Below are 144,179 nucleotides of genomic sequence, written 5' to 3'. Positions count from 1 at the left end.
ACGGAGGGCTTAGGAGCGATGCTCACAACAAAGAGTGGAGCGCCGGGTGGCTAAAACACAGCAAGTTGGCACAGTACGGGGTACAGCTGGTGTGCATCTACCGGTCATCTTAGTCAGCCAACCCATGGCACCTGGTTCTATCCCGAGACCTCCTATCAGCGAGCCTTCAACACTTCTCGTGGCCTCAAAGTGCACCTAGCCTGGCACAGGCGCCGTGGTGATGTCACCGTCACATAGTGGTGAATGGCGCGGGTGTTGGTATTGGATGAGTGGTTGAGTGTGTAGTTGTGGCCTGTAGTCAGGTGAATGACTGTATGAATGAGTGGGTGGGTGATTGTGTGGATGAGTGGTTGAGTGTGTTGTGAGCTGCAGCGTGGTGAATGAGTGTATGAATAAGTGTGTGGGTGTATGGATGAGTGGTTGACTGACGGAGTTGAGTGACTTAGAGATTTGCGACTTCAATTCGCACGGTTGGCTACGGACGGTGCGAAAGAAGTTCCACATACACACATTTGTGAAGCATCGTATACAATCGGTTGCCCTCACGACTCCGTGGCATAAGTGCCCTAACCCCCGATCACAATTCGCATTGTCAGTTCAAATCCCACGTTGCCCCGGACAGATAAACTGGGTGTGCTATATTTTGCCGAAAGCCAACAGGTGGGTTGTCCTTACGGAAGAGCTGATCCCTGCCCTGCGAACGTGGAATTTCCAGCAATGGTGTAGGACTGGCGGTGGAGGAGGACACTGCCCAACGTTGGTGCTCGGGTACTGGACCAGTTCGGTTGGCAATGTGACTGGACGCGATCGCAAATGAGCAACTGGCGGCAGTCATAATTATGAACGATTAGAATAATCATGAAATAGCAATGAAAACAGTGCAGTAAGTTCACGGATTAAAAAAAAGAAAAGAAATACATCTTGCAAGGATGCATCAGAAGAAAGGTCACGTTGCAATATGCATGAAGTCGCATTTGCTGCTATGCCAACAGACAATTTAAATGTATTCCGCTGCATGAGCGGTATTGAAATTCAGCATCTGAGCCTTTGAGCTCAAGCAATAATGATACGATGTATTTGTGTGTGTGTGTGAAAGGGCTGCTATGAATCCTGACTATCCCGTGCCAACAATGTATAATGAGACAGCAATTGAGCCAGTGAAACGTCATTTTTGATATTATCAGTGGGAATGATAGCACAGATTGCTGACTGGCACAAGCTCGGATAACTCAAAAAACATCCCTCCTCAAATGAGCAATGGCTCAACATCTGTCTATTTCCTGCTGAGTCAGTGTGAATTCTACACTCCCATGGCAGGGACCAGACCATGCACGGGATAACTACCGTTGACTTCCCATAAAGTGGTACTGATTTCATTGAGCCCGGAGGAAAATGGGCTGGCTGATGGCAAAGTGATGCTGTAGGCATTGTTTAATGCCAGCATGATACATTATGGGAACGCAGTGCCGCATTAAGCTAGTGCGGGGCCTGTAGCATATGTTATAAAGGGGCCCTAAATAAAACAAACACAAATATTAAAACACATTTTTAGCTTGCATAAAAAATTAATTGTATTTTTTTCATTTGCCATACAGCCAGATAATACGACACATCGTTAAACTTAAACACCCAGTCGTTCATAAAAGTTGAAGGCGGTATAGTACTATAGTAATAGAGCAAGTGCAGAATCACTGAAACGGAATTGATAGCTTGAAAGCATCTAGCGCGGGGCCCTTGAAAGTGCGGGGCCCGTAGCATTTGTCGCAACTTTTGCTACCGGGATAATCGGGCACTGTGGGAATTGCGTTGCCAGAACCATAACTGACTGCCTTTGTTTCCCCATTGCTATAAAGTTGAGCACAAGTACAGTACTCAATTTAACCTGGGTAGACCTAAGGGAGTCTCAGGTCAGACACTCCCGATGTGCATGTCATAGTCTGGAATCAAACTCATGTTTCCAGGTTTGTGACACAGTGTTCTAACCACTGCATCGTGGTGCGAGTGTGTCATATACAGAGCACCCGTAGACTTGCACATGCACACACACACGTGTTTCAGGGGCTGTGGTAGTGCACTGTGAACCCCGGTGAGCTGAGTTTGATTCCCTGGCCACGGCTAACATGAGTGATGCGCGATAGCTGTGGAGGATGCTCGTGAAGGACGCTACTGCTGGGCAGTTGGAGGCAGTCGCCCTCCAACAACAGCAGAAGGCGGGAGGAGCGACGCTCACAACAACGAGTGGAGCTCCGGGCGACTAAAACGCAGCAAGTTGGCTCAGTGGGATGCACACAAGTGGTGCATCAGCCTGTTATCTCAGTCAGTCTAAACTACTTTTATTTCACCAGGTAAGGCCCACTGAGCTATAGAACTCCTATTTGTGAAACGACCTGGACACAAATGATAGGACAGCGAAATGGGCTTATCGTGTGAACATTTATAGCAGCCAAATTAATTTAATAACATGTTTTCTAATGTGGAGGGGAGAGAGACACGCAAACTCCAAATATACAGCAGGCATCAGGGTCGAGATCGAACCCATGACCTCCTGCATACCAGGCGAGGTAGTTAACATCTCTCCACCGCGGCACCCCAACAACAGCAGCCGTTCGCCACTAAAGTCGACACCATGACACCGGGGACTGTCCCCGTGACGACACATTCGTATTTACGCGATCTAACCCCTAATAAGTAATATTTAAAAAAATAACTTTTTAGAAAACACGCTTTAATGAAATGTACTAGTAATGGAAGAACTCCACGACTCCAGGAAGTGGCCCCGAAGCTTGCCATCACGTAAGGGACCATGGCCAATTACAGCCAACGTCAGTTGACAGTGGACAATAAGACCCAAGCCGAAACAAAACATATAAAGAAGAATGTTTAAAAATATGTATTTTTTATGATAGAATATATCAATATAGTATTTTCATCAGTATGACATAAGCATACTAAGTTTGCAGTCGATACCACATTGGGAAGTGGATTAAAATTGAGTTACAAGATTTGAGGATACAACATCGACAACAGACAGAGTGAGTTAAATGAAAGCGTGTAAAAAAAAACTCAGCACTTATTCTGGGTAAATGGTTACATTTCTCGTTCTGGTCTCATTTCGACCTTCGCCTGGCCGAGCCCTTGTACCACCGGACTGTGGGACCCCATGTGCGTGAGTGTATGCGTGCGTGTGGGGAGCGGTGGTGCAGCGGTTAGCGCTACGCTGTGCAACGAACCCGGCGACGAGAGTCGATCATCTGAACCGGTCCTGGGCTTCCCCTAGATCGACTCAGCCTCAAATGAGTACCTGGTGCGGTGTGTAAACGTCGCCACTGGGGAGACAAAGGCGGCCGGGCGTGGTGCTGGCCACCCACCCCCTCGTGTGCCGTGCCGGCCTTAACAGATACTCGCTAACCGCACTTTCCCCAACAGTCTGTTCAGGCTATAGGGGGGATCTTTGTGTACGTGTGTGGTTGCATGCGTTCATATATGCGTGCATGTGTATGTGCGTGGGTGTATGCGTGCGTGGGTGTGTGTGTGCGTGGGTGTGTGTGTGGGTGTATGTGTGATTCGTGGGTGTATGCGTACGTGCGTGGGTGTATGTGTGCGTGGGTGTATGCGTGCGTGGGTGTATGTGTGCGTTGGTGTATCCGTGCGTGGGTGTATGTGTGCGGTGGTGTGTGTGTGTGTGCGGGGGGGTTATGTGTACAGGGATGTCCTCTGGCACCCACATTATTTAACATCTATTTTGACCACGTAGTTCGTGAAGCCTTCAATAGCTGTACCGGGGGAATCTCCATATGGTACAGACATAATGGGAGGCTGATCGATGCCCGGGCGCGGTCAAGGGATGGCTCCCTATTGCTCAACCACGTTATGTATGCTGATGATTTGGTAATAGCTGCTCATTCAGAGGAGGAGTTGGAGACGCTGCTGCTGAGACTGGAGCGTGCCACTAAGAGGTGGGGCCTTACCATCAGCCCCACCAAAACTAAGCACCTGCCTGGGTATTTTGTACCATCGGACACTCCACCCCCACAACTCCCAATCGGTGATGGGGCAGCTGTGGAGAGAGTGGAGAGTTTCCCATACCTGGGCAGTGTGCTTATGACTGGCTCCAGTTTAACAGCAGAGGTCTCACTCCGAATCAGTCGAGCGGCAATATCTTTTCATCGGCTGCGTAACGCTGTGTGGAAGCTACCTGGTCTGTCGCTCCGCACTAAGCTTCAGGTCTTCTCGGCCACGGTCATTCCCTCCCTTCTCTACGCTTGCGAAACGTGGACCCCCCTAATGGAACATCTTCGCCGGTTAGAAACATTTAGGCTAGCCTGCCTACGATCCATCCTGGGTTTAACCTGCAGGCTGGATTGTGTGAGGAGCTCACAAATCCTTGAAAGTATTGGGCAAGGTCCCATCGGTGAGCTGCGATGGCTGGGTCATGTAGCCCGCATGCTCAGCCACCGCATGCCAAAACAGCTTTTGTTCGGCCGGATCGAGAGGGCTAAGCGGGCGCTGCACGGGCTAGAGAAGAGATGGAGTGATGTGGTACAGGAGGACGTGGAGCTGAGTGGACTTGCCGATGACTGGTACCAGCGGTGTCAAGATCGGCCTCTGTGGAGGAGGCTCGTGAAGGACGCTACTGGGCAGTTGGAGGTAGTCGCCCTCCAACAACAACGGAGGGCGGAGGAGCGACGCTCAGAACAACGAGCGGAGCGCTGGGTGGCTGAAGCACAGCAGGTTGGCACAGTAGGGGGCACAGGTGGTGCATCAGCCAGTCATCTCAGTCATCGCCCGTGGCACCTGGATCTGCCCCGTGACCTCCTGCCAGCGGGCGTTCGACACTTCACGTGGCCTCAGGGTGCACATAGCCTGGCACAAGCGTCGTGGTGACGTCACCGCCACTTAGTGGTGAATGGCGGTTGTTGTTGTTGTATGTGTGCATGGGTGTATGTGTGGGTGTATGTATGTGTTCGTGGGTGTATGCGTACGTGCGTGGGTGTATGTGTGCGTGGGTGTGTGTGTGCGTGGGTGTATGTGTGGGTGTATGTATGTGTTCGTGGGTGCATGTGTATGTGCGTGGGTGTATGCGTGCGTGGGTGTGTGTGTGCGTGGGTGTGTGTGTGCGTGGATGTATGCGTGCGTGGGTGTGCGTGGGTGTATGTGTGGGTGTATGTATGTGTTCGTGGGTGTATGCGTACGTGCGTGGGTGTATGTGTGCGTGGGTGTATATGTGCGTGGGTGTATGTGTGGGTGTACGTGTGCGTGGGTGTATGCATGCGTGGGTGTGTGTGTGCGTGGGTGTATGTGTGGGTGTATGTATGTGTGCGTGGGTGTATGCGTGCGTGGGTGTACGTGTGCGTGCGTGGGTGTATGTGTGCGTGGGTGTATGTGTGCGTGCGTGGGTGGGTGTCTGCGTGCGCGCGTGTGTGGGTGTCTGCGTACGTGCGTGGGTGTATGTGTGCGTGGGTGTATGTGTGCGTGGGTGTACGTGTGCGTGCGTGGGTGTCTGCGTGCACGCGAGTGTTAATTACACAGAAACCACAATTAGAGAAGGGCAAAACCTTTTGCAGCATCGACCCTCCCCACAGACCTCCGTTGAGTCACGGGGCATCAATGCCTCGGCCTGTGCGGGCGCGACAACGCACGCGGTTATTACTTATTCATTTTGTTTCTCTTAAATCGTTCAATGCCGTCGCCTGTGCGTTTAGAACTCCGAGAAGCGGCCGCTGCCGCTGCTGCCGCTGCCGCTGCTGCTGCTGCCTCCACCCTGGCGTGAATGAGCGATCTTTATGTTCGCTGCAACACTTTGCGGGCTCCTATGACCGCTTGTTGACGGCGAACGGCACTCCGTGGTTCCACGCGCTCACGGAATCAGAATTATTTGGGAATCCGATGAGCTATAAAGCGTTTTTTTTGGTTTACAGATGTCCGGTAAGGGGTATGGTCAGAAAGTAAACAGCAACAACAAACAATTTAAAAACACGATCGGAGTGCAAAGTATAGGAAAGGTAAGCGAATTAAAAAAAGAGATACAAATAAAACTAAACAATACAAACGAGAAGGAACAATGCAAACGAGACAGAACGACACAAACGAGACAACAATGAAAACGAGACAGAACGACACAAGCGAGTCAGAACAATACAAGACAGAACAATACAAACGAGTCAGAACAATACAAACGAGACAGAACAATACAAACGAGACAGAACGACACAAACGAGTCAGAACAATACAAACAAGACAGAACAATACAAACGAGTCAGAACAATACAAACAAGACAGAACAATACAAACGGGTCAGAACAATGCAAACGAGACAGAACAATACAAACAAGACAGAACAATACAAACGAGTCAGAACAATACAAACGAGACAGAACAATACAAACGAGACAGAACGACACAAACGAGTCAGAACAACACAAACAAGACAGAACAATACAAACGAGTCAGAACAATACAAATGAGAGAGAACAATACGAACGAGACAACAATACAAACGAGTCAGAACAATACAAACGAGACAGAACAATAGAATCAAGACAGAACGACACCCACGAAACTGAACAATACAAACGAGTCAGCAAGATCGAGGCTTCCTTTCGCTAAGATGGCCAGGTGGCTCAAGGGGATCATCGGCCAGAGCGGTGATCTGGCACTGCTGAGATACCCAGCTCACTCCAGCCTGGTCTACTGAGTTCTCCTCTGAGCACACGAAATCAACTGAAACTTAACGGAATCTTGGTACAGAACCCGCGTTTCAGACGCCTGTGTTTAAACTGGGTTCTCAGGATGAAGCCAGCTTATGGTATTAGCCCGGTCACCAATGACTACGCAAAATACTGATAAAAAAAACACCTGGCACATTGAATTTCGTTTTTACTTGATTTTGATCATTCTCAGCCCTGAGAAAGTAACGTTTTATTTAGTTTACTATGTAAACAACACTCTTAAAACTGTGCCGGATTGGAGGGGCGTCTATTGAAGTGGCTTCATGAATATATTTATAATACAGGGTTGTTTGGGGTTAAATCGCTTGACTATACATGTGTCATTAACCCGCCACCACCCGGAAATCTGGCAAAATTGCCCGACGATGCTGATGTAATTACCAGCGAAACGTCACAGTACTCAAGTTGTCGATGTTGTGGATCTACTCTCCAACACTCCGGTGGGCTGAAGTAGTCACTAATTGGCACGTTTTGTTTACGTGACAAACCTTACTAATTGGCTGTGTCGGATGGTGTCGGGTTAGCGACACGCATTCATACGTACGTGATCTAGCCCAACCCCCCCCCCCCTGCACAACCCTCCCACTTTATTACGATTAATATGAATTGCGAGGGCCTACCCACGTGTCGCATTCACAAACGCACGTCTGTTGACATCATCTACGCGCAACTCCACTCCGGGGGGTCCCACGTGGAAATGTCCTCCCCCCACGTGACAGGGGCATCCATGAGCGCAGAGCGGAGCGCGGGACTCCTGCGCGCAAAGCGCAGCAGTGAGAGGGCTTCATCGGGTGCCTCCTCATCCCGAGTCACGCCTACGACTCGCAACGCTCCAGAGCCCTCGTCGCGTGCCTATTCGGTGCGTCCCGCTCGCTTCGCTCTATCTTCGTCCACGCCGTTTGCCCACAAACGGGAGTTACGTTTAGGGGCCGACCGTTATAATTGTGTTACTTTTTTTTTTATATATATAACGGCACACAGCAGACGTAACGCAACCTGCCACGAGTGTTAACCCATAAAGATGAAGTCACAGCCATCTCCCTTGTGCGCACATTTTTCTTGGCGGTCGTGCCACTGACGAACTCAGTACGATCTCTCACTCGCTCGCCCTTGGCTCGGTGTGTCACTGAGAGAAATTCACTTTCACAGAGTTCACGTTTCTGTGGCCAGGCCTGGTCACTGCTTCATTAAACACGACCGCCGCTGACTCGTCACCGTTTAAGTGATATAACCACCAGGTGGAATTCGTTAACCAAGTCCATTTAAGTCCATTTAATTATTCGCCGTTCTTAGGGGCCGTCCATAAATGACGTCACGCGATTTTGGACGATTTTTGACCCCCCCCCCCGGTCACACGGCGTCACAAAAGTCAGACCCCCCCTCAAATATGACGTCACCAAGCTCTGCCCCCCCCCCAAAAAAAAACATGCTTCAAATCGCTTTAAACTATTGCCATTGTAGTGCGTATTTAATGTGGCGCTGCACTCTGATGTTGTGGGAGAATACATTTATTAAAAAGTCTATTTGATTAAGTAGAACGTGTTGTCTATATTTATTTAAAGTTGCGCATTTTTATGTGACGTCACATTTCTTAACCCCCCCCCCCCTCGTCACACATCGTCACGAATGTCTGACCCCCCCCCCCTAGGTGCGTGACGTCATTTATGGACGGCCCCTTAGAGCACCACGCTACCACGAAGGCGTTACGTTCCACGGCCCTGTATATTCTGCAGTAGCGTTATTTTAACAGGTCCACTGAGCTATGTAGCTCTGTTTCAGAAGCGATCTGGCTATCACAAATGAGAGCTCAACGGAGTGACTTACGTGGACATTTATGCCAGCCAAATAATCGAAACACTTAATGTTGATTCTAAATGTGGAGGGAAAAACCGGCGGACCCGGAGAAAAATTCACGCGTCCACGGAGAGAGAGACACACAAACTCCAAATGTGCAGCAGGCGTCAGGATCGGGATCGAATCCACGACTTCCTGCATACCAGGCGAGGTAGTTAACATCTCATCGCCACCGTGATGATGATGAGAGAGACACCGCAAACTCCAAATGTATAGCAGGCGTCCGGATCGGGATCGAACCCACGACCTCTTGCATACCAGGCGAGGTAGTTAACACTTGCCACCTTCCCAACACCCAACTCTGTATTCACCAGACCGACACTGACTAGCGTGGTGAAGTATAACCAAACAACCCTTCCATGATTAACTAAAACATACAGACAGCCCTTCATCCAGCAATAGGCTATTGAAGGGCTGTAAATCTGTGTGTGGTTTACCCAATTAACTAATTTGTGAGTACGTCTTAAAATCGAGCTAATTTGTACCGCGACGCCGACACACGATAGCATGCCCCTTAACTGCCACTGAAGCAGACGGCGCATATTGACCGTCAATGACAATTATTCCGCCGTATTAACCAGGGCGTCCGTTGGGCTCGAACCGCCAACCACCGTAAGAAGCGGCGAGCGTGCTACCCCGCATGGCCGTGCCACTTGGCGTGATCACTAGTCATGATGATGATTATGATCATTATGAAGAATCATAATTGTACCTCATATAGATTATTTAAGCGGCGTTATTGCCTACTATAATCACCCAGAAATGTCTGTCCGTCCCGCGCGTGACGTCACTCGACACGAGGCCCACCCTCCTTCGTGACGTCACTCCACATGGGGCAACCCCCCCCCCCCTTCATTAATAATCATGAGCTGAACTATTTTTCTATTGAATATTTCAGATTTACTGCAATATACACCTGCCGTCCTTGGACGGGCAATAAAAGCTAGTAACAAATGTTTACGAGGTGTTAAGAGAAAAAAAGAACGTAAATATTAAAATCTCATTTTATTTTATGTCCGTGCAGAGGTCCGGTGTATTAATCGCGATGATGCTGTTAATAAAAAAGCCCTAGCGTACAACAGTCGCGCATCTGTTAGCAGTTGCAAAGTTTTGATTCTGCAAACAATCCCGCGCAACCCGCAGATGATTAATATCCCTTTTGTGCAAACGGACCATCACTGCAAATGAGATGAATACGCTTTGTCCACGTGTATATATTTACGAGACGAATAACAGTTTTTTTAAAGCCATAAACCAACAATTGCATATCCCACAGCGTGTATTTTCTGCATAAAAAGCAATCACATTTTCAGAATACATTTGTTGGCGTCACGTGCGTTATTGTTTTGCTGTTCCACGGAAGGGGGGGAGGGGGGGTTTGTAATTTTCCTGCTTCGATGTCTGCAAAAGGGCAGACAGTTCTGCCCCATACTCAAGTATGGGGTAGAACGTTCGTCCTTCGAGTTGCATGAGAGAAGCAAAAAAAATAACCAAAGAGCAATCAATGGTCGTGGCGAAAACGAAAGAGCGCCGAATGACAAAATGTGTGACCCGTGAGATGCGGATGGGTTCGCCGGGGCCCCCTGGGGAGAGTCCGGGGCGAGCAAGGCTTGAACTCCAGCGTTGGAACCCTGGACTTGTAACCAGGACTGGAAATGGGAAGAAATTACTGGGGGAACTCATAAATGATCTCCTCCATCCTCCGCACCCCCCACCCCCACTGTATCTGGACTTTACGCTAGATCTTGAGGAGCTTCGCTCTGCGTGTGGGTCTCTGTGCGTGTCTGTGGATCTCTATGCGTGTCTGTGGGTATCTGCGCGTGTCTGTGGGTCTCTCTGTCTGTGGGTATCTGCGCGTGTCTATGGGTCTCTGTGCGTGTCTGTGGATCTCTATGCGTGTCTGTGGGTCTCTGTGCGTGTCTGTGGATCTCTATGCGTGTCTGTGGGTCTCTATGCGTGTCTGTGGGTCTCTGTGCGTGTCTGTGGATCTCTATGCGTGTCTGTGGGTATCTGCGCGTGTCTGTGGGTCTATGCGCGTATATGTGGGTCTCTGCGCGTGTCTGTGGGTCTCTGTGCTCATCTGTGGGTGTCCATGGGTTTCTGTGATTCTTTGTGTGCGTCTATGGGTCTCTGTGGGTTCATGTGCGTGTCTGTGAGTCTCTCTGTTAGTCTCGGGGGGGGTCCATCTGTGAGTGAAATACAAGAAAACACATGAATCCTTCATTCCGTCAGGAACGCAGTCACGGGGTTCAAATGTTCACTCAGACCACGGCGTTCCGGCCCCATTTCCACCACCGCTTGTTACGCCACAGGCAGAGCAAGGCGCCCACGATTCACGTGACTTCTCACGTGTGCTCGGTATGATGGTCACAACCTGTCCCCCATACACTGGCCTAAAGAAACCTACAAAACAGAGGAACGTTTACAAAAAATATCATGTATTTATTTATTTTGCACTCGGTGCGCAATACCCAAGTCACACGTGTGTGTGTGTACGGGATGCCTTGTGGGGAGCGATGGTGAAGCGGTACAAACCCGGCGACCCGGTTTCGGTTCCCGCTCACGGCCAACACCCAGTGACGATTATCTGAACCGGTCCTGGGCCTCTCCTAGGTTGACTCAGTCTCAAATGAGTAACCTGGTGCTGTGTGTAAACGTCGCCATTGGTGGAGACAAAGGCGGCCGGGCGTGGTGCTGGCCACCCAACCCCTCGTGTGCCGTTACCGGCCTTCATAGGTGCTCGCTAACAGCACTTGCTCCTACAGTCTGTTAAGGCTACACGGGGGATCTTGGTCTTTGTTTTTTGTAAGGGATGCTGGGTGGCGAATCCAATGAAGGAAGTGAATACATAAATGCTCACCAGTTCTTAATGGATTGCGAGTTCAAAGCATTAAAATCTGATTGGTCGTCAGGGTCGTTTGAAAAATGCCCGGGGAAAAAAAAAACCCACCCAAATGGAAATGTTACTGCGTGTGATCCCAGTTGAGACATTTGCAGGGAATGTTTCATCATTGGGATTTTTTTTTTTACCAATGCCAGTTACGCTGTGTGGTTTGTAGCTACGTATGTTTGAGATCCAGACAACTAAGGAAATGTATGCTCTTGATAGATCATCACAGAGGGCCGGAAATCAACAACGATGGAACTCAGCACTTTGAGGCTGCACAGAGAGAGTTGACAGCCAGGAAAAGAGCACACACCACAGACAGAGACGACGACGAGTTGGGGGAGCTCCAGGATGGACCATCACTGCCCCCACTGTGTCACGATCTGCAGGTCACGGAGTGGCCTATTTCAGCCATCTCCGGACCCATGACCAGCCAGGCCCAGCTCACGACACGGGCACGTGACACCTGGAGGGAAATCATTACTCGACTACGAGGGATTCAAGAAGGAGAAGAAGATGATGTATGTTGAACTTCGTTCGCACCGTACGTAGTCGGTCGCGCTAATCGGAGGTGCAGGTGCGGGGGGGGGGGGGGATGGTGCGGTTGGTTTTGGGGGGCGACCGTCCGTTCGGAGAAACGAAGCGGGTTGGTGGAGAGTCGGGGGAAAGTTCCAGAAAGGATGGAGAAGAGTACACAAGGAGCGGATAAAGAATTGGGGTTTCTGGGCCGAAGCGGGATGGAGTGAATTCCCTGCGGCGTCACGCGCTGTGCGGAAGACGCAGCGCAGACCAAGTTCAAGACCTTCCCGGGCTAGAACTCCTTCACGTGTGTGTTGGCAAAGTCCTTGAAGCATTGGTGCTCGAAGGCTGATCGGTACCAGCCAGGGCGACATTTCGCGAACAATTGTTATTTTGGGCGGAGCACGGGGAGTATTTTATATCGAGCTCACAGATATTTATCATGGCAAGATCACAGTCGCAGCTGCTTTTTTTAATGGGAAAAGGATAATTAAGAAAGGATATGGCCACGTCGTGTGTTTTACAGAGCATTTGATAAGAAGAAGAAGAAGCAAAGACACTACTTGAAATGAAACGTTTGTGAAATATGAATTACAACGCGATTCTGCCACACAAATGCGCGTCGTGCTTCTCACCGCGGTGGATAGCGGTAGCATCCGCCTCCCCAGAGTGACACTGACCAAACACTCCCCACCACGTCGTCTCAATTAGCTAGGTGTGCGAGACGGGCCCGCTAAGGGCGCCTCGAGAAACCCTGCGGTCCGTCCGTGGGGATCACTGAGACTCCCGTTGCGTCGAGGGAATCTACGGCGGCGCTGTGAGCGGAGCGTGAGGCTCGCAAGTCGCGAGTTGCGGGATGGCTCAAACCCCGTCATCCCGTTCCGGGGTCGTTAAAACGAGCACCACTTTTGTAACAATAAGCAAAAAAAAAAGTCACCCACATTGTTGTCTTCACGAGAGAGTGGCACCACCATGAGATTGTGGAATTTCCACCGCCGGTTCAGGGTCAGCCTCTGAGGATGAACGCCGCTCAGCCGTGTGGTTGAGAACATCCGAGTGGCTGCTAGCGACGGAGATGAAAAAAAAAATCGATTTTTTTTTTAGGGGCCGTCCATAAATCGATTTTTTTAAATCTCTGTAATGACCATTGGAATAATGGGGGGGGGGGGTGGGATGTTGCAACAAGAATATGTGCTGTGCCCGTGTACGTTCAACGTCCAGCTTTTGGAGGTTTGCCAAGAGCCCTTATGCACAGCTCCAAATTCATAGTCCACTAGGGATCGTGAGCCGTGTGCATCTGCAGTTACCGGTATTTATCAATTCACACAAAGCTCACATTTATGACACGGCTCTCAACGGATTTCTGAAAGGGCGCCGTAATAACCAAAATGATGAAATATTGCATTTGCGCGCGCGAATTTTTTAAAAATATTTTTATTTAATTTTTCTCTCTCTCTCTCCACCCCCGCCGGCACCCCAGTTCATAGTTCGAGCACGGCTTGGTAAGTAATCGTCGTTTGTGCTCCAAATTTGTTTCAGTTGGCCGCGCAGCCGCCGGCGGTCAGCGAGCACAACGCTGGAGCGGAGTTTAACGGTTCCATTCCGGCCAGTTGGTAGCGAGTCCATATCTGGAGAGACGCTCACCAGATCATTCCTCTCGGCCGTGACCCGCACGTTGAAAGATAAAGCGACGTTCACGGAAAACCCAGCACCTCCGATTAGCACGGTTGGCTGCGTACGGTGCGAAGGAGAAGTTCGACATACATCCGCACACACATACATCTGTACATACGTACGTGCATGGGGGCCGTCCATAAATGACGTCACGCGATTTTGGACGATTTTTTTACCCCCCCCCCTCGTCACACGGCGTCACGAAAAGTCAGACCCACCCTCAAATATGACGTCACAAAGTTTCTGCCACCCCCCCCCCAAAAAAAAAACATGCTTCAAATCGCTTTAAACTATTGTCATTGTAGTGCGTATTTAATTTGGCGCTGCACTCTGATGTTGTAGGAGAAAACACTTATTTATAAAAGTATCTTTAATTAAGTTGCGCATTTTCACGTGACGTCACATTTCTCAACACCCCCCCCCCCTCTCGTCACATATCGTCACAAATGTCTGACCCCCTCCCCCCAATGTGCGTGACGTCATTTATGGACGGCCCCATACGTACACGTACATACATCCGCACGTACATCCGCACGCATCTTCAAATCGGCCGCTAAGAAGCCAGCCGTTCGTTGTAACGTTGCTCGCAGGCAAACAACAGCAACAATTGACGCGCGCGCAACGTGAAACCTTAAACCGAGCACGTCTCATTGCACGCGGTGCCCTTTGTGTTCGCAGGTCACGTGACAGGGTCATGGAGATATTTTATAAATAAATGGAGGGGTGGGGTTGGGTGGGGGTTTCGGGAGCCGTGGTTTCTCAGGTGAACTCATTTGATGATATCGACCTGGTCACCAATAACTAACTAACAACAACAATCGCCATTCGTGACCACGGCGCTTGTGCCAGGCTATGTGCACGTAAAGGCCACACACACACACAGAAATCAAATCGCATTGACTTCTTGTGGTTTTTCACTCTGTTCGCCCAATATTTTTGTTTGACTGCCATGCGATGGACATTGTACCTCTGTAGTCGGGAAATGTGTCCATCGACAGCGCGGGTGGATACAAAAATGGTCACTCGAAGAGATTTCGGAAGCAGTTCTGTGATCGCTCCTTCCGTGGGCCCGTTCTCTCTTAAACACACAGGCTACGGAAGCTGCTCGCTGCGAGAGTTATCTTCAAGAGCGATTCATTTCGTGGCATGACCCCGGTAGCACAAGCTGAACACGTTTGGGGGAAAAGACAAAAAATTATGTATAAAAGCCTTTGGTGGAGTGAGTAGAGGTTAATCTAGACGGGGTTTAGGGTGAGGACATGAAGGTGAGGCGGTGGGTCTTACGGGTGATTGTGGAGGCAGGAAAATTAATGGGAGATGAGAAATCCTTTCGGAAGCAGGAGGGGAGATGCAAATGAGGAAGCCACTGGGAGGATATATGGGTCCAGCTGGTACCTAGCGTATTCTCCCGATTGTAAGACGCTCTCCGGGAAGTAAGACGCACCCCAACGTTGTGCCCAGTGTCAATAAAGTTAGAGAGATCTGTTCACACACAAGGAGGCTAACAACCGCCCTTCGCCACTAAGTGGCGGTGACGTCACCACGGCGCTTGCGCCAGGCTAGATGCACTTTGAGGCCACGTGAAGTGCTGATGTGGCGGTGTTTACAAACCGCACCAGGTACTAAATTTGAGGCTGAGTCGACCTAGAAGAAGCCCAGGACCGGTTCTGATAATCCTTACTGGTGTTGGCCGTGAGCGGGAATAGCAAATCACGCCCCTAACTGCCACACCACCGTTCCCCAAAGACAAAGATTCCCCGTATAGCCTGAACAGACTGTTGGGGCAAATGCTGTTAGCGAGCACCTATGCAGACTGGCACGGCACACGAAGGTGTAGGTGGCCAGCACCACGCCCGGCCGCCTTTGTCACCCTAGTGATGATGTTTACGCATATCGTCAGGTACTCATTCGAGGCTAAGTCGACTAGAGGAGGCCTGGTTCAGACAATAATCACTGGTGTTGGCCGTCAGCAGGAATCGGAACTCGGGTAGCCGGGTTCGTGGCGCAGCACGCTAACTGCTACACTAACGCTGCCCACACACACACACACCCACTCGTACGAGCACGTAAGAGAAAAAAACATTTGAAAAGCCCAATATTGGATTTTATGTGAGTGTTTCAATTGATAAAACATTTGAATTAACTTTACAAGGCTCGTCGGTGTTTTACGAGAAACCGCTTAACGTGCGAATGTGTTCGTCTTAAAAGGCTCCATTCACGGCAGTAATTACGCGTAGCTACGGCGATTTAAGAGCCATAAACGTCAAGTGCCCAAACGCCAGGTCGTTGAATTAGTTCCATAAAGCAGCAGCAGCAGCAACAGCAGCAGCAACAACCGCCGTTCGCAGCGGCGGCGTCACCACGGCTCTTGTACCAGGCTAGGTGCACCTTGAGGACGCGTGAAGTGTCGAAGGATCGCCCGCTGGCAGGAGTTTCACGGGACAGACCCAGCAAGTGCCACGGGTTGACTGACTGAGATGACTGGCAGATGCGTCAGCTGTGTCCCCTGCTGTGCCAACCGTCCACGAAGCAAGCTTATATATATACACATACACACATATTATACAACCTTCGTAATAATTGCACAAAGCACATCGCACCATTTTACGTGGTAAAATAGCAAACAGAAACAAATTCACAAACTATTTAATAACTCTCCACCACAAACAGGCGCGATGCTTCCTCTTGGGTTTGCAAGGTATTGCGAGTTCCCCAACGTAACGCAATGGAACGCGTCTATTTTCTCGCCTATTATGCGCCACGGGTACAAACCCCAACGTCGCAATATCTGACCAACACACATATCTGCTCTGACCAATTTACCGCCCGCACTCCCATAGAACGATGGACCCAACGTCCGTTTCCAACCACACGCCAACGTTGTTGGCTCAACGTTGGCGTGTTTTACTGGACCAGTGTTTTCCCGTCGTGTAATTGGGATTCTATAGAGATGTTCATCCAGCCTCTTCGTATATCGACTGCCGACAAGTTGTGGTTTGTACTGTGTGATGTAACGTCTGATAATTGAACTAGTTTAGAAATGCCACGTGATCACAACGCTATCTTTGGCTGCACACACTGGCTCATAAATGCATTATGCAATGGCTACATTTTAACGTGCATCTATAATTGACTCCATATATTAGACGTTGTTTTGTGTGGTTAAATGCACAATATATGTGAACTAACGGACGACATTGTAAAATGAAAGACATTAGTGAAGAGTCCCAAGTTCAAAGAAAGTGGTTAAACTTTTCCAGAATTATTTTTTTTACTTTGCTGCCCGTAATTATCTTGCTTCGTTTGAATTAATCTAAAAGTGCTGGCCAATTAACACAGAACTGCAACGCTACATTAATTATGGGCGCAATTAAAAAGCATATTCAATGAATGGCGATAGAGAAAAAAAAAAGTACTTTAATATTACTCAACTTAAAAAAAAAACACTTACGAAAAGTTGTGCAAGCGCATCGAGGTTCATTGAAGTTCACTGCCAGAGTTGTTACGCTCGTTTGTAAAAGTCGTTAAAAGGTTATGCGACGTGTTCGAGGCTTTTGCATCGACGAACACACGCAGAAGCATCTCGTTTCATCAGTTAGGGGAATTATGCAAAAAGGCGCGCAGCTAATAAAGGAATGCCACGTATATCTGCGCATTAAAGTGTCCACGTGCTGTTAACGAGGATATATTCACAACCTACTGAATTCTCAAAACACAAACGAGTCACGGGGTGCAGATTCCTTCCTTGCACCACAAGCCCCCTGTTTGTGCTCTTTTCCCTGTTCCTTCTAGAACCTTCTGGAAGGAGGTTGTCGGAGGAGAGAGAGGTGGAGGACGAGGAGTGAGAGAACCTCCCGGAACGAGGAGGAGGAGGAGGAATGGGAGAACCTCCTCCCTTCCCTCCTCGTTCTTCCTAAAACCGTCCACTCATTAACCCCTCCACCCATCCCGCGCTCTGAACCAATCCGGGCGCGCTGTGTGTCCAGCAGCTGTTCCCACGACACCAACCTTTAGCTTCATTCATTCAGGTAGCCTTCGGCGACCGTCACAAGTCTATAGATTCGTCCGGAATGTGACGCCAAGCAGCCCCTTATCCAGTTTCTCTCCAAAGCCCCCCCCCCACTGAAACCAGCACTGAACGTGACAGCCAAGGCTGAAACCAGTTGTTCTTAACCTTCACTGCAGCCTGGTACCATTTTGGTTCTCAATCGTAAAAATTGTAATATCGTTAATCAATACAAAGGGGTTGATGAAACAAAGTCGCCGTATGCTTACGTGTCCGAGCTTAATTTGTGTTCTCGATTTTTTACCTTCGAAGAAAAATGTCTGCCCAGGTCTCGCACCCCCCCCCCCCCTCCCCCAGGTTAAGAACCGCCGCTTTAAAGGTTTGCATCCTGCGCGCGTGCTGCGAAATTCATCGTTCGGTTCTACTCCCCAGGATCCACGGTGCAGTCCAATCGGTAGCGAGTTGGCAGCAGGAGGAGGTGGAGGGGGGGGGTGACCCTGGGAAATCCAATGAGCCACAAGAGACAGCGAGTGACAAGCGCGCAGGAGTGTGAACTCGCCCCACCCTGGATTATAATGATCAAACTTTGCAGATCGTAGGTGGATTTTTTTTTTAAATTTCCGATCATGGGATATGCGAGCCGGGCGGGCGAGTGGTAACGCTGTTGGGGAGTGAGTTACACAGCGGGACATGAATGATGTGGTCAGTCTGGGAGAGGTCAAGGCTTAGAGTGGGGACGAGATCGCACTCCAGTCGAGCGCAAGAAGCAATGGCAACGGGGATCCCTTAGCCACGAGGAGGGGGGGGGGTGAGTTCAGAATCACAATTTTTTATTTATACTGGAGGAATCCGATGAGCTTAGAAGCTCTTTGTCACAGATGTCCAGTAGAGTTGAAATTCCAAAAAGGGGGTTGACGGCACCGTCCTGTCACCCCTCCCATCGTCTGCTTAGGGTTGATAAAAAGAAAATTGGTACCGCTTATTGGGAAGTCACCTTACGAGGCCATCCTGCAGTGGGACCGTCAGTGGTGAGTTTCCAGCGATGCCAATGTAGGGGTGAATGTTGCCACTCCTCCACCCCCCGCCACTGAACAGGGTTACCACAGAAGTCACGCTCGTTGTGTAACTCACTCCCGTAGAGCATTGCCACTCGCCCGCCCGCCCGCCTTGCCGTAGCCTAACCAGGGGCGGAGCTAGGTGGGGTGACAGGGGTGGTGACAGGGGTGACATTCTGCGTTTAAGTGTACGACACTCGGTCTGGCGGACTCCGTGCAACTGCGTTGTCAGAGTGTGTCGCCAACCGATGGCGTCTAAGTTCAACAGCCTGACTCTCTAATCATTCTTGAAATTAACATTTGCTGAATGTCACCCCGGCCTGAAATCCTGGCTCCGCCCCTGAGCCCAAACATCGGCAAATTTGATTTAGCGAATGCAATTTCACGCGACTTCACACAGTCAAAACACCAGATACATACACATGTATTTATTTATTTCGAGATAAATAAATTGCCATCAATTGGTGACTAACTATCCGTAAGTACGTTTGGTCAACTGAGGTCGTTCTTAAGTGAGAGATATTATATATATTTTTTTAATCGCAGAGGCTTTCATCTGGTATAACAAAAGACACTGAAACTTGCAGATGTATCCTACGATTTTTAGTTGAGGGGGGGGGGGGGGGGTGGACAACAGCGGTCTAATGCAATCCCTTACTGAAAAATAATTACTCATTCCTACATATCCTCTGCGTTATCCGTTGAGTTCCCTTAATGGTCTATTTTCTTTTCACGGAATACGATACAGCACTGGCTGGACAAAACATTATGGGGGTGCCATCCACATTTGATATCATTTGTATACGTACCAGTTCGCTTCTTTTGCAGATGTGAAAACGCCCGGACATATGAAAATAAATGCACCTTGGAATTCTATATATAAAAAAAGCATTTTCATGAAAAAAAATCCAACCTCTTCAACGCTGTGCTTTAACCAGTGTGATTATAAAATGCCGATCAACTTACCAGATGATTATTATCAGGTGACCGGTCAGACGTTGGAGCACTGAACCGGCACAGCTGAGGTCCTGGGTTCAATGTCAAGGAAGTCGCCGATGGTTAAACCGGGTTCACTAAATCCAGTGAGTTGATGGTCTTATTCCGGTCACCATAAACTCACACAGAGACCCATAAACTCATACAGAGAACCACAGACTCACATAGAGACCCACACAGACTCGCATATCTTGAGTTGTGAGTGAACTGGGTTCTCAAGCGCAGTGAGCTGATTGTCTCAGCCCAGTCTCCATTGACTCTCAAAGAGATTCATAAACTCACACAGAGACCCACAGACTCACACAGAGACCCACAGACGCACATCCCCTGAGTTGTGAGTAAACTGGGTTCTCAAGCCCAGTGAGTTGATGGTCTGAGCCCAGTCACCAGTGACTGCAAGATATGCATCATATTAACTTTTGTTCTGCACTTTCTTTGCATACATTCCAGCCGTGAGAATGGAAATATTGTTTTTCCATCTAAAGAACACTTCTCTCATGTGCAGGACAGGTGTGAAAGTGCCGCCCTCCCCTGATGTGTGGAGCAGAGGTCAGTTGAAGGAAATCCCAGCGGTAGCTCTGTGATATCCACGTCTGTGGGCCGTTTTATGACGAGATATTAACTATCTCAACTGGTACACACGAGGTGGTGGGTTCGATCCCGACCCTGACGCCTGTATATTTGTAGTTTGCATGTCTCTGTTCCCGTGGTCCCGTGGATTATTCTCCGGGTCCTCCGGTTTTCCCCTCCACATTCAGAAACACCCTTTTAGAGTATTTGTCTGATATAAATGTCCACGTGATAAGCCACTTCGTTGAGCAATCATGTGTGATAGCCAGTTTAGTTTAGCGTTTCGAATGAATGCCTTGTCTTATAACGGTGACAGAGACCATAAGCAGCGCTTGGATAACATTGGGGGAGGGATGGGGGGAAATGGAAAAACATTTCCTTCAATAAATATTAAGCGAGACTCAAAAGGAATAAGTGATTCGGTTGTTGCGGCTGAATAAGCTGATGCTGTTCCCTTTTTTTAAGTGTCGTGGTAATGGCAAAAGCCGGCGCCGATTCTAATTATATATTCAGATGTTTCCCACTCGAAGGAGCCTGGGTCAGTGCTCATCGACAGTTACAGCCCTGAGCCCGCGGTGGAAATTCCACATTCCTATGGCGGGGGTGAATGTTTCTACTGCAGGGGGAGGGGGACTACTGTCGATGTGACCATGCAGGGGTACTTATTTTTATCACCCCCCCCCCACCCTGAAGAATGAAGAGCTGAAACAATCTCCTGGGCAGGATGTGAACTCGAAATCTTCTGCCTGCCTTGTGCCGTTCCGCTGTGTTACTCGCCTGCGCTGCCGCAACGATCACTGCGGCTGAGGTCCTCTTGAAGAAAAGCCTCGAGGCATCCGGGGGCATATGCCGTGCAAACTCTCAAGGGGCCGTCCATAAATGACGTCACGCGGTTTTAGACGATTTTGACCCCCCCCCTCCCCCCTCTTCGTCACACGGCGTCACAAAAAGTCAGACCCCCCCCTCAAATGTGACGTCACAAATCTCTGCCCCCCCCCCCAAAAAATGTAATACATGCTTCAAATCGCTTTAAACTATTGTCATTGTAGTGCGTATTTAATGTGGCGCTGCACTCTGATGTTGTAGGAGAAAACATTTATTAAAAAAGTCTATTTAATTAAGTAGAACGTGTTGTCTATATTTATTTAAAGTTGCGCATTTTGATGTGACGTCACATTTCTCAAACTCCCCCCCCCCGCTCGTCACACATCGTCACAAATGTCTGACGCCCCCCCCACCCCCAGGTGCGTGACGTCATTTATGGACGGCCCCCAAAGTTAAAGTCCAGCATTACACCGGACGCAACGTCGATTCAACACAAGGCAGACGAAAAAAAAATGACGTTTACCAAACCGGATGTGAGTCCACGTGGAAGGTGTTCGTTGTATCGCCGGAACAATGATACGTCGCCATGGGGAAAATAACTATCGTTGGTTTTTTTGTGTCAATCGAAAGCCCCCCCCCCCCCCCAAAATAAAATAAAAATCCCAAATGACAAAGTCGCTCCCACTCAATCACACACCGCCACTGCCCGCAACCCGCCCAGCCACACCCAGAGCGCGAAGCTCCCCCCGCACAGATCGAGAAGTCTTTCATCGCGGCGTTTACGGGCAAAAGCTCGCGTCGAGGCGGCGTCAACGATTCTCAAGTTTGTCCTTGACAGCGAGCGAGAGAGATGCCGTGGGGGTGGAACACGGCGAGACCATGCACAGACTCGTGATTCACGCGGTGCACTAGAGGCTTGGCGGTGATTCTGACATGAGCTGTAAAGCCATTTCTTTAACGAATTGGCTTTTTCTGTAACTATAGAAAACGGCGTTGCTCTATTAAAACGGATCGCGCGTGCGCGCTTTGGCATTCATGGCCATCGGCGATCGGCTCCGCTGAAGTGCAGTCATCGCTTCTGCACGCATATACACCCGTCAGATATTTAGGCAATTTTTCGCTGACGTGCGAAGACAAATATCCCCCGTGTAGCCTGAACGGACTGTTGGGGCAAGTGCTGTTAGAGAGTGGCACCTATGAAGGCCGGAACGGTACACGAGGGGGTGGGGTGGCCAACACCACGCCAGACCGCCTTTGTCTCCGCAGTGGCGATGTTTATACACCGCAACCAGGTATTAATTTGAGGCTGAGTAGACCTTAGAGAGGCCCAGGACCGGTTCAATTAATCGTCACTGGTGGTGTCCGTGAGCGGGAATCGAACTCGGGTCGCCGGGTTTGTGGCAGGGCGCGCTAACTGCTACACTACCGCTCCCCACTAGCTAACACGCACACACACGCACGTGTGTGTGAGAGCCATTTACAAAAATATCTTAAACTATTCGCTCGCACACGGTGCAGTCCAATGTCGAATGCCGGTCCGCCCTCTGCGGAAAATATCGCAGCGTAGGAATTGGAACCGTTTAAAAAAAGTACGTATGTTGAACTTCTTTCGCACCGTACGTAGCCAACCGTGCTAATCGGAGGTGCGGTGGAAGGGCAACAAACTAAATACAAGAAGCAATTCTAAAGAAATGAGTTTTCAATCTAATGATTGAAAAGTGCATAGCTCCAGTGTATTCCTAATATCGAAAGGAAGATCGTTCCAGACGGCCGCAGAAACGCATCTCACAGCGCGCGATGCGGTGACCGTCTTTGTTCGATGGCCAGGCAAAAGCCGCTGTTGCAAGGTTCATGCGAGATCACAGCAAAGTTTTTTTTGTGGTTCTTCTTGTGGTAAGCACTTTGTGTCTAACGAATGCGACTAAAAGGTGCCCGGTGATGCACGTGTTGGGTGTCGTGACAAGTGCCGTTGTGGGTTGCCGTCATGGTACTGGGGGCATTTACATCACTGCTCACAACATGAATGGACTCGTCCAGAATCTGTTGGGCCACGTGCAGCAGGTAGGTAGTTATACACATTCATATATTCAATGCACACGGATGCTCAAAATAATCAACCTAGCCCAGACATGTTCCAAAACACTTGACAGGGACATATGTGTTCGTTGCATGCGTGCACGATAGAAAATTGCGTTAAGATGACATGGAAAGGTGCGGCTGGGGTCAAACCATTGAGCCGGGAGCACTGAAAACCTGGGTTCAAATCCAGGTTTCAGCCGTCTCCGTCCACTGGTTGTTCCCCAACACGTTCTGATCCCACGCGTCGACTGGACGCCTGTGGATAAGATCCTCACAGCTCATCGGATTCCTCCAGTGTCAAAAAAATATTTTGATTCTGACAATGCGATGCATTGCGAGAGTTCCAACAGGACACTCTGTCTCCTAGGAACGACACTGATAGCACAATTGGAATAGAATAGGGGGGAAAGACAAAAAAATATCATCATCACCCCCGGCCCGTGGGCAGATAACCCGTTAGGTCCAGAACACAAGTTTCTTTGGGGGTTAGATCACGTAAATCTATTTACGCGATCTAACCCACAAAACCTCTATTGTGGAAAATATTAGTCGCGAAAGACCAACGTGTTAAGCCCGTTCGGTGTCCACTCCACATTTCGTCATTTGTTTCCACTTTCCTCTCTTGTCTCGTGCCAATTTGCTCAAGTGGTGGCCAAATCTTTCTTGGCACCAATCTCTTGTGACACGTCGGTCGTCAAGCCACTCTCTGTTAGGTCTCGCCTTCTTTCCTGGTTCCTTACATTTCTCCGAAAAGACAAATATAGGTATGTAAATATATTTATATATGTGCGTGTGTATTTAACCTGTTTTAAAATGGATTTGCTCAGACTTGTCTGTGTATAATTTGGCCGGCAGCCCACACAACGATGCCAGCAACAGTGGCCATTCAAAGAGTGAACAATTTCCATTTTTGGGCAAATTGTAAGCTACTCAACGTATTTAAATAATTAAAAAGCGTGGCAACTTAAGATTGGAATATGTACAGTGCAGTTGAAATGTATTTAGACTCCTGATTATTAATGGAAAAATCACAACACGCGGTGATTTAGTGGGGGAGAGAGAGAGAGAGGTGGGAGGGGGGGGTTTGATTCCCACAACGTTGGGGAGAAACATTTTTGGGAGTTAAAAAAAATCACGGAAAAATGTGAAATGTGTGCCGTGGCACTGAGCGCGATGCGTGCCCGCGTTGGGTGGGGTCCTCCCGAAGGCTGCAAGTTCCCCTCTCTCCTCCGTGATTAATTACTCTGCGCTAGGGCCGCATTAATTAGAGGGGTGGGGGGCTTGGTTAGGGCGGGGGGGGGGAGGGATGCACCTGACGTTGGATCATTGCCCAGAGCACCGTGACTTTTGTGCAATATTAACGGTTACGAACATTAACATTATTACTGCGGATGTGTGCACTGTTGAACTTCTTTCGCACCGTACGTAGTCAACCACGTACCGGTGCGAAAGAAGCTCAACACGCACGCGCACGCCAAGCAGCATCCGGTCTGCAGGACGCGGTAAACTGCACGCTCGTCGGCTGTGCAGATGAGTGGTGGTTCGCTGTCGAAGCTGTCCTGAGATGAGATTCACCACCAAACAGGGATGGATCGGACGGGACGGAGGGAGGGAGGGAGGGAGGTTGAGCCATGAAATTGCTCTTGGGCGAGAGCACTTCAGGCGGAGATTGAAATGTACGATCACTGTTGTCTTGCCACGATTTGGTACGACGATGTTTTCACCCCGGAGGTACGATCATCATTATTGGCTGACTGTAGCCTGGACTGGAATTTGAACTCGCAACCTTCCCTACGCGTGGCAAGGGCCCCCCTCGTACCCACAGGGACACGTGGCCGACCGAGCATAGCGCAGAACCAAAAATCCACACGTGGAACCCGAATGGATATTTAATTTCTCTCTCGGCCTCCTTCACCCAACACTGGTTTGCACTCCTTCACGCCTCGTTAGGAATAATATTCCGCAAGTCAACCTTGCGACATCTTGCAGCCCTCTCAGTTGGTCGAGGCCAAATAAATCTAAACCCAGACTTACACGGATTATTATTATTTTATTGCCGTCATTGATGACCGGGTTGATGACAAATAAAGAATAAAACGCTGGCAAAAAAGGTATCCCGTAGATGTAACTGCTCGACCCGAGCTATAAATGTTCTGATACGTGTGGCACCGTCTTTGTGCTGTTCGCCTTTTGGCGTTGTTCGCTGGTCTGACACTGGTGAGTCAAAGCCACAGAGAAGGCTGTCTCTGGTGTAGGCCAACCAGTTTCAAGGACAATGCATACATTATCACAGCACGTTTGGTTGCATGTTTTTTTCCACAAGTACGCGTGGTTAATGCCAGACTTGATACCTTGAAAAAGGTTTCTATTTTGGTGTTTGAACATCTTAACACAACACCTGTTTTATTGCCAAAAGGGTAAAACATACTCTTATTTTTATTATTCTTGGTTCTTTCGGTAAAGTCACGTAGAAGGGAAACAATAAAATTATAAAAATATAAAACAATAAAATTATCACGACGTTTCGACTGCAACACAAGCAATCATCATCAGGTGTGAAAACCACAGCAAGAAAATGTTTCATCATTTTGATACTGGCAAAAAAGGTCCCATACATGATTAATCTCACGACGCGTGAAAGACCTCTTGTTACATCAGATAGTGGCCTGTAATTAAACTCAACACTCCGAGTTACCCGTTAAATGTATGTACTTGAACCCATACATTTAACGGTTACCGGGTTAGCTGCCCTAGCAGCAGGGGCATCGACCTCCCGAGAGTCGCACAGCCACCCGATAAATACGTCTTGAAAGACGCCTCTATGTCACCAAAGTACATCCTGGCTTAGAATCGCCTTTTTGTTCACTGGCTCATTAGGGCCCCGCGTTTAGTTTACACAAAGATAACGCATTAATGCCGAGCCGCCCGCAAAACCAGACGTGGATCACGACGGGAACGGAGTGGACTGCGCACCGGGTAAACGTTCGAGTGGTACCAGGCCAGTTCAATGTATTCTGTGCATGGTTTGCAGCACTGCCTTTAATGAGTTGAATGTTCATGTATCCTGTTACTGCTCCTGTTAGTACTGTGTGTATACACACACACACGCACACAGATACTGTATGTGGGATCAGAGGAAAGAGATTTGTTGATATTAAGGACAACGGGCCAGCCATTCCCGTGGCAATCACTATTAACCTTTTCTCTGAAATTCAATTTAAGCGAGAAATAAAACTTGACAACCCAGGCCTGCCACGTTAAGGGTGTCTGCACACATGGTCAATAATATATGTGTGTATGTGTATGTATGTTTTAAAATCGTGGCAGCCTCGATAAACTATTTTGCCAAGGACAGGATTTATAGACGGGGCAGGCGACCGCTTTAAGAACAGAACACGAAACGTGTTCCCAAGCCTGCCGAAATGTGCTGCTGGGATGTGGAGCGTACAAAGCGTAGACTCGAGATGCGGACTTGATTCCAGCCGATCAGGTCCGTTGCGCCAGACTGGCTCTTCTGCAAGTACGACCGACATCGAGTCGATGGGACGATGTAGCACGGCTGGAGTTTGCGTGTCTCTCTCCCCGCGGTCGTGTGGATTTTTCTCTGGGTCCTCCGGTTTTTCCCTCCCCATTTTGGAATCAACATCACGCGTTTAGAGCATTTGACTGCTGTACATTTCCACGTGATAAGCCACTTCGTTGAGCTATCGTTTGTGGCCAGGACGCTTCTGAAAAAGAGCTGTACAGCTCAGTGGGCCTTACCTGGTAATATATAAAATAGTTAAAATATAGCTTTAGATAGGATATACGCGAGGAAGGGATAAGTAGTGCGGCAGTAATAATATCCTTAGCTGCGCTGGCCTCTTGATTCGAAAAATATTATTGACGGTAAAAAAAGATACAACAATAAACAATGTTAACTGCGGACAATATTTAACTGTCCAATTGCTTGACATGCTGTGCATGTGCGCTCAAAAAAAAGGATGAAAGTGGAAAAATGTTCGACTGCTGGCCAGTGCGATGGTTGAAAGCGTTCCTTGTAAGCTCTCGTTGGCCCGCGGGAAGAGAAATAGCTGATCCTCATCTGATATACCCCATTGAGATTGTGTGAACGCGGTATTGGCACCGGCGGTGATAGTTATTTATTTTTAAAGGCCCCCCCAACCCAAAATAGTTGTGACTATTACTCAAACCTGCCTCCAGCCTCCAGAACACAAAGTAACAATAACAAACATTTAACCCTTTTAGCAACTCCAGAGAACAGCGAGCATCTCTTGAAGAGTTTTCTTTTCAGAAGAGCCCGTCGTTGTGGATGTTGGGCCATTGGCTCTTCTGAACGGCGATGAATCATCTTACATTCGGAAGGTTAAAAAAAAGTAAACACCAACTGGAAATAACCGAGTGTATGGGTTATAACATTCAAACTGTGTACAGGCAGGCCACAGATCTACTTGCTGTACTCCCACGTACAGGCACAAGCTAATTGTCCGTGCAGGTTGGGCGTAATGCACGCGAAGGTCCCGTTGGGGAAAATTATCATTTGGAACAGCACCGCCTTTCAAATTGATAAACTCCCGAAGGAGAGATGACAGACGAGATGCAGACGGGAGATAGTGATTCAGCGAGATGAGAGAAAAGATGTCGACAAGAGATGGAGACGTAATGAGGTCATCGAGAGATGACCGAGTTGTTTAATGTTCGTTGACTTTTTACGTTCATAAGCAAATGAATTCGAGCTTATATTTAATGCGTTCCTTCGATTTTATTCTCTCTTGAATCTGAGCTTCTTGGGGACCCTGAGCCTTTTTCGTTGATTACTCCACTGTCTCCGAGTCCGCGGGTTACAGGCATGTATCGCCACAAGCATTAGGGGTATAATGATGCATCAAATTGTCAATTAACATCGATTCTTCAGATCGCAATAGTTGCAAAGAATCATGCATGTGCGCAATAATCGTTCATTTATGATGTGTAGAAATTGTAAATCGGAGATTCACATCACACCTCGGCACTCGCTCGAGTTGCTCCCATTCACTGCTAGATATAATTAGAATCTTGGAAATTAATGACATCATTACTATTACATACATCATCCTCAATCTGGGTCTTGTTAGTCTTCATCATCACTTCATCTTCACCGTCACTGCATTCCGCCACTTTCCAACCAAGTTCTTAAGCGACAACAACAACAGCAGCAAAATCGTGCGCTGAATCCCACGTCTGTCTTCGCATAGAGAATCAAAATTTTGTATTTAGACTGCAGGAGGAATCCCATGAGCTATGAAGCTCTTTTCCTCCCACACAAATCAAAAGGCCACGAGCGAGCAGCGTCGAATTTGTACGGAACGGGCCGTGCCCTCCCTCCCTCCTCGGCGAACGCAGTGGAGAGTTTCCACGCAATTTGCGGTAACGTTCACCCCCACCCCCTAATCCCCCCCTCCTCCTCTTCCCCTCGTCCGGCCTAACCCCGCCCGCTCTGGGCCACTGAGACATTCTGCAAAACCGTGGCACCGGGGAGTGGTGAGAATGGGCGCGGTTTTTTTTTGCGCGCAGAATCGGCCAGCGCGTGAATTAATATTTGTACAAAAAAATGTGGACCGGTGATGGATTTTTCTACGTAAAAAAAACCAGTCAATGTTATATCATCATCATCGTCGTCGTCATCTTCACGATCCATGGGCAGATAGCCCCCGTAGGTGTCCACTGCACATGTCTTCATTTGTTTCCACGTTCCTCTCTGACTTGTAGTGCCAAAATCCTCAAGGAGTGGCCACGACTTGACTGGCACCAGCCTCTTGTGTCGTTGTCGTCACGTCATTCTCTGCAAGGCTAAATATTAACGTATTTGATCCGGGATAATCCCTTGAGATGTGAACGTCTCGTTTGCAACGGTGTCCAACGTGTCAAGCGAGACATACACAGCAGTGACGTTAAATGGGACCTTTTTGTCAGTATCAAAGTAGATTTAAACCTTCTACGTGACTTTGCCGAAATAACTATGAATGCCTGCAGTCACGAAAGCTTTAAAACGAAAAATAAAACAGGTGTTAAGATGTTTTAGACACTAAATAGAAACTTTTTTTTCCAAATAATCAAATCCCATGATGTAGCTGCTCGCCCCGAGCTATAAATGTTCTAATATGAGCATCGTCTTTGTGCTGTTCGCCTTTTGGCGTTGTCCTCTGGTCTGACGCTGGTGGTGAAAGACTTGGCCATGAAGAAGGCCGTCTCTGGTGTAGGCCATTCAGTTTCAAAGACAATGCGCACATTATCAGAGCGTGTTTTTGTTTGCATGTTGTTGATGCAGACTTGATAGCCTTGCAAATGGTTTCTGTTTGGTGTTTGAACGTCTTCACAACTCCTGTTTCATTGCCGGGAAAGTATGCGATCATGCAGCTGCGTAGATTGGAACCACGTCAAGGGCCCGGTAGGCAGTGGTGTAAATCCCACATTCTAATGGCAGGAAGGAGCTCTTTCCACAGCGTTGCCAATTCTTCGGTTCCCACAATGAGAGGTTGGTGAGCTCAGTCGACCGCCTACTCTCCGCCCTCCGCGGTCATTTGACCTTGTGACCCTGGGACTGTGCTTCAAGCGCCGTGCCGCCCAGACAGATGCTATCTGAGATAAACGATGAGAAAAAAAACCTCACGGTCTGAACTAGAATGAACCCACCCCCCCCCTTCCTCTAGTTTTTTTGGAACAAACAGCTAAAGGCGAAATCTGGCAAACAGAGGAGTGAGCGAGATGAATTATTTACATTTCAGAGGAAAATGTAAACAAATTATAAAATCTAGATTCATGCATGGGGGTGTCACTGATTTGAATTTTTTTTGTGTAAAATTAACTGTTTAACTTTTTGAAATTCCTCCTGAGTCTCAATGGGCTTATGTCACCTCCTGGTTACATGAAGGACACAACCGTCAACAATATCGCCCCACCGTTTGAACTGATCACAAAGCAACAGTCGCGAAACTTCACGTCGCTGCCGTAGTTAACTGCACCGAGCGCAAAACCCCTGTCGAGACTGCTCTACGAAGATTATCCCAACGTCGTATGTTAGCTTATAAAGAAAGAGAAGCCATGGACAGTGCAATAGCGCAACGGGCGATGAACCATCGAGAAAACACAGAAACGTTCGCCAAATATAAAAAGCAAAACACATTCTGTCGGCATTACTCAAGGGCTTTTAATTGCAACCGGCAATGAGTAAATAAATCAGGAAAGGGTTGTGGTTTTTTTTAATGACCTCAGCGGTTACAAAACCGGAGATGTTATCCAACGTGGTGCAAATTTGAGCCGCGGAAAGCGGTACAAGAGGGTTTCTTAATGCAATTGCAGAGCGTCACTCGCCGCGATGCGCGATCAGTGAGCGGGTGTCTTTATTTGAGTGAGTCAGTCTATATTCTTGGTTCTTTCGGTAAAGTCACGTAATTATAAAACAAAAAATACTTTAGAAAAACATCTGTACACGCAAGACTCATGCGCGTTGGCCTACGCAGAGCTGGCCTGCTGCGCTGATAAGCAAAACATATTTTTTTGTTAATCAAATTAAATTTAAAAAGGCGGTCATTCATTCCTTATTAATGGCCGGCTTGTGTTTTTTTGTTGTTATTGTAGCAGTTGCCAAAGACTAACACGGACTTGTGAAAGTTGGAGAGTCACAAACAACGCGCGGCACACAGAACACGTGTGTGTGTGTGTGTGTGCGCAAAAGGCGAATTCGTGAAGCCGGAACACCGCGGCAGCTGTCCCACGCCGTGAGTTGTTTTTTGTTTGTTGTTTTGGACGTATCGCCAAGTTGTACGCCATCTTGCGAGGTGAAGAAATGTGCCCCGTTCATGCAGTAGTTGTCCCACTGTGCCACTGTGCTTCAGGAAAAGTACTTCATAATTATGATTTACTTTTGTGGACCGCACCCACCTTTACGCTGGGCAATCTCAGAGCGCTCCACGTCGTGTTAAGCGAATTGCGTCACATCTAAACTCAACATTTTTGAAAGGGCACCCCCAGTGCCAACTGCCCCTGTGCCGCACGAGGTGACTCAGCACCTGGCTCTGCATTTGCCCATGTTCCTGTCAGTAGTGAGTGCTAGACTGCTGCTATGTAATCCCACCTTGCGGGGTAATTCTTAAAAATTTGCCAAATTTGGACCATGGCATCGGTGCACAATGGGCTACTCATTTCGAAAGATCTCAAGGGCATTTTTGACGTCCGATGTGAAGCAGACGGCTCATGGCTAACACACCCGCGCAGTAATAACAAGGGCGACCCGCCGGAATAGAACCGTGTGACCTGGACAACGAGTGGCGAACCCACTGCCGTGGCCCATGCCAAGCACGCTTGACGTCAGCGCCAGCAGATGGTACTTGCCCCCTTACTGTGCATAGAGTGGCTGACAACACGCCCATTGAGTATACAGGGACTCCTTTACTCACAAACATTCGACTTACGAACTTTCAGAGATTCGAACAAACCAGTCCGTATGTCCAGTTGCCTTTTCGGAGCGAGAGTCGTAAGTTCAACCGCCGCGCAATAGATGGCAGTGGTGGCATCTACATCTGCGGAACACGAAGAACCAGTGGCATCTGCATCTGTAGAACATGAGAACCAGTGGCATCAACATCTGCAGAACACGAATAAGCAGTGGCATCTATATCGACAGGAGATAATACAACTTTAAAGACATTCCTCGTGTTTAAGTGTACATGCCGTACAACACGTTTGGAATTGACAAGAGTAAGTTGCACTTACGAACAAATCGACTTACGTACAGACCTCTAGAACCTAACTCGTTCGTAAGTAGAGGAGTCCCTGTACAGAGTACAGATTTCTCCTCTCCAAACTGGTACATGCTAAGTTAAGTGATACGCTACATTTAACTGGTCACTCAGTGGGCTTTCATCTTATTACAAGTGAAGGAGGAGTAATAGCTCAGTGGTTAGGGCACTCGGGTACGAACCCGGTGACCTGATTTAGAGTCCTGACCACGGCTAACATCGGTGGCAAGCGATATCTGAATCGGTCCGGCGGAGTCTTCCCCCCTTTAACAACATGCACCAACCAGCGTGGTGAAGTATGGTCAAACAACCGCCCATGAACCACACGTGGACTAAAGGCTGTAACGGATGATTGTTTTAAGGTTTAGGTCAAGAGCTGTGTTGCACAACCATTGAGCTGCTCAGGTTCGGGCTATTTTGTGTTTCTTTCAAACGAGTTTTGGAGTTGTTTGACCTGTGGGCCGCTTCACTGCTAAGAGGGGTCGTTAGTGTTTATAGCAATGCCATTGCACTAGAGGGGGCTGAACTTGAGAATGAACACTCAGCAGAAACTTTTGTAATTGTCCTCGGGCTCCTTCGCAACGCGAGATCCGAAGCAGATTTACGCAGCGCCAATTACGTCCGCCCTTCTCTGCAAGTCTGGGTTTGAGTCCTGACCGAGGTATGTGAAGGTGACCAGTCCACTGTTGGATAAAGGCTTCTCAACGCTGCGTCGGTCACGGGGGTTGTTTGACCATACTTCACAGCACCCGTCATCACGGGTTGGTGAAAATGGGGGGGGGGGGGGGGTGGGGGTGTTGTCCCAGGTCCGGTTTAGATCGTCACTCGCCACTGACGTTAGCCGTTGCCAGGGCTTGAACTCAGGTGGCCGGGTGAGGTGTAACTAACCGCAGTGCCACCACTCCGCCACTGCACTCCACATCCACTGTACACGCTAAAGACACAAGACCCCCCCCCTCCACCCCTCCATGTTAAGGATGAGGAACTGTAGCCGCAGGCGCTGTTAGCGATCACCCATTAAAGATTGGCATGTGGCCAGCTCCACGCCCCAAACCAACCACCTTTTATCTCCCAATAATGATGCTTAACAGACCTCGACAGGTATTACTTTTGAGGCTGAGCCAACCACAGCGGAAGCGCCCAGAACAGGTTCAGGTCTCACACTGGTGTTGTCGAATTAAGAACAATATCCAGTGGATCCTGCTAAACCCACAGCGAGACACGTGCTTTACAGTTTCTATATATATTTGTGTGTGTGTGTATATATGTATGATGCATACTCACAACAACCACAGCAATCGCAGTTCAACACTAAGCGGCGGTGTTTATGCTGAATCTCTTCCGCGCCGCACGTAGCCAAACCGTGCTAATCGCAGGTGCTTTGTGCCATGCTAGGTGCACTTCGACTCACTGCACACGCACGCCGGGTGAGAGGCCGTGCGAGCACTGAGAATTGCCCCTCGCCGAGATGACCCATGCGAGGAAAGGGCCGTCCATAAATGACGTCACGCGATTTTTGACGATTTTTGACCCCCCACCCCACCTCGTCACACGGCGTCACAAAAAGTCAGACCCCCCTCCTCAAATATGACGTCACAAAGCTCTGCCCCCCCCCCCCAAAAAAAAAAGACATTTCCATTTCGAAAATAAAACATGCTTTAAATCGATTTAAAGCTTTCGTGACTGCAGGGATTCATATTCTTGGTTCTTTCGGTAAAGTCACGTAGAAGGAGAAACAATGTTTTATATTTTTATTGCTTTATATTTTTATTATTTGATTGTTTCCCTTCTACGTGACTTTACCGAAAGAACCAAGAATATGCCTCAAATCGCTTTAAACTATTGTCATTGTAGTGCGTATTTAATGTGGCGCTGCACTCTGATGTTGTAGGAGTGTTGTTCTAACAATTAGTGTTGTTATAACAATTCTATATTTATTTAAAGTTGCGAATTTTGATGTGACGTCACATTTCTCAACCCCCCCCCCCCTCGTCACAATGTCTGACCCCCCTCCCCAGGTGCGTGACGTCATTTATGGACGGCCCCCAACCACGACCACCTATAGCACCTGGGGGGCACCACCCGGGGAGAAGGAATGGGGAGATCGGAGGAACGGAGAGGAGTTAGATGGAAGGAGGGGGGAGTGAGAGGGAAGCAGTTGTGAGAGTGGACGGGCTGCGTGGGGGAGAGTTTTGTAAATGTAACGCGACAGTAGAGAAAAAAATACATTCCACAGGCGATTGGTGGTTTGATGAGTAACTTAGGGTGAAGTGCTCCCAACCATCCCCGCCCACGTGGATTCGTCTCTCATTCTTTGTTGCAATATCGCCTAGCCTGGCCCGGGGGGGCGGGGGGCACCCGGGGCCCTACTCACCGCCAACCTTTGCCCACCCAGGATAAATAAATGGGTTAACCGAGTGTGGTGGGGCAAAGTGTAGGTACTTCCACCTTTTCCAAGACTAACACTAAACTGTTTTTTTTATTTGACCAGGTAAGGTCCACGCAGCTACTGTATAGCTCTTTCTTTTTAGAAGCGACCTGGCAACAAACGATCGCTCAACTTAGTGGAAATTTATTGCAGCCAAATAACTCTAAACGCATGTTTATGCATGTAGAGGGAAAACCCCAAAAAAAATCTACGCGACCACGGCGAGAACACGCACACTCCAAATATACAGCAGCAGCAGGCGTCGGGGTCGGGATCGAACCCACGACCTCCTGCGTACCCGGCGAGGGAGTTAACATCTCCTAGCCACCGCGGCGCCCCGAGACATATTTGCCAGGAATGAATAACGTTGCTCTCTAGAGCTCCCATACACACACCGCTTAACTTGACAGCTACATGTTTATTTTTTTCCATAGGCAACACAGTACAGTACAGTATTGAAAACAAGAAAAACAAAAGGCAACGATCTGAGGCACGGGCTGTATATTGCAGTCGTTCTTTGTCGATCCACTGTTGGATGAAGGCACCTCAACGCTTTGGGCAATGGCCCTTGCCGCACGACACACCCAGGAGGAAGAGGTCGCGATGGACGGGGCACGCGGTGCAGCGTGGAGGAAGCCAGATCACCGAGAGGGCCTTGGGAGTGGCAACCCAGAGGGAAGTGACCAAGGGTGGAAGAACTCGGGCCACATGGTGGAGACACCACGCCAGCGGACTTTTTGACCTTCATTAGGCCTGGAGCAGTAAAGGGAAAACGTTGTCCCCGATGCAGGTGGTCACCTTATCACACCAGCCACGCATTACAGGCTGAGCAAACCCGAGGGGAAGGTGGATAGTTAGACCTTCAGCCAGCAGTGGACTGACGATGGGGACTGTGACGTGTACATTTCCAAACAACAAACAATGTCTGCCCAAACTACAGTCATACATTTGTATACGTTGTCTAAATTGATCACAGTGGAGGCAGTGAACATGTATGAATCATCTGTTAAAAGCCACGATAAAAATCAACAATCATAAGGGCACGTTTTGGGGTTAGGTGATGGATCGCCTGGCCAAACGTGTGGCACCGAAACAATAACCTTCACCCCGTCTATTCCTTGATGCTCTAGAAATCCTACAATTAAAGCACGTAATTGGCGGCCCAATCACCAAGCGATTAAAATGTAAAAAAAAAAATCGAACTCCCAACAACTTTAAAACACACACTTCACTTGAGGTGGCCCAGGTGACTCGTAGGTCAGAGGACTGAGTAGGCACCACTATTTAACGGGTTACTTCAGTGTAGTGAATTCATGGCCCCAGCCTCGTCACCGATGACTACAAAATCCCATTACTTTTAATTTAGTTCTGCACTTAATTCGGCTAAATCCCTGGTCTCGAGAATTCAAATGATCCGTCTAAATGTCATGCGACAGACATTCCTCTCATGTGCATAGTGCACGTGGGAAAGTTCTGCCCTGTTTGGTGTGGACCAGAGGTCACTTGAATGGATCTCAGAGGTAGCCCCGTGATACCCGCTTCCATGTGCCGTTCTCCGGCACCAAGGGCTGCACTGCTCTGCGCGAGATTCCAACGGACGCTTCATCCCACGACGTCGATAGCACGGTGGGGATAACATTGGAGTTTGTCTTTGTACAAACGAAATATATCAACGTGCGCGCTTTTACTCATAGGCCCCGAGTCTAGTTACAAAAATGCCACCTCCCTATGTGGGGGGGGGGGGGGTCAGTCTTTACTGGATAGCGACTGCTAACCTCTCGCGAAATGGCACCTATTATATTAACCTCTGGAGGGATGACCGGCTGAATTGACCTCTGACTGGGAGTCTAACTCGTAATCTTGTGGTCGTGAGTCGAGCAAACTTTTGCAGTGCCACCCCATAAAATTATCTGGGGGGGGGGGGTTCCACTTTAATCTCCTATTGTCCCTTCAAAAAAATATCATGAAAGTACATGTTAGATTTCATTCCTGTCCAACTCTTCAAACTGAAATAACTTTAAATTCAATTCTCAGACGGGATTTTTTTTTATGGATCTAGGATATTAAAGCGTGACGCAATTTCTATTGGGCTGTTAAAATTTATGACCTGAGCAATCTCTGTACTTTTCAGAGCCCAATTTTGCACACAGTTTATCTGCCAATCCCTCCAGTACACGCACAAGTTACTGACCCAAAAGCAATCGCTACACCGTATGCCACTTAAATGTAAACTTACATAGGTTAATTTGTGTCTATTTTCTCCCACGATTTTACTCTAATTCTAATTGTTATATTTTCCAATACTAATGCAATGCAATGAAAATGCAAAAAAGTGTCCATCTGCTCAAACAAGTACATGACCTTGCGCATCTCTGTCGTGGAAATTCCTCTCTCATGGCAGGAGAGAGTCTCTCTGTAGTACGTATTTATGCACTCTGGACGGATGATGTGCTGAGTCGACCCTGAAATAAGATTTCAACTTCTAGGCCCTTCCATTGTTGAGTCTTATCCAAGGAGTAAGCCAAATGGATTAAAGTTAATGCCCTGCAGTGAACCATATCCTTCAAATGAACCTTATGGCGGGACCCCGGGGTCCCGAATAAACTGAAGTCAAAATCGGAATTAATTAATTTAGTTTTGACGACTCTGTCCCACCGCGCACACAAACGCCGCGACCCGCCTGGCACGGATCGTTCTGTTGTCGTGTCGTCCAAGCGCAGCGGGGACGAATGCCGTAGTCATAAACAAAACTTTGAAACTTTGATTAGCGCATCGTGCAGAGCTCGTCCAGAGGAATAGATCGCCGTGTCGTTCGCCTTCGACAGACATAAAATGACGTCTCAACGCAGTTTATGCGAGAGCCGGTGGCTTATGGGACCCCGGGGTTCCGCCATGAGGTTCATTAATGTCCAGGCATTTGTTCTTTCATGAATGAAAATGTAAAATAAAATTAGGTCCATGGGGGAAGGTGCTGACAAACTAATTAGCACTCTGCCCTGTGAAGCCAACGACCCGAGTTCAATTCCCAGCCACGCACAGCTAACGTCAGTGGCGAGTGACATGTGACCCCGGTCCTGGGCCCACCCTTCACAAACTTGCATTGACCAGTGCAGATAATGAACCCCCATCACTTACACAACACGGGGAGGCCTTCATCCAGCAGTGGACAGATGAAGGACTGGACGGTATTCTATTGTTGTGAATGATCCATAGGCCGCTCGTTGTCTTTTGACGGGAATGGTAACACTGCACGCCAACGATCACTTCCCTTTAATTACAAGTTAAATTGTTGATATCAATCAACGCAAACCTGATAACACGTGGCCACATTTCCTAGAAATTCAGTTACCAGAGTACATGATATAGGGATCCATGTCTCATTTGTAGCTTAAAATGCACGAATATTTTTTTACTGCTTTCATGCCATCATAAAATGCGTATCGGTCAACGCTATTTAAATATTCATCATGTTTATATTTTCATATATATGCGGGAAAGCGTTACCGAGTAACAGAACTGTAAATTTAAGAATGTCCTTCTTGCAATGTTTGACCGATGCAATTTCGTACTAAATTTGTGCGTTTGGCAGTTCACCAGAGGGTCCACAGCAAAGCCACGCACACAAGGCGGAGAACACTAAACAACTCGCACAGATCGATGGGCCAACCCTGACCACTCTTTAGCCTGGATGGTGTGCATCCCGCGCACATAACCTCCACCCACCATACCTTCAAGCAAGCTCAATTGCAGGCACATGCCACCAAACTTAAACCCAGTAATTAGTCCATTAATTATGCTGACTGATGGGGAGAAAAAATAAAAAATTTGCATCGGCAGCACAATGAGGAAAGCCGCATCCTCCCACGAGCTGCATCGACTCCTGGCAGGTGGGGAAAATGCGGTGTGGGTATAATTTATGTTCTTCTTATCGCACGCACTAACAGCAAGACGCTTCATTCAATGGACTTTGTGGTGCCCGTGCAATTGTACGTGCCGCCCGTTGTCAGTGCACGGCTGGATGAAGGTCTCGTGAAGGTCACTGGGGTTGTTTAAACCTACTTTGCCCGCACTGGTAAAGTGCGGGCTGGTGAAGGAGGGGGGGGGGGGGCATCGAGGACCGATTGTGATGTCACTTGCCACTGATGTTCGCAAGCTGTGGTTGTAAACCCAAACTCGAGTCACCAAAAGTTCATAGAACGGTCCCACTAACAGTGACTTATTAAACTAAACTATACTATTGTTTTATTTTACCAGGTAAGGCTGACTGAGCTATGTAGCCTGTTTTCAGAAGCGACCTGGCCACAAATTATAGCTCAATCAAGTGGCTTATCACGTGGGAATTTATAGCAGCAGCCAAATGCTCTACACACGTCATGGGACCTCCTTTGCCAGTACCAAAATATGAGAATAGTCTCAAAACGGTGTTACAGCTGTACGCCTTTTGGCGTCTTCTGGTCTAACACCGTTTTGAGACGAGGCTCAAAAGAAAGCTGTCTCTGGTGTGGACCAATCAGTTTCAAAGACAATGCATACATTATCAGAGTTTGTTTTTTGTTTGCATTCTGACCACAAGTATTGTGGTTAATACGGACATAATTCCTTGTAAAAGGTTTCAGTCTGGTGTTTTAACATCTTAACACTTGTTTTGTTGCCAGAAAAAAGGTAAAACTGATTCTCGCTCTACACACGTGTTTCTAAATGTGGAGGAGAAAAGTGGAGGACCCATAGAAAAATAAACGTGACCACGGGGAGAGAGAAAATACACAAACTCCAAATACAGAGGCGTCAGGGTCGGGATCGAACCCATGCCCTCCTGCATAAGAGGCGAGGGAGTTAACATCCCGCCACCGCAGGCCCCCTATTGTTACTTGGCTCGTCTGCCCAAGGAAAGCCTCACCGAGTCTCGTCACTCTGTTTCAGGAGGGTTCTACCGTGTTTTTGCAGTTAGGGGGCGATGATCGTTGGGTATATTTCAATTTAATCATTTGCGTGTACGTTGAAAAATTCGGCTAATTCGGACCACGTATCACCACCGCTCCACCCCAATACGTCTTATGGAAAGCTAAATCGGAAAGCATGCATATTGTGAAGAAAATGCTAATTAGTTGCACGCTTAGAACACTGAGAATTGCTGTTAAACGTCGCGATGTTCACTGCTGCACGCTGTAAAAACTCCACGCCTTTCTCCGTATGCTCATGCCGTGACCTGAAACCTTCTGAACTTGCAATATAAGTACCTTAAGTGGTTTCATGTTCCCATAGCTTGGGGGGGTAAAGTGATTAAGTAAGGGCATAAACCTGAATGCCCTTGCAGAAACAAGCCCACGCACTTCCATAAACACGTGGCTGGGTTTGGAACCCAACAAGGGACATTGCTGTTATTCTGCTGATGGATATTGCCTTGGCATGTTGTTGCAGATATTAACTCAAGCTTTGTTGAGACTGGTTGGTTAAGTGTTGGGGTTGTGTGGTGGAGTGTTGGGGTTAGGTGGTGGAGTGTTGGGGTTGTGTGGTGGAGTGTTGGGGTTGAGTGGTGAAGTGTTGGGGTTGAGTGGTGGAGTGTTGGGGTTAGGTGGTGGAGTGTTGGAGTTGTGTGGTGGAGTATTGGGGTTAGGTGGTGGAGTGTTGGGGTTGAATGGTGGAGTGTTGAGGTTAGGTGGTGGAGTGTTGGGGTTAGGTGGTGGAGTGTTGGGGTTGTGTGGTGGAGTGTTGGGGTTGAATGGTGGAGTGTTGAGGTTAGGTGGTGGAGTGTTGGGGTTAAGTGGTGGAGTATTGGGGTTAGGTGGTGGATTGTTGTGGTTGAATGGTGGAGTGTTGAGGTTAGGTGGTGGAGTGTTGGGGTTAGGTGGTGGAGTGTTGAGGTTAAGTGGTGGAGTGCTGGGGTTAGGTGGTGGAGTGTTGGGGTTAAGTGGTGGAGTGTTGGGGTTGAGTGGTGGAGTGTTGTGGTTAAGTGGTGGAGTGTTGGGGTTGAGTGGTGAAGTGTTGGGGTTGAGTGGTGGAGTGTTGGGGTTAAGTGGTGGAGTGTTGGAGTTGTGTGGTGGAGTATTGGGGTTAGGTGGTGGAGTGTTGGGGTTGAATGGTGGAGTGTTGAGGTTAGGTGGTGGAGTGTTGGGGTTAGGTGGTGGAGTGTTGGGGTTGTGTGGTGGAGTGTTGGGGTTGAATGGTGGAGTGTTGAGGTTAGGTGGTGGAGTGTTGGGGTTAAGTGGTGGAGTATTGGGGTTAGGTGGTGGATTGTTGTGGTTGAATGGTGGAGTGTTGAGGTTAGGTGGTGGAGTGTTGGGGTTAGGTGGTGGAGTGTTGAGGTTAAGTGGTGGAGTGCTGGGGTTAGGTGGTGGAGTGTTGGGGTTAAGTGGTGGAGTGTTGGGGTTGAGTGGTGGAGTGTTGTGGTTAAGTGGTGGAGTGTTGGGGTTAAGTGGTGGAGTGTTGGGGTTGAGTAGTGGATTGTTGGGGTTAAGTGGTGGAGTGTTGGGGTTGAGTGGTGGAGTGTTGTGGTTAAGTGGTGGAGTGTTGGGGTTGTGTGGTGGAGTGTTGAGGTTAAGTGGTGGAGTGCTGGGGTTAGGTGGTGGAGTGTTGAGGTTAAGTGGTGGAGTGCTGGGGTTAGGTGGTGGAGTGTTGGGGTTAAGTGGTGGAGTGTTGGGGTTGAGTGGTGGAGTGTTGTGGTTAATTGGTGGAGTGTTGGGGTTTGAGTGGTGGAGTGTTGGGGTTAAGTGGTAAAGTGTTGGGGTTTGAGTGGTGGAGTGTTGGGGTTAAGTGGTAAAGTGTTGGGGTTGAGTGTTGGTGTGTAGGGGTTGTGTGTTTGTGTGTAGGGGTTGGGTGATGGAGTGTTTAGGTTGAGTAGTGGAGTGTTGAAGTTAGGTCGTTTAAGGTTGATAAATGCCGATCGTTGAGTGCGTTTCATTCCTGGTGGTGAAGTTCATTGAGGTCAGGAGACGAAGTGCTGAAAAAGCCACGTGGAGGGTCAGGAATTGAGGCGCTCACAGAGTGAACTGTTTGGGATCCACCAGACAGCACTGTTGCACCTGGTCAACCGTGGCTGGACCATCTGCGGAAGACAAATCATCCACCATTTAATCAATCTCATACACAGCGCATGGGTCTCCCGGCCTCGCAACAGTCAGTGGATCTCAACAGGCTGTCACGCGGTCAAAGAAATCCAGAGTATGTCCTCGTTATCGAGCGCGTGTGTGGGTGGCAATGCTCTTCTCCGTCATCGGGCCTGGGTGGAAATTCCACATTATTGTGGTATATGTTCCAGTTTCCCTTTTGGCCCACGACAAAGTGTCCCTCAATTATTGCTCGACTGAAATAATTCTGGAATAATTCCTTGAATACGTATTTCACTTTGTACTGTACATAACCACAACTCTCCACATGTGCACACGTTAGATCTGGAAGGAAGTGCTTAAATGGCGCTGCTGTGTAAGATGAAAGGGTTAATACTGGTTTCAAAGACTGAAACGCAGAGCTGACAATTCAAAAATTATATTTTCTTATTTAATTTTTTTAACGTGATCTATGCTTTCTAATATTTTCAAAGTTATCGGAATTTGTGGCTTAATTCAAGCCGTCTCCATTGCTCGACTGAAATAATAATTGAATCATTCCTGGAATACGTATTTAACTTTGTACTGTACATAACCACAGCTCTACACATGTGCACATGTTAGATCTGGGAGGAAATGCTTAAAGGGCGCTGCTGTGTAAGATGAAAGGGTTAATACTGGTTTCAAAGACTGAAATGCAGAGCTGACAATTCAAAAATTCAATTTTCTTATTTCAAATTTCCTACGTGATCTATGCTTTCTAATCTTTTTAAAGTGATCGGAATTTGCGGCTTAATTCAATCCGTCTTCATTCTGGCTACATTACTTTTTTATTCACGGCTCACACATATACACTGCACATATAAATGCAGAATCTTGGTAGCTCTGGAGATAGAGAAGCAGGGGCTCCAACCATCGTTATGAACATCGTCGCTTCCGTAATTGTTGAAGCATCAGCATCACCATCCAATGACATCCCAATCAGTCTCACCATCATCATCACTGCCAGGACAACCACCACCCGATGCACTCAGTTCAGCCCCACCACCATCATCATAACGATCGTCATCATCCCTCCAGAGTAAGATAAGTAACGTCCCTTTGTGTGAATTAAAGCCGTTGTGTTAGGGAGAATATTGGTCCGACCATACGAACATGGAATTTCCACCATTGGCTCAACAGTGCCCATTGCTCCAGTAGGATAATCATGCTTGTATTTTTTAAACATACACTATGAGTTCAGATAATTGGTTGTGAGTCAATGCAACCCACCATCCCTTTGAGGTGCATAAAACAGTGTACCCCTTTGCAATAAGCCAGCGGTGGAGAGACTGGTCCCCTGCCACGGGAAGGTAAAATGTTCACTCCTGGGTCAGAGGTACCAGCGGAGATTAGCAACCACCGCATGGTCATTTGAGAATGAGGGCACTTTTTATTTTGGACTTTCATTGCACAAATCCGCAGTCGTTCGCAAAAAAATTTTTTTGCAAAAAAAAAGCCTGTTTCCCCTACGATCGCAGCGTGGTTTTAAATGACACCCAACCACGGCCAGCTTTTAATTTCTGTGACCAAGAAAGTCCGAGTGGCGTCAAAAAACACGAGACGTTATTTTCTTTTCCCCAATGCAATGCTCTCTCGGATGCATGCACAGAGGCGGTACAGATGGCGGGCTTAGACCGAGAGAATGGTGGATTACTACCGCTCGTATCGCTTACCCGTGCAAGAGATCACGGGGCTTAGCGGGCGCTATCGGTTCCCAGTCACGTACAGGCGGGGGGGTTATTAGCTGTGTCGGGGAGACTCTGTTGCACTCGCGGGCACAGCGCGCGATGTAAACCTGCCACAGGGGTGAAAACTTGCACAGCGATGGAAAAGCAGCTTTTTGCCACACAGTGTGCCACGCATGCAAATATCATACGTGGCTTAGTTGAGGCCTGAAACAATCTGTGAGTATCCAGACAGTTTTTTTTCTTTTTGCTCGGGATGTTTCTGGCAATAGGTTTATGTGTTTTTTATGTTTGACGTACACGTGGATCGGAGGAACGTACACGCGAGGGGGTGACGTCGCAATGAGCGTCGAGAAAAAAACCGAAGTAAAGCGGACTGCATTGGCGGGACACGTCGCTGGGAAGGAACAATGGCTGGTGGTCGTGGCTCACGACAGTGGCATCCTCTCTAGCAGTGGCTAGATCATGGCTGATGATTGACGGCTTACGTGTCAATCATCAGCCACGTAGAGCAAGTTGGACTCCTACTTGCTGTACTGCACTCCGAAATGACACTTTGTTGCCAAGCTGGTGGGTATGCCAAACTGCTGCTATCTATACTTGATCCACTAACAAGATCAATAAAAACAAGTCTTCGTGCCCCCCATAATCTGGTGCCACGGTGGCGAGATGTTATCTCCCTCGCCCGGTATGCAGGAGGTCGTGGATTTAATCCCGACCCTGACGCCTCATGTATATTTGTATTTTCATTTTTCTCTCTCTCTCGCCGTGGTCGCGTGGATTTTTTCCTCCGGGTGCTCCGGTTTTCCCTTCCGCAGTTCGACTCAACATGCAGTTAGGGTAATTTGGCTGCTGTCAATTTCGACATGATAAGCCACTTTGTTGAGCTATGTGTGGCCAGGTCGCTTCTGAAAGAGAGCTGTGTAGCTCGTGGGCCTTACCTGGTAAAATATTTTTTTAAAAATAGCTAAAAGATAATTTATGCACACGAGCGTGGCGCAGTGCGAGTCTCTGGCGATCATCTGCAATACTGACGTCTTTTGTCCTTTTTGTTGCTTCTGTGCTCACACGTCACGGATCTCCCTTGTGAAATAGCTGGGCAACTGACTGTGGAACAAAAATCGAATGAACTCAAACTAATCTCGGACCAGTGGTGGCAACTGAGGATTCCTGTGGTGGGTGCGAGTCTATCCGTGAGACAGCAAACACATGTTCAGTCCCCGCATGGTGGTGCTTAATTTATTGATCCGAGTCGGGTGACGAGGAAAGTCAACCCACTGCCAGGATTTGTATTTGGAACCTCTGCCATGTACCAGCTGGCTGCATTAAACACTCGCGTATAGGAGGCTCCATATGCCCGGATCATGGAGGCTTTAGCAGAAATCAATGACTGGTGAGACAGAATAGACGTGTTAAGTTTGTGCCGATATGGAGGGAGTGAATCATATATAATACTACAAACAGCATAGAAAATACCATTGTAGACATTACGAACAGCACAGAGGAAAAGGGAGACCTCCCAACGCACGCGCATTTATTGCGCGGGGACGGTGGCTGAGAGAGGGAGTGGGTGGAATGGGGAGCGAGAGGAGGAGTGAGGTGACTTTGAGAGTCAAGTCAGAGGAAGGGCATGAAGGAATGCGAAGTCTATGAGAGAGAAAAAGAGAGAATTAAAATAAGCAAATAAAAGTGTGCACTTTGTGCGTGTGTCGAGGCACACAAATCCCCGTGAGCACAACTCCACGGGAGAATAAGTGCCCGGCAAAACGACGTCGCGAACGTGAGTCACTTACACGCATTTCGCATCTTGCACGACTTGAAGTAACGCGTTGTGCACCGGACATCGGGGTCGATTATTTTGCCAGACGGCGCTGAATTAATGCGCGGGCCCCGTGTGGGCCGACTCCCTCGGGCGAACGTCCCGCGGCATGATTCACCAACTCAGGGTTTGCTGTTGTGATTATTATTACTACCATTACCATTATTGTCGTCTGCAGACGAGGAGCAATCGCTTTTCTATGGAAAAACGCAAGGCATGGGGGAGGGAGTGGCGGGGTAATATATCGATCAGTGGGTGGGCGGTAGGCTGCCTTTACTGCATAGATGCTTCGCTCTTTCTGCGTTTCAACACGAGGTGTGCCGTATGTGTATGCTGAACTTCTTTCGCACCGTACGTAGCCAACCGTGCTTGATCGGAGGTGAACCACAATACTTTGCTGATCTCGTCAAGGAGCATGAACCATCATCACGCGAACTCCGCTCATCGTAGCAGCCAGCGGCTTTTGGCTGCTCGCCGTCGAACAAAGGCGGCGGTTACCGCGTCGCGCGGCGCTTTCAGATGCGCTTTCGCGGCCGTCTGGAACGCTCTTCCTTCCGATATTAGGAAGCTACTGGAGCTATGCACTTTTAAATCATCTAGATTGAAAACTCATTTGTTTAGAACTGATTTTTGTGTTCAGTTTGTTGTCCTCCTCCCGCAACTCCGATTAGCACGCTTGCCTATGTACGGTGCGAAAAAAAACACGCAACTAAACACAAAAAGTAGTTCTCAATAAATGAGTTTTAAATCTAGATTATTTAAAAGTGCATAGCATAGTTTTTTATGCCTAACGGTTTGCTTTAGGTGTAGCGGCGTGTTCTGTACGAAGGTTATGACGTACACAGATGTACGCTCTCTGTATAGTGGCATGCCCCGTCTAGACATTTTCTGCATTGAGATGTCATACGTGCGCTACGAACCTGGTGGCCCGAGTTCGATTCCCGCTCAAGGCCAACCCCGGTGACGATTATCTGGACCGGTCCTGGGCCTCCCCTAGGTCTACTCAGCATAAAATGAGTACCTGGTGCGGTGTGTAAACATCGCCACTCGGGAGACAAAGGCGGCTGGGCGTGGTGCTGGCCACCCACACCATCGTGTGCTGTGCCGGATTTCATAAGCACAACTCGCTAACAGCACTTGCCCTAAAAGTATCTTGAAGCTAGACGGGGGGATCTTTGTCGTTGTATTCTGGATATCCTTACGCTTGTTTATCCAAGAAAGCGTCACTGAGTCTCAAGACTCGTTATCAAGAGGGTCCTGCCAAGTTTTACTTTTTTGTATTTTCGCAGTGGGAGTTGGGAGGGGCAATTTTGTTGCTCTGCATAATCCCAGTTGAGTAATTTGCAAGTAATTTCTCATCCAATACCAGGTACATCGTTCGAATTTTTTTTAGTTTTGCAAGAGGAGGAAAGCAGATATCCCAGAGGAATTCCATGCAGAACAGGGGGAGAACATACGGAAAGACGCCCCCGGGTTGTGAATCAAACCCAGGGCCTTCTCGTTGTGAGGAACCGGCGTTAGCAGGGGTGTCCACTCCGTAGAGGTGTACTCTGCATAACGGTAACGTTCCACAGAGTTGTGCCCCAGGCTACGTTGGCAAGTGGCACTTGCGAATAATAATTTCCGTTCTTGCAATGTGACCAATAAATCTAAAACATTTCACAGCTTTATTTATTTCTACGTGGGCGGCGGCGGCGGAGTAAAAAAAAACTGTTAAATTATTTTCGCATTTTTACGCCTTGTCGCGTCCCTCAAGGGATGTGCGTCATGTACCATATATCATGCGACGCCGTGATGTATTGCCGTGCATTGCTGAAGCCGCGCTGCCACAAAGGGTGGTGCCGAGGCGAGCCGCACGCCGCCACGCACCACCGCACCCAGCCACACACACGAGCAGACGACTCTCGCCCGCTGGCGAGATGTTATCTCCCTCGTCTGGTGTGCAGGAGGCCGTGGGTTCGATCCCGACCCATGACGCCTGCTGTATATTTGGAGCGTGCACGCTCTCTCTCCCTGGGGTCGAGTGGATTTTTCTCCGGGTCCTCCGGTTTTTCCCCGCCACATTGAGAATCAACGCGCGTTAGAGATTATTTTGCTGCTGTAAATTTCCACGTGGTAAGCCATTCTTTGCGCTATCGTTTGTGGCTTGTGAAAAGGAACTGATAGCTCAGTGTTGCCTTTCCCTGGTATTTTTTTTTAAATCTATGCCAACCCATACCCCACAAAAACCACACAATACCAAAATCACTGACGGCCGGGCCATTCATTCTGTGCGGTAACTCTCCATGGGCAGATTACCCGGGTTACAGATTAACCCCGCTTGTAAAATAAATGATTGCATGCCTGCTTTCTCTAGTTAGCTGCTCATCACTCGTCGGGGTTCAGCGTCTTGGGGAGCCCTGCGTGACCCCAGACACCGCAGACACCGCGGGCAAGTAAACAGACGGGCAAGTAAACAGACGGCGCTGAGCCACTCTGCGCAGGTAAACAATGAGCACGTGCTCATGGACGAATCTACGCGTGTTATGCTTAGTCTGTGTGGTTTGATTTATCCATGCCACCCCTCCACCCCATTCCCTCGGATATTCGAGAGTCGACTGCACCACACGTGAGCTATACGTTCTATGCATTGCCATAACGCTGACGAACAATAGCAAAGCCACACCACAGAACCATTGATACCAGCCACACCCTACCCAACTACACCACACCCTACCCAACCAAGCCACACTCTACCAAACCATAACCTATGGAATCACAGCATCCCCTGCCCCGGTGAATGGAAGCACACCGCACAAACTACACCACACCACGCAAACCGTGCCACACCTCGCCACGCCACGCAAACCGTACCACACTGCACAAACCATGCCACACCGCACAAACCACGCCACACCGCACAAACCTCGCCACGCCACGCAAACCGTACCACACCGCACAAACCACGCCACACCGCGCAAACCACGCCACACCGCGCAAACCACGCCGCACCGCGGCCACGCAAACCCCGCCACACCGAGCCGTGACGCTCGTGTGCCCCCGTCGCCGCACGTACGCAGGGGGAAGTAGTCGTTGCGCGCAATCTCGGCGCGGGCCGCCTGCACGGCGTGCTTCACGGCGAGCAGCGCGCTGCACGACATGCACTGCGGCGGCTCCCCCGACGCCTTGGAGCGCAGCACCCCCGCCGGGTTGGGGGCGTCCTTCAGCAGGTGCACGCGGAAGTCCACCGGGATGTCCTGCGCACGCCACGCCCCGACGGGCCACGGCACGCCACGACAAGTTCAGGCCACGCCAAGACAAGTCACGCCGAGCCACGACAGAGATCAGGCCACGCCATATCCAGGACAAGTTCAGGCCACGGCAAGACAAGTCACGCCAAGCCACGACAGAGATCAGGCCACGCCATATCCAGGACAAGTTCTGGCCACGCCATACCCAGGACAAGTTCGATGAGCACGGTTGGCTACGTACGGTGCAAAATGAGTTCAACGTGACATACTTTCGTACGTCACGCCAGGGCCAGGGGATGTTAGGCCACGCCCATCCAGGGAAAGTCACGGCACACCAGGGCAATGCACACTGCAGCAGGCCAGGATAAAGTCAGGCCATCCAGGGCGTGGCTTGTCAGATGGCAGCACAGAAAGTTGGTTTACTCAGCAATCTCTGCAGATTGTTGGGCGTCAGAAACGTGTATGCATTTCCTGTCTGTGGGTGATCTTGTTGTGGCGCGTGCCCCAAGTCACGATTAAATATCCCAATGCAGGACCCCTCCTGAAAACGCCTTGAGAAATTCTTCGACATGACAAATGTGATTGTAATAATGCATTCATTTTATATTCAAAGCCAATGTGTAAAGATAACCAAGCCCATGTTCAAAGCCTTTCCCCTTCAGCAAGAAAGAAGCGTTAATTAAAACCTTTACACCGAGTGAAAGAATTGTGGTTTGTTATTTAATTGTTTTCTCTGACTGGGTGGTTCTATGTCATTCGATTTGCAACTGGACAGTTTGAAATTCAAATCCCAAGCAGCGGCTGACTCAGCCCATCCATCATCCATCTGCAGGTTAATAAAATGACGACTACTTTGTGAAAAGTCAACGGTGGCTGACGGATGCAGAGATCAATCCGAACCACGGGGGCGAGCACCAGCACACGCTCGTGTGAGCAGGAAGATGAATGCGGGCTTTGGATATTTATTTATTTATTTCGTCATGATCATTTTATTATTATTGACTTCCGCCCGTGCTGTGTGCTGTGCATGAATGGGGCCCCCCCCCCTCTTATCCTCGGCAAATAGCTGGGGGAGTGACAGTTGCCCCGGAGTGGCGGCATGCTCGTGCATCTGTGTGCGCGTGCGCTCGCACAATAGCGGCGGTGTGCGAACCCTCGCCATCCGTTCGCATTCCCCTCGTCAATCCCAGAGAGACCGGCACAGTGGGCCGACCTAACGGGGTGCAGGGCCCGTGACCTTGACATTTTGTAGCGTTTTTCTTTAATTCACATTTTCGTGATGAGTGACGAGTGGTCTGTGTACGTGCGCATGCACACACGTGTTTGCACGTATATGTGTGTGTGTGTGTGCGCGGGAGCTGCAGTGTAGCGGTTAGTGCGAAGCGCTACCAAACTGGCAACCCGGGTTCGATTCCCGCCCACGGCCACCAAACACCAGTGACGGATATCGGAACTGATCTTGAACCCATGTGACCGTCCCAAGTGACTGCCCCACATGACCCCTCCACGTGACCCCCCCCCATCCCCCCCCCCCCAACGTGACCGCCCCATATAAACGTGCGTGCCTCGTGGCTCCCGGACGTGTGAAGAATTCTGCTACCACACTGGGCGGCGACGGTGCGCGGCTGGAGCGAGCGGGCACCACCTTGCTGCTGGGAGGTTTGTACTCCCACGTGCCATTGGTGAGCAGCTGCCCGCTGGTGGGGTGGTAGATCAGGCGTTCCGTGAGCCAGTAGCCCAGGCCCATGGTGAAGGCGCCCTCCACCTGCCCAACGTCAATCGCCGGGTTCATGCTGCCGCAGAAAACGACGGAACCGCAACGTCACTGAACGGATGCATTATAGGATCCCACTCGTTACACACAAAGTGCTTGCCACAATACCTTGTCGATCTCGTCAAGGAACATAAAACCATCACGCCAACTCCGGTCATCCTCGCAGCGGCTTTTGGCTAGCCATCGAACAAAGACGTTCACTGCATCGCTCGCTTTTGTAAGCGCTTCTGCGGCCGTCTGGAACGCTCTTCCTTCCGATTTTAGGAAGCGACTGGAGCGATGCACTTCTAAATCTAGATGCAAAATTCAATTCTTCAAATCAGTTTTTTTTTGCGTTTAGCTTGTTGTACTCCCTCCCGCACCACTGATTAGCGCGGTTTGCTACGTACGGTGCAAAAGAAGTTCAACGTGCACACGTTACAATTTTGTCGCGTTGTTGCCGTCGCCAACGTCGCTTGCCGTCGTCGTCATGGCCCGCGAACGAATCGCCCCCGGACGGTGCTCGGATTGACGACCGCCCCGCGTAAGAAACGAGCGTTGCCAGCATCAGCTCTGGACGTCCGGCGACGATGAGCACCGCCACAAACGTTTTAATGCCATCGGCCATGTCCTTCATAGCCTTTAATTATCAATAGCACTGTCATAATCATCATAATTCTGCTGCATCATCATCATAATCAACATTTTCCCACTCGTATCATGATGATGATAATGATCATCATCAAAATCACCTCTTCTCCATAACCGTCATCACCACCACCATCATCATGCCCATCGCACTCAATGCGGGCTTTTCACGGCTACTCGCAGAAAATGGTTCTCTAGGATGGAGACGCGTCCAACCCTCCTCCTTCTCGTCCAGCAGCACATTCGCCCCAACCGGGACGCACGCACACGCAGATGCATGAAAGCACACAAACGCACAACAACAACAACAACTGCCATGCGCCACTAAGTGGCGGTGACATCACCGCGGCGCTTGTGTCAGGCTGTGTGCACTTTGAGGCCACGTGAAATGCCGAAGGCTCGCTGGCAGGATGTGACAGGACAGATCCAGGTGCTATGGGTTGGCTGATTGAGATGACTGCCAGATGAGCTATCTGTGCCCCCAACTGTGCCAACTTGCTATGTTTTAGCTGCCCAGTGCTCCGCTCGCTGTTTGTGAGCGTGTTACTCCTAAGCCCTCCGCTGTTGTTGGAGGGTGACTGCCTGTAACTGTCCAGTAGTAGCGTCCTTCATGCACGCACACACAAAGATCCCCCAGTATAGCCTTTACATACTTTTGGGGCAAGTGCTGTTAGCGAGCAGCTGTGAAGACCGGCACGGCACACAAGGGAGTTCGCAAGGCGGTGTTCTAACCACTACACTACCGCTCCCCACAATGAAAGACAAAAAAAGATCCCCCCGTATAACCTTTACAGACTGTTGGGGCAAGTGCTGTTGGCGAGCCGGCACGGCACACAAGGGGGTGGGTGGCCAACACCACGCCCGACCGCCTTTGTCTCCCAGGTAGCGATGTTTACACACCGTACCAGGTACTCATTTGAGGCTGAGTCGACCTAAGAGAGGCCCAGGACCGGTTCAGCTAATCTTCACTGGTGTTGGCGGTGAGCGGGAATCGAATTCGGCACGCCGGGTTCGCAGCGCAGCGTAGCACTAACCGCTACACCACCGCTCCCCACAGACACACACACGCACACGCACATACACACACGCGCGCGTACACACACGCGCACGTGTGCGCTCGCACGGACCTCTGGCCGCAGTCGAAGAGGATGTCGACACGCCTGAGCACGTGCTCGCCCGTGAGCACGTCCAGCTCGGCCTCCGTGGCCGTCGCACCGTACGAGTTGTAGTGCGGCTCCGTTGACGTCGCGTCCGGCCACACCCTGCCACGGCGGTCGTGAGACGATCGAAAAGGTGTCGCAGGCGAGGGGGCGGAGGGGTTGGAGGAGAGAAGAGAGATATAGACGTTTGTGTGAGCACGTAAGTCGAACTTCTTTCGCACCGTACGTAGCCAACTGTGATAATTGGAGGCGCGGGGGAAGGACACCAAACTAACACACACACAAAGCAGTTCGAACAGAAATGAGCTTTCAATCTAGATGTAAAATGCATAGTTCCAGTGGCTTCATAATATCGGAAGGAAGAGTGTTCCAGACGGCCGCAGAAGCGCGTCTGAAAGGGCGCGATGTGGTAACAACCGTTTTAGTTTGACGGCCAGACACTAGGCACGCTGGAGATTAGCGATTCATTTGCTTATTTACGTTCATAGTGATTTTCGTCTTCAGCTCGTATTTGGTTCACACATTATTATTATTATATCACACGAATCTCGGCCCCCCTGGAGCCCCTTGGGGCCATAATAACATTGTTTTTTGTGTAAGTTCACCGCAGCAGCACATCCATACTCTATCAGCCTCAAATTAAGTAGTTGAGAGGATTGGCAGGTAGGTGGATGTGTGGGTATGTAGATCATTTGGTGGTTGGGTGGGTATCATAGTAATTGGAAGGGTTAGTAGGTAGGTATGGGCATAGGTAGGTAGAATGGTGGGTGGGAAAAGTTAGTAGTAGGTGGTTTGGTAGGTAGGTGGGTGAGTAATTAGGTAGATGAGTGGGTAGGTAGATGAAAAAGTGAGCAGATAGGTGGGTTGGTGGAAATGCTAAGGACATTGGTAGGTGGGTGTGTGGGTAGATAGGCAGTTGGGTGGGTAAGCGACTTCACCACAGAAATGCGTAATTTAAGTAACATGATAAAGTACACACACGCACACACACGGTTCATAGTGTAATGGTCAGCACACCGGACTTGCAATCCAGAGGTCGCTGGTTCGATCCCCCGGCGCTGCGGCCGAAACAATGGTCGAGTTTCTCAAATCCTCAGAGACGTCTGGCGAGCGTGGCAGAGTGGGCGAGAAGACGCTCTTGGGCAGGTTTCCGAGAACTCCTTTCCCTCTAGTGCAGTGGCTCTTAACCTTCACTGCAGCCTGTGCCCCTTTGGTTCTCCATCGCATGTTTTTTTCATGTTAATAAACACACAGGGTTTGGTGAAACAAAGTAGTCGCACGCACGTGCCCGTGCTTAATTTGCGTTCCGATGATTTACTTTCTAAAAAAAATCTGGTCACGTCTCGCACACCCCCAGGGGGTACAGCGTGCGCGCCCCCCCAGGTTAAGAACCACCGCTCTATCGGAAGCCGTTCTGCCGGCAGTGGCGTGAGCAAGCAATTGCAGGGCTGCATCTTTCCCTTCAACCGTACACATATATTCTTCGTAATATATATATAAAAAAAAATACGACCGCTCAGGGTGGGACCGCAGCGTTTAAAATCCGACAATACATCTGGGCGATTATCGCCGGCGCTCCGTGGAGCCTCGACAAAAAGAGGGGCTGGCTCCACGCGGCGCCCAGCGTCGATGGGAGGTTCTCGGCGTGATGGGACGTGCCCCTTCGCGTGAGTGACGAACGTGAGACAGGCGCCCAATTTGCCGTGGGGGGACGGGACAGGACGGGGGGCAGAGGAGTTTACCGGCGTTCCACCATCAAAGCCTCATTCAATCGGCGGGATTTCGCTTCGCGCGCCCGCGTCACGCCGATGTAAAACCATAAAAATAATACTGTGCAGCCCTTTGTCAATCGTCCACTGCTGGATAAAGGCCTCCCCATGCCACGTCTGTCATGGCTTGGTCAGCCAAGGTTGGTGAATGTACGTACGTACGCACGTTGAACTTCTTTCGCACCGTGCGTAGCTAACGGATGATAATCGGATGCCGCGTGGGACGCGGGCAGGGGTTGTACGAGGTGCGAACGAAAGCTAGGGGATGCTACGCAGACGCTGGCACAATTTATTTTTACTGGTGGAGAATGGAGGATACCACTCACCACCGATGTCAGCCATGGCCAGGAATCAAACTCGGGAAAACCGGGGTTCACAGCGGAGTGCATAAACCGCTGTACCACAGCTCCATCCCCCCATTGCAGTCGTCAAGCAATAAGATTGCAAAGTATTGCAATCTTATTGCTTGACGACTTGTATTGTCTTTTAGTTTGTTATCCTTTCCCCGCACCTCCGATTAGCACGGATGACTACGTACGGTGCAAAAGAAATGCAACATACAGCAGAACCCCTCTGAACGACCACCCCTGTTAACGACTAATCGCTTAACGACGGGCCTCCATCCAGCCCAATGTGTTGTGTATAGTGTAGTGTATAGAAGTGTAGTGTATAGTAGTGAAGTATATAGTAGTGTGTAGTGTAGTGTATAGTATTGTGTAGTGTATAGTGTAGTGTATAATAGTGTAGTGTATAGTGATGTAGTCTGTAGTGTAGTGTAGTGCCTCCATAGAGCCCAATGTGTAGTGTATAGTGTAATATATAGTAGTGTATAGTGTAGTGTATAGTAGTGTAATATATAGTAGTGTATAGTGTAGTGTATAGTAGTGTAATATATAGTAGTGTATAGTAGTGTAATATATAGTAGTGCATAATGTAGTGTATAGTAGTGTATAGTAGTGTAATATATAGAAGTGTAATATATAGTAGTGTATAGTGTAGTGTATAGTGGTGTAATATATAGTAGTGTATAGTGTAGTGTATAGTAGTGTAATATATAGAGTGTAGAGTGTAGTGTATAGTCGTGTAGTGCCTCCATACAGCCCAATGTGTTCGCTTACTGACTTGATGCCTTGACGGGCTGTTGTAGGTACAGTAAATATTAATGCATTGATTAACCACGTTTCTTTTAATATTATCTGTTTATAATGTTGTAAGTATCTTTATGTATTTATATCCATTGTTTAAATATTACAAAGTAAAATTTTTGGGGTGAAAAAGGGGTAACTTTCGATGCTATCGAAACGAATTAAGCCTTTGAAATGTATTTCCTAATGCTCGCTTAGTGACGAACTCACTTAACGTCGTTAAGAAGAGTTCTACTCTATATGCGTTTAACATATTATATATTGGGACGCCATTGTCTTGTTGCATTGCTTGCATGTTAGAGCCACACGCACGTGTGATTAATGCAGACTTGATGCCTTGTGATGGGGGTCTCTGTGGTGTCTGAGCATCTCAAGACTTCCTGTATTCTTTTCAGAAACGATAAAAGCCTATTCGTTCTCTTTTCATCGCCGTGGCAAGTCCTCAGTGGTCAACCCCAGCCTGGCCCCTTCCACAGCAATGTGGAATTAACACCGCCAGCTCGCACAGCCTCCAAAGCGGGGCGAGCACCAACGCACGCTTGTCTGAGCCTAGATAGGTTTTAAGCCTCTTTGCTGGACCGCTTTCTCCGCACGCAACTTTTGTTACCCTCCAGGTGCGTTTCACATCTCTGCCTGATCTACCAACCCCTTACAACAGTCATCAGATTACACCACCGCCACCATCACCGCCACCACACCCGGCCAGTGCCTCCATTTTGAGCAGTGATGCAGAACAGACGTGAGCGAGAAACGATTCCACGTGTCTCTCGGAAGCCACGGATGGGAGGAGTGTGCGCCTTGTCCCACTAAATCCTCTCCCGCAGGCGCTGGGCACACCTGGGCCGGTAAGGCTTCCTTTAAAAAAAGGCGTTGCCCCTGATCCCGTGCCAAAGAGCTGACAGCTACTGTGCAATTATGACTGAAGTGCTTTGTGGGCTACACAGGGATTTCATTGCATTAATATTGTGCGTGCGTGTGCGTGCGTATGTGTTGGGAGTGGGGGAGCGGTAGCGTAGCGGTTAGCGCGCCGCGCTACTGAACCCGGCAGCCCGAGTTCGGTTCCCGATCACGGCCGACACCGGTGGCGATTACCTGAACCGATCCCGGGCCTCCCCTAGGTCGTCTCACCCTCAAATGAGTACCTGGTGCGGTGTGTAAACATCGTCACTGGGGAGACAAAGGTGGTGGGGCGTGACGCTGGCCACCCACCCCCTCGTGTACCTTTCCGGCCTTCATAGGTGCTCGCAAACAGCACTTGCCCCTACAGTCTGTTACAGGCTACACGGGGGATCTTTGTTATGGGGGGGGCGGGAGAGTTTGATTACTGGCCATGGCGAGCATCGGTGGCGAGCAATGTCCAAACCATAATAAAGGTTTTTGGGTTAGATCGCGTTATTTATAAATGTGTCGCAACCCTCCACCACCCGACACGGCCAATCAGTAAAAAAAGTGTCACGTTGACAAAAGACAAATAGTTCACTACTTTAGCCCACAGGTGTGTTGAAGATAATTGTCGTTTGTCAACGTGACACATTTTTTTGCTGATTGGCCGTGTCGGGTGGTGGAGGGTTGCGACACATTTATAAATAACGCGATCTAACCCAAAAACGTTTATTATTAATAATATTGGTCGCGAAAGCCTACGTGTCAAATGGCCAAACCAGCCACCTCCGCGCCATCATTTCGGTGACCCGAGTCACTCTTCGCAAATGAGACTCGATCCTGCCCTCTTGATTGCTCGCCGGGTTAAACAAAACCCGATCTCTCCCCCGTAATCTTCCTTCGTGGGGGAAGGAAAAATAACCGAAGGGCAGCGTCTCTTTACAGCTGGCGACGTTTGTTCTGCCGCCAGGACGGATGGTGCCACGTGGATGGGGAGCCGCGAGTCGGCGTGAAACGTCCACACTCGTGCCACACTCGTGCCACACTCGTGCCACACTCGTGCCACACTCGTGCCACACTCGTGCCACACTCCTCGTACCACACTCGTGCCACACTCGTGCCACACTCGTGCCACACTCGTGCCACACTCGTGCCACACTCGTACCACACTCGTGCCACACTCGTGCCACACTCGTACCACACTCGTACCACACTCGTGCCACACTCGTGCCACACTCCTCGTACCACACTCGTGCCACACTCATACCACACTCGTGCCACACTCGTGCCACACTCGTGCCACACTCGTACCACACTCGTGCCACACTCGTGCCACACTCCTCGTGCCACACTCGTGCCACACTCGTACCACACTCGTGCCACACTCGTGCCACACTCGTACCACACTCGTACCACACTCGTGCCACACTCGTACCACACTCGTGCCACACTCGTACCACACTCGTGCCACACTCGTGCCACACTCGTGCCACACTCGTGCCACACTCGTGCCACACTCGTACCACACTCGTACCACACTCGTGCCACACTCGTACCACACTCGTACCACACTCGTACCACACTCCTCGTGCCACACTCGTACCACACTCGTACCACACTCGTACCACACTCCTCGTGCCACACTCGTGCCACACTCGTACCACACTCCTCGTACCACACTCGTGCCACACTCGTACCACACTCCTCGTGCCACACTCGTACCACACTCGTACCACACTCGTGCCACACTCCTCGTACCACACTCGTGCCACACTCGTACCACACTCGTACCACACTCCTCGTACCACACTCGTGCCACACTCGTACCACACTCGTACCACACTCCTCGTACCACACTCGTGCCACACTCGTACCACACTCCTCGTGCCACACTCGTACCACACTCGTACCACACTCCTCGTACCACACTCGTGCCACACTCGTGCCACACTCGTACCACACTCCTCGTGCCACACTCGTGCCACACTCGTACCACACTCGTACCACACTCGTGCCACACTCGTGCCACACTCGTACCACACTCGTACCACACTCGTGCCACACTCGTGCCACACTCGTACCACACTCGTGCCACACTCGTGCCACACTCGTGCCACACTCGTACCACACTCGTACCACACTCGTGCCACACTCGTGCCACACTCGTACCACACTCGTACCACACTCGTGCCACACTCGTGCCACACTCGTACCACACTCGTACCACACTCGTACCACACTCCTCGTACCACACTCGTACCACACTCGTGCCACACTCCTCGTACCACACTCGTACCACACTCCTCGTACCACACTCGTACCACACTCGTACCACACTCGTGCCACACTCGTGCCACACTCGTACCACACTCGTGCCACACTCGTACCACACTCGTACCACACTCGTACCACACTCGTGCCACACTCGTACCACACTCGTACCACACTCGTACCACACTCGTGCCACACTCCTCGTACCACACTCGTACCACACTCGTGCCACACTCGTACCACACTCGTGCCACACTCGTACCACACTCGTACCACACTCGTGCCACACTCGTGCCACACTCGTGCCACACTCGTGCCACACTCGTGCCACACTCGTACCACACTCGTACCACACTCGTGCCACACTCGTACCACACTCGTGCCACACTCGTACCACACTCGTACCACACTCGTGCCACACTCGTACCACACTCGTGCCACACTCGTACCACACTCGTACCACACTCGTACCACACTCGTGCCACACTCGTACCACACTCCTCGTACCACACTCGTACTACACTCGTACCACACTCGTACCACACTCGTGCCACACTCGTACCACACTCCTCGTACCACACTCGTACTACACTCCTCGTGCCACACTCGTACCACACTCGTACCACACTCCTCGTACCACACTCGTACCACACTCGTACCACACTCGTACCACACTCGTGCCACACTCGTACCACACTCGTGCCACACTCGTGCCACACTCGTGCCACACTCGTACTACACTCGTGCCACACTCGTGCCACACTCGTGCCACACTCGTGCCACACTCGTACCACACTCGTGCCACACTCCTCGTACCACACTCGTGCCACACTCGTACCACACTCGTGCCACACTCCTCGTACCACACTCGTACCACACTCGTACCACACTCCTCGTACCACACTCGTACCACACTCGTACCACACTCCTCGTACCACACTCGTACCACACTCGTACCACACTCGTACCACACTCGTGCCACACTCGTACCACACTCGTGCCACACTCGTGCCACACTCGTGCCACACTCGTACTACACTCGTGCCACACTCGTGCCACACTCGTGCCACACTCGTACCACACTCGTACCACACTCGTGCCACACTCGTGCCACACTCGTGCCACACTCGTACCACACTCGTACCACACTCGTGCCACACTCGTACCACACTCGTACCACACTCGTACCACACTCGTACCACACTCGTGCCACACTCCTCGTACCACACTCCTCGTACCACACTCGTGCCACACTCGTACCACACTCCTCGTGCCACACTCGTGCCACACTCGTACCACACTCGTACCACACTCGTGCCACACTCGTACCACACTCGTACCACACTCGTGCCACACTCGTACCACACTCGTACCACACTCGTACCACACTCGTACCACACTCGTACCACACTCCTCGTACCACACTCCTCGTACCACACTCGTACCACACTCGTACCACACTCCTCGTACCACACTCCTCGTACCACACTCCTCGTACCACACTCGTACCACACTCGTACCACACTCGTACCACACTCGTACCACACTCGTGCCACACTCGTGCCACACTCGTGCCACACTCGTGCCACACTCGTACCACACTCGTGCCACACTCGTACCACACTCATCGTACCACACTCGTACCACACTCGTACCACACTCGTACCACACTCGTACCACACTCGTACCACACTCGTGCCACACTCGTACCACACTCGTACCACACTCGTACCACACTCGTACCACACTCGTACCACACTCGTGCCACACTCGTGCCACACTCGTGCCACACTCGTACCACACTCGTGCCACACTCGTACCACACTCGTACCACACTCCTCGTACCACACTCGTACCACACTCGTACCACACTCGTACCACACTCGTACCACACTCGTACCACACTCGTACCACACTCGTCCACCTCTCATCCTCCCCTCGTCCACCTCCCGTACCCACCTCGTACCCCCCTCGTACTCCTCTCCACACCCGTGGCGGAGGTTCAGAAGTGACTTTTGGGGCAGGGAAGGGGGAGCGGAGCGAACTACTTTGACGGATGAAATTATGGGGGGCACGAGAAGGCGGGGCGGGGGGGGGTTGTGGCACAATGCACGCACGAGGATGGGAGCCAAAGTGCAAAGGATGAATGCCCCCCACACCCTCCCCCCCCCCCCCCAGGTAAGAGTACACCACGGTATTTGTGATGATCAGAGTGCAACGTCGCACATTCAACCTTCACGCCAAAAATATACACCGAGATTCTCCGTGTTGTTTTCTGCCCGGAGCAAAACAAGCGGGAAACGAAGCGTCTGTTTTTTGTTTTTTGTTACCGGCCGGCGCCTAACGGATGGACCTGGGAGTTTTACGTTTCTTTTGTTCTGCTCCGGAGCTTTCGAGGCAGGATTTGTGCATCATGCAGACTCGCAAAATGCTTCGCTGTGGAGTGACCAAGAGGCGGCAGGTTAGCAAGCAAGTTGCCGGCTGCCTTTGGAGCAAATCTGGGCACTTGTCCCCTCGAATGCAAGGGGGGATTTCTTCAGCCATCCTCGACTCTTCCCGCGTGCAAATGCACCCAGTGAGTAATGCGGCCGAACATTCCCAAGCAGCGCCCTCTTGAGAAACAGCCTTTGTGACACCACGCCCTTGAGAGTCTCGTGCGAGTCGCTGCTCGAGATACGTAAATACATTTTAAAATCATTTCTCCTGTTTATAATATTCAATTTGCAATGTCTGGCCGTATATGGTACTTGCAGGGCGCTCGGCTTGTCATCCAGAGGTCGCGATTTCAAAATTCTGGCTACGTGCTGGCTCAGTCCATCACCCCTTCTGGCAGTGGTTGTTCTACGGGGGGAGACGGGGGGTGGTGAATGACCCCTGACAATAGGCATTTAGAAATTTCGACCAGGGCTGTCAACGGTGATGAGCATCGTCCCACGCTCAGCTGAGCAGGCCGGAACACTTCCGAGCGTTCGGATCTCCACCGGAGAGGAGACGTGAGCAGCCGCGCAGGGGACCGGCAAGATTTTGAACGGGGCCTGCAAGACTGCCAATTCGGTGGCGAATTAGTCTCTCGCGAATTTCACGTCCCGACAACCCCGCCAACCAGTGTGCAGGACTCGGCTGTTTCATCGGGTCGAGCGCCTCCCTCTCGTCCGTCCCTCGTTCCACTACCGTGCCGCAGGAGAGCGCGACGTTAATTCCCTTCCTCCCTCTTTCCTCGCACTGCTTCGCTCTGGAATTCGTCCCGCCCCCCCCTACCCCACCGCGACCGCCGCCTCCACGCACATCTATACTTCCCACCGTCTCTTTTCTCCGAATTCCTAAAACCTTGCTCAATTCAAGAAACGTGTTGGTTCTTATCTGCCGCGCTATCATTAACGCGTGCTCTCTCTCTCTCTATTTGCCAGCTTTGGAATTCCCTCCCCCCCCCCCCCCCCCCCCGTCGTCTCTGCTCTCAGCTTCCCGCAAACCAGGCCCAATTCATGAAACACGTCATCTATCTGCTGCACTGTCTATCATAAGCCGGGGTGGTGTTGGCTGTGCATGTGGCCCGTAATCCAGCACTGTGGAGGCAGCAGCGAGGGGTTGATGGATCACACAAAAGGTTGTGAAAGCATCTTCCCGTGGGTGTCGAGACGCCAAATCTTGGCTTTCCAGGGTAAAATGCAATAATAGCAAACGTGAGCTCCATCATTTCTTTCAAACTGCTGTTTTTGTTTAGTTTCTTGCCCTTCCCCCCGCACCCACCTCCGATTAGCGCGGTTGGCTACGTACGGTGCAAAAGAAGTTCAACGTACACGCGAACGTGCGGGGGTTTTCTCCGTGTGCTCCGGTTTCCTTCGACACGATCTTATTGGCGTGGGAGTTTTTTGTCCGTGCAGCGACTTGTAACCTCCGGGTGAAAGGCGCTTTACGAGTGTCAATTATTATTAATTATTATTAAACACTCATTAATTGGCTGGTAACACCTTCATATATACACAGAGGCTGACTTTCCCGCATTGCCTGTGGCTCTTCGTTCCTCCAAGTCATTCACTCTTTCTCTCTCTCTCTCTGCGAGGGCGAGCCAATCCTATGTGGTGGTGGCGGCGATGTGTTACAATTCTAGATTTAAAGCTTTCGTGACTGCTTGGATCCATACTCTTTGGTTCTAATGGGTAAAGTCACGTAGGTGACTTCACCTACGTGACTTTACCCAATAGAACCAAAGAGTATGGATGTGTTACAAGTTGACATTATTATTGTTATTATCATGATATCATGATCGTTATAAGTGTTATTATACTTGGTATCATTATTGTTATTAGCAGTGCTATTGTTATCGTTATTATAGATATTATGACTTATCATTATTATAATTGATATTATTATTAGTGTTGTTATTGTTATTATGAGTGCAATTATTATTATTCGTGATACTGTTATCATTATTATTGTTATATATTGTTATTCCGTGACGACTGTGTGGTGTGCTCTGGGACCGCTGTTTGTTGTCGTTTTTCTGCCCTGCCCAATCCTGCGTTTAGTGTTGAAAAATCGGCAGGAATTGTACTTCATGTATTGATATTTACTTATTTTAGTGACCTGCTTACCTTTCCTCTATACTTTTCACTCCCGTCGTGTTCTTTGTATTAAATCAAGATTCTCAAACCCGATTTAGGGGGCCTTTCGGACCTGTGCCCAACAACCGCGACAGGAACCAGAACGTCACCCTCACGTGAGGCGAACGACTCGACAGAGCGAGCGGTTAACGAGGCCTCGGTGTGCAGGCATCGCTCACCAGTACTGAGCGGTGAGGTTGACCGTCTTCTTGAAGCAGGCAGACACGAGGTCCTTCCACGGAGTGTCCGGAGGCAAGGACGCCTTTACGTCCTTCATGCGATCCTTCAGCATCTCGCAGCACTTCTGTATGCCCTGCACGCAAAAAAAATCATCCCCCCGACACCGCCCGTAAAGCCTTAACAGACTGTTGGGGCAAGTGCTGTTAGCTAGTAGGTGGCCAGCACCACGCCCGGCCCCCTTTGTCTCCCCAGTGGCGATGTTTACACTCCCCGCACCAGGTACTCATTTGACACTGAGTCGACCTCGGGGAGGCTCGGATCGGATAATCGTCACCGATGTCGTGAGCGGGAATCGAACTCGGGTCGGCGGGATCGAGGAATCTCCACCGCTGGTACAAAGCCACCAGTGGAGGTGAGTACCTCCATTGGCTCGGCTCGGGGCCCGGCAGGGCCACGATCAGGGCCAGTGACTCGTTCATTGCACAAGAGTGCGCCGTCAACGAGTACACCGTTAGGACACAGCACCACCACATAGTACACGCGCGTCTTGACTGGATTGTTGCGTGTGACCGTCAGCGGCACGGCTTCTGCAGTGGAGAAACTGAGCTGCTCTGGGCTGGCATGGCTCGAATATGGTAATGAGAGGTAAGAGGCGAGTGAAAACTGTCATGGTGACCAACCTCCACATTTGCACATGGCACAGATTTTGAAATCACCAGTAATTTCTAAAATTACAAACGGCCACGGGTGAGCAATGCTTTGGCAAAATTGAGATCTTAGGCTCAAGCACACACAGCTGCCAGTGATTAAACCAGGTTCTGAAGCACGGTGAGTTTAATGGTCTCAGCCCGGGTAACCAATGCCTGACCAAAAGACGTAAAACATACAAAATTTAGTTTTTTCACTCGGCACCATAAACAGGAACATGTGGATCGCCGAGCGAACACAAAGCAGAGACATCGTACCGACTGCTAAGAAATGTAAGTGGGCTTGGGCCAGACACCGTCTCATGATAGGGGTGATGGCCGAGGGTTGAGACAAACGGTGGAGTGGGTAGCCGGGGGAGGTGACATGCCCAGGAGGACGTCCACTGAAGAGATGGAGCGATGGGATCAACCCGAGCGCAGGAGCTACATGGACTGTTACGTACGTATGTTGAACTTCTTTCGCACCGTACGTAGCCAACCGTGCTAATCGGAGGTGCGGGAGATGGCGACTGCTTCGTGTAGCAGTGGATAGAACATGGCTGATGCTGGTGATGGCTCGAGCCCACCGCTGAGGAATACATTTTTTGCTCACCTATTGGATGGCCGACGCGCGGCAACGGATACGCAGAGAGCGCGCGACGGGCAGTGCCACCCCGCACCTCCGATGAGCACGGTTGGCTACGTACGGCGCGAAAGAAGTTCAACGTACCGCACGTACAGCAAGACGGATTCACGGGCGACCGCCGCGAGGAAGGCCAGGGGCTCCGGAAGGGCACCGTTTTCACCTCATCGCGCGTGCGCAACGGATTGGAAATGTGGTCATGAAAATGTTAAAGATTGTTTAATTTCCGCGATTAACCCCGGCTTTGTTTAAATCAAGGGAGCCGATCGATCGCACGTTTAAAATAAATAAAAAAATGCAAGAGCGCTAAATTGTGCGAACTGAACACGCAGGTTTTGTAATTGCGCAAAGTGCGTTGTCGCTCAGCACCGGCATCGGCCGTGGGTTAGCGCGAGGATAAAAAAAAAGGATGAGAAATAAAATTAACGATTCGGCAACTACAAAAAAAACGCGCGGACCATCTTCGTCTTTTTGCGGAGAAAGCCGTTACGCTGATCTATAACGCAGAGAGCTATCGGCTTCACGTCCCTTCTAAATAACGGTGCCCTCCGCTGGGAAACCGGAATCGAACCTGCCGACACTGAGCAGCCTACCGTGGCTGATAAGGGAACGGCTCGCACAAAGGCAAAGATCCCCCCATGTAGCCTTCACAGACTGTTGGGGCAAGAGCTGTTAGCGAGCAGCACCTATGAAGAGTAGCACGAGGGGGTGGGTGGCCAGCACCACGGCCGGCCGCCTTTGTCTCCCCAGTGGCGATGTTTACTCACTGCTCCAGGTACTCATTTGAGGCTGAGTCGACCGAGGGGATACCCAGGACAAGTTCAGATAATCGTCACTGGTGTTGGCCGTGAGCGGGAATCGAACTCGGGCTGCCAGTTTCGTAAGGGCAGCGCGCTAGCCGCTGCACCACCACGCGCGCACGCACACGCGCGCACGTACGCACGTACATTACTGTCAAAGCCTTCATCAATTCCGGCCGAGCCGGCGTAATTGACTTAGTGGGGGGAGATGGAGGATTGGGGGGGGGGGGGTAAAAAAAAGTCCCTTTAGCCACTGCACGTGCTCAGACAGCTAAAGCGTCCGTGAGCGAGCGAATCAATCGGCACGCCGGGGCAATACCGGGCCGAGCGCAGAAATCCACGCGGCGCGGAATAATGGCTGCGTTGGCAGAAGCCCTGGAATGAATGGCCCGCTGCTCCCCTGACACAATGCTCGGGGTGGCTTGCGCGGAGGAGGGCAAGGCCACGCCACCGAAGCCGCGCGGCCGGTATTAGTTACAGCGGCCGAGCGCTGACGAACAAGCGCAGACGCTTGATATACCATACCTGTCCTGCGTGCGCGCACACGTGCGTGTGTGTTTGCACTGGCGCGCTCGTGCGTGTGTAGGAATGTGTGTGTGTGGGTGGCGGTGGCGACATTGTGGTTTGTCCACAAGCGAGGCGATACCCAGCCCGCCGCCAGGGTCCAATCCCTGGTTGTGCGCACTCTTGGGTGGCAGGTGGCATCTGAATGATGGTCTGTGCCGACCTTCGACAACCTAACGCCAGACAAAGGTGGCTGGGCACGCACGGTGGTAGCCGGACAGCAACAGAAATAAACAATACTTTCATTTTATATCGCGTCATTCATGCTAATCGAATCCCATAACAGAAAGCCGAGTTATATCTCATACCACCCTTAATCGGTGATCAATAACTGCACTTGCCTCAATGGTCTATTTAGGGTTAAAAGTAAGTTATGAGCGTGAACGTGTTTGTATGTGTTTGTGTGATTAAAGGTTCAATTATTGGTCAAGCACACAACTGAGGATCTGCATCTGAACTTGTCTCGTGCCTAGCCTAGGCTGACTCAACATAAAATGAGTATCTAGTGGAGAGTGGCCGGGAATGAGAAGTAGAATACCATCCCTCCACGTGTAACATCAGCCTTAATAGACACTCACCCACTGCACCTTCGATGAGTACAGCTGGCTACGTATGGTGGCAAAGAAGTTCAACACACGTACAAATGCATCGATCGTCTACCCGAGCCAAAAGTTCTGTAACCCTATGGCGCACGCCTGCGATCCAGCGCTTTGGGGGTGGTTCAAGCAGACCCCACTGGGCTGCGATGTAGCCAGCGGGCAGCTGGCTTCATGAACCCACCCGTGCAGACGTATCCCCCTCGTATGCCCGACCGGTTGTCTCCGGGCACCAAAGAGACTTCCAAAAAAACTAAACAAAAAGGTTCCTCCAAAAACAGAATTTCCGTCAAACATCCCGAGGTACGGATCGCTCCCAAACAATTGCCGAGCAGAGGCGGCGGCTGTCGGGTGCGCAGGCGGTGTAACTGCACCGCCCCCCACTCCCATGGTGGGTCGGAGGGGCCCAGGTGGCGGCCTTCGAAGAGAAATAGCGGCAGGGGACCCCCTCGCGTTTCATTCCCCGCACCCCAAGGCCCGTGCCAACCACGCTACGCCGCCGGTCTCGAGTCTCCGCGCGGCTTCGCCGGAGTATCAAGTGACACTGTTGTTATGATTTAAGGAGCACCGCCAGAAATATGATGCTGATTGTTACACAAAATAAAAGCCCCGTGTATTATTAATAGTGCGCTCGTTGGCATTGCAGCCGATTGTGGGTCTCGGTGAAGGTTTGCAGAGAGAGGAGAGTGAGCTTCGCAAGTTAAGGAAGTGCAAAGGAAAGGTCTCTGGGAAAATGAGATTTACCAGCTCTGAATCAAGAGTAATGGCCGCGGGAAGAGTACAAACTAAAGAATCGTAATAAGATAGGCTATCCTGGAAGCTGTACGAGTTTGTGTTTGTCCATCTCGTTATGCCGTCGCGTGCGTGAGTGAGTGTGTGGGAGCGATAGTGTAGCTGTTAGCGCAACGCGCTACTAACCTGGCGACCCAAGTTCGATTCTCGCTTACAGTCAACACCAGTGATGATCATCTGAACCGGTCCTCGGCCTCCCCTAAGTCGACTCAGCCTCAAATGAATGCCTGGTGCGGTGTGTAAACATCGCCACTAGGGAGACAAAGTCGGCTGGGAGTGGTGCTGGCCACCCACTCCCTCGTGCTACTCTTCATAGGTTCAGGTGGCACTCGCTAACAGCACTTGCCCCAGCAGTCTGTTGAGGCTATCGGAAGATCTGTGTCTCTGTATGAGTAGGGGGAGCTGTAATGCAGTGGTTCGTGCCCTGTACTATGCATCCGGCGACCAATAGCCCAGTGCAACAGGAATCAAACCTCCGGGTCGGCGGGTTCAGAGCGCAGTGCACTAACCACTCTCTTCCTCCTCTCCCCCTCCAGACAAGGGTATACACGCATAATTCACTATATATATAAACATCAGATGTGCATGAGACGTAAAACGCATTACATGATGTTTAAATTGGCCATGATGAGGCTGGGAATATATTTCCACACGGAGCACAAGGCAGGACATGTGCAGCGCCTGCTGCTGCTGCTGCTGCTTGCATGTCCGCTGTTTATACGCGTTACACCGCTTGTTTTAGCTACGAGTATAAATCACAAACGGTTGAATCCATCGCTTCCAAATAGTCTACGCAATGCTGTCGTCAACCAGCTGTTGCTCTCTTCCCCCCCCCCCTTCCCCAAAGCGATATGCGCAGATGTATGCATGTTCAAGTTCTTTCTCACCGTACTTAGCCAACCGTGCTAATCGGAGATGTGGGGGGAAGGACAACAAACTAAACACAGAAAGCAGTTCCAAAAAAATTGGTTTTCAATTTAGATAATTTAAAAGTGCATAGCTCCAGTGGCTTCCTAATATCGGAAGGAAGAGCGTTCCAGGCGGCCGCAGAAGCGCATCTGAAGGCGCGCGATGCAGCGGCGACCGCCTTTGTTCGATGGCCAAGCCAAAAGCCGTCGCTGCGAGGATGTAAACGTACGCACGTAGGAATCAGTACCACGTTGGGTAGCACACACACAGCGGTGTGTAAACCTGATGGCCCAGGTTTGATATCTAACCATAGATAATAATAATACTAATATCAGTGGCAAGTGGTGGTATCTCGCATCTAGGGTGACCTAGTATTCAATGAATGCCTGGTGTGGTGTGACACTGAGACAAAAACGGTCGGGCATGGTGCTTGGTGTATTACTTGTCAGGCGTAAACGATACTTGCTAACAACTGATGATGAATAATATGATAATGCTGCTGATGATGCTTATTTTGCTCTTCACAATGATAATGATACTGTTGATGGTGACGTTGCTCCTGTTGGCTCTACTGATGTAGATGAAGTTGCAGATGATGGTTCTGTTGATGATGATGCTCGTGTTGCTGCTAACAATGATAACGCTGATGACGGTATTGCCGTTAGCGGTAAGGGGCACCGCTGCTGCCTCCACTGATGTTGATGAAGTTGCTGATGATGATGATGATGCTGATGATGATGCCCGCATTGCTGCTCACAATAAAAACGCTGGTGACGGTACTGCTGTTAGCAGTAAGGGGCACCGCTGCTGCCTGCATTATGTTGATAAAGTTGCTGATGATGATGCTGCTGCCCATGACCATGCTGCTGCTGATGATGATGCTGCTGCTCCTGCTGATGATGATACTGATGATGAATGTGCTGCTACTAACAGTGACAATGCCGGAGATGTCAATGAACATGAGAGAGAGAGAAAGAGAGGGGGGGTGACGGCGGGCTGGCCGCGGGTACCATGCAGTTGATCTCGCTGCTGACGCTGCCCCCGGTCGCCTGGGCGTTGGGGCTGCACAGGGTGGTCGTCGGCCTCACGGAGACGATGTCGACCGGGACGCCGAGCTCGAATGCGCACACCTGCGCCACCTGAAACGAGAGACAGGCAGCGGCGGCGCCACAGCAAAGTACGACGTTCCGTGAGAGACGGGGGGGGGGGGGGGAACAGTTCTCTGTTTGGAATCACAATCTCGTCTTAGACCGGAGCAATCCGTACGAGCTATGAAGCTCTTTTTTCACAGATGTCCAGTATGGGACGGGTCAGCAAGTTACAACAAACGATAAAAAAAACCCGATAGGAGTGCACCATAGAGAGAATGGAAAGCACAAAGCCACGTGGGTGAGTGGGTCGCCCCTCGCAGCGCGTGTAGCCTTGAATAGACTGTTGGGACAAGTGCTGTTAGCGAGCGCCTGTGAGGGTCGGAATGGCACACGAGGGGGGTGGGTGGCCGGAACCACGCCCGGCTGATTTTTTCTCCCGAGTGGCGATGCTCACACACCGCACCAGGTACTGATTTGAGGCTGAGTCGACCTTACGGAGGCCCAGGACCGGTTCAGATAATCGTCACCGGTGTTGACCACGAGCGGTGATCGAACTCGGGTCGCCGGGTTCGTAGCGCAGCGTAGCGCTGACCTCTACACTACCACTCCCACACACCACACACACACACACACGCGGACACACAAAGACACGCTATCTGGCTCCATACACGCACACGCCAGCATCGCACCACGATCCACAACGCTCGCGACTGGACGACAGCCGACAGAGTTTTTACAATCGCGACACTCGCCGCGCCGTGACTCGAGCAAAGGAAACTCCGGAACCAACCTTTGTGTTGATCCCTTGTCCCATCTCAATCCCTCCGTGCGTGATGGTGATTGTTCCATCTTGCGCGTAAACTGCCACCGTGCCTGCAAGGTGCAAGAATAATCACAAATTTAAACGGCAGGCTAGCCGAGCGGGGCAGTTTCGGGGCTGGAGGTCCATAGCCCCCTCGGGTTTTTCCCGATGCAATAAAATGCCCACGTCAATATGTGCAACGCGTACGTGGGCCCGCACGACCGATATTATTCGTGATAACGTTTTTTGGGGGTTGGACCGCGTTACGTGTAAACGTCACTGTCGTAGGCCCACCGCCACCCAACGCGGCCAATCAGTAAGGTTTGTCACGTGAACGGGACGTGCCAATTAGTTGCTACTTCAGTACCACCGATTGTGTGGTGCTGAAGTAGCGAATTGAGATTCCCCCCTGCCCCCCCACCCTTAGAGACCCCCAATATTGGTATTATTGATATTCACCAGTGAAAACACATTGAATGTTATTTATATCTTAATTTTTGATGTCGGCCCCTCTTTAATCAACTAGAAATTTCCGGGACCACCCCCACCTTGGGAGTGTATTAATCCACCTCTTTTTTTAAATTGAACTCGAGCTCCTCGCCAGCCACTGCCTCTAATGGGGCCCACCGTTAACCATTTCGGGGTCACGTGACCGCCACTAGGTTCCTCCCCCCCCCCGTAGAATGGCCACCGTTGAACCATCTGTCGTCAGTTCTAGAGCCCGCCCAGGTGACCTTTCCACGGTCAATTGGTCACCTCTCGACAGCCCCTGGCGCAGCTTTGCCGGGGAGGTGTGAAGGCCTGGTGTGCCCTGTCTAAAGCGCCGACCCCGCGGTCAAGGCGACGCACCAGCAGCTTAACCCACGAGCCCCTGACCCACGACCCGTGACGCGGACTCAGCGCCGGACAGACGAACCCCCGCCGTGACTTGACGGAGGAGCGGGTGTGAGATGGCGAGGGGGTGACAGAAAGGGTAAACACAACCCGCGTTGACTTCCAAGTCACTCTCGCTCGCCTCTCTGCTCACTCGCTCACTCGACATTTTTTTCTTTACGTCCCTTCAATCAGCGGTTCTCAAAATAGCGGTCCCCGGAGCCACCAGGGGTCCGGGACGGTCTTCCAGGTGGTCTGCGGTGGGGCTGTGATGCCAACGCAGGTTGATCCGGAAATGATGATAATGTTGATTATACCTTTTGTTTTCGGGCATTAATATTTTACTTACAATATTTAATTTAAAAAAATGAAGTTAGGTCAACTACCGTGATTAAGTTAACCCTAACCCTGCGATCGAAATGCTAACCCAAAAAAAACAATGTTATAGCTACGTAAAAAAAAATTATAATTATGTACCGGTAATATGAATCACTTTGTATGAGTGGTATTTAGAGAGAGAAGTGACTGCGTTGTCACCGGGGGTGGGGGGCTAGATGGTCTGCGGAAATGTTTGCATTAGTTGGGCTGCCACAGTGGTGAGATGTTAACTACCTCGCCTGGTATGCAAGAGGTCGTGGGGTTTGATCCCGAACCTGATGCCTGCTGCTGTATATTTGGAGTTTGCGTGTTTTCTCCGTGGTTGCATGGATTTTTCTCCGGATCCTCTGGTTTTTCTCTCCATATTTATAAACATGTGTTTGGAGTATTTGGCTGCTATAAATTTCCACATGATAAGCCACACTTCGTTGAGCTATCATTTGTGATAGCCAGGTCACTTCTGAAAAAGAGCTACATAGCTCAGTGGGCCTTACCTGGTAAAATAAAAATAGTTTAGTTTATTTTAGAGTGGTCCGTCGGCCAAAAGAGTTCGATAAACACTGCCTTAAATAGATTAACACGAATAATAACAGTGATAGTCAAACAATGATGATATCCTCTGGTTAATGAGACGTACTTTTCCCCCTGTATTTTAAAGTAACGGCCGTGGGTATGACTGATCATCCGGAGCCACGATACCAGCTGTGGATTGACCGTGGGGAGCGGTAGGGTAGCGGTTAGCGTGCTGCGCTACGAACCCAGCGACCCGGGTTCGATTCCCGCTCAAGCCCAACACCAGTGACGATCATTTGAACCAGTCCTGGGCCTCCTCTAGGTCGACTCAGCCCCAAATGAGTACCTGGTGCCGTGTGTAAACATCGCCACTGGGGAGACAAAGGCAGCTGGACGTGGTGCTGACCACCCACCCCCTCGTATGCCGTGTTGGCCTTCATAGGTGCTCGCTAACAGCACTTGCCCCAACAGTCTGTTCAGGCTATACGGAGGATCTGTCTTTGTATGTATGACCAGATTTGTAAAACTTTAATGAAACTGGACGCAAGTTTACTTTTCCGGAGCACCTTATAACCTGGAGAAAACGGTAAATATAATTTGTATCTATTTGCAAAATATATATTTAAAAAAATACATAACCTTCAGCCCATTGTCAATCCACTGTTGGATGAAGGCCTCGCCACACCTTGTAGGTAATGGGGGGTTGTTTGACCATACTTCATCACATTGCTCACTGCAGGCTGGTGAAGAGGGCGTGCGGGAGGGGGGTGTCCAGGGCCGGTTTCAGACATCGATGATTGGCGATGTGTGATGGATTGAAACCGAGGGCCGCACTCACACAAGAAGTGGCACCAGTTCCAGGATAGGTTGTACTTCATTGGCACCACGGCCAAGCCACGTTTCTTCCAGCGGTTGTCAGCGTTGAACTTGGCGATATCTGCCTGCCGCTCTCTCACAGCTGCCGACGTCAGCAGATCTGCAAAGCAAGGGAGCGGGTGCCGCCATCATCACCGTCATCATCATCAACATCGTCACTCTTGCTATTGTTTGTGGTTATATAACTTGCATGTTGATGTCATCAATTTGACCCCCATCATGTATCATCGCGGTCACTGATGATGTTTATTTTAATGACTATCATCATCGCTCTGATTGTTGCCATCATTGTCAAAAAAAATTAAAACGGCCAGGTGGCTCAGCGGCAAAGTAAGCGGCTTGCGATTGAAGGGTTGTGAGTTCATCATCATCATGGTGATTCTCATCATCATCATCACGGTCATCATCACCATCCAAGAATCATCATCATTATCTACATGTGTAACTTAAACTTGATCATCGTATCCCATGCCCAACATGTCAGCTCGCATGTCCCGTGTCCTATGTCTCATGTCACATGTTCCATGGCCGTGTTGGGTGGCGGTGGGCGTACGACAGTGACATGTTCCCATTTCCCATATCCCATGCCTAATATCTTGTGTCCCATGTCTAATATCTTGCGTCCCATTTCCCACATCCCGTGTCTCGTATCTTGTGTCCCGTGTCCTGTGCGTCATGTGCCCGTGTGTCACGTGTGTGGTTCCTGTGTGAGGGAGGCACGCACCAGCGTAGAGCTGGCGGATGCTGCAGTAGGGCAGCAGGTATCCCAGTGGGGTGACATTGCCCTTGCTGTACAGGTTGAGCCTCCGCACTTCCACGGGGTCCTTGCCCAGCTCCTGCCCAATCTGCTCCATGATGGTCTCCATCACGAAGATGTTCGTTATCGAGCCTGCAGCAAGAGTAACGTCATCCGTCGGCTATCATCGTTATCCATCGATTATCGTCATTATTATCATCATCATCATCCGTAAATTCTAATCAACGACCATTCAACAAGCTACCATAATTTTAATGATTAAACCATTAAAAAAGCGAGGTTAAGGATAATTGTCATCGTCATCATCATCAGCAGCCATGGTCAATCCACAGCTGGATGAAGGCCTCCCCAAGACGCCTGCGATGTGATAATTCACCCATCATCTGTACTAGGACTGATTTCATCGCTCCGTCTCCTCAACCGACTTCTTCTCTTAAAATAATATCCTTTATTGATTTCCTCCAACTCAAACCCAGAGGTCAGTGACCCAGAGGAATCTCTAAATCCAGACGGTGCAATACTGTAAGATAATTCATTGACCGATTTATGGATTTATATATTTAATAATTTATGTACTCCTTTTCCTTCAGTTTTGTGTAGGATGCAGGTAACACGTTAGGTTGTTGAATTTTACTCAGCCGCAGAATCTGGCAGAAGGAAGGAAGCGACGGTGAAGTGTGGTGGTATCAACAACATTGCACACCTGTCAACCCCTTATCAGTGCCTACCTTATTACCGACCAATTCAGACCTTATTGGTTACCCCGTTCCCTTATAAATCTCCACGTTCATCCCTACAAAGTCCCAATGGAGAAACACAAACTAATAGACTTTAAAAAAAAATGCCCGCATCGAAACGGCTGTACGCCGTAATGGACCTGAACACTCAATTTCCCTGTACAAGAATACGGAGTAAACCGTATGGGTTGACACGGTCTGGCATTGGTTTGTGATTGGCCTCTTGCATTTGGACTTTAATTGCCGAGGAGAAAGCCTCACTGTGTCTCAAGAATAATTTCCAGGAGGCTCCTGCGATGGGATGTTGGGCCAATTTTAGGCGGCAGAGTGGGGCACGGTGATGACCCTTTGTGCCGCGCAGCGACAAAGACCTGGGTTTGATTCCTGGCTCGAGCGGCCAACGTAACATCGCTGCCGTTGGACACGTGATGTTCCCTGTGCCGGGGTTGGGATCCAATGTTCGGGGTGGCTTCTGGGTCAATCAGGCTAAACGAGAACGCATAAAGCGAGTCTGAAAAACGACCGTAGAGGAGCACGCTTCCCCCCAGATTTAACACATTTTCGACAACGAGGGCACCTGAAATTTGCAGCAATACCGTGGTTTAACTGCAGCTGTTTCTCAATGCAATGGGATGCCCGAGATGCCGTTTCGTGATAAATCAGCGGAGCCTCCTGAAGGAGGTGGCATTTTTGTCAAAGACGGGAGCTTTGAGCGTTAATGAACACACATAACTCTTTGGACCACGTGCACACCCTTCCACAACTCCCAGCAAAAACATTTACACGCGTGAATGTGCACACACACACACACACACTTCCAAGATCATTACTAGGTCATCATGGCCAATGTTGCCGCAGCGACAGCACCACACATCTGGTGCGCGGTTGACAGACAACCCCCATGGCTCTTGCAGCGTCCCACAGTTTGGCTTTGAGCGGCAGGGTGGCGTTGGTGGCAGGGTGGTACCAGTCGCGTCTCACAACAAGGGCCTGCGTGCGACTCCTGACCCGGGCGCCTCTCTGTCTGGGGTTTGTAAGTTCTCTCCCTGAGATGTTGACTACCTCGTCTGGTATACATGAGGTCATGGGTTCCATCCCGACCCTTGACGCCCGTATATTTCGGAGTTTGCATGCTCTCCCCGTGGTCATGTGGATTTTTCTCCGGGCCCTCCAATGTTTTTTTCCTCCACATTTAGAATCGACAGCACACGTTTAGAGTATTTGGCTGCTAAAAATGTTCACGCGATAAGCCGCTCTGTCGAGCTATCATTTTTTGCCAAGTAGCTTCTGAAAAAGAGCTGTATAGCTTAGTGGGCCTTACCTGGTACAATAAACAAAATAGTTGAGTTTTAGTTTACTCCCGGGTCCTCCGGTTTCCTCCCACAGCTAAAATAACCTTGGCCGCAAATCGAACTCTGGTCGGCAGGTTCATAATGCGGTGCGCTCACCCACTGTGCCACCACCCCGCCCCGCGTTTCACCAAAAGCTCCGGGTCAGAAATGACTCGAAACTCAATCTGGCCACTGTGGGTCGTGGCAGTTGTGGGGGGCGGCCAGGATTTCCACAGAGCCCAGCCCACCACCCCCCCCCCCACACCCCACCGTGTACGTCAACGCGGCGTCGCCAAACAAGGCGTCTCGGGTTGCGCCGCTCCGTCACAGAAGCGGCAGCGGCGGCGGCGGCGGCGGCAGCGGAGGCGACGACGGCGGCGGCAGGGGCGGCTGGGCACGCATTCCCACGGCTAAAAGGAGCGCTAACAATCGCGCTTCCAGGAAGAGCTGCGCCACCACTGAAAGGGAGCTTTCCCTCCTTTGAAAAATTCCTTTTCCCGAAATCCGCAACGTAAACACCGGTGGCCAGGCTTTAGAGCAGTCTGCACACCGGGTCGGTGGGCGGGCGGGTCGGCGGGAGGCGGGCCGAGGGAGAATAAATAAATCGCACGAGCAAATAAATAAATATCATGTTAGAAGCACCATGTGTTTTGTTAAACCGTGTTTTAGCAAGAGCGATTATTCTAATTGCAAAAGGCGGGAGCCGAAAGCAAGACGCTGCTTTTGTGAACGTCTGGGTCTGCGCTTGGGGGGGTTTCCAGATTTTTTTGCGGGGGGGGAGGGGAGGGGGAGTAAAACGATCCGAAACGTCTGCCCAGAAGGGCCCAAGAGAGGCCAAACTTGTCAGAGTGGAACCCAAATAATAGGGTACAGTTTTGAGAACTCCTATTGATTCGAATCAGATTTCACAACCAGTTTGAAAAAAAAAAAACGCAATTGTTTATTAGATCACCCAAGCTGGAAACCCTCGTTTGCTTGCAGTATATATGTACATGTATTTGTGGCCAATTTATTAAAAAAAAACGTTACAAGTATTAACCACGGGTTTTATCGTAGCAGAAGGTGGTTCATGCACATTGCTCAATGAACCCAACGACCACAGCCATTAGAGTTGCAAGCGATATGTAATCCGGGCATGGGGTCCTCCCAACTTTACTGACCAGCATGGTGAAGTATGGTCAATTAATATTCTTAGTTCTTTCGGTAAAGTCACGTTGAAGGGAAACAACAACAAAATATATATTTATATATATTTTATTATTTTGTTGTTTCCCTTCAACGTGACTTTACCGAAAGAACTAAGAATATGAATTACTGCAGTCACTAAAGCTTTAAATCAAAATTTATGGTCAATTAACCCCGATAACCGATATGGATGTGGGGAGGCCTTTATCAGTAGTGGGTTGACTAAGGACTGTAAACTATCATAATTAAAAATCGTTGCATGTATACATACACTTCTTGACCGATGATATTCTGTGACCAACACAATGATGAATTATTATAATTGATTGTGATTGGTACTTGTGCAGTGTTGGTGCTGCTGCTGTTGCTGGTAATGACGATGACGACGACGACTGATGAAAACCTGTACCTGGCGAGCGACACCACTGATGGCTCGGAGTGTTGGTCTTCAGTGCCACCGGGATGAGATGCCAGTTGGCACACTTGTACACTGCGTACGAACGCACGTACACACACACACGCAATCTATCAATATTTATTTTAAGTGGCAATATCGCCCTCAATAATCTTGTGCACCGGTGCCCATTGCAGCAGAACAGGAAACGTTGGAGGGGGCATAGAGAGCAACAGGAATGAGAAAAGAAACGCGCCACGACCTCAGCGGCTAACACCCACTGAGCAAAAAAAATTACAACCGCGCACAACCAATAGCATAAGAAAGGTAAGTAGTAAAAAAAAAATTGTTCATATTTTTTTTCCTTCTCGAGTCCTGGACAGATGCGTCTCGCAAGGGTGTTCCAGATTTGTTTTGGTTGCTGGCAACAACAACAACAACCGCCATTCGCCACTAAGTGGCGGTGACATCACGACGATGCTTATGCCAGGCCATGTGCACCTTGAGGCCACGTGAAGTGTTGAACGCTCGCTGGCAGGAGATCACGGGGCAGACCCAAGTGCCACGGGTCGACTGACTGAGATGACTGGCTGATACACCACCTGTGCCCCCTACTGTGCCAACTTGCTGTGCTTTAGCCACCCGGCGCTCCGCTCGTTGTTGTGAGCGGCGCTCCTCCGCCCTCCGTTGTTGTTGGAGGGCGACTCCCTCCAACTGCCCAGTAGCGTCCTTCACGAGCCTCCTCCACAGAGGCCGATCTTGACACCGCTGGTACCAGTCATCGGCAAGTCCACTCAGCTCCACGTCTTCCTGTACCACATCACTCCATCTCTTCTCTAGCCCGTGCCACACCTGCCTAGCCCCCTCGATCTGGCCGAACAAAAGCTGTTTAGGCATGCGGTGGCTGGGCATGCGGGCTACATGACCCAGCCAATGCAACCTTGCCTGCCGGAGGAGCTCACCGATGGGACTTTGCCCAGATCTTTCAAGGATTTGTGAGCTCCTCACACAATCCAGCTTGGTTAAACCCAGGATGGATCGTAGGCAGGCTAGCCTAAATGTTTCTAACTGGCAAAGATGCTCCATTAGAGGCACACATACACACACTGCTGCTGCTGCTGCTGCACCTGCTGGCAGGTGGGTCAGAGGTGACAAGTTCACGGATGACTCTGCATGACTTGCTGAAAGGATGAAGGTGGGCGGCTGATGGTAGTCGTCAGCTGATGACTTGCACGTTGCCGATTGAGTTCAGCGGCTGGTGTTCAGATTTCGAATGCTCGTTGACTTATGATAAATGCTTAAGGAATATGTAAAGTGAGATTGATAAATTATTTTAAGAGTGTAAGTGGGGATAGTTCTTCCTATTTCATACTTTCCTATTTTAAAGACTTCCTGGCTAAGCAAACGGTAAATATTACTAGAATTATTCACACCAGCAGGAATGCAGCTCTTAAGAGTTGATACAACAGAAAAACGCATTTCATCGATGTTTCAGAGGCTTTGTAAAAAAAACAATCACACGTGACACTTCAAACCCCACACTCCGGGAGCTGTCCGGCGCTGAGCTCCGGCAAATATTTGGTGTTGCCTAAACTCTGGGGCCCCTTGGAGCCCCTTGTGGGCCGGGCCCCCACCACGCCCCCACCCCTCCGCGCGCCCCCCCCGCCCCCCGACCCCCCCCCACCTCCGCGCTTCGGTCCGTGGCGGCTCCCCAAGCGCCGCCACGGACCGAAGCGACTCACCGTTGTCGGAGAAGCCGAAGCACTGGCCCACTTCGTTGTCGTTGTTGGCGCAGCCGTTGTCGCAGTAGTAGGTGATGAGCACTCCGTTGAGGAGGCCCTCCTCGGTGACACCCACCTGGAGGACGCACCGCGTGAGCCCAAACGCAGCTGTCAGCCGTCGGCCACGTAACAAGACCCTGGGGCTACTTGCCGCGGGTTCGGCCGTCGCCCGTCCGTAACGTTGCGGTTCAGCGGCGGAGGTTTTTGTGTCTCGCCGCTTAAATGGGCGACGGGGCAGCGCTCGAGCGAGCAGAATTTGGAATTTCCACGTTCCCCATAGTGGTGGGGTCGGTCTCTCCAAAGGACGAGCAGTTTACACAAAGCGGTACCGATTTTATCGACTCCTCGGGGAGATGATGGGCCGAGTCTCCACCAGACAAAGATTCAACGCGAAAAATTTTAATGAACAACAAAACAACGCAACCGGAGGCAAAAGTGAGCGGCGTATTATTCAGTGAGGAGTTACGGACGCTGGACATCGAGCAACTCCTGATTCCATTCAACAGATTACCAGACTCAATGTACAATTGTAACGTTAAAGACATTAACGCTTCAAATGAAAGATTTAGATTGAGTTCAACTCACGAGTGAAGTGAAACCGAAGCATAAGTACTGACCTTGTACTTGACGATGTAGCGATGGCGTTTCCCGAGCATCTCCATGTCATTGTGGAGACTCAATGAGCAACGCACCGGCCTCGAGAGGGAAACAAAACGCACGGCGGTGACATTTCTAACCCCACAATTCTGGAGGTGGCTTGGTGGCTCAGGAGGTCAGAGCCCCGAGCCGGTAACCTCTTCGGTGAATCCCAGCTGGAGAGCGCTCATTACCCACAAAGTGATTGCCACAGGTGAACCACAACACCTTGCTGATCCCGTCAAAGGAGCATGAACCAATCACGTAAACTCCGGTCATCCTCGCAGTAGCAGCAGCGGCTTTTGGTTGGCCGTCGAACGAAGACGGTCACCGGAATCGCCACACTTCCACGGCCGCCTGGAACGCTCCTCTTTCGCTGGTCCGTGTAACGTGGGATCGCTGGTCCGTGTCACGTGGGATCGCTGGTCCGTGTAACGGGGGATCGCTGGTCCGTGTAACGGGGGATCGCTGGTCCGTGTAACGGGGGATCGCTGGTCCGTGTCACGTGGGATCGCTGGTCCGTGTAACGTGGGATCGCTGGTCCGTGTCAAGTGGGATCGCTGGTCCGTGTAACGGGGGATCGCTGGTCCGTGTAACGTGGGATCGCTGGTCCGTGTAACGTGGGATCGCTGGTCCGTGTCAAGTGGGATCGCTGGTCCGTGTAACGGGGGATCGCTGGTCCGTGTAACGGGGGATCACTGGTCCGTGTAACAGGGGGATCGCTGGTCCGTGTAACGGGGGGATTGCTGGTCCGTGTAACAGGGGGATCGCTGGTCCGTGTAACGGGGGATCGCTGGTCCGTGTAACGGGGGATCGCTGGTCCGTGTAACGGGGGATCGCTGGTCCGTGTAACGTGGGATCGCTGGTCCGTGTAACAGGGGGATCGCTGGTCCGTGTAACAGGGGGATCGCTGGTCCGTGTAACAGGGGGATCGCTGGTCCGTGTAACGGGGGATCGCTGGTCCGTGTAACGGGGGATCGCTGGTCCATGTAACGGGGGATCGCTGGTCCGTGTAACGGGGGATCGCTGGTCCGTGTAACGGGGGATCGCTGGTCCGTGTAACGGGGGATCGCTGGTCCGTGTAACGGGGGATCGCTGGTCCGTGTAACGTGGGATCGCTGGTCCGTGTAACGTGGGATCGCTGGTCCGTGTCACGTGGGTTCACAGTGCTGTGGGGGGGGGCAGTCTTCGTGCAAGGGAGATGCAGTGGCAGATACAAATTGGTGGGGCGGGAGCCATTACCCCAATTTCCACCCCTTGAAAGAGTGGTGTTTAATATTTACCCTAGAAAAATGTAACATTTATTGTTTTCTTTAGCAATGTAGGCAGGGCCATCCTTAGGGGAGATGCGGGGTCCTTGGCAAATCCCACCGTGTGGGCCCCTCCCCGACCCAACAAACTACGTTGAAGCGCGGGGCCCCCCAAAGCGCGGGGCCCGGGGCGGCCCCCCCCCCCCCCATTCGCCGTGACCCTAGCGACAGCTCTGAATGTCGGGCGACATTTTAAAAGTTTGACATTTTGGTACCGTCCCCCCCCCTACCCCCTCGCACCATATACCAGCTCCGGATGTGCTGCTGGGGCGACGGCACGGCCCGGGGCGACCTCACCGGTTCAACAGGAAGGCGGCCACCGCCGTAGCGCAGGCCACCGTGTTAGCGCCAAGCGCCTTCCCTCCGTAGCCGCCTCCCAGTCGCTTGGCGGTCACCGTCACACTGCGCACGCACAACGCCCGGCATGAGCTCAATCGAGGAGTCATGCCACCACGGCCTGCTCGCTACCGACACTTCATGCCCTCCGCCAGACCACGCGGCTGCTGCGCGGTAGACGAGACAGTGAGCGGTGGGTGTCTGGTGAGCGACGGGCGAGCGCCGAGTTGCAGGCGGACGTACTCTTTGGCACGCAGGCCCACGGCCTCAGCGATGCCCTGCTGGGCCAGGTCGAGCCACTGGTGCGACGCCTGCACCTCGAGCCCCACGTCTGTGGGGACGCAGCGGCACACCTGCACCACACAGACACACGGACGGCACGGTTAGCCCAGGCACACATCCGTGCCACGTGGAAACACGAACGGCACGGTTAGCCCAGGCACACATCCGTGCCACGTGGAAACACGAGCGGCACGGTTAGCCCAGGCACACATCCGTGCCACGTGGAAACACGAGCGGCACGGTTAGCCCAGGCACACATCCGTGCCACGTGGAAACACGAACGGCACGGTTAGCCCAGGCACACATCCGTGCCACGTGGAAACACGAACGGCACGGTTAGCCCAGGCACACATCCGTGCCACGTGGACACACAGACGGCACGGTTAACACCAGCACACATCCGTGCCACACGGACATATGGACGGTGCAGTTAGCCCAGTGCATGTGCAACAAACTCCAAGGGGGAATGCGTACGGCTTTGGGTGGGCGGATTGCACGGCTTGTGGATTAACCGTATTTGGATAAATGGAAACATGGTACTTTCCACACGTACTCGTGACGTTTGCGTGTGGACGGTTTCCAATGTTAGTCCAAAAGTTTCATTGAGCATTAAGGCATCGGTGCTTAACTCCTGCTTGTTTACAGCCTATAACGGGCAGAAGGGGTAGCTTCATCCATAGGACAACCACTGTTGACTTCTTCACAATGCTGTACCAATTGTATCGGCCACGGCGGGCATGATGAGCTTCGTGACCCTCTGTTATTAGCCACTCCTCGGTCGCGACTTAGTGACGGATCACTTTGAGCAGCAACGAAAGCAGCAACGATAATATTCTACGTTTTCACTTCCATTCTACGCGGACAAAGACAATGGACGCGTTTTTTTTTAAGCGACTGCGCATGATCCGCGTTTGAGTGTAGCCTGTGGGCAATTCTCAATGTTAGCCTCTGCTGCCGCCTGATGAGGCTGGTGGTAATTACCGGCGAAATGTCATGGTACTCGAATTGTAAATGTCGTTTACTCTCCAACACGCCGGTGTGCTGACCAAGTAACTAATTTGCATGTTTTGTTTGCGTGACAAACCTTACTAATTGGCTGCGTCGGGTGGTTGCGGGTTTAATGACACAGACCTAACGCAAAAAAAAAAAGCCCTCTTATTATGCTTGGCTGTTGCCCCGACACTCACTGCCCCTAGCAAGGATACGAGCCACAAGTGACCACTGCTGAACTGCGTTCCACCGTTTCGTCCGGGATTTTATGGACTCGTGGGGACAGCTCCAATGCCTTTCTGAGTGGCCGTCGCCCACCCTGGCCTCCGTCCTGCAAACCTGTTCTACTCAACGTAACATTTGTCTAACTGTTCAATACCGGTTGTGAGTTCCAACAGCTGTAAGCTGTAATAATTCACCTTAAATAAAATGTTTTTTTTTGTTGCCTGCGTTATTGCTGTGCAAAATTATTATTATTATTTTCCTTCGCCTGTCCTTTTGGTGTTTCGCGAGTTTCCTTGACGATGCGAGGGAAATCGGCCCGAGTCTGTGCACGTTAGACCGCCACTCCCACATCTGGCAGCGATTTACGATTCGGACTGCGCACAAGCAGCCGGCAAAAAGAGACTCACCGGGAAATCACCGGTGCCAGGATTTATTTGCTGACTAGCAAGCGCGTCCCATGCCGAGCCATCGCTCCAGCAACACGGACATTTTTTTTATTTTTCACTCAATACCGAGGGAGAGGACTTAACTTCAAGTGCAGACCTACCTCACGGACAAATCCACCTGGGTGGTGATACAGTTGAGAGCACATGTGGCTCGCAGTCGTTCAAAGTCGTAGGGTCAACTTGGCCCGTCGGCCTTTCCACCGCCAATAGAATGACAACTCGTTGTTAGCCTTGGCCAGGAATAGAACTGAGGTCGTTGGGCTCATAGTGCAGTGTGCTGACCAAGGTGCCACCGCTCCATCGCCCCCACCCCCCACCCATCTCCTTATGCTCCTTCACCAAAATGCCTACGGCTGAATGTGACGACCTGTTGAACTTATCAGAATATACGAGGATATCTGTGGGTGCCGATAGGAAAAGTTTGGCGAGAATAAGCCTCGCTATGTTAATAGGGTAGGAGAGTCAGACGTATACATCGACGGACAGAGCTCATGCCACCCCGTTCTGCAGCACTCGAGCCCTTCGGGAGTACGGTTTCAGGGCAGACCCTGGGAGGTCAAATGTCTGCGAGAGGAAGCCTGTGCGGGTCAGGCGTCGACTGCACGTCGACCGCACAGCATAGGCTGGGATCGAGCACAATGAAGGGAACAACGTGAAGGTGTGGTGGCGTAAAACCGAACTAGGCCGTGACAGCCTCCTGATGTTGCGTGTCAAGATCGGCCCGGACTCCGATTCTGAGATGGAGCGACGGACTCCGCTCGCACGCAGAGGAGCAAGATGAGATTTGTCACATCGCAGGGCCGTGAGATGGCAACGACTTGAAAAAGCCTTCAACCAGCAGTGAAGAGATAACGGCTGCTGATGATAACGATGGTTACAGGTTGCTCAGTGGTTCAGGGCTCAAGTGACAGCCTAACAGGTTTTAGGCCGAGCTGCATACTAGGCCTTCATCCAGCAGCAGATTGATCATGGCTGAGGATGATGATGACGACGACGATGATGACGACGACGACGATGACGACGCATCACCACGACGTCGCTCAGCACGCTCGCCTGCGTCTCCATGTAGAAGTGGTACTGGTCGCCGGCGCGGATGTCCCCCTCGATCACACGGGCCGACTTGGCGAGCGCCGCCTCGGCGTCGCCCACCACCAGGTCGTCAGCGGGGCTCGGCCACAGTGACCCGGCGGCGATGGCGTCGTCCACGGTGAGCACCGGAGCGCGCTGATCCGCGTACGTCGCCGACACGGCCTTCGCCATCGCCTCGGCCGCCCCGCGAGACTCTTGAGCAGACGAAACGTCGACACGCGCAGTTAGAGCGGTTGATGAGCGGGCCGCGCCCGTCTTCAGCCGAGAGTTGCCCAGCGAAATGAACAAAAATGTATTCGCATCATTATGAGTACGTGCGTGTATGTTGGACTTCTGTCGCACCATACGTAGCCAACCGCGCAAATCGGAGGTGCGGGAGTAGCGGTGTTTGAAGCCGTTGTTGTTGGGATCTAGCAGATCGGCTCATTTAATTCACATCTGGCCGCTAAGTCAAGTTAAGTCGATTTCAGTTTTGCTTACACACGCGGTGCCCTTCTGTACTGGCGCAAAACTGCCACTCAAAGAGCCATCTCATTAATACTCAAACATAAAAATAGAACATTCTATGCAATGAGAAACAAATATATAGACCATCTAATATAAATATGCTGTCAGAGGCACTGCCACTAAAGTGGGATTGGCGAGGGGTAGAAATGTGGAAGATTATTTTTTTTCAACCTTGCCCTATGCAATGTTGGATATGGAGATTTTGAAGTACAGTATTCTGAATTGAAATATGGCATCATAAATTTTGATTTAAAGCTTTCGTGACTGCAGTAATTCATATTCTTAGCTCTTTCGGTAAAGTCACGTTGAAGGGAAACAATAAAATAATAAAATATATATAACAATAAAAAATTCTCACGACGTTTCGACCATAACACAAACGGTCGTCATCAGGTGTGTCGGTTCGCATTAATTTATTTATTTTTAAACGGTGTTTTTTTTTTATATAAAAACCGTCAGCGCCACGCGCAGCGATTTGACAGTTTATTTAGAAGGACGAGTCCATCTATGTTCTGAAAAGAGGAGGGGGGAGACGAAAAATTAATGTATGCTGTCTGAAAGTCACTGTAAGTGTGAACAATCAATTAAGACCTGGAATGGTTTATCAAATCTTTCCAATGATTGCTAAGCCAGAATCCATCTTCTCGGTTCAAATTGTCTCTGTGCTTGTATATGTGAATAGCCTCATGAACGAATCTCTCATGGTAGCCAGATGGCTTACAAAGAACCTCTGTCTTGGAAAAGTCAATGTCATGTGAGCCTACTGAATTATAACAATGATCTGCCATGGCCGAGGTGTTGGTCCTACCGTGTTTAAGGTCTGCTTTGTGTTCACAAATGCGGTCCGAGACATAGCGTTTGGTTTCTCCAATGTAACTACTACCACAGAGGCAACTTAGTTTGTAGACACCAGGGTACTGTATGTCCGGAATCACATATTTTACAGACGGAACCAGATCACGGATTTTATGTAATGTGTTGAAACGGACCTGGATCTTGTGTTTATTCAAGATTTTGGAGATCTTTTTTATGATCCCCGCAATGTAGGGTAAAGTGATGGTTTTGATAGGCTCCTCAAGAGGGTCCTTCTTCATGGTTTGAGTGATAGCTTTGCGGATTGTATAGTCGGAGTAACCATTAGCCTTAAGAGCTTGGTGTACGTGCTTGAGTTCACTGCCTATGTGTTCCTGGTCGGATGAGAGAATTCTTCTGTGATGGATGGTGGTGGGAATCCGGTTTCAGATAAGCATCCGTATGGGTAGCTTTCCTGTAGACAGAGTGGCTCATTGAACCATCAGGTCTCTTTTTAATTAGGACATCCAAAAAAGGTAGCTTGCCATCTTTTTCGACTTCCATGGTAAATCTGATGGCTGGGTGTATGGAATTGATGTGGTCGAAGAATTGGTCTAGAGCAGGCCGGCCATGTGGCCAGATGACAAAAGTGTCATCCACGTACCTCTTCCATAAGGTTGGGCGCAGAGTGGCAGTCTGGATGGCGTCTGTCTCAAATTTCTCCATGAAAATGTTAGCTATAACCGGAGATAGGGGGGAGCCCATTGGGGTGCCCTCAGTTTGTTTGTAGAAAGTTCCATTCCAAGTGAAGTATGTATTGGTTAAACAGTGTCTCACCAGGGGGGGTACCTCAGTGTTTAGTCCTTGATGGACCAAGTCTTCAATGATTGCGATGGTGTCTGGTACAGAGAATTTTTTATTGTTTTATATATATTTTATTATTTTATTGTTTCCCTTCAACGTGACTTTACCGAAAGAGCTAAGAATACGGCATCATACTTTGGATAACTCAATTTCTGGAATACTTTTTGGAATAGCGATATATAAAAGCCAATATATATCGTAGATGAACCTTGCTACCTATTACTGATTCATCATATAATTGCTTGAGGGTATAAAGTTAAATGTGTGAAGAGTCCGTACCGGCCACACACAGCGCAATAGACTGCCCCGAGTAGAGCACTTCGCTGGAGCAAAAGATCTCTTCCTGGAGGAACTGTGAAGGCATTGTGGAATTACGACCTCCTGCCGGGATGTCAGCGGCCGTTATCACCTGGATGGAGCACACATTGCGAAACGATCAAATGCGTCGAGCGTGAAGACTGAGTGTACTATGTACACGCACGTTCTTAATACATGCTGCCGTGGTGTGATGGTCAGCACAATGGACTTGCGACCCGAAGGTCGCCGGTTCGATCCCACCACAGGGAGAAACCTGCAAACTCCAAATACACACGCGTCCGGGTCGGGATGGAACCCACGACCTCCCGTATACCAGGCGGGGCATTTAACGTCTCGCCGCAGTGCCAAGATGTTCACTTTGCTGGAGAGGTGGTGCAGTGGTTAGCACTATGAACTCGATGACCCGAGATCCATACCCGGCCACGACAAACACCGGTGGCAAGCGATATCTGAAATCGGTCCTGGGTCCCACCTTCACGTTCCCACGCTGAACAGAGCGGTGAAGTATAGTAAAGACAACCCCCATGACTGACGTGGCATAGGGAGGCCTTCATCCCACAGGAGATTTAAAAGGGCTGCAAATTAAATAAATAAGAGACAGCTGCTGTCATTTTAATACCCTTCTCACAATGCTGTACTCGGAGCACAAAAAGTAATCTGCTTTCTTTATGTAATAAAACGTCAAGATGCTAGCTATTGTGAGTTTTTTTTTTAGTCTCTAGGATTTAAAAGATATTCTGACCTTGGTTTGGGTGTGCTATGTTATTTTATGCGAGGGGCAATATATAATTATGTTCTGCTGTTGCCTTATACATCGTTGTGAGATGCAGTTGTGCATGAACGACGCAATATAAAATATAATTATTATTATTAATAGGAGCACAGATCGAAAAGTTAGAGCAATTTTAAATCAACTGTGTCAGTCTTCTGCATTCGCTAACTTGAGTCCGTCGTTTCAATTCAACTCAACATTTAAATGTCACGCGGAAAAATCCGTGTAGCCAGCTACCCAGCCAGCTCTGGTGGTAATGGCCCGCAGGCACTAATAATGGAGTTATCGTTGGCACGGGACAGGAGTCCAGCCAGCAGCCAGCGAGGAAACTGGAGGCAAAGATTGTGTTTTAATAGAAGTATGATTATGACGCATTCTTGATGTCACTGGTGCACGTCAGCTGGGCGGGCGTGCGTCTCGCTTTTTAAAAGAAAATATTACCTGGATAATCCCTCGAGATTGAACATCTCATTTACAAGGGTGCCTAGGGTGTCAAATGACATGTGCGTAGCACAGGTGCGACGATTTGTGGCTATGCACCAGGAGGGCAGCACTGTGGATAAAACCCCGATATGGAAATGAAGGATATCCTCGGTTAGAATTAAGTTTTGAGCCACCAATGATTAAATCTTACTGGACATCTTTGAAAAGGGGCCTCATAGATCATCGGATTCCTCCAGTACAAATAACACATTCTGGTCCTACTCTGAAATCGGCTTCTCAAACACAACGATCAGATGGTCTGAGCCAGGTCGCCAATGACTGCGCCAAAAGAAAATCGTACAAATACTGTGATGGCATTTTTCCAGCTCTCAGAACGAAACACTGTGGTCCTGGGTTGGTGGGTGCCACCGCGTGGATATAAGAGCAGGGATATAAGAGGTCCACTGAAGAGACATCGGAAGTCATTCTGTGGCACCAGCTGCTTTCCAAAAGCGAGGCGGTGCATTGCTCTGCCGCAAGAGTTCCTGAACGGGGGACGTCTATATCTCACGACATGGCTACATTTGCACATTTGATATCTACGCGAAAAAAAAATGCAATTACAGTTCTGGCACATTTACTCTAGGCGATTGGGTAAGGGGGGGGGGAGTTTAAAAAGATATTTTTTTCGAGGCTATCACGCTTCACTAGACGTAAAAATAAAATGGTTAGAGACGCGAAGGCGCACATGTGGTAAGAACAGCGGGAGACATTTCTTGAAATTACCTTCACTCAAAAAACACGGCAGAAAAAAACAAATCGTACGGGCGACCCCGTTGTATCGTGCTGCGCACATTTACCAACTGACGGACGCGCAGACTTCTTACCACCCCCCCCACCCCCCCTCCGTTTGCCGAGCCCGGTGATTTTTTGAAAGAAAAAAAAACGGTTTGGCCAGGAGTTGCGGAAGGACCAGCCTTAAATAAACAAGGGCCTTCCAAGTATTAGAAGAGGTTTATAATGCTGCGTCTTACACCGCTGTGCCTTCTAATAACGGCGATCGTCTACGGCTCTCCGTCAATCCACCGCTGGGTTGAGGCCTGTCTGTCAAGGCGGATGTTTGACCGGCACCACACGCCACGTGTCAACCGCGGTTGGGTGTGAAGGACCACCACCGATTTGCGTGGTTGGCTACGCACGGCGCGAAAGTAGTTCAACATGCGTGCGTGCGCTCGTACAAAGACGGTGCCCAGGAATGGTTTGAGTGATCGCAGTCAATAACAGGCGCTCTGGTGACCCGGGTCACCCTTATAAACGTAACTAGCCCTCCGCGTCTCTTAAGTTCTCACAAATTTAGGCAAATTGAAAATCGAACGTGGAAGATGGAATTGGGACCCAAATGGTCGTGAGCATGGACTTGGATTCGACAGTGTGAGATACCGGGACAAGGCGAGTTCCAGAGAGTAAGGACAGCAGAGGATAATGAGCGATTCTGCCTCTAAGCTGAGGTCAACCGGGGGATTTTGACGGAAATGCCTCGGTCGTTGGAACAGAGGTCACCAGAAAGGGAGCAGAGGGATAGGGCGAGGGAAGAGGTCGGTAAGGATGCCAACTCATGGCCTAGTGCACGTGAGTTTAGAAGTCCTTTGCTTCTATTCGTTAGCATTGTTGGTGGCGTGGATTTATTTCCGGGGCCCTCCGGCTTTTCCCTCGGCATTGAGAAACGTGCGTTTAGATTATTGAGTTTTATTTGGCTACTGTAAATTTCCACGTGATGAGCCACTTCGCTCAGCTGTCATTTGTGGCCAGGTCGCTTATGAAAAAGAAGCTAATAGCCCAGTGGGCTTTACATGGTAAAATAAAGATCTTTTTTTTTTCGTGATTTGCTTACTTTTCCTATATTTTGCACTCCTGTCGTGATTTTGCGCTGTTTGTTGCTCTAACTTTCTGACCTGCCCCCACTGGACAGTATGAATACTAATTCAGATTGTTGTACTATTCCCTTTCATTAAATGTAAGACATTATTACATTATTATTGCATTTTTGTCGGGTTTTTTTCGGAACAGGAAAAAGTATATGAAGACTACAAATCCTGTTTCCACGGTGGTCTAAAAAATACAGCTGCAAAAAGTATCTCTAACAAGGAACAGATATGTACGTATTTAACTTTTTGAACATTGTTTTATTTTACTTAATTCCACATAATAAAGGGGTCCGTTGGCTCTAGGAGATGCACGTGTGCATTGGATGCGATCCAAAAGGTAATCTGAGTAATCGGTTACACCATTCACCCGCGGTAGTTTTGACAGATTACGTTGTGGATTACCCCTGCTCCAAAGCAATCGTTTATCAAATACATTGTTTTAATTTTACACGTTAAATCAGTTACGGAAAGCACATGAGATGAATGCCCTTGCATTGAAGCCCTGTGCTGTCATCTGTACACAAATGGGTCTGCGCGTTTGCACCAGAAGATTACGCTCCCTTCATACAAGTCGATTATAATTTTGTCCATTTCCCAATTGTCCTTGGAGTTGTCTTTTCGGTTTCATTTCACGAGATGTAGAATCCATTTGGAACTCTTGTAGAGAAGTGGCATAACGGCCCAACGACTTGTATCACGGGCCGCAAAAAAAGAGATATCACAAAACTACTTCTGATATCCCAAAACGTGACCTCTTTCAGCTACGCATTGGAGGGGCGCATTTTCCAACGCCATACCACGGGAAGTTGTTCGTCGCATGGCAGTCAAATTGAGCTGAAAAGTATCCAGATAAAGTGAAAGCCAAAACGTTAACATGAAAATAAAATAACACTTTAACCAAATGTCACATGTTTGCACATGAGGCTGGAGGAATCCGACGACCTATACATCTCTTTTCCACAGATGTCCAGTGAGTGCCCAGGGGAAACCCGCACATGTGAGGAGATAATGCTCCAGTGAAACCAATATTTTCCATTGAGAGAGCTGGAATAAAACCACCCATTAAGTATAAAGCCAAATGTTGATATAAAGGTTGTGTAGTCAATGGTGACCAGGCTGAGACCATCCACTTGCTAGAATTGAGAACCCAGTGTTCTCAATTCTAGCAGCGCCAGCTCAGTGTTGTGATCTCTGAGCTACCCAGCCACTTCAAGCTGCTATTTACATGGAATTCAAGAGATGTGTGTGCAGCAGTAGTTTCTAGGGAGCGTGACATTACGGTCTTAGTCAAGATAAACAAACCCCTTGAAGGTGCATCATATATTTTCCTTCAAATCTATTCTTCACTCGAACAGCAATCCGATGTAATCTCATTGTATTCTACCAATTACAAGATGCACTCTTCCCCCAGTACTTTAAAGGAATAATTGGTGGTGCACCTTGTAATTCAATAGCTGTGCGTGTGTGCGGAGCGGTAGTGTTGTGGTTAGCGCGCTGCGCTACGAACCCGGCGACCCGGGTTCGATTCCCGCTCGTGGCCAACACAGGTGACGATTATCTGAACCTGTCCTGGGCCTCCTCCCCTAGGTCGACTGGGCCTCAAATGAGTACCTGGCGCAGTGTGTAAACATTGCCACAAGGGAGAAAAAAAGGCGGCCGGGCGTGGTGCTGGCCACCTACCCCCCCGTGTGCAGTTCCGGCCTTCATAGGTGCTACTCGCTAACAGCACTTGCCCCAACAGTGTGTTAAGGCTATAGGGGGGACCTTGGTTTTTGATCAGATTCGTGTGACTCTATTGACACTGGGCACGTGTTTGGGGTGCGTCTTACTTTCCAGAGCGTCTTATAATCCGGAGAATATGGTGTGGGTGTATAGATATATAATGTATTCAGGGTCCCCTTGTCCATCCACTTCTGCATAAAGGGCACACCAGTTATGGGAATTGTTTGATCAATCTTCACTATACTGGTCAGGGCAGGTTGGTGAAGAGGGAGGGCGGGTGGGGAGGACCAGAACTGATTCAGATATGAACCACTGTTAGTCGTGGCCGGGAATCAAACTCAGGTCGCCGATGTATACAGCGCAGTATACGCTAACCACTCCACCTTTGCTCGCCTCGCAGAGATCCAATTCGTCATTAATTTGCTTGTTCCTTCAATTTGTCAGTGTCTATAGTGCAGTGGGGGGGGGGGGGGGGGGGGGGGGTGGGGGGTGGTGTGGAAAGCGTGTCTTGGGATCTGGAGAATACGGTGAATATGAGACACATGGGCCCCACCCGGGGAACACAGGCCCAGCTGCAAATGCAGCTCGAGTGCTGCGGGGAGGAGCCATCGGGTCACGGAGCCGCCTCAAGCGTCTGCCCATTTACCCTGACGGCCCCGGGGATGGCGAGGGCAGCTGCGGAGTCGATGGAGATGAGCTTGGCGCTGGGCACGGAGCTCTGCGCGAACACCGCGTACAGCTCCCCGGCCATCGCGGGGATGTCGTTCACGAACTCCGCCTCTCCGCTCGCCTGCGCAGGAGAGAGACGGGAAACGGGCGTCACACGCGCTGTGCACCGGCGTATATCCGCGCTGGTGGCGAGATGTGAACTACCTCGCCTGGCATATAGGAGGTCGTGGGTTCGATCCCGACCACCGACGCCTGTATATTTGTAGTTTGCACGTTCTCCCTGTGGTCACGTGGATTTTTTCTAAGGTTTCTCCTCCACATTTAGAAACACGCGTTTTGAGTATTTGTCTGCTATAAAGTTCCACGTGATAAGCCACTGCGTTGAGCTATCATTTGTGATAGCCATGCCACTTGTGAACAAAAAACTGTATAGCTCAGTGGGACAAAAAAATGGTTTAAAATAGTAGTAGTGTGTTTTCCACTGGCTATTTGCCGAGCTGAACCGAACCAAACCGTGAAGCTCTGGCCTCACAAGACGACTGAATCTGGCTCGAGGTCAAGATTAGTTTAAGAGTAAATTGAATTCGACATACATTGGAACTCGACAATTGTTCACTGCGTGTGACGGCAATGGCACGGCTCAGGTTCTGCAGTTGGGGAAACAAGCGGTCTCCTCCTGAACCACGCAGGGCTGATGACGTACATGTACGTCATCATAATCGGAAGAAAATTTTAAATAAAGTAACTTTATCGGTACCGAGGCTCCCACAAGGTCTTGCAGGAGGGCGTGTAGCACAGATTGGCGCCGGCTATCACAGAATGCAGTTGGTGTGGCTACAGTTCTCTGCGGTGAGTAACAATGCATTTTAAAACAACGGCCCTACGCCTCTCTAATTAAAATGAACGCTGAGCCGCTTGCGCGTTCCCAGATTCAGCGGTGAACTGGACACCCGCCCTGCAACGTGCAGACGTCTCGGACATGGAAAAGGGTTAAGGCGTCTCTTGCACGTGCAAGGAAACGTGAGCACCCGGCAGCAAAACCCCACGCTTGTTCGGGGATATCACTAAGGTCTACAGAGACCGTGTTCGCGAACTCACTTGCTGCGCTGCCTTCACGTGGCCACCTTGCAGCCCAGCCTATATTTTCGGGAGCTTTACAAACCTCGTGAGTGATCCACAAAATCCTCGACTATTGAGGAGCACTGGTGTGCGCCACCATGCATGTACTTTGAACTTCTTTCGCACCGTCCGTAGGTGCCGGGGGGTGGAGGACAACGAAACTAAGCACGCACAGTAATACCGCGGTATACGTCGTCCGGTTGCGTTCCTCAAAGATGCCACGACGAATATCGAAGAGGCAAACAACCGTACGTGAATAATACACTGCACTCCACAGCGCGGCGCATTTATTTCCGCGCGACGCAAAGTCGTTTCACGTGCAGGGTAGGTGGTGGAGGCGAAGGCGGAGAGGCGACGGATGATGAGAAAGGAACGGACGACGATGCTGTCAGCGACGTGAGAGTGTTCGTGTGTGGGGGCGGGGGGGGGGGTTCAGGCGACGCAGATCACTGTGTTAGCGGGTGTTAATAATAAAGCGACTAAGTATTTGCGAAACAACGTAAAGAGGGGGAGACGTAAATCGGGGTATGAGTGTAAACCGCAGCCGGTACACGCGCATTTGTACAGTCACGTAGCGCACACTACGCAAGTTATTCTCTTTCACTGCTGCACTTGTGTCACTACAATACAGTAACAAATCATATTCACTTTGGGCCCAGATAACATCTTTACATGGAACCGCAGATATAGATATTAAATTATTTGCTTTTATTCCATCCTAGCCCACAGGCTAGCCTTTAAACTAAATAAAGACCGCAATTTTCTCTTCAGTGTGTGTGTGTGTGTCTGTGTTCAGGAAAACTTCAGGAGCCCGGAGAGAATGAATAGGAGGCGGGCGGCTGGGCAGTCGGGTGGATGGGGTTTAGCGTGGGCCCGTGGATTCTGCAGCAAATGAACCTCCCCCCCCAACGCCTCCCAGCCCCGCCACACTCACTCACTCCCCACAAGCCGAGCCTATAATGGAAACTAGGTCAGCGATGCTGCTGGCTTGGCTCGAACATTTACGGGTGCGCCGCTAGCGGCCGGTGGTTCCCCCAGATCGGGGGGGGGGGGGGGTGCGGGAGTGGTGGTGGCGGCTGTGGCGGTAGTAGCCACGTCGAAGAAAAAAAAAGACCTCCCCTTGTTTACGATGGGCGCGCACTCTTCCCCCACCACCCCCAACCACATTGAGGAGTGCATTTCCCCTTTTCACTTTTATGAAGAGGCAAGGCGGTGCGCTCGCCGGCTCCGAACCGACGGTCTCACGAACTTCCCCCCCCCCACTCCCACCCCCCCCCCCCCACGAAACCCATTAGAAGACGACGTTGTCCAACGGGACAGTGTTGCTTCATGGCCAATGACGAGCGGACATTTATCAAAGACTCGGAACACACACAAAAAAAGTTTTTTTGTTGATTTTTTTTTTAAAGGTGGCCGCCAATTCTTAAGAGCTTGAGCGCTGCCAATGGCATCTGGGCATGTGGGGGGGGGGGGGGCCCAATTCTGGATCACCGCAAACAACTGACAACCACAGGAATCAGAATCCCTGTTTAGACCTCAGGAGGAGTCCGATGAGCTGTGAAGCTCTTTTTAAACAGTTGTCCAGTAGGGTCGGGTCAGTACGTCACAACTGCGGATTGCTGCGACATCTTCATTTTTGGTCTCTGGCTTACGTGGATGTATGTATGTGCATATCCGTGTATGGAGTTTTTTGTATCGTTTGCTTTTGCAAATTTTTGGTTGACCCGCCCATCCTACATACAGACAAATGTGTTCTCAGTCGAGCCAGAATGACAATTTAAATGTTAGAGGATATGGAACGTATAGAATACTATTTATTTATTTACACAGGAAATCCTTTCAAAATCTCAAGAGTCTTTTTAAAGAGTTCCGAGTTGAGCTGTCGGGCTAATTCCGCTAATAAGCGCTTGGAATGTCGGGAGAAACTAGAGCATCCAAATTAAAACCCACCGCCGCTATACGAGGTCCACACCGATGGATCCAAGAATCCAATTGCTGTAGCCGCAATTTTCTTTTCCCGGACACCGCGCGGTGCAGCAGGGTCGGGAAGTTTCACGGAACCGCGCGATCCACCGAAACCTCGCCTCCAACGCGCTGGGGTCACAGCCACGAGCGAAGGCACAACGCTTGGGCCGTGAGGGTGCGTGGAGTCAACGAACTTGCGACACCGTGTTACAGCAAAGTTCCCCCGAGGCCCCTGACGTCGCAGATGTAAGTCGCGTTGGGCGAACTGCTGCGGGATGAAGACCCCGCAATGCACATTCAGCCGGCTGGCACAACCCGTCAGCATGGGTTCCTCACGGCCAAAAGAGCCGTGGCAGGAATTTGAAAGCTCGAAATGCCACTTCGCTCCGCACACACGCACACACGCGCACGCTCACGCGGCAACTACAGAAGCCTGAGTCAGGGCCTCCTGCCAGAGCATGAGATGGTCGCTCATCTCCACTGACGGCCCTGAGTCAGTGGTAGCCATTCCACATTCCTGTGCTGGAGTCCAGTCTCTCCGTGCAACGATTCCCGCTGACCTTTATTGACCCGAGGTTTTGGGGGGGGGGGGGGTGGGGGGGGGCAAAATACCAAGTTGACTGCCCTACCGGGGATATGAAACAGGTCCCTGCAGGGTGGGCTGGTAGGACAAGTCTCTGCGCTGTCTATTGCTGATTTTACACCCAACAGCACGAGATTTCACTTCGTTAAAGCATTGGAAGGGGACGGACGGACGGACACATTAATCTATTGCAGGCTGGTACACTCAGTTTACAACTTCGTTCCTACCAGTATAAACTCAATTTCAAGCGAAGCGCTCCGGCCATAGCGCCACGCACCGAGCACTCGCAATGAGAGACACGTACAGAGAGAGGGCGGAGCGGTGGCGCAGCGGTCAGCGCACAGCACTTGCGGATAAGACGACCAGAGTTCAATTACCGGCCGCGGTTAACTTCGGTGTCGACTGATATCTGAGCCACGCCCTTCCACCCCCGACCCTCCCCCCTACACCACTCCACGCTCACTAGCGCGGTGAAGTATGGACAAACAACCCCCATGACAGACACAGTTGGGGGGGGGGGGGGGCTTGCATTGACAAAGGGTGTGTCAATTACATTATTATTATTATTATCAATTTGCATACACAAAATAGCTCTGCGTGTCGTATGGCAGACGATCCAGGATGAAGGACTCTTTATCACAGCTATTTCAATGCTAAATTCTCCTGTTTGATATGTAAACTCCTTTGTCAAGGCGCTCTGCTTCTCCCACCCAGCTTAAAAGACGCTGCGAATCTTAGCAGCGTTCACTGAAGCTCTGCCGTCGTCCCTACAGTTCTGTTCCTTCACCTGAAGAAGGCTACTTGTGTTGTGGCCGAAACGTCGTGAGAATGTTATCGTCTTATTTTGCTTTATTGCTTTATTCTCATTCTACGTGGTGACTTTAGCCGAAAGAACCAAGAAGACCCTTCAGGGCTCATCACGGGCAGGACTATGACAGCCCATAGCGGTGGAGGCGTGTGGAGGGGGGGGGGGCGTTGGGTGGGGATGGATGGGGAGGCGTAGGGGTGGGGTCGGGGGTCACACGGGGGCTTTGAATGAATGCTTATTTGACGCGGCCCGCTCAATCGCTCGCGCGCTGGCCGGGAGCCCGGGAAGCTCGCGGGAGAGTTTCCAGAAATCGCGCGCCTCAAAGAAAAAAAAACCCCCGGCTAGGTGGGGACAGAACAGAACAGAACAAAAAAAAACACACACACACACAAAAAACCCACCGCTCTCATTCACTCCGGCAAAATTCACCCCTGCCAGGCGCGCGCTCCGCGAGAATTCAAATCAGCCTGCGCATACACTCTCAAAGCGGCGATTTGCTGGTCGGGAGGCAACATTATCCTCTAAATAGTATAATGTTCCGTTCCCTTTTCTCTCTTTGCACACTGTATGTAGAATCGTATATTTTTACATTTCAGATTCATCGGAATCTTTATTTAAACCGCAGGAGGAATGCGATGGCTAAGGGCGGGTCAATGCTACAACAAAGAAACAATAGAAAAAGGTAAGTCAAAAAAGAATGGATAATTTAACTAAGTCTGAATTATCAAGCAATAATAAAAATGAAACTATACTGAACTATATTTATTTTACCAGGTAAGGCCCACTGAGCTATAGTTATCCCTTTTTTTCCCGTTGAAATCTATAGCAGACAAATACTGTGAACGCATGATGTTGATTCTAAATGTGGAGGGAAAAATTAGAGGACCCAAAGAAAAATCCACCCGACCACGGGGTGAGAAAACACGCAAACTCCAAATGTACAGGCGTCAGGGTCGAAATCGAACCCACGACCTCCTAAAACAGTGCCAGACCACACCGAGATAACAGTCTTCCCTCAATAATGTTTGTGGGTATTAATGCGATGGCGCTTTGGGTGCCATGTTTGTGCCGGCAAGTCGCCACGTGGATTAAATAATAATATCGACTTGATTCGATCCGCCGGGTTGCTGATAACTTGATAGTAATTATTAATTACAAGAATTCACGACCCCTTGCCGCTCCACCTATGGATAAAGGCGTCTGCATGCCGTGTCGGTCATGTGGGGTTGTTTGACCATACTTCACCACGCTGGTCAGCGCAGGTTGGTGAAGGTGCAGGAGAGGGGGGGTGCAGGCCACGGTTGGGACGTTGAAATCGAGTCGCCTCGCTCACAGCGCAGCGTGCCAACCAATGCACGACCGCTCCAACAGTAGCTTCACTCTAACGGATGGAAGTCGCTACATGAAAGGTCAACACTGAGTTGCCGAGTGGCGCCCACGGTCACCGCTGAGCCGGCTCGCCACGGTCCAAGCCTCCAAAACCGAGATGGCCAACCGCGGAATGGCTGCGTGAACATAGAGACACTTCGGCTTTTTTTGGAGTTTTTACTTTTCATTATGTGGACCAGAAGCGTCGCGGGACCACGAGCGATGGCGTGGGGAAGCTTTCATCCGAGCCTCCGATAGATGACGGCGTTACACGCGCTTGTGCGTGCGTGCGTGCGGGCGCACGTGCAGTTAATCACATTCGGTGCCGGGGGAGCGGTGGTGCAGTGGTTTGTCACGCATTGCTCGCCGTACTCAGTGACCTGGTTCTCAGCTACGGATAACATCAGCGGTGGGAAGTGGTATCCGGGCCTGTCCTTGGGCCCCTCCCCTCCCCCTCCAACGTTTTAAACTAGTCCCTTATGCCGGACTTTAACATCAACACCGGGTGGGCGAATGCGAACAAACCACCTCCCATTGTGTGCCGCGACATCCTTAAGAGGTGCTCTCTAAACCGAGGGAGGAGGGGGGGGGTTGTTTAGAAACATGGGGTGGGTGGGTGAGTGGGGGGGGGCGAAAAATTACCGTCACCCCCCCCCTCTCCCCCCGGACCACGACTGCGTGCATCTGGATTAAATAGTCGCGGACTTTTAAGTCGGCGCGCCGTCTGAGATTAATCGCACACGCGGCCACATGGCGTTGGGAATGGGAGGACAGAGTGCCGTACAGTAGGAACGCACGTGATTTAGTTTTTTTCTTTCACCCCCCCCGCCCCCCTTTTCACTCTTCCCTGGAAAATAATTTAAACGTGCATAAATAAAACGGTCTTTATACCTCGAGCCAATTGTCATCAGGGTTTCCAAGACCAACAACTGTACTGTGGGGGAATTTCAGCTTCACTTCCTCTGGCCATTTAAAAAGAAAAAAAATATATATATCTTTGCCAGAACGGCTAATGCGTTCTGTGCGTGCATGCGTCTTTGTGTATGAGTTACGGGGGTGGTGTCGTGGTTATTGTCGGCACCATCCCGGGTTCTGTTCCTCTAGCCACGATAGCGCTCATCGCGCATTTTAATTGTACGGCAAAGGCACACCGAGCCTCACGAGCGTTACTCAACAAAACGTCTCGCATGTGGAAGAAACAAACTGAATTGCCAGAGAGAGAACACCCCACGCATGTGAGGAGGAAAAAACCCAGAGCATTTTTTTTTCCCCGTTAGTTTCAAAATCACGAAAGAGTCGTAATGTGAATTGCCGCCTGTACGGTTGGAGGACATTTTTGTGACGTGACTACCGTCAGATAGACACGGGGTGGTGGGTGGAAATTACACATTCCTCTAAAAGGGAGTACGCTCTCACATCAAATACTTGCAGAGTTATTGGAAGTCTGTTTTGTATTATTAAGAGTCCAAACGTCTATTTTAAATAAATCAGCATGTTCAACTTGACCGCCTAGCACTCCGAACATTAATTTTGTCTGCTTTTTTATCTGTACGTTATCCCCTATCCTCGTCTCTTGTCTGTCTGCCGAGTTTCCTTCCCGTTACTTTGTCTAACCTCCCTGTCTCATGCCAGCTTTGCTTTCCATTCAGGTATCTTTCTATCATTCTGTCCGTGTATCTGTCTGTGTGTGTGTTAATGTATGTCTGTCTCTTCATGTTTAATGGAAAGGGTACAAAAATACCAAAAACTACTGGCCATTAAAATAACAGCTTTACCCGTAATTATGTAATCGTACTTTAATAATAACGCATAATACGCGGGGAGTGGTGGCGCTTTGGTTAGCACACTGCAATATGAACTCGTTCACGTGAGTTTGACCAGCAATCACAGCTAACTACAGTGGTGATATCTGCAACGGTCCTGGCTCCCCTCCCTTTAACCAACCCACACCGATCAGAGTGGTGAAGTATGGTCAAAAACCCACCATGACTGACGCAGCATGGCCGAGGCCTTCATCCAGCAGTGGATTGACAAAGAAGTGCAAAACATTCTTATTATTATAATATACAGTACACGTTAAAGGCTTAATCACTCCGATAGCATCGAAAGTTACCCTTATTCACCTAAAAAACATATTTGATCATATTTAAACAATGGATATTAATACATGAAGATACTAACATTATAAACGCATAATATTAAAGTAAACATGGTTAATCAATGCATTAATTCATATTAACTGCACCCACAACAGCCATCGTTAACAAGGGAATGGTCCATATTATTGGTTCTTTCGGTAAAGTCACGTAGAAGGGAAACAACCGTATTAATTGATCAAACCAAACAGTTCTCGTTGAAACCTTCTGCTGCCAGGCCACCAAGATTATACGGCTTACCAAAAATACATAAAGTAGATACACCCCTTCGTCCCATCGTCTCTACTATCAACTCCCCGACCTACAAACTGGCTCGTTTTCTGTCTGAAATCCTGCGGCCTTTCACTGGAAAAACCACCTCTACGGTACAAAATTCTACTCACCTGGTATCGACAATCAAGGGTATTTTGCTGTCCCCAGACGACCTGCTTGTCAGTTTTGATGTAGTTTCCTTATTCACCAAAGTTCCTGTACCTGACACCATCGCAATCATTGAAGACTTGGTTCATCAAGGACTAAACACTGAGGTACCCCCCCTGGTGAGACTGCTTAACCAATACATATTTCACTTGGAATGGAACTTTCTACAAACAAACTGAGGGCACCCCAATGGGCTCCCCCCTATCTCCGGTTGTAGCCAACATTTTCATGGAGAAATTTGAGACTGACGCCATCCAGACTGCCACTCTACGCCCAAACTTATGGAAGAGGTACGTGGATGACACTTTTGTCATCTGGCCACATGGCCGGCCTGCTCTAGACCAATTCCTCGACCACATCAATTCCATACACCCAGCCTCAGATTTACCATGGAATTCGAAAAACATGGCAAGCTACCTTTTTTGGATGTCCTAATAAAAAAGAGACCTGATGGTTCAATGAGCCACTCTGTCTACAGGAAAGCTACCCATACGGATGCTTACCTGAAACCGGATTCCCACCACCATCCATCCCAGAAGAATTCCCTCATCAAGACTCTGCACCATAGAACCCAATGCATATCCGACCAGGAACACATAGCCAGTGAACGCAAGCACGTACACCAAGCTCTTAAGGCTAATGGTTACTCTGACTACACAATCCGCAAAGCTATCACTCCAACCATGAAGAAGGACCCTCTTGAGGAGCCATTCAAAACCATCACTTTACCCTACATTGCGGGGATCACAAAAAAGATCTCCAAAATCTTGAATAAACGATCCAGGTCCGATTCAACACATTACATAAAATCCGTGATCTGGTTCCGTCTGTAAAATATGTGATTCCGGACATACAGTACCCTGGCGTCTACAAACTAAGTTGCCTCTGTGGTAGTAGTTACATTGGAGAAACCAAACGACATGTCTCGGACCGCATCCGTGAACACAAAGCGGACCTTAAACATGGTAGGGCCAACACCTCGGCCATGGCAGATCACTGTTATAATTCAGTAGGCTCACATGACATTGACTTCTCCAAGACAGAGGTTCTCTGCAAGCCATCTGGCTACCATGAGAGATTCGTTCATGAGGCTATCCACATATACAAACACAGAGACAATTTCAACCGAGAAGATGGATTCTGGCTTAGCAATCATTGGAAGGATTTGATAAACCATTTCGGCTCTTAATTGATTGTTCACGCTTACGGTGGCTTTCAGACCGCATCCATTATTTTCGTCTCCCCCCTCCTCTTTTCCGAACATAGATGGACTCGTCCGTCTGAATAACTGCCAATCGCTCTCCGTGGTGCTAACGTTAAAAAAACGCCACTTTTTTCAAATTTTCTTGCTGTGGTTTTCACACCTGATGATGATTGCTTGTGTTGCAGTCGAAACGTCGTGATAATTTTATTGTTTATATTTTTATTATTTTATTGTTTCCCTTCTACGTGACTTTACCGAAAGAACCAAGAATATGAATTCCTGCAGTCACGAAAGCTTTAAATCAAAATTTAAGGGAATGGTCGGTAAGGTCTATGGAGGCACTACACTACTATACACTACACTTTACACTACACTATACACTACTATATACTACACTATACACTACACTATACACTACTATATATTACACTACTATACACTACTATATATTACACTACTATACACTACACTATACACTACTATACACTACTATATATTACACTACTATACACTACACTACTATACACTGCACTATACACTACACTATACACTACTATACACGACTATACACTACACTATACACTACTATATATTACACTACAATACACTACACTATACACTACACATTGGGCTCTATGGAGGCCCGTCGTGAAGCGGTTAGTCGTTAACAGGGGTGGTCGTCAAGAGGGGTTCTGCTGTATGACTGTCGACCAGATTGGTTGCAAAGGCATGTGGCTACCTACACTTTACTCCAGCCAGTTGTCCTCTTAAGTTTTCTGCCATGCAGACGGAGGTGATCGTAGCTCAACAAAAATCAGCTCCAGGAGGTGGCCGGGTGGCTCGGGGAATTAACCCCGACACCACCCGGGGTCAGGGAACAGAGCCAGCACCTCCGAGAAGCTGGGTTCCATTCCCGGGGTTCCCACCCGAGATGAAATCGGGCTCCCAAGTGCAGTGAACGTGATGGTCTGAGACTGGCCACCCGACAGCTGCACGGAAGAACCAGACGCAGCTTCCCTTGTCGCCAAAGCTGGCCAGGTGGCCCAGTGGTAGAGCGAGCAGCTCACAATCCAAAGGTTACAAGTTCGAATCCTGGATAAGAGTTGACTCAGCCCACCGTCCCTCCAGGGTTGATACAAATGTATATGTTTGCGGGGAAGTCAGCAGTGGCTGTCCAATGCATAGAACTACGCCCCCTCGCCACAGGAATGGGGCGCCACGATGGCGAGATGTTAACTATCTTGCCTGGTATGCAGGAGGTCGTGTTTTCGATCCCGATCCTGACGCCTACTGTACATTTGGAGTTTGCGTGTTCTCCCCGTGGCCGGGTGGATTTTTCTCCGGGTCCTCGGGTTTTTCGCTCCACATTTAGAATCAACAACAAGCGTTTAGAGAATATGGCTGCTATACATTTCCACGCGACAATAAGCCACTTCACTGAGCTATAATTTGTGGCCACGTCGCTTTTGAAAGAGAGCTCAGTAGGCCTTACCTGGTAAAATAAAAAAACGTTTAATTATAAAATGCAGCATTTCCAATGCAGCTGTTAATGGAAGATGAGCATCAATGCCTCAACGCTCGTTCGAGAAGGAAACCACTTTGACTTTCATAAATACCAGCTCTGAATTCACACGTGATGGTGTATAGCGTGAAGAGCAAGTCACGCAATCAACGGCACTACCACAGACAGCAAGGCTTCGACGAAGTGTTTTGTAGGACAGGCTAGCAGCGGTCAGGAAAAAGCGGCCAATGTAATTTCGAGGTTAATCGATGACGTCGTGTGTATCTGCCGTTTGCAGGAGCTCCGGGGATGGAATATTGGTCTCTCTGTACGAACTGCATTCTCCACATAAGGAGACTCACGTTTTCCCCCATGTATTTTTAGAGCAAAAAACTTGGGGGTGCGTCTTTCAACCTGGTAGCTGTGCGCGGGCCTGGGTGTGGCCAGATTTGTATCACTTTATTGGCACTAGGCACAAGTTTGCGAAGCGTCTTACTTTCTGGAGCGTCTCGTAATCCGGAGAATACGGCCAAGGGCAGAAGTCAAAATGTTCTCTTTTTTATTTTAGTTGGCACTAGTTTGGATCAGTGAGTCATTTAAGTGCTCCCAGTTGACTCTGACTATTCCTGTGCTGGGCAGTTGCAGTGCACCATGGCCCTAACTCACCAGACCAATCAGAAAATTATTTACGATTTTAACTTAATAAAACACCTTTCCTCCGCCGCCATTTTTATATTGGGGCCATGCGGCGCGTGATTGTGTAGGGAGTGCGTGATCACGCGGTCTTAATGCCCAGCTTATTTCTACATTTTTATTTTTTGCTAAATGCTTTACATGGGCAACGCTGACCGGCTATTTCTTGATTACATTTCTGAAAGTCTATTCAAGCTAGTTACTTGATTTTTTTGGTCTTTTTTTTTGGAAGGCACAACTGGTTGTTAAAGGCTACCCACGTGGGGCCACATTCACAGTGACAGGCCTTGTAATTAGGGAGCTCATCTAGATCCAGACGCATATTTATGTTTAAAAAAAAAATATTTGGCCGCGGCCTAAATGGATTTTCCGGCCTCAGACGTTACGTTTGGCCAGCAGCTTGCAACAGCTGTGGAGCTTTTCTGAGAGCTAGGAAGAAAGAAAAAACGGATACGGCGAGTCTGCTTGTTTGCAAAACTTTACAAAATGTAGCTCAAACAAATGTGAATAAATGCAAAAAAGAATTTACGGCAATACTAATCATAGCAATACGTTGTCGATGAAAATAAACAATCCAATTTTGTCATTTGTGTTTGATGAAACGGTGCTACATTTTTTTTACGGCCTGTTAAAAAAAAGCGTGAAATATCCTGAGAGAACTAATGGAGTAAGTGGCTGGAAAATCTGCTTGTCTTCAAACTTTTTTTTTATTAAGTAGAAACGGCACTCTGTCGGATCGCTATACCTAATTAAATCCGCCTTCTGCTGCAACCCGAACCCCTTCTAACACGTGCGCACGCAACACTGTGACTGAAATGACATTCAGAATGAGAAATTAACGTGACCAGCGACGGCGGCAACTCCCCCCCCCCCCCCCCCCCGCTAAAGAAGGAACTAGCAAAGAGAAACCGAGCTTCAACTAACCGTAACCATGAATCTAACCCAGCTCTTGCCGCGCGAGGGCTCACGCACAGCGCTGTCTAAACACCTCCACGCCGAGGGCGGGCTCCAATTACGAGCAATACGTGTTTCCAATTAAGGCGCTCGGTTCTTTAAAGGGGGGGCATGAATCATGGCTGCATAGTCAAGACGTCAAACCTCACCCACGGACCTCCACCACCAATAACTTGCCACGGACAGTGTGGGAAAAAGGGGTTCGGGTTTTTTTTGCTGGCGGGCGAGCGTGTTACATCTAAACGCTAACTCAATTTGGCAACGCAAATTATTCCTTGAACACGTCCTCCAACGCGTCCAAGGTTTCCTATGCGCAGCATACCCCACCCCCCCCGCCCCCCTCCGGCAGGAAACGAGAAGGGCTTTCTCAGGAGCTGCACGGCGATGGGCTTGTGGGGCTGGATGGCGAATATTTTTTGTTCTTGTTGCAATCGACAAGAGAGGAGGAGGAGGAGGGAGTAGAGGAGGAGAAAAATGAAAATAAAAATAAAGATTTTTCCCATCTAATGTCGTAGGCGCAGGGGGGTTTCACAGATGGAAGCCGTTTAAGTTTTTTTTTTAATTTTGTTTCAGAGGCTCCCAAACCCCCATGCCTTGCTCGCAAAATGCTAAATAAAAATAATAAAATCCACTGAACATAAACGACAGGACGCAGCTGTCTTCACACTTTCACCCTCGGCAATCGTGAACTCTAAGAAAAGGGGGCCTGCTGCACTTAGTGACCGATGTCTGCCGGAAATTAATGCCCCCTGTAACCGTGAGTCAGTCATTTTTATTTTGTTCCCCCTTCTTCCAAAGAGCTTGGGAACACTAGGGAAACATTAGCAATGGTCTGCATTCGCAGCAATGCGTGTGTTTCCACCGCTGCCTGAGAAGAGTGCATGACAGCAAGCTGCAAAACCACATGGTTGCTAGGGCTTGTTTGTTTATATATAGAGTGAAGTGAAGCCAAAGTGTCCGTCTGTTCAATTGAGAGTTGAGATGTTGAGGCCTGTATGTTTGGAGCTTGCATGTCCTCCCCGTGGTCACGTAGATTTTTCTCCATGTCCTCCGGTTTTTCCCTCCACATTTAGAAATGCGCGTTTAGAGTACTTGGCCGCTATACATGTCCGCGTCATAAGCCACTTCTCGTTGGGCTATCATTTGTGGCCAGGTCGCTTCTGAAAAAGGGCTGTGTAACTCAGTGGTGCCTTACACGGTAGATGAAAGGGAAATCAGAGATGTGCACTGTTCGTCCTGCGTCATATCGCCCTGTCGTTTGAATGTTTACATCGAGATACGTCCAAATTAAAATCCCTTTTATCTTTCATGGTTAAATCGCTTTAGTTGATTACCTCTCTTAGGTAGCCCTGGTGCTAGGGATGGAAATTCCACACTTCCAGGTGCTAGGGATGGAAATTCCACACTTCCAATGTTGGGGGCCAGTCTATAAATTGTAGAGATCGTCGTAGACTTCCCACTTAGTGGTACTCATTTTAGTTGCCCAATAGGGATGATGAGCCGAGACGAACCTGACCAGGATTTAAAAGGCACAGTCCACCACCCGGCTATATTAGAGAGCGTGCTGACAAAACGTCCAAAATCAGCGAATGAAGTGTGGCGTTCATTATTCAAATTGCATTTGATTTGACAAGAAAAAGCTATGAAACGCCAGGATTTTTTTTAATAGACGTAAGTAACAAAAAAATATTATCTCATAGATAAGTACATAGGCTGCGGGTGTCATGTTATCCAACGTAACCTTGAAGCTCTTGCAGCGATGTGGTTTGGCCAGAAGATTCCAGCACAGAAAAAAAAACGGGTTCCTCGTGAACATCTAAAGAGTTACATTACCTCTTACGCTTTGGATTGCTCTCAAAGAATCTGGCCTCCAAACATGTAGTAGAAAACCCATTAGGTAAATGGGCAAACATCCCGATCCCGTAAGAACCTCAAGGCTCCGTGAGGCTCTCCTGGGTAAATAAAGGATTACGGTGAAGAGGAGCACACTGCACTGTGAGCCCAGCAACCAGACTTCGATTCTCGATCCACAGCGGACATCAGTGGCGAGTGATACCTAAACCGGGCTCAGGTGTCCCAGCAACAACCCGCAATAATCAGTGCGGTGAAACATGGTACTGGATCCAGCAGTGGATTGCCAGCCGTACATTATTAAAATTTTTGAGTGTAAGAGACTTGTCTCAAGATTTTTCCAAACTAAAATACCCATTCAAACTGAGTAAATCGACGATCGTGCGCCTAATTTAGCTTCATGCGTACAAACTCTAACCCTAACCCTGCGACAGTTTGTTCTCTAACAATTCTGACGAGCTCAATGCACGGAATAAAGAACCGGTGATGACGTAGCAGGCTGTTCGCCAAAACTTTAATTGCTTGAAGGAAAGTGGGCAAAACTGAGTACTGCTGGAAATGTTTTTGTTTCAGATGAATACAACGGTGGCATTGTCAGCCATGCGCCCAGTACGCTGTCAAATGTGTGATCCCAATGCCCTGAGTAATATGGGCATCACCCACCACGCGTAGTCACCCTGTGTCACCCCCATCAAACCGCGGCTGCACCTCCGATCAGCCTGGTTGGCTACGTAGGGTTGCGAAAGAATTTCGAAGTTCAGCAAACATCCAGGCTGTGTCGCTGCCTGGCACACTCGCGCCCTCTGTCGACTTTTTGTGTGCATTGCACTGACAAGGTTTCCACGCGCCAGTGTTCCTTCACCGACGTTGACTATATTTTTGTACCGCCAATTGTGTTCCAACTCGGCACACTGCTGCCCTGCCCTCTGGCAGCAACTTGAGTTGTCACGAGCTGGGGGTCAGGGTTCAACCCAAGAATCCCTCCCTTTCTGTCTCGTTTTTTGCGCGTCTCGTTTCTACCGTTTCTCATTAGTGATGGGTCATTTGTACAGCTCGGTTCGCTCCGCTAGCTTCGGTGTAAACAATAGCATATCACTTGCGTACATCTTCAGAAATTGTAAATAAGTCCTGAGCTTGATGCGCTTTCTGATGCGCTTCCGCTGCCATCTGGAATGCTCTTCCTTCCGATATTAGGAACACTGGCGGAGCCATTGGTTGGTGGGGGGAGGGGGGGTGGCACGTGCCCCCCCAATGATCCGATCGAAATCCCTCATTTCGATCGGATCATTGGGGTTTATTAGTAATAAATCGGCATTTTGCGACCCCCACTGCCACTGTGTAGCATATTATTACGTGGCCAGGGACTCTATGAGATGACAGGACAATAGTCTGTGTCCATAATTGGCAATAAGTAACGGTACAGCAGTTATAAGTGACTCTCAGAATGGTGCGCAGTTGCGTCTACAGAGTCCACGACTTCCCCGAAGGCATCAACACCTTCAGCGAGCGCGATGCCGATCACACAACGCGGTTCGAATTCGACCCTCGATCGATGTCTGCGCCATCGCCGCACATGCGTCGAATAAAAGGGACAAGTCCTTACCAACAACTCCTCTATCATTTTTCATTGCTGGAGGGGTTGCCCCCGCCTACCTGAAAATCCTGGCTCCGCCATTGATTTGGAAGCCACTGGAGCTACTACGCACTTTTAAATCGTCTATATTGAAAACCCATTTCTTTCTAACAGCTTTTCATGTTGAGTTCATCGTCCTTCCTCCGCACCTCCGATTAGCACAATTTGCTAGAAGTATATATACCCCATAACAGAATTGATGGGGCAAGTTGCAGTGAGGGAGCACCTATGAAGGCCAACGGGGCACATGAGGTGGTGGGTGGCCAGCATCGCGCCCGGCCACCTTTGTCTCCCTGGTGGCAATGTTTACACACCGCGCCAGGTACTCGTTTGAGGCTAAATGCCACACACACGTGCGCACGCACGGGGCTATTGGCGAACGCGCCGAGTTCTGGAACCGATCACCGAGATGTGGACCCCGACTTCACTTGTATTTATTTTAAATATGTACGTAGCGCAAACAGACCACAAAGAGATTTCAGAGCATTGTACAGAATAAAGAAAATAACTTACAATGAAGGTAAGACAAAGGCGTAATAAATAACATGCAGTGACAATATATCAGTGACAAGACGTATTAATGGTCACTTATTGGTAGCGCTAAACACACTCGTCAATGACAGATTGACGCGATCGATCACTCCGTGCGGTGCGTGCGGTGCATGCACCACTACACCACTCTCCCTGCACCACCACCACCACACTCCCTGCACCACCACACCACTCTCCCTGCACCACCACCACCACACTCCCTGCACCGCCACCACTCTCCCTGCACCACCACCACTCTCCCTGCACCACCACCACTCTCCCTGCACCACCACCACTCTCCCTGCACCACCACCACTCTCCCTGCACCACCACCACTCTCCCTGCACCACCACCACTCTCCCTGCACCACCACCACTCTCCCTGCACCACCACCACACTCCCTGCACCAGAACACTACTCTCCCCCGCACCACCACCACCCCACTCTCCCTGCACCACCACACCACACTCCCTGCACCACCACCACACTCCTTGCACTACCACCACCACCCCACTCTCCCTGCACCACCACTCTCCCTGCACCACCACCACCACCACACTCCCTGCACCACCACCACACTCCCTGCACCACCACCCCACACTCCCTGCACCACCACTCTCCCTGCACCACCACCACCACTCTCCCTGCACCACCACCACCCCACTCTCCCCCGCACCGCTACCTGCAGCGAGGCCTCAAGCTTGGCGATGGGCTGCGTGAGGGGGTAGTCGGCGGGCTGCGTGTCGTACGTCTGCTCGCCGCTCGACACCGGCCGCCCCAGCCCGTGGCACGCGCTGCGGTTCCGTGGCGACACGGCGTGGTCGCCCGCGATGCTCAGGTAGAACTGCCCCAACGCGCGCACAACAAAGACAAAGAAAGATTCCCCCCCCCCCCACCACCACCACCGTGTAGCCTTAACAGACTTTTGTGGCAAGTGCTGTTAGCGAGTAAAGCCGATGAAGGCCGGCACCGCAGGTGAGGGAGTGGGATGGGTGGCTCCCAGCATGCCCAGCCGCCTTATCTTCCCAGTGGCGATGTTTTTATACGCCGCACCAGGTACTCATGTGAGGCTGAGCTGCACTCAAGGAGGCCCGGGACCGGTTAAAAGAATTGTTCGTCACTGGTGTTGGCCGTGAGTTGGAATCGAACTCGGGCCGCCGGGTTCGTAATATAGCGTGCTAACCGCTGCACCACCGCTTGCCAGACACACACGCACACACAAATACGCAAACTTATACACTGGATTTCATTACTAGATATTTACCGGAATGCTGCTAGGCTGGTTTGGGCAAGGGATTAGCGGTATAAGGCACTACCACTAGAGTACAAGGTACGCCTATCCATAATAATCCTATATCATTGATGATGATGATGAATGATGATGGATGACGATGACTTCGTCACGGCACCTTGTAGAAGAGAGACAAGGCCAGGGACTTGCGGTATTGCGGACTCGCGGCCACAGGATCACTGTCTGGCTTCAGCTCAGCTGCCAGCTCCAACAGGACACCTGGAGGCCACGAAGCCCCGAGGCAATGGTCAGCAGTGGCCCTGAGTGCTCTCAGAGACATCCGGCGACCTACGCCAAGAATTTAAACCCAGCACCGTGCAACTGCGCGCTTACAGATGCGGCATCTCCGGCATTAGGAAGCCACTGATACGAAAAGTGAAACACTGGAGCGTGCCTTTGTGCGCGTGCCAGTGTGTCGCCGCGTGCGTCTGCGCGCGACTGTCTCCGACCTTGCAGCGTGGCCGCCGAGCTCACGTCCTTGCCGAGGAGGAAGCGCTCGGCCCGCTCCGCGTGCACGAACCCCGGAGCGACGCCCCCGTACACGAGGGACGCCGCCGTCACCACGCGCTGACCCCCGTCCCCGGCGACAATCTTCGCGCGGAATCCCGCGCTCACGTACGCGTGCGCGTTCTGTGGCGCGCGGCAATCGGGAAACCATCAACTGGGAGTGGTGACGCGCCTGCAGTATGATCAGCACGCTGAGCGACCAGACACGTGTATGATCACATGGACAACATGAGTTGTTGCCTACAGAAGGAATGGTAGCCCTGGTCGAATAATAGACACTGCATATTCCCATCACTTCGTAGGAATGACCAGTGATGAATTCCCAAAATGTGGTACTCATTTACAGAGAGTCCAGGGGACAACGGGCTGAGTTGAACCCTGACTGTCCATTGAACTCCCAACTTCCAGTGGAGCTCTCTCACCTGGTTAGACAAATAAACCTGACCTGAGCGCTCTGACCAGCGCCAATTCTCCAGCTGTGTCAATGGGAAATGTGCACACACGGCCAACACGTGGCATCGTTTATCTCTCTTGAAATTACAATTGAGGCTGACTGGGCAACAGTACCTGATGTTATACTTAAGTGATACAAACGTTACAGATTATACATCAACAGTTTAAAATGACTGTACTCTATGCAATGACTCATTCTTCACAGTTCAGTTTTTTTCTTTATCCTGATTGTTCTAACGGCGGAATGCCATGACGCAAAGGACGCTCCCAGAGGAGTGCATCCCTCCACGTTAGCGAACGGCCCACAGAAGAAGATATCACAGAGCCGCTGCTGAAATCTCTTCCGAGTGGCTTCTTGTTCACACCACGGGGCAGCACTTTCATACCTGCCCTGTTACACAGGGCATCATGCATGTGTGTGTGAAAGTTGAACCTCTTTTGCACCGTACGTAGGCAACCGTGCTAATCGGAGGTGCAGGTAATGTTCGTTGCACAACGGTCACCAGACCGATAGCTATCATTTTCATGGCTGCCATTTTGCCCAAATTAGGTGCAAAAACAAATATAAATTATGGGATTTTATGACAGAACAATCCATAGCAATCATTCCATCTAAATAAAGATTCTGATTCTGATCTCAAGATCTCAGCAGGGGCCAAATTGACAGTCAGATATTACAAACGAGGAAGTATAAACAAGACAAAATACAAATCAATTCCTGAATAGGATGGGGACAACTTGTTACATGCATCGAAATTACCAACACACAAGTGCCTCTCACAATACCAGTAGAAGGCCAGGCTTGTGCAAGGTCCGGTTTGCGTGAACTGTTTACTCACCTGTGCTCTCATCATAACTTTAAACGACTTGAAAACTTCCCCCGGGGTGAGCTTTGGAATTTCCATGCCGACAATGACCTATGGCATCAATCAGCACACCACACCACACACGGCACTGTCAATCATCAACCGACGCTTTCGGCCGTTTGGGGATGCGAATGCACATTGACGTGCTCTCTCAACTGCTGTCGCATGGCGTGGCTCCGGTCATGAACGTATTCTATAAAATAAAACAGGGGTTAATTTTCACTTCCGACGGTGCAGCCCGCCCGGCATTGACTTGCACAGTCAACCCAACAACACCTGGCTCCGTCCTGCGACCTCCTGCAAGCGAGCCTTCGGCACTTCACGTGGCCTCATGGTGCGCCTAGCCCGGCACAAGCGCCGTGGTGACATCACCGCCACTTAGTGGCGAAGGTGGCGGTTTGTTGTTGTTGTGGTTGATGTTACTTGCTCAAGGAAGGGCCTCTTAGAGGGTATTAGGCCAAAACGTCTTGGAAGATGGTGAGCGTTACCCACACTTTAGCCCACCATATGTGACCTGCTGATCGACTGTGGTGTAGTCTGCTGGGTGGACAGAGGTAGTGAGAGGGATTTAAGAAACTTGCACCGTTGGCCCTTCTTTACAGCAGCACAAATATTATATTATACTTTATACTATATATATTGGATCCATATATGTGCTATGAAGAACGGGAAATGCCTCAAACGTTGCTCATGATATTATTATGTAGAACAATATATACGCCCTTTTTTTCCTTTTAGGGCTTTATCTTTTAAGAACGTGTTGAATGTTTGATATTTCCGAAAGCAGGTTACATACACAAAGTGACAAAGCACATGCAAAGCTGGTAGTGCAATGCCAGCTGCAAAAAAAGATAAAGGCCAGCTCAACGATGTAAATGTGCCCCGCCAGCATCGCTGAGGACAAAACAAGAACAAAACATTTTAAACAACCAAGAGATTGAGACATTCAATTAATTCCGGCTCTGACACCAATTTGCTCAATTTTATTTCTTGAGCTGCTCCTTTCACCCCCACATTTAGCTCAAGAATGCTGCGAAAATGAGAGCACGCGTCCCATTCTACACAGCAGAACATGCAGTGCAGGCACACGCACGCATCGAGCCAGTGGCACGCGGGGTTATTCGTGGTCAATGCGCACGACTCGCAATTCAGCAGATTACCGAGCTCAAATCGCGGTTTAGGGTCGACTCAATTCGTCATCCCACCGGGGTTGCTAAAATACAGTAGAGGTACCATCATCCAAACGATGGGCCGCTTTGTTGAGCTATCATTTGTGACCGCTGGGTCGCTTCTGAAAAATAAGTTAAAAGCTCAGTGGGGTTTGCCTGGTAGGATGGGGATGGTTTGGTTTTATTTGTATGCGTGTGGGTGACTTGTCTACCTCTCTTGTGCTTCGCACTACTATCGTGTTATTGCACTGTTTGTTGTTGTAACGTTTTTACCAGCCCCTACTGGACATCCGTCAAAAAGGGCTTCATAGCTCATTGGATTCCTCCAGTATAAATATTCTGGTTCTGATCTTGTAAGAAGTGTCAGCAGTGGTTGTCGTGTGGAGAAACTCGCCCCTATCGTTTGAGACGTGGGATATCCAACCGCCAAACCAGAGCCAACAGCGGAAATGAGCGTCACACCCAGTGCTCGTTTGAACTGCGAGACATTGTGACGTTAATTATAATTCAATAATCGACTGACATCAGTAGGTTCCAATTCGAACGAATGCATGGTGGCGCTCTCCTCTTCACAACAACCCTAAATTCCTCATTCCTGCAGCAGATGGGATTCAATCCAGAAGACTAATTTTATCAACCCTGGATGGATGTATGGCTGAGTTGACCCCTGACTGGGATATGAACTTACAATCTTCTGATTGTGAACCGCACGATCTAACAACTGCGCTACCCAGCCAAATCCGCAATCATCATTATCAGCCATTCTTCTTTCGTACAGCTGATGCAGATGCAGAACAACGACTACAATTTCACATTCAGGTGGTCAAGCCCAGACAACCGCGTCAGCAGCAGCAGAGTGTATCATCGCTGTGACGTCTCCTTCGTATTTGTGAATCGGGCATTGCTTCGTTGTTGTACGCTCTGTTCTGGATGACCACAGTCGCGCACTGGAGAGTTTTTAATTTTACATTTGTGCATCAGGCATCCGCGTCTGCCATGGTGTGTGCAGTGGATGCGGTTTAATGTGGACCATGATGATCGATCTCCCGGTCTCCAGTGCAACAACACATCTTCAGCCATGATCAATTCATAATACGGAGAATACGGTATGAACACGAGCCATACCAAACACAGGTCCAGCTGCAAATGCAACTCGGGTGCCGCGAGGCATCGAGTCACGGGTGCCCACGGCAGCGAACGTCTGGGATGGCGAGGGCGGCCGGGGACTCGGCAGAGACCAAGTGTGGCATTACGGCAACGCCGACACCAACGCGGGCATTGCGTGACCAATCCCGAGGCTTCCCTCCGGTCCCCCAAAAACAGGGGCAAGCCATCTATGTGGCCGCCTAACAGACAACACGGCTTCGAGGCTCTGCCTTGAGAGATGACCGACCTTGCCCTTCATGTCCTTGCTGAGGAACTGCACGAGGTCCAGGTAGGCCTCACTGGACACGTCGCTGATGCGGATTTTGGTGCCCGCCGCTTCCAGGACGACGAAGACGTCCGAGACGAAGTCGCGGTGAGCGTGCTTCATCATCAAGTTGCCGGCCCAGCCGCCGGCCTGGTGGAAATGACGTCAGGTCAAAGTGTGTCTCCCGTGTCTCGGCCTGTGTCTCAGACCCCTGTCTCTCATGTCTTCCGTGCCTCCCGAGTCTCAGACCCAACGTACAGTTATAGCGTCTCTCGTGTCTCCCGTGTCTCAGACCCAACATACGGTTATCGTGTCTCTTGTATCTCCCGTGTCTCAGACCCAACATATGATTATCATATCTCTCGTGTCTCCCATGTCTCAGACTCAACCGTACGGTTATCATGTCTCCTATGTCTCAGACCCAACGTATGGTTATCTTGTCTTTCGTGTCTCAGATCCAACCATACGGTTATCTCCCTGTGTCAGAAACGGCAAAGCAGCGTAGATGTTGCGCAGCTCACGTTTCGCACAGACTGATTGGCCACTTTGCTCAGGTGCTCGGCGGTGGCTGCGAAGGACTCCGATTGGTCGGCATGCTCCCTCAGGGAGCCAATCAGCTTGTTGAGGCTCACGGATGAGCCCACCCTCAGGCCCGTGGCTTCGAGAGACACGGCGAACAGCTCGGCCACACCCTTCACATCGACGTACGCCTGGAAGGGTCCGTCCGTCTTGTAGACGCCTGTCACACGTGCGGAGGTGTACAGCAGCGGTGGCGCTCGGCATTAGCACGCACGGCAAAAGCTTAGCGCCCCGAGAGGCAAATAAGGGTCCCAGGATCCATGAGCAAAAAAAAAGAAGATGCACCAAAAATCTGTTAGAATTCAGATCCTAATAAACATAACCGTGTTAATCGGAGGTGCGGGGGAAGGACAACAAACTAAACACAAAAAGTAGTTCTAATGAAATTAGTTTTCAATTTAGATTTAAAAGTGCATAGCTCCCAGTGATTTTCTAATATCGGAAGGAATAGCGTTCCAGACGGCCGCATACATGCAAATATGCGGTATGATATAGGATTATCATGGATAGGCGATACCTTATACTTGAGTGCTGGTGCCCTGCGCCGGTTATCCCTACTCCAAGGCAGCCTGGCAGCTTTCGGTAAAATACCAAGCCAGAAATTATAAACTATAAAGTATTTAGATTTTACCAGGTAAGGCCCAGTGAGCTGTACAGCTCTTTTTCAGAAGCAACCTTGCCACAAGTGATAGCTCAACGAAGTGGCTTATTGCGTGGAAAATTATAGCAGCCAAATACTCTCAACGGCATGTTTATAAATGCGGAGGGAAAAACAAGAGGACTCGGGGGAAAAACCCACACGACTGCGGGGAGACGTGCAAACTCCAAATATACAGCAGGTGTCAGGGTCGGAATTGAACCCACGACCTCCTGTATACTGGGCGAGGTGTTTAACATCTTGCCACTACGCCGGTCGTAATCGATCCGTTGCCCGTCCCTCCCCCCGCCAAGACCCTCACCCTTGCCCGTGTCTCCTCGCACCAGCTTCACGCTCTGCCCGCTCAGCTGCTCCACCGCGACGAGCAGCTCCGTTAGCGAGGTGGGGCGGAACCACTTGACGTCAGCGGCCGCGAAGAGATGAACGGGGCCGGCGGCGGCGGCCGTCGCTTCGCCCGAGGAGCACGAGTGGTCGCCTCTGCACGGCCGCCCATTCTTGGGGCAGAACTTGAGGTCCTGCCCGAGAGGGGGAGACAGAGAGAGAGAGATAGAGACACGCGGTGTGGACAAGAGGCGGCGAGAGCGGTGAATTCAGGCTCGGAATCTTTTCTTTCCTTCCTCCTGGAGGAATTCGGTGAGCTGTGAAGCTTTTTTTTCACAGATGCACCAGGAGGGGCGCGGCCAGCACGTTTGAACAACAAAGAAATAACAAAAAAATAAAGACGGGAATGCAAAGGTGGAGAAAAGGTGAGCAAGTTCCTAAAAATAAATAAACATAAAGCACATAATACAAATTGCACACATTCGTGCCGTGAGGCGAAGCTGAGGGAGGGAACGGGTGCCCCTCGATGGTGAAAAAAGTGGCCGGGTGGCGCTGTGGTGTGTTGTGAGCTCAGAGCTGGGGCGAGGGTCGATTCGGGCAATCTCAAAGTCAAAATGATATCCTGAGCCAGTGGTGAAAAATCAACAACCCTATGGCGGGGGATAAGAAAGTGCTTGGGCGCGCGGTAAAGTGGATATGAAAATAATTAAATTGCTTGAAAGGATTTCGAAAAAAGAAAAACAAACAAAAACTCATGAAACATTTCAGTCGTAGTTCTATGATATCTCCTTCTGCAGGCCGTTGACTAAAACATCCACTGCCGTGTAAGCACTCTACGAGGATGCATCATCTCATGACATGATGCCATGAGCACAATTCAAATAAATATTGGCAAAGGACAGAGAAGATTTCATCACGTATCTCCATGCAAATTAGATTTTTCCAGATTGAATTAAAAAAATATCTATTTTACTTATTTCAACCTATCCCTGGTCTGAGGGCTAACATTATTAATTAAACGAAATGACTGACACATGGAGAACCACTGTTTTATTTTCAGAGCATGAAGGAGCGATGTCTAGTCCTAGGCTGAGTGAGCCCTATTAAAGTGACTGAGTGATCTAAAACACGTCCAATGATTTACCAACACAAAGCCTGTAATGGAAAACAAGGCACAAATCAGCACTAATGTCAGCACTTATGACCGCTAATGGTGAGTTAATGAGTGATGACCGTGCGACATAACGTAACAATGTCCTCGATAAATACAAGATGCACGTGACTCAAGTCAGCAGGCAATCGATGGCAGAGCCATAAACGTAGCCGGTACGTCATGCCACATGCCACCGCTGTTAGTATTTACATCTAGGTGCGTTCGAACACGAATCGGTGCTCTATAGAAAATATTGGCAGCGGGAGATCCAGCGCGCATGTCATGATGTTTATACGACATGGTGAAAGTAGTGAAAATTAATATCGGCGAAAATAAATAACTTGCGGCGGCAACAGGAACTGGATGCATGCAGCGTCTGAAACGCGACCGCGTCTCAAAGCACGGCACAAACATGGGGTGAGTTCACGTCACGAGGGCAGCATGGTTCAGGGACAGTCAGCCAGGCAAAGGGGAAGGTCTTGTGACTGGATTTTGAAGAGGGGGATGAAGGCACGAAGCGTGGATGGCCACGCAGCGTGGCGTTTTAGGCCTGACGCCAATAGCAGAGAATAAGCGACTTCTCATTCGGGTGAGGTTGACTCTGGATGAAAACAGAAGTCGTTGGTTACTGTGGCAGAAGGAATGGGTTGATGGGGTGTAGTGTGGAGGAGAGAGTAGCAGAGGAGAGGGGCAGCCATGGAACGGGTCCTTGGAAGTTATTGAAGGGCGGGGAGGGCGATCGTGCAGTTGATACAGGATTGGATTTGGAGCCAGTGGAGAGATCTGAGGAATTTGCGTGAAGTGAACTCATTTTTGACAGCAGGTGAGAGCCAAGGTGCACATGACAAAAGGATATTGTATCGGATGAAACGCGCCATATTCTCTCGATTGTAAAACATCCTTTCCCCCCCCCCCCCACCATGTATTTTAAGGAAAAAAATGTGGGGCTGAAGTCTTATGATCAAGAGAACACACTGTTCTTCAGGAAGATGGCTCTCCAAAGTACGGGCGACTCACGCACCTACGAACTGATTGGTTCCTGTATGACGGTTGCAAGTCGAGCCGTCGCCTGTATCGTATTCTCCCGATTATAAAGCAAGACTTGTCTTTTTTTCAAAACGACCACGAATCTCGGGGCGCGCGCCTTACTTTCTGGAGCATCTTCTAACCCGGAGAATTTGGTAAGCTCTGTACGGGATGGGACCAATGAAATCAGTGTTCCATGTCAGGCATAGGCTTCGTATTAAATGGGGAGACGAATGTTCTGTACGAGAGAGAAGGATTCTTCTGTATTTGAGACCTGCGACAGCTCCTTCTGCCTCACTTTAGTTAAATATTTAAAATAAAATGTTTGTAGTACACTCTACATTATGTGATTTGTTGTCATTTTTTCTGGACATCTGTGAAAAAGAGCTTCATAGCTAATCGGATTCGTCCAGTATAAATAAATATTTTCAATCTTTATTTCTTTTTATTTCAACATTTCTTGCGACCTGCTATATACGTTACGTTTGCCAGGGAACCGATGATTTTGTTGATGAAACCCAATTCAAGAGCTTCTTAGCTCACAGGGTACTTCCAAATAAACTGCACTGAATTGTAATGCCTGCTCTGCCCCCTAATAAGGAGTGATGCACCGCTTGGCCAGTTCTTTATCTCACCACGTGATCAACAAGAGCAAGGTGGAAAACTATATGGGGGAAACGGGTTTTCGTCTCCGCCGCTTTGATACGGCAGGGTTTGCTCTGACCTCGATGTCAAGGCAGGACGGGCTCAATGGGGCCTTCCCATCTTTCGCAAATGACTTCATTGCATCCAGGATCGGGCGATAACCTGAAAGACAAAAGGGGTTGTAATTTTGTACATTTCTCGATTTAAAAATTAAAATGAAAGGACGATAACAGACGGGATTGAACAGTGCGCATCTCGAACTAAACCATTTTTTTTTTTTTACCAGGTAAGGCCCACTGAGCTATATAGCTGTTTTTCAAAAGTGACCTGGCCACAAAAGATAGCTCAACAAAGTGGCTTATTACGTGGACATTTATAGCAACCCAATATTCTAAACGCATGTTCCCAAGTGTGGACGGAAAAACCGGAGGACCCAGCGAAAAAATCCACACGACCACGGGGAGAGAGAGAGACACGCAAACTCGAAATATACAAGCGTCAGGGTCGGGATTTAACCCACTACGTTCTGCATACCAGACAAAGGTAATTAAAATCTCGCCACCGTGACACCCAGCAGTACTTTCTCCCAGTGATACTTGTGGTTTTGTGGGCAATAATATAAAATTGCATCACATTCTTTTGTTTGTTTTGAAAATCAGGGCCAGACATTGGATGCACAGTGCACGCACACTAACCTGTGCAGCGACAAATGTTCCCATCAAACACGTCCTCCACCTCCTGCTGACTGGGGGCCGGATTGCTGGCGAGCAGACTATGGGGTCATGACACGGAGGAGACGGGACACAGCCAGCTTTGAGTGTGTGTGTGTGTGTACGGGGATGCGTGCGTGCATGCGTGCGTGAGTGCGCGTGAGTGGGGAGGGGTAGTGTACTGGTTTGCGTGCTGCGCAATGAACTTGGCGACCCGAGTTAGTTCGATAACACGCTCACGGCTAACACTAGTGACGATTATCTGAACCAGTTCTGGGCCTCCCCTAGATCGACTCAGCCTCAAATTAGTACCTTGTGTGGTGTGTAAACATTGCCACTTGGGAGACAAAGGCAGCCGGGTGTGGTGATGGCCACCCACCCCCTCGAGTGCCGTGCCAGCTTTCATAGGTGCTCGCTAACAACACTTGCCTCAACAGTCTGTTTAAGGCTATAAGGGGGTGTTTATTTTTGTTTTTTTGTGAGCGCTATTATAGACGTTAGTTCACTTTACGAATCAGGCGACAATTCTCATAACAATATTTATCAATTAGACTCAACATTCTGAATTCCTAAATCTTGTCCTGATGATGATTGATGTAGTTGCAAGAACATTTTTGCATCCAATCGATAAATGTGATTATGTATATTATTCTTTAACTCACCTGACAGCTGAGTAATAATAATTGGCGTGTTAAACACTTGTAAACATGATCATTTATTTTATTTTGCTATATTGGTGAGTGAATGTGCCTTACATTTTGCCATCTTTTATTTTTAACAAATCATATCATTGGCTGTCAAAACCGACGTGATTTAAGTGTGACCATTAGTTTCATTCAGGGACTCCAATGCACGAGTCCTCTGTGCGGGAGCCTCACCTGTACATCTGCATAACAAAGCCGGGGCTGCAGTAGCCACACTGAATGCCATGGTGATCCACAAGCCTCTGCTGCACGGGGTGAAGGCCGCGCGCACGCACCATCCCAACGCCCTCCACAGTGATCACGTGATGCCCGTCCAGAGAGCACAGTGGGGCCAGGCACTGCATGGGGAGGACAGCAGGCGGGAATCAAACTCAGGGGACGAGGTTCATAGCACTGCGTGGTGAGAACAGCACCAGTGATGTTGGCCATAAGCCCGGAATCGAACTCAGGTGGCTAGGTCCATAGCACTGCGTGGTGAAAACATCACCACCGGTGTTAGCCTGCTCTTTTCGAATAACACGATGGGATGTTTAACGTCCACCGTGAAGCAGTCGACGTGTATTTAGTGGCTAATGCAGATGGAGTATTAACCAGGGCAGCCGCCGGGCTCAAACCACGAATGACTTCAACACGCGCAGAGATAAGCAGCGAGTGAGTAGGGCGAGCGAGTGGGTCCGTGCGAGGCGTACACTCAAAGCGCTTGCCACAAATGAACCACAAATACCTTGCTGATCTCGTCAAGGACCACAAACGGTCACGCGAACTCCGGTCATCCTCGCAGCAGCAGCAGCAGCACCAGCGGCTTTTGGCTAGCCATCGAACAAAGACGGTCATCGCACCGCGTGCTTTCCGATGCCCTTCCACGGCCGTCTGGAACACTCTTCCATCCGATATCAGGAAGCCACTGGAGCGCTGCACTTTTAAAATCCAGATTGAAAACGTATTTCTATAGAACTGCTTTTGACGTTGAGTTTGGTGTCCTTCCTCCGCACCTTCGATTCGCGCGGTTGGCTAAGTACTGTGCAAAAGAGGTTCAACATAAATACAGTACATACGTACGGAATTGATGGACTCGGTGAGCACTTTGTCAGGCTGCAGGGGATCCGCGTACTGCACGGTGACGACGCAGCAGCCGCAGCCTCCTTCGTGGCACATCACCTTGGTGCCGCTCAAACGCAGCGTTCCGCGCAGGAACTCGCTCAGCGTAGTGCGCGGGTCCGGGTTTTCCACTGCGAGGCAAGGATGAGGATTTGCATGACACTGTGCAGTATTCCCTCGTTATTTACAGAGGTGGCCACCGCACCGCGCGCCTTCGGATGCGCTTCTGCGGCCGTCCAGAATGCTCTTCCTTCCGATATCAGGAAGCCACTGAAGCTATGCACTTTTAAATCTAGATGGAAAACTAATTTCTTAAGAACTGATTTTAGTGTTTAGTTTGTTGTCCTTCCCTGCACCTCTGATTAGCACGATTCGCTACACACGGTGCGAAAGAAGTTCAACATACAGTACATACATCCATACAACTTTATATCCGCGATTTTGGCTATCCGCGAATCGCATCTGGAACTCTACACGGCTGCATTGAGAAAGAGAGAGAAGGAAAGTGAAGAGATAAAGCGATGAGAGAGAATGTCATGCGAGAAAGTGATGAGATAAAATAATGAGAGGGATAAAGGGAGAGAGAGAGAGAGAACTTCTCAAAGCTTTCGAAGGCATCTGCAGACGTTGTGTGTACGATATTTGTGGGCCAATATCATTATCCACAAAATGTCATATTCACGAGCATCTTCGGAACGTATTCCTCGCGAATAAAGAGGGAAAACTGTACTGTATATTGCATTTCCTGAAATGCCTTGGAAGCTCAAGCGGCACCTTACATCACGTCTCATCACGAGAGTTCAATTTTGACGTGCATTTTAATTGAAGGACTGTCTGTTGTCTTGGTGTGGTCTGGCACTGTTTTTGTTGTTGTTGTTGTGTTGCTGTCTTCCCCTAGCCTGCACTGATATCGTGTTTTTCTTTGTTTGTTGTCATAAACTTGCTGACCCGCCCCTCCTGAACATCCGTGAAAAAGAGCTTCATGGCTCATCGGATTCCTCCAGTCTAAATAAAGATTCTGATTCTCATCCCAATCAATTCCGATGCCCTGCTGCAGTTTAGCCAAGGGCACCTCCAGTGGCAGCTATCCCTGTGCTGCCATAAGGTGTACACAGCACCAGCCTGCAAGTGGGGATTAAGTCTGCAAGTAGGGGGAGATGTTGCTGTTAGTTTTCTCAACCAAGTAAAAACTATGCTGGAAACATTTACCTTCTACCGGTTTGCAAGAAATTCTGCCGTGTTTTCTTGAATATTAAATGCAACGTACTCGTTTAAGCAGTTACTTTACCGCAGCTTAACCGGGGAACGTACTGCCTCCTGCAAATAGCAGACCGTTTGCATCCAGGTGTTTGTGCCATTCACGCAGCTACGACCGCAGTGCGGGGACGAACGCGGGGGTAGAAAGGTTGAGATTTGACCTTGGCTCGAGACGGAAACGCTGCACTGCATGAGCACATGTGCGGCGTTGCCTGATGAAGAATCCAAACTAAAAACGGAGTTCGTGCTTGTAAAGTCCACTGACCTGTGTAGTCCTTCCCATTGACGGTCAAGTGCAGAGCTGCAGGTCCCGATGTCCCTTGGGACGACGCAGGCGGCGACGGGGGCATGGCGGACGAATCCTCCCCACCTGAAAAAACCTTCAACAGAAAATCAATTTTTTTTTAAATCGGCAAACAAACAAAAAACGAACGTTTAAACCGCACAAACGTTCAAAATGTCCCCTTCGAAGGCGGAAAAGCGCTGAGCATCGAGTGTAACTGCTTGCACCATCCCACGAGTAGCTTAAGATGGCAATCAACAAAAGGGCGGGCTCCCGTAGAGTTTTTAAGGAAAGCGTTTTGCAATCTCCATTGCCGACGCGAGCACGGTTAAAAGTCACTTGAGGACACCACGTGCCTCCGCATGAAGCCAGTAAAACAATAAGACTCACAGCTATGAATACAAGAGACGGATTCACACGGTTTAGCTGACAACTCGCGGAACAGACGGTCACATGGATAGCAGACAACTGGCGGAACAGGCGAAACACTGCCGAGGACTGACTGAACAGTCAAGATTGCAAGCTTCAGTGATGTTGTTCTTTCACCCTAATTTACAACCGGGAGTGGTCTCTTTTTCACTGCATGTTGTGCAACGAGCACATAACCCTTGTTTGTGCCATATTTCCACACTTAGTAAATGAGATTATTTTGCAGCATTATGTAATGCATTACAGATGTGTTAACCATGCAATGCTTGAAACATATCTGTGGAAATAATGAGAGATACCCATCATAATGGGAAAAAAACAGCACGGGCAGGAAAACCATAAGATTTAAACAGCACAGAGTAACATTGTTACAGAAAGCGCACAGGGCTTTGTGCATTATGCAAAAAAAAATATCAGCAGTTCCTAAAGAACTGCATTGTGGTCCCCTTGTCTGATGTCACTATCAAAACAAATTTGACCGACAAAGTATTCTTCTGGGAACCATGCCAAGTGGTTATGCTTCTCAGAGGCAGACTGTGCAGCGGTGAACATTGGTGACTAAACGATACTGATGAGTCAAAATAGGAACAAAACCGATCTACAGCTGTCCATCTCTGTATCACTGCTGCTGCTGTCAGTCGGTCACATTTACTAAATTTTATTTTGATAAGTAAAATAAAATTGATAAAAATAAAATTAACAAAAGGTGACAGCAATGCATTTCTTTAGGATAGTTTTTGCATAATGCACAACGGTTGAGTCCTTTTTGTACAGCCCTTTGTGTCACTCTTGGATACAACTGCAACCGCCGGATAGATAAATTACTGCAGCAATTCCATACATTTCAGGGCCGTAGCTCTGTAACAAAAAATATATTGTTTAGTGTCATTTTTACAGAATCAACGGTATTATTTTCTTGTTTTTTTTTCTTCTTCTTCCGTGTTTGGAAATTTATAGCAGCAGCCAAAAAACTCTAAACAAACTCAAAATATATACAGTCGGTGTCAGGGTCGGAATTTAAACCACGACCTCCTGCATATCTGGAGGTAGTTAACATCTCGCCACCTTGACACCCCCCCTGCCCCCCCCCACTGCAAAAAATACAGGATCTCACTAAATAAAGTGATGAGGGGTTTCGGCATCCAAAGTATTAACTCCTATGAATTTTGACCTGACTGGATGTTTGAGTCCATATTGCGTGTGGAAGTAAAAACAATGCTTAAATCCATATACATAGGACATAAATTCGCTTATACTGGGCGCCGCGGTGACGAGATGTTTACTCCCTCGCCTGGTATGCAGGAGGTCGTGGGTTTAATCCCGACCCTGACGCCTGCTGTATATATGAGTTTGCATGTTCTCCCTACACATTTGGAAACATGCGTTAGGAGTATCTGGCTGCTATACATTTCCAAATGATAAGCCACTTCATTTAGTAATCAATTGTGGCCAGGTCGCTTCTGGAAAAAAGTGCTATATAGGTCAGTGGGCCTTGTAAGAGCCGTAAGACAGAAAGTGAGTGTATTATTTCTGTATATAGATTTGATGTACATCCGTCATACATTTGTTGACGGACTGGTTATATTTGATTTGGAATATCCCAATTGTGTAGAAACCCCCCTGTGTATCCTTAGTTCTTTCGGTAAAGTCACGTTGAAGGGAAACAACCGTTTATGTTATGGTCGAAACGTCGTGAGAATTTTTATTGTTTTATATATATTGTATTGTTTCCCTTCAACGTGACTTTACCGAAAGAACTAAGAATATGAATTACTGCAGTCACGAAAACTTTAAATCAAAGCCCCCCTGTGGTTAGACGCTCCGTTGGTTGAACCCATGGCGTCACTTCCGGTTTTTACACTATAAATAGGGGGGAGGGAGGGGCTCCGAGAAGAGCCGAGGGGGAGCGAGTGGATAGTCTTTTGGTCGTGCGGCAGGGTGACACAGTACGTGAACAGGCGAAGATATAACTTTAGAAAACGCTTGTTTTTGTGCAACTAAGAAATAAAGAAACAGTTTGATTTAAGACACCTCAAACACGCGTCAGACCTTTTGCTCCCGCAACTTAAGGGCGTAGCTTATTTTCTGGTACAAGAAAGCTGCGCCTAACAGGCCTTACCTGGTAAAATAAAATAGTTGTATCACTTGGCCAACTCGTAACCAATAGTAAATGTGCCTAATGATTAAACATTATTTGGTGATGCTGCTGCTGCGTTGGAAAGTGGCGCACAGGTACAGTACTTCATTAGATACCAATTGCAAAACTCAACACATTCGTCAACAACACTGCCATAATTGAACGAATATACATGGAACTAAATATTTACAATACATGCACGACGTTTCGGGCAATGGCCCATGGTCATGTGCTGGAAAAGGGCCATTGCTCATTGTGACCCATTCTACATTGCGCCTTTTGGAGGGTGGGGGAAGGAGTATTATTGACGAATGTTTTTTTTTCTATTGGTGTCCAATGAAGCCCCGTGTGTAGAGCACCAGTAAAACCACCGGCACCACTCCAGTGCTCGATTACAGGAGTGGCTTGCCCATATATCAATGGCCTTTTACCAGAATCAATAGACGGTATTGTTTGCTGTAGGCAAACTATAAATGGCACTCGGCGTTAAATTGCAAATATTGGCTAAAGAGCTAATGCACTATATATTGTCTTAATACGTGAGGCATCCAGTGTTGCTTTTGCAAGCTGGTAGCACCGCGGTTAGAATGCGTGGTGGTGAAAGTTGAGAATTTAAATCCTGGCTGAAGGTCGACGCAGTCTCTCATGCCACCGAAGTCGGTTGAATCTTAGTGCGTGTGTCTGTGTGTAGGCGCGTGACCCTGTGTGTGTGTAGGCGTGTGTGTGTAGGCGCGTGCCCCTCCCGTGTGTGTAGGCGTGTCTGTGTGTAGGCGCGTGCCCCTGTCTGTATGTAGGCGCGTGACCCTGTTTGTGTGTAGGCGTGTGTCTGTGTGTAGGCGTGTCTGTGTGTAGGCGCGTGACCCTGTGTGTGTGTAGGCGTGTGTCTGTGTGTAGGCGTGTGTCTGTGTGTAGGCGCGTGCCCCTGTCTGTGCAACTGTGGGGACTAATTACACCCTTTCTGAAAAGTTGAAAAGCAAGCCAGTATCAGGACTCTGGGTAAATGATAAAAAAATATCTATTCATGTTACTTTATTTAGTTTCATTTACTGTACAGTATTTATTACAGCATTACATGCAAATCTACAATATGTATTGTTATTTATGAGTTTAACAATGCTTCCATGTTTTGTTATTGAACCACAACACATGTTAAAACAGTGACCGCGTGTGCATTTAACTACAGTTCACTCGAGTACAGGGGCTCCTCTACTGACGAACGAGTTAGGTTCCAGAGGTCTGTTCGTAAGTCGATTTGTTCCAATTATACCCCTGTCGCTTCCAAATATGTTGTAGGGCATGTACACCAAACACGGGGAATTACTTTAAAGGTTGTATAATCTCCTGTAGATGCCACTGGTACTTAATGTTCTGCAGATGTAGATGCCACAGGTTCTTCATGTTCTGCAGATGTAGATGCCACTGGTTCTTCATGTTCTGCAGATGTAGATGCCACTGGTTCTTCATGTTCTGTAGATGTAGATGACACTGGTTCTTTATCTTCTGCAGATTTAGATGACACTGGTTCTTCACGTTCTGCAGAGGAGATGCAACTGGTTCTTCATGTTCTGTAGATGTAGATGACACTGGTTCTTCATCTTCTGCAGAGTAGATGCAACTGGTTCTTCATGTTCTGCAGATGTAGATGACACTGGTTCTTAATGTTCTGTAGATGACACCGGTTCTTCATGTTCTGCAAATGCAGATGCCACTGGTTATTCATGTTCTGTAGATGTAGATGCCAGTGGTTCTTCATGTTCTGCAGATGTAGATGGCACTGGTTCTTCATGTTCTGTAGATGCCACTGGTTCTTCATGTTCTGTAGATGTAGATGACACTGGTTCTTCATCTTCTGCAGAGTAGATGCAACTGGTTCTTCATGTTCTGTAGATGTAGATGACACTGGTTCTTCATCTTCTGCAGATGTATATGCCACCGCCGCAGCGGTTGAACTTACGACTCTTGTTCCAAACAGGCAACTGGACATACGGGGACATGTTTGTTTGTATCTATGAAAGTTCGTAAGTCGAATGTTCGTAAGTAGAAGAATCTCTGTACTGTGTTCCGACTTAACGACCGGGTCTCAGGAACGGAACCCCTTCCTACGTCGATGACCGCCAGTATTGTACTGAATGGCACGCGTACAGCAGTCGGAATCTGCCCCCCTTGCCATCTTAAGATTAATCATTCTGCTTTTGGACAGACTATGATTGATAGCATAACCATGCGACGGGGGCCTGAGTTCCCACTCACCATGAATAACATTCTCAACGTACAGGATTGACAGCCCCTATCTACACCCTCCTGTCTCAGTCAGAAGGAGGATGTCTTCTCGGACCCAAGACAATACTTCCAAATGTTATTTGGTGGTGGGGAGAGAGGGGGTCGGCGATAGGGGAGGAAAACCATAATGCGTGAATATTTTGTTACATTAAACCTGATGCAAATATTTCAAATATTCATGCTGGAATAAATCCCTGTGTATCGATATACGTAGTCACATGCGTTGGTGTACGGTGCTATTTCAGGAATATTTTGATGTTTTTTTTTTCCTGGATTTTCTGTTTGCACAGTCAACATAGTCACTTTAAGATGTTTTTCTTGTTCATGTTTTTTTTTGCGGTTGCACCCGATTCAAGAGTCGAATGGCTCACAGGGCTATACCAAAATAAATGGAACTATGAAACTATGCAAGCGGCCCTTATCGAGGGCCTCAACTGTAAAGGACGCGACCCACGCCTGTCAAGCGTGCATAAACGCGACCGAGTGGTGCAATGTTGCGCAATGAGCCACACGAGTTCTCTAAATCATCATCGGATCATTCCCTGAGGGGATGAGGAGGTGGTGGTGGTGGGAGCGGCTGATCCATCATCACCAGCTTAATAACTACATTTGGCAGGCAGCTTTGACGTTCGCGCACGCCGGCCACTGACTGAATTATCCCCACGTTGGCAACTCGACGACAAGGTGACTAAAGGTAACGTGGTTAAGTTTGTTTTTTTTCAAGCACACATTTTGTCGCTAATATAAGCGAGGCAAGGTGTTTTGTTTTAAGCCAGCGGTAGGTAGGGGGTCCGGTCGTCAACCAACCGCGGGTCTCTTAACGCGACTGTGGACGGCGCGCGTCACGCTCACTCGTTGACCGCGCGCGTTAAGTCGGTAATAATCCGTCACGCCGTGCCATTCAGTAATATAGTTTATTTTTGAGGGGTGGTTGTTGTCGCTGTTAATGTTTAAGCTCGCATTCTTAGTCGTTTTTTTTATTATTATTTACGCTGCTGTTAATTGAGGCGGGTGCCGCCGCCCGTCTACATTTCCCAGTTCGCACGGGCGGACGCAGCCAGGCACTCGACCCCGCATTGGTTGGAGGGCGCGCGAGGGGCGAAAGTGCCGCTCGCGATTGGCGCAAAATCTGCAACGTTGGCAGCGCCGACCAATCGCGCGCATGCAGGGTCGACGCTTCGCCTTAAGCGAACTACGCAATGTGAAAGCCTCGACACGAAAATCAAACGCATGTTTTAAAAAAACATTTCCACTTTTTAAAAAAACAAACGATAACCGCACCGTGTACAAGCGGCGGCTGTTCTAAGCAGTGCTTGATATAATAGCAGTGCCTAAATGCAACGAAACAACCGGAGGGCTGCTCGTTTTAATTGCTTAACGCGTCACGAGTCCGCGTCGATTCGCGGTAAAGGCACAACAGCTCCAAACGCGATGTTGTTGTTTTGTTGTTGTTGACGCCCTTTACCCCTCTTTTTAAAACATATAAATATCTGATCGCAATGTCGAATGTCTCTCAGTCGCTCACCTCAAGTGTGGTCGGCGTTCGGGTTTTATGGTACAATTCCCCGCTCGGTTGCTGCGCGGGTGTTTTTTTTTGGTGGTTGGCAGTGGTGGGTGGTGGTTGTTGGTGGTGGGTGGTGGTTGTTGGTGGTGGTTGTGTGTGGGTGGTGGTTGTTGGTGGTGGTTGTGTGTGGGTGGTGGTTGTTGGTGGTGGTTGTTGGTGAGTGGTGGAGGCGTCGTCTCGCGCTAGCGCGCCTCTTGTTGACCCAACCAGCGGCGGCAGCGGCAGTCAGCGACGCGCTTCGATTGTCGCGACGCTCAACTTGACGCTGCGCGTTGGGTGCGAGCGAGCGAGCGAGGGACGTCTCGAGGTCCACGGTGATTCTTCAGCGCACCGGTGTGGAGGAGGCACTGGTGGCCCCTGGGTGGCCTTTAGTGTGAGGCCCCTGACATGCGGGCCCCCCACCGACAATACGCAACAAGTGGGAAACACCCACCCCCCCCACAGCCCACCATCTCCATCGATCATGGCTGTCAAAGAACAAAAATGGTTTCAGATGTTGTGGAGGGCCCTCGACACTTGGCGATGTCTTCTTGTCGGCGAAAGTGGCCCCACTCCTCTGAAAATGAGTGAAGAGCGCTGCTCTAAGGATTAGCCATAATCCTGGTTCGCCACGAAGACGGCAAACAACACGCGTGGGAAAAAGAAAAAAAATCTCCCATCTGTTACATCTGGCTGGGATAGAGTGTTGCCCCGTCGCATGCGTGGCTTTTCGCATAGTGCTCCGGTTGCCTGCCACGTGGAAACGCTCATTGTCCGATAACACCCACTGAAGCCTGAATATCAATTGACGTCTCTAGCTTGCATATGGTCTCTAATCAATGTAATTCTAAATGTGCACCACTCCATCCTGTTACGAACAATTTCCTCGCACGATTTCCATTTTCTTTTATTAACCATGTTTTTATATTCACGTCACAGCAGGTATGAATATGCATTCGTCATTGTTTTTAATACTCCAAGTACTAAGGCATGTTTGAAAGCTTTACGCAATCTATGCTATGCGCCTAATTTTCTTCGTTACAACTGCGCTTTCAAATGCACCTCCCTGGTCGTCTGGAACGCCCTTCCTTGAAATATTAAGAATCCACTGGAGCTAATCACTTTTAAATCGAGATTGTAAACTAATTTTTCGAGAACTGCTTTTTGTGTTTAGTTTCTTGTCCTTACCTGCACCTCCGATTACCACGGTTGGCTACGTACGGCGTGAAAGAAGTTGAACATGCATACTTGTATTATCCATTTTCCTACGCTGAAATATCCCAGGACTGCGTGTTCTTAGTTTTGCACCTGAGGTCTCGCTTGCTTGCAAGAGACTTTTGCCTCACTGGGTGCCCCTTCGCCTGGTTGTAAAGTTCAGGTGTGTACGTACGTATGGACAGTCCGTCTGTATGCATGTGCGTCTCACTGGGTGTTGCAGAGCCGAGCGGGATGTTGAAAGCTGAGAACTGGCGTGGGTGGCAGCCACCAGCAGCAGCAGCAGCAGGGGCGGTGGGCAAGGAGGTGTACCAGCGCAGCGGGCACAGTGACGTGCTAATGGCCGGCCTCAACGAGCTGCGACGATCCAGCGCCCTCCTCGACGTCGTTTTGAGGACGGCAAACAACGGAGGTGCAAACTAATTGCTTCTTCCCCAGCCGGTTGAGCGTTGGCACGGGTGTCCAAGGTCAAAGGAGGTCGAAGTGACCTCATTCTCAAGTTCAAGAGGTACTTTTACTCTTTGGTTCTATTCGGTAAAGTCACATAAAAGTATAAAACAACAAAAAATGCACGACGTTTCGGCCACAACACAAGTGGCCTTCATCAGGTGAAGGGACCAGACTGTCTCGAGGACAGCACTGGAGTGAACACAGCCAAGCTCAGACCGCGACCTTTAAGCTTGTGTGAGTGGAATTAAAGTGCCTTGACAAAGGAATTAGCATAAAAATCAGCATTTCATTGCCAGACTTAGCATGATGAACGGTGTAGAAGGGGTGAACATGTGCAGACCGGCGAGGGGGGGAGGGGGAGTTTACATATTGATGGTGTGAAAAGGGAATTTAAGCAGCTGCGAAAGTTTGGGATACCACTACTTGAAAAAATATACTGTACCATTGAAAATTAGTTTAATGTTTGGTTCGATTTAGAACATCTTTCCAATGGTTGCTTAATTTGAAACCATCTTCTCGGTTGAAATTGTGTCTGTGTTTGTAAATCTGAATTGCCTCGTGAACACATCTCTGATAAAAACCCGTGGGTTTGCAAAGAACCTTGGTATCGGAGAAAATTATATCGTGATCACCCACAGCGTTGTAACAGTGATCAGCTACGGCAGAAGAATTCGTTCTGCCGTGTTTCAAATCTGATTTGTGCTCGCGAATTCGATCAGAGACATGTCGTTTCGTCTCCCTGATATAGCAGTCACCACAGGTGCAGATCAATCTGTAAACTCCGGGGTACTGTAAGTCAGGAATGACATTCTTCACGGAAGGGATCAGGTCACGGATTTTGTGTACTGTATTGAACTGGACCAGGATCTTGTGTTTGTTTAGAATTTTGGAGATCTTTTTAGTAACGCCTGCTCTATATGGCAGTGTGATGGTTTTGATTGGAGTATCAAGTGGTTATTTCTGTATGGAGGGAGAAACAGCTTGGCGGATGGTATGGTCAGAGTATCCATTCCTTTTGAGGGCCAGATGCACATGTTTTAATTCACTGGTCAGGTGGTGTTGGTCCGAAATGCAATGAGCCCTGTGGTATAACGTTTTGATGAGGTAATTATTTTGCGTCGGGTGGTGGTGGGAATCAGGTTTCAAGTAGGAATCTGTGTGGGTGGGTTTCCTGTAGACAGAATGTCCCAATGAGCCATCAGGTCTCCTCTCAAACAGAACATCCAAGAATGGCAGCTTGCCATCTTTCTCCACTTCCATGGTGAATTAGATAGCGGGGTGTCTGGAATTAATGTGGTCTAGGAAAAGGTTCAAAGCCGGGAGGCCATGTGGCCAAATGACAAAGGTGTCGTCTACATATCTCTTCCACAGGGAAGGTTTGAGGGTGAAAGTCTGGATGGCGTCTGATTCAAATTTCTCCATGAAAATATTGGCTATCACTGGTGACAAGGGGGATCCCATGGGGGTACCCTAATTTTGTTTGTAGAAAGAGCCATTCCAAGTAAAGTAGGTATTGTTGAGGCAGTGCCTAACCAGTGCAGGTGTATCGGGGTCTAGTCCATGTTGGACCAAATTTTCAGCTATTTCAATGGTATCAGGTACTGGGACCTTGGTGAACAAAGAGACCACATCGAAGCTGACAAGGATATCGTCAGGGGACAGTACAATGTCTTTGACCATAGAGACCAATTGGGCTGAGTTAAGTACTGCTGAGGCGGTCTTGCCAGTGAAAGGCAGCAAGGTATCTGACAGAAAACGGGCTTGTCTATGGATAGGGGACTTGATCGTGTATGCGATGGGTCGTAGTGGGGTGCCTTCTTTATGAATCTTGGGAAGACCATAGAATCTTGGGGGTCTTGCAGCAGAAGGTTTTAGGGAGGGACGTTTAGTTGGGTCGATTAGGGAGGTCAAACTTGTGATGATCTTGTTGGTTTAGGAATAGGTTTTACCCTTTTAACTGGCACAAAAACTGACACCTTTATTCAAGGCATCATGTTTGCAATAACCACAACACAAGCAGTCAAAATGCAAACAAAAAAGACAACTCTGATAATAATATGCATTGTTTGCATTTTGACTGCTTGTGTTGTGGTTATTGCAAACATGATGCCTTGAATAAAGGTGCCAGTTTTTGTGCCAGTTAAAAGGGTAAAACATATTCCTATATCTTGTTACTGGCAAAGGAGGTCTCATAATGATCTTGTTGGTTTTTATCGCAAGGCTATTAGTAGGGTCATTTTACATTTTTGAGTAACTTCCATCGTTGAGCAGATTCTGGATTTTGTTGTATGAATCTTTATCCATAATTACAGTAGTGTTGCCTTTACCGGCTGAGCGGATGACTATGTCATGTCTGTTTTTTAAATTCGCGAGTTCAGAGCGTTCATTTTTGCTGATGTTGCTAATGGGTTTCTTTGCATTCTTAAGAATAGTGGCTATTTCAGCTCTCACAACGTCTGCAATGTCATTCCTGACTTACAGTACCCCGGAGTTTACAGATTGATCTGCACCTGTGGTGACTGCTATATCGGGGAGACAAAACGACATGTCTCTGACCGAATTCGCGAGCACAAATCAGATTTGAAACACGGCAGAACGAATTCTTCTGCCGTAGCTGATCACTGTTACAACGCTGTGGGTGATCACGTTATAATTTTCTCCGATACCAAGGTTCTTTGCAAACCCACCAGTTTTTATCAGAGATTTGTTCACGAGGCAATTCAGATTTACAAACACAGACACAATTTCATCCGAGAAGATGGTTTCAAATTAAGCAACCATTGGAAAGATGTTCTAAATCGAACCAAACATTAAACTAATTTTCAATGGTACAGTATATTTTTTCAAGTAGTGGTATCCCAAACTTTCGCAGCTGCTTAAATTCCCTTTTCACACCATCAATATGTAAACTCCCCCTCCCCCCCTCGCCGGTCTGCACATGTTCACCCCCTCTACACCGTTCATCATGCTAAGTCCGCCAATGAAATGCTAATTTTTATGCTAATTCCTTTGTCAAGGCACCTTAATTCCTCTCACACAAGCTTAAAGGTCGCGGTCTGAGCTTGGCTGTGTTCAATCCAGCGCTGTCCTCGAGACAGTCTGGTCCCTTCACCTGATGAAGGCCACTTGTGTTGTGGCCGAAACGTCGTGATTTTTTTATTTTTTTATTTTATTTTTTGTTGTTTTATACTTTTACGTGACTTTACCGAATAGAACCAAAGAGTATGGATCCTTGCAGTCACGAAAGCTTCAAATCTAGAATCAAGAGGATTTTGTTTAACCAGCTTAGAACTCAAGAGACGGGAGAGAGTCTCATTTGCAAGAGTGAGCTGGGTTATGCTGATGATAAGCATGTATCATGAGCATAATATCAATATTAATAAATTAATCGATACATTGCCGCAGCCATATTACGTACTGCATGTTTAAGGACAATTTAAGATGTTTTGTGGGCGTTTCAGATCGCTGACATTTCATATAAATTTAAAAATGTCTTTGTTCAGTCAACCAATGCCATGTCACATCGCTTTTGGCAGAAAAGCAGGAAAGTAACAGCATGAAAGTGAATACACTTCTGGTGATGTCATGTTTTTGGATCGTCTAAAATTTCCTATCTACGCTGAATTCTGAGATGAATCCAAACATTTGGAACGAATTCCTAGGACTCACCAGTTGATCAATCCCCCCACACGCCAACATCCACCACAAGGGGAGTTTCACTGTCGTTGCCAAAGATGTCCTGGTGATTGTGTATTCTAGCTCTGCACGAGATATTCCACGAGGCATTGTTGTCCTTCCCCCCATGCCTCCCATTTCTCACGGTTGGCTATGTACGGCGCGAAAAAAAGTTCAACGCACGTACGCACATTACACATTGCGACTGTTCGTCCCAGGTGGAGTCCACGAGCTGAGCTGCCATCGTCTCGTCCTGGCCGCTTGCAGCCCCTACTTTGCCGCGATGTTCTCGGGAGGACTGCGCGAGAGCCGACAAGCCCACGTGGACCTCGGAGACAGCGTGGATCCACAGGTGCCCCTCACTCTGCACCTCCCACCCCCCTACCCCCACTCCTTATCAGTATTTCCTGTACGTTAATGTTAAAATCTCCTCCGACAACGATGTTCAGCCTTCCAGAAGGCCGAATGAAGTTAGCTGTGAAAGATTGACTTGAAACATACCTGGCAGAGGGGAATCTCTCGACTAGACCACTATTTAACACGGTAATATGGACAGTTCTGTTCCATTCGTGTTATTCCTTAACACGGAAAAGATGCGATTGCAGATTGACGCTGAGCATGCGAAGCAAGTCCACCACGAGGATTACCCCCCCACCAAAAAACGCGGCGCTTTTGTTGCTAGTTGATTTTTTTTCCCCTTGACGACTTGAATCGTGCCTCCCGGCTCTCCGTCCGCGCGCGGGGCGCAGGTGCTGGAGCAGCTGGTGGGCTTCGCGTACACTGGGCGCGTTGAGCTGGCGGAGGAGAGCGCCGCTCAGCTGCTGAGCGCCGCCGACATGCTGCAGTTCGGCGACGTGCGCGAGGCCTGCGCCGCCTTCCTGTGCCGCTGCATCTCGCCCGACTCCTGCCTCTCCCTGCTGGCGCTCGCCGACGCTCACGCCTGCGCCCGGCTGCGCACTCTGGCGCTGCAAGCCTGCCTGGAAAGGCAAGGGGAGAGGGCGCGCCGGATTTGGAGCACCGCTGTCACGCGATATGCTCCTTCTCCTAGCCTCTGGCTGCGTTTGAATAGCCGCGATTGTAATGGGAGGCAGTCGTGGCACAGTCGTGACACCTGCGCCGCACATCACTCCAGTGGTAGTTGCAGCGTCGGCTTTCAAAATGTTTCGTAGCTGACCTTGTGCTGTCCCCGGTTTATTGTGGCAGGCTGGAGGCCGGAGGATTCACAACCCAGATCATGAATCGAGTGTTGTGTTATAAACTTGAGGGCTATTTTTCTTGCAGTCATGCTGCTGTAGTAGTTGAACACGGTAGGCCCAAAGTGGCGTGTCATGGAAAACGCCCGCATCCCATCACCCTGGCCATCCGGCCCCCTTTGTTGGTAACGAAGACACGCCGGGTTAACGACACATTTATACGAACACGATCTAATCAAAAATACCTTTATTATGAATAATATGCCGCGAAAGCCCACGTGTCAAACCGACTGCTAAGTCGCTGGGCTTCCTCCTGCCGCACGCGCGTAGTTTTGAGCAAGCGTGCCAGGACCACCAATTCCCGCTCCTGTCGGCGGACGTCATTGCCGAGCTCCTGTCGAGCGACGAGCTGGAGGCCACGGAGGAGACGCACGTCATGCAGGCCCTCGCTCGCTGGGCCCAACACGACAGCGATGCACGCAGGTACGGACGTACAAAGACACAGATCCCCCCCCCACCCCGTGTAGCCTTAATCGACTGTTGGGGCAAGTGCTGTTAGCGAGCACCTATGAAGGCCGGCACGGCACATCAGGGGGTGGGTGACCAACACCACGCCCGGCCGCCTTTGTCTCCCCAGTGGCGATGTTTACACACCGCACTAGATACTCATTTGAGGCTGAGTCTATGTAGGGGAGGTGCAGGACCGGTTCAGATAATCGTCACTGGTGTTGGCCGTGAGCGGGAATCGAACCCGGGTCGTTCGGTTTATAGTGCAGCGCGCTAACCGCTACACTACCGCTCCCCACTACTGCCCCCCCCCACATAAATCCGTACACACACATGTACACATTCAGTCTATAGACTGTAGAGCACGTTTTGTTTGTGAGATCCCCCGCAAAGCCTACTTAGACTATTTGGGCAAGGCTTAGCAAACTTAATGTGTTACCCCATTGGGGTTTGATGTGCTCACGAAGGCATGGGCAGGGTCCTGGTTTAGTGCGATAACTGGCGCACTGTCCCCGCCCCGTGCAGACCTCACCTCCCGCGTCTGCTCCGCTGCGTACGCCTGGGGCTACTGTCCAAAGAGTTCCTCTCCGCGACTCTCAACGGGGGCGATGGGGGCGTCTTCTCAGGAGAGCCGCCCTGCCGCATTGCCCTTGAAGAGGCCCTCGCGTGGAGGAGGTCCTCGATGCAGAGCTCCGAGTTGGGGACCATGGCTCATCCACGGAGAAACTCTTTGACGATGTTTTTGATAGCGGGAAAAACCTTCGCTTCCGATATGGTGCGTTATTAGCATCACCGTTTACATGCTTTGCTTTTTTTTAAGTTTAGAATTTTATCATATTCACCGTACTATAGGCATCCATGTCCGAGATAAATTGTCAATTCCAAACTCTTGCAGAGCAAGATATCACAGAACAACTTCTGAGAACCCTTCAAGGGACTTTTTTTAGCCTCACACTAGTGGTCACACTTTCTCACACACATTTCTAGAGACATGTCCATGCCTTGACAGTCAAACCCATATTTATTCTTGGCTGGACTTTTAAGAAATCGTCAGTGACCAGGCTGAAACAATCAATACACTCTACTTGATAACCAGGTTTAATCATGTGTGGCTGAAATCCAGATTTGAAACCAGATTCGAACCCAGGATCTCAGCGTGTTCTCACACAGTACTCTTTACTCATGAGTCACCGGGCCACCTCATTGGTCAAAATATGTATTTGAACCCAGGATCTCATGAGTGCTTGTAAAGTTGACCTCAAGAATATTTTTACCTATGTGACTTTACCGAATAGAACCAAAGAGTATGGATTTTTACCTACGTGACTTTACCAAATAGAACCAAAGAGTATGGATCCTTGCAGTCACGAAAGCTTCAAATCTAGAACTCAAGAATATTCCCCACTGCCTTAAATAATGCAATTAGAGCCACCCCTACAAAACAAAAACATGGAACATTTTAGCGCGGGGCGTTAACCGCTACACTCCAGCTCCGCGGTACACGTGAATGAAACCACCGATTTCAATGAACTGCAATGTAGTTATCGGTCAAAGCAGGCAACACAAACAACAAAAGAGTTTCCCTCTGTTGTGCCTCACACCGCAGCTCTTCTCCGTCAGCCGTCACACGGGCTCGCTGACGCCGCGCCGCTCGCTGCCCCGGCAACTCAAGCAGTCATCGGCATGCGCCATGGGCCAGCGCATCCTGGTGACGGGCGGCAGGGCCCAAGCGGTGCTCACGGAGGGAGGCCGGGCCCCCGCCGGCGTGTGCCAGGCCGAACGAGCCACGTGGGTCTACGATACGGCGGAGGACGAGTGGAGCCCGGGGCCAACCCTCGGCCTCACCAGGTTGGCGGCGCTTGGCGGCGGGATTTACGGCGGAGCAACGTCGGGCGTCCGACCCGTGGAGTCACGTCGAGTCTCTAATCGGGGAGAAAAGGTTCACTCTCGAAGCTCGCGGTACGTGCGCCAAGTCGCACGTCTCACGATCGGTTCGGTTTATTTTGTTGTTGCGACGTTTGCAACGGGGTTTCTATGAACCCTGCAGCCGCCACAGCTGCTACATTCTCCACAATGTAAACAAATCATTGATTCTTGATTCAAATAGTGAGCTCGAATCGCAACAATGGATCGAATTGTCAGGGGAAGGAGTGGGGGGGGGGGTGCATGAGGTGAATCGTTATAGCCAGAGTTGCATGTTGCACACGGAGTATGATTAGAAAAATAGTTAAAACACTACCTTCAGTGCCATGGGCACAGGCTACCACAGTTGTGGTGTTTGGAAGGATGACTGAGTGTCCCCGACTCCTTGTCCCTGCGAGGTACGCGCACGCGTCCACGGAGCTGGACGGCCGCGTGTACGTGGCCGGAGGCTACACGGTGGTCACCGCAGTGTTCCCCATGTCCATGTCGGAGCCCCTCAAAGAGGTAACGGCTTGGTGCGTCACCCCCCCCCCCCCGCCTCCAACAATTGTGATTCTGTGCGTCTCTCCATATGGGAAAAGACGCGTGGGTGCAGCCTTAAACGCTTAAATGACTTGCTTTTGAATGCTTTATAAGCAGAACATTCCAGCCCAAGCTCTGCTTTACAGTTTCAGCCTGGGGGTGTTTATTAAATGTTTTAAGTCCTGACATGTGTTCGTCAACCACTGCGCCGCCGCTCTTGTTAATCCGAGAAAAGGATGAACAAGAAAGAGCCTTGGCAGTCGGTAAGATTTTCTCGTGACAAATTAAATCAGAGTTGAGGCCCGTTCATCACTGAAACGACATTGTAAATTGTACTCACCACGTAGAACTGTAGCAACACGACCGCTCTCTGATAGCTGGCGCCGAACTCTGCCACACGCATGGGCTTGTGGGAGCCTCGGTACCGATGAAGTGATTGTATTTTAGTTTTTATTCCGGTTCCACTCTGATGACGGAGTAGAATCGGAAAAAAAAACTGGAATGTGAACTGGTTAACCTGACGTTAAAAAAAAATTCCGAGCAATCACTCGCTGCAGCTGAAAAAAACACGAACACCCCCTTACGTGATTCCTCATTCCATCTTTGCCCGTGCAGGTGGAGTGCCTACACTCCGGTGCGTCTGAGTGGAAGCCCGTGGCCCCCATGCCCCACGGACTCAGTTACCTCGCCATGGCCGGGAGCAAAGGCAAACTCTACGTGTTTGGCGAGACGGAGTTCGTACCGCCGGTAAGACGCTGACACGGGCACCAATGGCGGCGCGCCAAGCCGGTGCCGTTCAGGACCTGCGCACGAATCCGGGATTGCGGTTGCGCCACTTGTGATGAAAATTGGGTTCTTGAGCATTGATGTTCCCGGCGCCATGTGCTTCACGCTCACCGTTAGCCCCCTTGTGTACCGCGCGTCATACTCTGCGTTGTTCGTGGACGTAACGATTCACGACACCTTTCAATCCCCCCGCCGCTTTACCCCTCAATTTGATTAAATGTTACGGTTCAGAATTGATCTATTCGGGTCAATATTCCGCTCCCTTTGTCTCGTTTTTACCACCTCGTTGGTATTGTTTTAATTGCTCATTCAGCCTAACAGAAACAATAGCATTTTATTGGCCAAAATAGATGTGACGCATGTATCGTGAGCCTTAGGAATTGTTGTTTATTTAAGAATTACCACAATTGATTTGTTTACTTTTTGCCGGCACGGTTGTACAGTTTTGTTCTTCCGTTTAGCCTAAATGTAATGAGCACATCATTTGCATAAAATATTAAATTCTCTCACACACAAGCATTTATTTCCCTCCAATTTTATTCTGTATCACCACGCACACCCCCTACCGTATCGCCACGCGTCCCATCACGCGTATCACACGCATGTCACCACGCGTGACTCGCACATCGCCACGCATATCACACGCGTGTCACCGTGTGTAGCATGCGCTTCGCCACGCAGGCCGTACCACCGCGCGTATCACCGCGCGCGTGCGTCTCCGGCAGGCCGTGCAGCGCTACTGCCCGGCGTCGCGCTCGTGGTCGGTGATCGGGCCGTGCCCGCTGCGCTGCCGCTTCTCCGCCGCGGCGGCCCTGGGGCCGGACGTCTACGTGGTGGGCGGCGAGGGCAGCCGCGAGGTGCGGCGCTTCGACTGCGCGGCCCACCGCTGGTGGCGTGCCGCCCCCATGGCGAGCGCTCGCACCAGCCCCGCGGCCGTGGCCGCCGCGGGGCGCGTGTACGTGGCGGGAGGATACAATGGCACCAGCCGCAGCGCCGACATGGAGTGCTACTGCCCGCGGGGCGACACGTGGGCACCCGCGGGCGGCACGCCGGGCCTCTGCGTCACGGCCCTGGTGTGCGTGCCGGCCGGCGGCACTTGACGGACGAGGAGGAGGGTGAGGAGGCCGCGATGAGAACCTAGGTCAGCCAAGTCGGTCGCGGTCGATTCGCCACCGGAATGAAGGCCTAGCCCTAAGCAGCTAAGGAACTCGCTCACGACCGCACGATGTAGCAAGCCACCCCGGCGCCTGCTCGCGAGCCAATTTCATCGCTCCGTCTCGTCGGTGGACGTCGTCGAAATAAAATTACTTCCGCGTTTCATTCAAGAACAGATTCTCTACTTTTTTTTAAACATACGCGGATAAAAAAAACTAAATCATTTATTCGCACACACAGGATACGATGCGTGTGTCGTGTGCGTGGGAATTTTTTTAATCGCCGAATCGGTGCATTGTTACATGCCACGTGTGTGCAACAGGTTTAACAATCTTCTTTGGTTCTTTCGGTAAAGTCACGTAGAATGATAATAAAATAATAAATTGATAAAATAAAATAACACAATAATATTCTCACGACGTTTCGGCCACAACACAAGCGGCCTTCATCAGGTGAAGGGGGCGAGACTGTCTGGTAGGACAGCGCTGGAGTGAGACAGTCTCGCCCCCTTCACCTGATGAAGGCCGCTTGTGTTGTGGCCGAAACATCGTGAGAATATTATTGTGTTATTTTATTTTATCAATTTATTATTTTATTATCATTCTACGTGACTTTACTGAAAGAACCAAAGAAGATGAATCATTGCAGTCACGAAAGCTTTAAATCGAGGTTTAACAATGCATCCAATCATCAATTATTGCACTCATGATGCACGCACCCAATCACTCGGGCGGCAGGTTGGCAGTGCCTCACAGCCAAAAGAACCTGGGTTCCATTCCCGAATTAAATGCCTTTTGTCGTGGAGTTTATATTTACTCCCCCTGATCTGCATGGGTTTCCTCCGGGTTTTCAAGTGCCTGCCCATAGGTAAAAAAACAACTAAATTTAACATCCCAATGCTCAAAATGTACCTGCAAATTACTTTATTGGTATTACGCTCATCAACATCATCCCCTACTGCGAAAACTTGGCAGGCTCCTTCAAGAAAACGAGTCTTGAGACTCACCGATATTTTCCTGGGTAAGCGACCATAATTATAACAATACGCCTACAAATGTTTTGTGATTTATGAAAATGACATCCTGACGTTACTTTTAAGCTAATTGAGCAAACAGAACTATATAAATTTTGATTTAAAGCTTTCGTGACTGCAGTAATTCATATTCTTAGTTTTTTCGGTAAAGACACGTTGAAGGGAAACAACAAAATAATAAAAAATATATAAAACAATAAAAAAATTCTCACGACGTTTCGACCATAACTCAAACACCTGAAGACGACCGTTTGAGTTATGGTCGAAACGTCGTGAGAATTTTGTATTGTTTTATATATATTTTATTATTTTGTTGTTTCCCTTCAACGTGACTTTACCGAAAAAACTAAGAATAAGAACTATATAATTTGAAAAACAATATGAAGGCATATTCTTTGGGTCTTTCGGTAAAGTCACGTAGATAGGTTCAAAGAAAATAACAAAAAAACTACGTTTCGATCGCAACACAAGCGGTCGTCTTCAGGTAAAGGGGGGGGGGGGGGGGCTGAAGACGACCCCGCTTGTGTTGCGATCGAAACGTCGTAGTTTTGTTATTTTCTTTGAACCTATCTACGTGACTTTACCGAAAGACCCAAAGAATATGAATTCCTGCAGTCACAAAAGCTTTAAGTCAATATGAAGACGGTTTCATTGAGACAAGAATTACTTTCTTGAACCAAATTGACTGTGAAAATCCTTTTGTTTGGAATTACCACGGAAATAGAAATAAAACATGCCGGAAAGTGTTCTCATGGATTTCTACTGTTTGTAAGGAATAAAAATGTGCACGGTTGGTATAAATGTTCCTGGTTATTCTTACATTGGTGTTATCGATTGAGCTGGTGTGGTTGAACAGATCCCAGTCATTTGAAATAACTACGAATAATGTATAAATGATATTTGTTCATTGGTAACTATGACAAACCGTGACTAAGTTGCAAGATATGTTAATTGGCGCACGCTGATTTAACAAACGAAATTGCAGTTACATTTTTATTTAAAGCTTTCGTGACTGCAGGGATTCATATTCTTGGTTCTTTCGGAAAAGTCACGTAGAAGGGAAACAATAAAATAATAAAAATATAAAACAATAAAATTATTACGACGTTTCGACTGCAACACAAGCAATCATCATCAGGTGTGAAAACCACAGCAAGAAAATTTGAAAAAAGTGGCGTTTTTTTTAACGTTAGCACCACGGAGAGCGATTTGGCAGTTATTCAGATGGACGAGTCCATCTATTTTGATTTAAAGCTTTCGTGACTGCAGGGATTCATATTTTTGGTTCTTTCGGTAAAGTCACATAGAAGGGAAACATTAAAAAATATATATTTTTATTATTTTATTGTTTCCCTTCTATGTGACTTTACCGAAAGAACCAAGAATACGTAGAAGGGAAACAAAATAATAAAAAATATATATATATTTTTATTATTTTATTGTTTCCCTTGTACATGACTACCGAAAGAACTAAGAATATGAGTCCATCTATGTTAAATTATTTTCATATCCACTTTCCCGCGCGCCCAAGCACTTTCTTATCCCCCGCTATAGGGTTGTTGATTTTTCACCACTGGCTCAGGGCTCTAAACAAGAAATTTAACAACCACAGGAAATCATTTTGACTTTGAGATAGAAGGGAAACAATAAAATAATACAAATATAAAACAATTAAATTCTCACGACGTTTCGACTGCAACACAAGCAATCATCATCAGGTGTGAGAATTTTATTGTTTAATATTTTTATGATTTTATTGTTTCCCTTCTACGTGACTACCGAAAGAACCAAGAATATGAAATTGCAGTTATACATTTACGAGGCATTTAGCAAGTTAGCCTGACACTCAGCACAACTGTGCTATGCCATTGGCACGAATTAGGCAACTCTTGTTACCTGCATGACATTGTGTTTTACACGCTTTTTTCCCCCCTTCGTATTTTAAAACAAAAGCTGAGGATTCGTCTTATCCAGGGGTCGGCGCAACCTGCGTCTCCAAAGTCGGTACGCTGCTCTTTACGTACTGCTTCGTGACGTGATGTACGTGCGTACATACGTATTCACGTGCACTGTGGCTCTTGAAATATCGAGTTTTGTATTGAATTCGAAAAAAATCACTCTTGTCCTTTTGGTTTCCGACCTCTGGTCAAATCCGTTAGAATTGTCTCCCAGAAGGTGCGGTTTAATGCAGTTGAGAAATGCCTGCCCGGAAGACGGTTCTCCACAGCGATTCGTGACCATCAATAAGGCACGAAGACAATCGCCAGCCGTCCATAATCATCCTCCACAAGACACCTCTGTTCATGTTAAAGCAACACGTTCACAATCATCTGCTCAACGAAGTCGAATTCTCCCGATACTTTTTTCCTGCAAATTGACCTCAAAGTTTAGGGTGCATCTTCATTCCTAGGGTGTAACTTAATAATTGGTGTGGTGGTCACTCTGTACACACGCTACACAGTACCTACCAGAACGGGGTCATTGGTATCCCTGACCAAGACCCCGCCTGAGGGGTGGAGGCTGTGAAGTGTGTGTGTGTGGGATCCCCCAGAACACTGGTCCTAGACAGAAAGTGGGATCGAACAAACAGATTGTTTGGGCTTCCTGTGGCCAGCACCTCCCCTCGGCGGGGGAATCGTATAAAAGGCGGGCTCCTGAGAGCAGAGGGAGTTGGTCTCAAGCTGAAGCCGGGGAGCCGCCTGAAGAAGAGGAGACCCTGGACCCCAAGCCCCGACGTCCTTCTGAGGGCCGGGGCTCAGTGCGGTGCCAGTGGT

At 49.4% G+C, this 144,179-nt stretch overlaps 2 protein-coding genes across 9 annotated transcripts; one reads left to right on the top strand and one right to left on the bottom strand.

The window, feature by feature from the left end:
- Nucleotides 1-34,796: 34,796 nt before the first annotated feature.
- On the bottom strand, nt 34,797-129,380 carry LOC116953590 (xanthine dehydrogenase-like). 2 transcript variants are annotated; one of them, XM_032973918.2, is made up of 30 exons: nt 128,929-129,380; nt 122,540-122,654; nt 120,979-121,148; nt 120,094-120,257; nt 119,201-119,277; nt 118,585-118,667; nt 115,662-115,875; nt 114,645-114,862; nt 114,106-114,273; nt 111,517-111,594; nt 110,167-110,347; nt 109,836-109,936; nt 109,109-109,270; nt 91,618-91,761; nt 86,091-86,220; nt 83,613-83,842; nt 80,860-80,969; nt 80,578-80,682; nt 78,952-79,030; nt 78,296-78,410; nt 76,569-76,649; nt 72,874-73,038; nt 72,112-72,249; nt 69,498-69,580; nt 68,627-68,755; nt 62,626-62,759; nt 51,746-51,880; nt 49,863-50,010; nt 48,043-48,223; nt 34,797-41,440 (listed from the first exon to the last, which is right to left on the bottom strand). In XM_032973918.2, exons 2-30 carry the CDS (start codon nt 122,622-122,624, stop codon nt 41,373-41,375), a joined length of 3,876 nt encoding a protein of 1,291 aa, XP_032829809.2. In that variant the 5' UTR covers nt 122,625-122,654; nt 128,929-129,380; the 3' UTR covers nt 34,797-41,372. The 2 variants fall into 2 exon arrangements, with proteins under 2 accessions (XP_032829809.2, XP_032829810.2); XM_032973919.2 differs by lacking the exon at nt 128,929-129,380 and adding an exon at nt 122,948-124,056.
- LOC116953591 (kelch-like protein 25) lies at nt 124,879-142,206 on the top strand. Of its 7 annotated transcripts, none has more exons than XM_032973923.2 (10): nt 124,879-125,108; nt 130,385-130,573; nt 134,505-134,638; nt 135,036-135,271; nt 135,810-135,962; nt 136,512-136,761; nt 137,593-137,834; nt 138,308-138,413; nt 139,047-139,178; nt 139,943-142,206. In XM_032973923.2, the coding sequence occupies exons 2-10, from the start codon at nt 130,396-130,398 to the stop codon at nt 140,315-140,317; spliced, it is 1,806 nt and encodes a 601-aa protein (XP_032829814.1). In that variant the 5' UTR covers nt 124,879-125,108; nt 130,385-130,395; the 3' UTR covers nt 140,318-142,206. The 7 variants fall into 7 exon arrangements, with proteins under 7 accessions (XP_032829814.1, XP_032829816.1, XP_032829813.1 ...); XM_032973925.2 differs by having other exon boundaries at nt 124,897-124,932; XM_032973922.2 differs by having other exon boundaries at nt 125,102-125,218.
- Nucleotides 142,207-144,179: the final 1,973 nt, after the last annotated feature.

Source organism: Petromyzon marinus, chromosome 52 (assembly GCF_048934315.1).
Source record: "Petromyzon marinus isolate PM22_M1 ecotype Great Lakes invasive population chromosome 52, UKy_Petmar_22M1.pri1.0, whole genome shotgun sequence".
Lineage (NCBI taxonomy): Eukaryota > Metazoa > Chordata > Hyperoartia > Petromyzontiformes > Petromyzontidae > Petromyzon > Petromyzon marinus.
This window is presented reverse-complemented; position numbering and strand designations above follow the sequence as displayed.

Bases quoted from the DNA above. Each gene is read 5' to 3' on its own strand.
- LOC116953590 (XM_032973918.2), bottom strand. From the start codon at position 122,624: ATGCCCCCGTCGCCGCCTGCGTCGTCCCAAGGGACATCGGGACCTGCA. The intron at 78,411-78,951 runs GTCAGTACTTAT...TGCGTCCTCCAG, and splicing joins GCTACATCGTCAAGTACAAG to GTGGGTGTCACCGAGGAGGG. The intron at 51,881-62,625 runs GTGAGCGATGCC...CCGCCGTGGCAG, and splicing joins AACCTCACCGCTCAGTACTG to GGTGTGGCCGGACGCGACGT.
- LOC116953591 (XM_032973920.2), top strand. From the start codon at position 128,739: ATGCAACGAAACAACCGGAGGGCTGCTCGTTTTAATTGCTTAACGCGT. The intron at 130,574-134,504 runs GTGCAAACTAAT...TGTTCGTCCCAG, and splicing joins GAGGACGGCAAACAACGGAG to GTGGAGTCCACGAGCTGAGC. The intron at 136,762-137,592 runs GTGCGTTATTAG...CTCACACCGCAG, and splicing joins AAACCTTCGCTTCCGATATG to CTCTTCTCCGTCAGCCGTCA.